Consider the following 135,597-nt stretch of genomic DNA (forward strand, 5'->3'; position numbering starts at 1 on the left):
CAGATTCTTTGACAGGAAGGATAATGTATAACAATGTTTATGAAACCTTTTCAGCGTCAAGGTTTTTGACCCTAAACAAATTATTTATTTGGAGTGAAATTCACACTTTGATTATCCTGGCTTGGAATCTGGTGTGAAGCCATAGGTCTTCACCCTAGGCCAGCATGCTGTGGGTGTGGCTAGGAGACCTTAGATGTGGCTTAAAAGGCTTTCAAGATGAGGGCAGTGATTTCTTAGAAGTGCTCAGTTTCTCAGTAGAAAGACTAGTAAGAGCTCGGTGGGTAGGACTGGGGGTGAATCTGGGTGGGAAAACATCACCTGCCTAGACTTTGTCTCAGTGCAGGGTTTTTCATTGTGTATTCTTTTCATACTATGGAATATTTTTAGGTATCAGGATATTTTAATTTTTGAAATAGCCTGTCAGCTGCTCACACTGGGTAAGAAAACCATACTAATGTCACCTCCAAAGGAAGAATGAGTTGAAGGGAAATTAAGCCTAGTCATTTTGATTGATCTGTCAGCTCTGAGTTAACAGTACATGGTGTGTGACGACCCAGATCACTCCTCTGGGTACTGTAACCACCTCCCCTGATGTCTCCATGGCTGTTAACAGTAGAGCTAAATTTAGATTCTAGAGTCAGATGTGTCTTGAGATCTTTCCCATTTTATGGTAGAGGTTGGCCTTCCAATCACCTACCCTGAGCATGTACAAAGAGACACATAGTTTCCTTCAAGTTCTCTAAGAACAGGACTGGTTTTCTTAAATTCCATTTCCACAAGATACTATAGGGCAAGCTACTTGACGCCATTTTATGACCGCCCTAGTCAGAATTCTCCAAAGGTAAAGTCAGATTGGGTGTTGACAGCTACTCTTTCCAGGCTTGAAGAACAAGAGTGTTCTTAAGGCGTGTATTCTCTGTGCATGTGACCAGGGCCAGTGTCACAGGGGACATCAACGCTGTGTTGCTTATTCAGAAAAATTAGTAGTAAGGGGTTAAACCGAGCCGTACCCCAGCTACACAGTTATTCTGATTATCACTGGCATCCATTTGTAAGGCTGATGGCCAGGCTTAATGTTTAGGGTTAACATTATTTTGTAGCCAGGGGTAGTTTTATTCCTGTGAAAAGAATTGGCTGTTTGAGGTCAGGTTTGGCTTTGACCTTACTGGTACTACATTCATACCCACGACCAGCCAGGATAATTGTTTAATGGTGCTTCCTTTACACTTTGTGGTTGACTTCCATGCCATCACAAAGGAAATTTAACTTTTGTGTAGACTATAATAAGTATGTATAATTTCTGTTTTATAGCTTAATATAACATTTAAGGGTAGACATGTCTCCACTAACACTCTAAAACTTATTAGTCATTGCTTAGGTAAAAAGCTAGGTATGAAAGTGTGGCATGTACTTAACACTTTGTTCTATGTAAATGATTAATTTCCTCTGACTTTCAAAAACCAGGTATTTTTTCCCCCAAAATTGGGTTAACGTGCTTTCGGCCCCAACCCTTAGGGTTCGAGTGAGCTGGAGATCTGTGGAAGTAAATCTGCCAGTGTTGCCAGGTGGTGGTGACGGAGGGAAAAACTGGGCCCACAGGTTCCCTCTGGTGGAGAGGACATTTCTTCTGTACCCCACGCCCTTCCAGCCTGGAGCGCAGCATCACTGTAATTTGGTGGCTCCTTTCAGCCACAGCAGCTCTGTTCCCAGGGCCAGGACATCCCGTGGCCGCAGGACCTCGCAGTTCTCGCAGGAACAAGAGCTGGGTTGCAGTCATTCCCTTCAGAGTCAGTTACTGGCCAGCCGGGCAACAGGTATTTCTAATTAAAAAGGTGAAACTCAGGTTTGGTGGTTTTTTCCTAAGTGCCTAAATAAGTAAGCCAGGCTGATTATACAGAAACATTTTCATAAGAAAAAGTTTTTACCCAGACTGTCTTATTCAGAGGTATCTATCTCAGCAGGCCAAGATAAACCTGAATTTGAGGTTTAGGATCTGAGTTTGTGTCTGCATCATATCATGTATTGTTGATTAGGAAACATTTCCCATTAAGGAATTGGGAGCAGGAAAGGAGACAGTGTTAAAATGTGTCTGATATTACTTAATGGTTTCTCCAAAGTGGAGAAAAGGTATTAAAAGAATGACAGTAAAAAAAAGGTAAAGAAGCTAGAAAGTAGCTGGATTTATTGCATGATATGCAGTAGCCAGTATTATTTTGAACTAAATTCCGTGTGATACCTAATGTATACAGGTCTATGAAAATACTGTGGCATAAGCCCAGAAAGGATGGATAGTGTTCCAGCAGGTCCTTCTGTAAAGTAAAAACAATCAGAGCACAGGCTTTAAATTGTCAAAGTGTGATGGGAAGCCTTTATCGAGTAATAGTCAATAGAAAGTTAAGAATCAGTTAGTGACTTATTCAGTGCCACTTCTTGCCATCATTTTGAAATTGTTAAACTGGGCATAGTTCAGAAAGCAAACCTGATACCTTTATGGGAGATGGAGCCACATCCGTGCTCTGGGTAGGATCACCTCCTGCAGGAGAACATTACATTTTCTCTTAAAGGCAAAATGCTTGTAGGTTTTGCCTCTTTACTTTGTATTTACTTTTGAAGTTGCACTTGTTCACCTACCAGTGTTTACGAAATCCTATATTTGGGATGCTTTTTCTATAATAAAATGTTATCATTTGTGTCCATGTTGTTGTTGTTTTTTAGCAGAAAATAATATTGGAACTCAAGATGTTAAAGGGGACGGAGAGTAGCAGCACGCGGACTGCCCAGGAGAGGCTCTTTCCTACAGCAGCCAGTGGGGATGCAGCTGGCCTGGAGCCTGTATGTGCTTTTCCCACCCTGCTATTTCTTATAATTCACAGGTTCCAGAGCCATAATGGTCTGCTCTCTTGAGTTTCTGGTTAACTTGCATTCAAGACCCCTTGAACACTCAAATCCAACCAAGTAGTACCCCACAAAACCAAATGTAAATTTGAAAGGTAAGATGACTCACAGACTTCTATGTTCTACTTTTGGTTTCAAGCAAGTGAGGAAGCATGGCAGGCATGAAAGGCAGTTAAGAAGGTAGGGCAGGGTCCAGGCAGGTCCCTGGGAAACACTGCTGTGGGGCACCTTGCTCATCCTCTGCTCTCTGATTCGGCCCTCTTCTAGTCAGGTGCCTCCCGAGCTCCCCTCAGCACAGTTGGCCTGAGAGCTTACTGGTGACACTGACAACTTGAAGGGGTGCTGAAGCAAGCCAGGGCCTCCCTGGCAGGCCTGCCTTTGTCAGCACAGAGGTTAAGAACATGCTCTGAAGGCATGGCCCACTGAGTATGTTCAGTGCCAAGCGCTGCTTGGTCACAGGGACATGCTGACTAGGACACAGTTCCTCCCTTCAGAGGGCTCTTATAATTGCACAAAGACAGATCCATAAATAGTCCAGGTCACTCAGGAAGCACATAAGGATGGAGTAGCCAGTTTTTACTATGAAAATTAGAGTTCACAAGAGGATTCTATACATGACACATGAACCAAACTGTGAAAGACAAATACTAGTTGTTTTGGATTCATGAATCCAAAAGGAAGTATTCCAGGCCAACTCAACTATATAAGCAAAGATGCAAAGGTGAAATAGTTGCTTATTGTCATCAGGGAAGAGGATGATGGGGGCAGGGGAGGATAGTAATGCAGAGATAGATAGGCCAGAGTAAGGAAGGGCCCTTGTACCTCAGACAAAGGTGTTTGGTCTCATTACATAAGCTCTCAGGAGTCTGAAGGATTTTATGCAGGAGAATAACATGATCAGACTTGAAATTTAAGAGAGTTTCTTCGGCAGCAGAGAGGACAACAGACTTGAAAGGGGAAGGACCAGGGACAAAGGTCAGCTAAGAGACCACAATGGACTCAGCAAGGAATGATGAAGACACTGGTAGGATGGACAATCATGCCCCAGAATTATATGTTTACTGATGGGAATCATGTAAGAATTTCTGGCTTGGACAGCAGGTAGAATGAGCTAGAAAAAAGGCTGTGGAGGCAAGAGGAGCTCCATAAGGACAGTTGGCACCTGTAAGAGGCCTTCCAGGTGGCAACTTCTAATAGGCACTCAGCTACATGGGATCTAGAGTTCCGGGGAGGGATCCAGGCAGGATGGTCATTTTGAAGATCTCACCACAAAAACGGCAGCTGAAGCCACAGTACGGGGGAGATCACACGAGTGAAAAAAAGGCAAAGGCATTGCTCTGAGGAGGACCAGCATTTGGGCAGTGGCAGAGGAACTACCAAGAAGGAAGTCGGAGAGGTGGGAGCAGAGTTTTTTAACTCAACAGTGTGAGTGCAGCCGGGTGGTCAGGTAGATGAGGGCTGAAGAGAAGCCAGTGGATGTGGCAGTTAGGACGCCAGTGAACAGAGGAATGATTATAAAAATTAGTACTAGCACGTTTTGCACATGGGATAATTAATACTAACGTGTTTCACACAAGGGGAAGAAACCAGACTGAAGTGAGAGGGAAATGAAGTAATGAAAGTGAGTTTTTCAGGAAGCAATACTTACTCATAGCTCCACGCCTCTGTCACAGCACAGGACCGTACCTACCAGCCTCCCAAATCCTGCACTGCTCACCTTCCCCTCTGCCAAACACCTCTGGGAAGCTTCCTCAACCTTCCCAACAACTCAGTGTTGGCTTAATAGTACTGTTACAGCAACACTAACATACTAATAACTTTATAGTTGATGCTGCAATTCTGTTAAGCCAACTTTGTGGCTGGGAATTCTCTCCTCAAACTGATCTGTGGTTCAGAACCACAGTGGGCTTCCCTATTGCATCCCCAGTGTACCTGGGATTGAGCTCTGTATTTTATGAATGCTTAAGTATTATGTGGGCAAGATGTTTTTCTCTGAAAATATGCCTAAAGAGCAGTGTGGAGGCTTGTTTTTAAGTCAGTGTTGGTTTTGACAGATCATTCCAGGGAGATGGTTGCTAACTAGGAAAGGAAAATACCATTCACTGAATCCTTTTGCATTCAATTCAAAACGCCGTTTGGGTTACACACAGAGGCCCAGGAGAGAGTAACAGGAGACAGTGATCCAGGAAATTTGCTTTCCAAGGAAATAAATGATTCAGAGAAATAGTAGCAGCAATCAATGGCAGAGGATTCCTACACTATACAGATGAGTGTTAAAATTAGCAATCTGCTATTCACAGCCTGACCATTAATCCCAAAGGATTCCCCTCTTACTTTTGAAATTCTTAAATAGGTACTGAAGAAAATTCTGATGTACTTCTGAATCAAGGAGTCTGAATGACATCAGCATTCAGTTTCATTTTAGTATGCAGTACAGTTCAAGTTCTATTATTTTCTAACTTCTCCTAAGAGACAGGACAGAGAATTATCTGTGAATAGGACCAACAGTGAGCCAATGGTTCCCGACATGTTTCTTGAAACTCATGAGCCTTGGAAAGACAATACATTGTTAGGCTGCATTTAACTAACCTCTGCCTGCAGTTCCCGCCCTGGTTGGTCTTTGCCCCTTCCTCTTTGCCTGAGGGTCCTTTTCCTGACCCAGAGAAGGAGCTAAGAAGTGGGACCCATAAGACTCCTTAAATCTACATCCAGAGAGCCCTGCTCTGGTGGACACAGGGAGCTGAGAAGTCCATCCTGGGAGCTTGTGAGATTCCTGGTCAACCCCAGGCTGAAAAAAAATGGGGCTGAGCTACAAACAAACAGTTGTATAAAGGGTCCACCAGTTGACAGAACCTTCGTCGGCAGGTCTCCCCTTGGCCTAACTGCACTTACTGCAATAGTGCCCACTGCCCAGTAACACTGAGCCAGGTGAAAGCACAGACGTGAGGCCAACAGAAGATAGTCTCTTTACATGAACTCCAGTTCAGAAGACTTGTTCTCAGGGAACAAAAAAGCAGGTCCCATCTTCCCTGAGATGGTAAAGCACTTTGCCTAAAGGTGGTCTTCAGTGTTTAACGGTATGCAGACAAAAGGGTGAAGCCATCAGCACTCTGGCTCTTTGAATTACGAGCCACAGACTTATACTATTGTTTTCACACAGTTTATTCAGACATTTAAAAGTTAAAATGTGGGCATTCCCCCCGCAAAACAAATTATCCCCTGCCACTCCCCAACACACAGACTACCTACCACCCTCCCATTACCTCTCATTGGCCATGCTTACCACACACTCTTGCAAACCACATAGGGGTCAAGACCCCAACTATTTGGTAATCCAAAGAAGCTACAAAGTTACACAAAAGAATCTCACTTCCTTTTCACTAGCAAACCATGAATGAAAGAATAAGGGGAAACACATTACCTTCATCCAGAGTTAATATTTCCCTAATATTCTTTTTTCTTCCTCTAAGACATTAAAACCCAAAGCAGTTCCATTTACTACTGTAACTTTGATAGTCCATTTTTCTTTTCTGAATGGCTAAGCTAGGACATACTTTCCTTTCATAGCTGATGTTAACAACCTCAAGACTGGCAGAGAAAGCAGTCTCCCAGCTGTGGCTTGGCTACGACACTCTGCAACAGGCAAAGTTACCACATAGGTGCAAATGATGCTTTAAGAGTTATCAAAAATTTTAAAAGTAATAATGCATTAATATGGAGCCTCCACATTTTTCTGATGCAGCGAAAGTCCTCTAAAGGCAGTGGCAGCTGTGAAAGAAAAGGCACTTTGTGCTAAAATTCAGAGGGTCTCTCTTGAGAACACCACAGCAGAGAGGCCTGGTCAGCCCAGGCCTGCATGTGACCCTTTAGGGTGAAGAGGACCATCCCCCAGGAAGGCATCTGCAAAGGAAAAATTTGTAATCATGATTCCAAGGCAAAATGGTTACTTAATGTTGGGAGAGGAGAAATACTAAGAGGATACAAATACAGTTGCACCAAAGATTGAGGCGTGAACTTCGCACAGATTTGCAGGCTGGCTCTGCACTTTGTATTGGGCTCGTTCCTTCACCACTTGCAGGGAGGTCTGGACACGGAGCAGAAGCAGCACCTTAGCCAAGAGGGTTCTAGGCCTCCTGCTTCTGCCTGGGCTCTCCTTGCTGTGTTCCCAGGAATTAACCGAGGTCCTTTTGGCAGCACTTGTGGGTATTGCTAGTCCACGGCAACATCCAAAGGGATTTTCTAATACAGCCGTGAAGAGAAAGTGAGGATTTTCCACGTGATCCGGGACTCCTTGGCAATGCCCAGTGGCTTTTTGGGCCTTCTAAGAGCAACAAAGGATCAAGCTGGTATCTTCCCATCAACACTCAGAAAAGCAGCGTATTCCAGATGGGCAGAAGGAAATAAATCAAAATGGACTGAGGGTCTTTATCCTAGTACCATAAATAAAGTGCACCATGAATGGAGGCTATAAAAAGCTACTTGCCCGAGGCTGAGGTCTGGGGAGAAACTACCACCATCACCCACTCAGAATGGTGAATCATTTCCTTCAGCCAGAATGCTGGCTACTGAAGCTTTCTTTATTGCTTTATTTCCTTAGTACTATGGAACTTTTAGCTGTAAAGAAAAAAAAATACTTGGTGGGCTTGGTAGCAAGCATGTCACAAAATCACAGGAATTGGCTGATACTCAGTAAGTATATGTTACAATCTCCATGTTGGATGATGGCTGTTTTTCCCCCTTCATTCTGACGAACTTAGGAAAACTCAAGTTTTTTTTAAACATCAAATTGGCTCATGATACTTCTAAAGAAGCAGGATAGCCGTTACTGGCTGATGCAGTAGAAATGGTTGTCTTTGTTCTACAGGTCATCAGATGCGTTATGGAAGAGAATCCACTTACTATCACGTTTCAGGAGTTTACCATGACACGTTGGTAGGTTCCATAAACTTCTTGGAAGCTCTTTCAAAACAGTTATGTGAGAAGAAAGCCATGATGTTGTACAAAGAACTGCTCGATTTAGGATCCCATTTCAAGGAAACTATTTTGCTGCTTTCATGTAGGAAGGTATTGCCCCCCGCGCAGTCAGACCCTCAAAGCGCTTGTATGTGTAATTGATGAAGACCCAGTCTTTGTTCTTGTAGTCAGTGTCAGGGTGATTACTTGTTGCCACTGGGAAAGAAATAGATGTGAGAGTTGATTCACTGCCTTACCCTGATGGACTACTCAGTACTGACACTCAGTACATGACATTCTGAAGAACATACCACAGCTTCTATCTGGGAAAAGTTATTTTTCACTCTGCGAATTTTCTACATTTGCCTGCCTATGTTCTCTGAACCTCATGTTTTTCACAATATTTTAAAAGTTTTATTTTCTCATTTCTGTCATTTCAGATTACCTAACCTTTAATTTAATAAATAACAAGAGAATATATCTTTGTGGTTCACCCACCCAGCTGAGCAGGCTAAATATGGGCGTTTGTATTCACTACTTTCCATTCAACAAGGTCTCACTGCTGCTCTGCATTAACACTGGAAAAATACTTACAAAGAGCCTGAAGACCTGAAGTTCCTCTCCGTGTTCTCTACCCTGATTTGTAAACAACACCCCCAAATTTGGGGGAAATAATGCACTTATAAGGCAGCCTGAGGCAGTGGTAGTATTACCTGTTGGCTTAAGAATATCAGATTCTGGAAACTCATCAAAGTTTGAGGTATCATCAATGCTTTTGATTTCAATAGATATTGCAGCAGGCCTCTCTCTGCCAAGAACAGACATGCCAAAAATTACTACGGTTAGTAAACATATGGATCACAAGTAATCAAGTCTTTCTCCAAAAAAGACCCCTGGTCTGACAAGGGAAGACTGTCCACTGGCAGGCAGCATTAATCTCCTTTGAAAAGCTTATGACCACTGACCAACCACACCAGCTGACTACAACCAAACAAAACTATGATGAAAAAAATGTAGCAATTATTTATAGCTAGGAAGAAAGACAAGAAAAATAAGGAGAAATTAAAATCCAAAGTTAGTAAACTCTCCCTGACAGCCCTGTGTGCTGAAAAGGGAAACTGAACCTCTAAACGCCCCCTTGTGTAGGGCTCTGCCCCTCTTCTACCAGAAGTGCCAACGAGTAGAGTGGCCAAAAGGCAAAGGTAGAAATCACAAGCATGCGAATTAGAACACTATTATGAAATGGATGACAACTTCATCTTCTGCTCAACCAGTGAATGCTGAGGATGGAGGTCTGTGCAGCACTGGCAGCTCTCTGCGAGCCCTGTCCGCAACAGTTTCACGCTTCCCCTCCACTCCCCCTCTGTGCCCTTCCCCACTCCATCCTTCCACTCCTCTCTTCCTTCTCTGTCTCCCAGTGATAGCCTCCACCCTAGGGGCAGGGACAGTCCTGCTGGTGGCTCCTAACACTAGAGAAGTTGGTGTGTTCTTGGTAAAAGCAAGTGCAACATAATGCTTAGGTGGTACTTTCACCATGGAATCCAAAGTTCACTTCACTTTGGAAACGACTGCTGGCTTCAATGTGTCCCGTGGCACACGGATGACAGGAAGCCCCAACTCCCAATCCTCGCCATGAATGAAAATCAGGAAAAGACCCTGAATTTCTAAGAAGCTCTCTTCCCATACTTGGCTTGCCAGTAGTGGTACTTCTAAATTAGTATTAAGCAAACTACAGACTTTCTGAAATTATCCTGAAACTTTGTATATGGATATACCTGATATGTTCCCAGTCAACACCTTCAAAAAAAGAATTACTTTTGATTTCCTCAACTCCAGGGGCTCCAATTCTATGTTCCCATTCACAGCAGAATCTGGAAAAGACAGAGGCCTTTCAGCATACCTCAAGTAGTCTCTTCAGAAAAAGAAAAGGAGAAATGGGAGGAAGGGGGAACCGACCCAGGAAATGATGAAAAATTTTAAAAATAGATTCACTCATGTCAAAAAGCCTGGCTGGGGGACAGGGGAAATGTTCTCTGATACCTCAAAATTAGATCCTTGGCTTTCTCAGAAATAGGAACTTCTGGAGGAAAAGTCAAAGTTTCTTTCCAGTTCATCACCTTCTTATATGTCTCTTGAGGGGTCTCAGAACAGAAAGGTGGGTAGCCTGTAATAAAAAGGGAACTTCGGAGCTTTTACATCCCAGAATTTTGAATCTGAGATTATTTCTCTTCATCTGATTCTAATATATCTTTAATGATCCTGTATGTCCTTCCCTATATGACATGGACAGGATTTCCACTCACCCCAGAAAACATCTAAACCAATTGTTCATTTTCCCCCAAACTCCTAAACCCAAAGTGAAGTTGTGCTTCTGGTACCACTAGGGAGCCAGCTACTAGCTGGAGCTGGAAAAAGGAAGGAGGACAGAAGCAGAGTTGCAGAGGCGGGGCTCACTGTGCCCAAAGAGGAAAACGAAAGGATGAAACAACATCATTAAGAAACGACTCCATTCTAGGAATATCCTTATTTGGGAAAAGTGACCACCATGCCTCTCTTTGAGAACTACAGGTGAGAAGGATAGTCACCATAATACTCCACCTGCCCTCTACACAGACCATATCTGCCTCCACAGGCATGCGTCCAGTGTTCCCAAAGACAACACAGCCAGACGATGCCACACCAGTCATCCACACAGACTCACTCAGGGCCACCACGGACAGATGGGCTCTCCTAGTGCTCAGGCATATGGCCAGCCCCACAGATGTCCCCTAAATACACAGATATTACCAAGCAACAGGGAGAGAGGTCCGAGGGGTCCATGCTCTGAAGGCTTTGAGAGAGAAGGGGGGGACAGCAACTAAGAAGTAAAGAGTGCTCGAGACACGGCCCAGTGAAGGCTCTCTGTACACAATGGGTGTTTGATAAATGCCAGTGAATGAAAGAGTTGCTAGATGGAGGATAGTAAAGTCGAAGAAAACCATGATAAATGATCAACAAAGCCACCAGAGGGTGCCAGGGAGCCAGAATATAGTGGGATACATTTGATGGCCCAGCGTTTTCTACCTAGGAAACTTCACTTTGAAAGACGAGGGGGGAAAAGTGCTCACTTAGATGACCCCCACCTGAAAGTCTATTATCAACATAGGACTCTTTCCTGACTGCACAGAAAAAGTCCCGTGAAAGCACGCAACTTACCGATGAGCATTTCATACATGATCACCCCCAGCGACCACCAATCACAGAGCTTGTTGTACCCGGTCTGCATGAACACCTCAGGAGCAATGTAGTCAGGAGTGCCTACTGTGGAGAAGGCCTGAAACACGTACACACATCAGGAAGCCCAGCAGGAAGGTGGGTGCCCAGAGTTCTGTTCTAGAGACCAAAGGCTACAAGTATCACCTAGAGCTACCCACAAACTAAATAAGCAGGATGGCCAAGCAGCTTAATGGCAAGCCTGGCTTGCCAGAGAACTTCCAAAATGAAAATAAAGCTTTGTCAGTGAGGTGAGAGACCACTCACTAGGTCAAAGGTATCTGTCGTAGCAACTAGTACCATAACTGAGCACCCAGTAAGTGCCAGGCCCTGTACTCCTTTTATGCTTATGAGCCTATGACAAAACTCAGCAAAGAGGACCTTATTCGCCCAACTTTGCAGATAAAACTCTGACGCCCAAAATGGCTTTGCCCAAGCCCTCAGAACTAGTTAACTGGCAGAGCCCGGTTTGGAAATTAAATATCTTGCTCAAAACCATCCCTCTTTCCACCTCTTTAATTTGGAAAATCATAAAGGGAAACTTTATTATCAAAAGCTAAAGTTATAACCTATTGGTCAAAGGTTTATATAAATGTCTGCTTATCAAACTGAAACATTTACGTAACTAGTTCTTAGAAGAGTATTTTCTAAATTCAAGTAATCTACTCTCATATACCAGGACTGCAATACTAGGGGAAGTCCAGTCAAAAAGCCTTCCTGTGCTCAGCATTTGAGGGCTTACCACATGGAAGGCTCCAATCTAAGTGCTTTCCATATTATATAACTTCTAAAGTTAAAAGCTACAGCTGTGTGGACTTTTAAAAATACTTATTATGAAATACTGCAAACATACAGAAAAAAAGCACAGACAATACAACATCATGTATACATTACCCATATTAAAGAGAGGTTAATAATCTGTGATATTTGTCTCAGATCATTCCTTTTTAAAAGAAACAAAACTACAGAAATGATTAAAGCCAGAATCCTTCTCTCCCCACTGAAGTCATAACTACCCTGAAATCATAACTACCCCTGTGCTATGCTTGTATGGATATTTGTATAAATGACATATAACTTCTTGGATATTTCAACTTTTAATAAAGGGTTTCATACTGTACTCCATTATTTTACAGTGCTAAAACTTGTTGTTACTCCATATTATGATTTTGAGATTTATTCATGTAGCTCTAGTTCACCAATTTCACTGCTGTACACTATTCCATTATACAAATGTCACAATGTTTTTTATACATTCTTCTCTAAATAAACACTTACATTGCTTCCAATGTTTCACTATAACAAGTAACACCTGAATAAACATTCTTGTAACACGTCCTGGGCACTGGGTAGTATTGCTGGGTCTTGCATCATGAGCATCTTCAACTTAATCAGACATCATCCAGTTGTCCTCCAAGGTGGTTACATCTATTTAAACATGCCCAGTGGAATGAGCTCCTAGTGCTCCACTTTCACCAACACTTGTCTTTGTCAGACTCTTAAATTTTTACCAATCTGATGAACATGAAATAGGATCTTGCTGTTTTAATTTGCATTTCCCTTATTTCTAGTAAGGTTGAGTGCATATTCATATGTTAATTAGCCATTCAGTTCTTTTTTCTGTGAATTACTACTGTTCAGATCCTTTGACCATTAGGTTTTTTTTCAGTTGAATCATCTTTTTTCTTATTGATTCCTTGGAATTCTTTCTTTTTTAGCTTTTCTTTTTGGCCTCACGGCTTGTGGGATCTTAGCTCCCCGACCAGGGATTGAACCCTGGCCCTGGCAGTGAAAACGTGGAGTCCTAACCACTGGACCACCAGGGAATTCCCTCGTAGTAATTCTTTATTAATCCAAGGCACTAATCCTGATTCAGAACATTAATCCTTTATAGTTTTATATATTGCAAATATCTTCTCCCAGACTGAGGCTTATCATTTTTATTATGATTTTTTTTATTTGTTACATACCAAAAAATGTAAAATTACCAAATTATGAAACATAATAAAATGAATACCCATGAGTCCAAATGAAGAACCAAAATATGTATCACTGATATTATTCAAGCTAACAGTGTACCCACCAGCCCATCCTCCTGCCTCTCCTCCTAACCCCCATGCTCAATTTTATGTTTATCATTCCTCTGCTTTTCTTTTCTTTTTTTTATTTTTTGGCCACACCACGTGGCATGCAGGATCTTAGTTCCCCAACCAGGGAACTGAACCCATGCCCCCTACAGTGGAAGTGTGGAATCCTAACCACTGGAACAACAGGGAATTCCATTCCTCTGCTTTTAAAAAGTAATTCTGCCACATGTGTCTCTCAAAACTGAGATCTTAGTTTTGTTTTTGAGCCTTGTAAAAATATTATACATGCAGTCTTCTGCTACCTGATTTTTCCTCTCAGTATTTTGTTTCTAAAATTGATCCATGATGTCACATGTAGCTGTAGTTCAATTATTTTCACTGCTAAACAATATTCTATTCCAGAATGTAACCATTTTCCTGTCCATGGACACTGGGTTATTTCCAGTTTTTTGCTATTATGAAAATACAATAAACATTCTTATACATGCTTCCTGGTTCAGAGGTACAAGAGTTTCTCCATGGCATCTGACTAGGGATAGAACTGCTGGGTTGTAGGGTATGCACATGAACTATAAGATAATTCCAAAGTAGTTGGACCATGTGGCTTGTCTTTTCATTTGCTTATTATCTTTCAATATATTGAAGGTTTTTTTCCTTTAAAGTAGTAAAATACACCAAGTACTCCTTTACAATTTGTACTTCTTGTACGTTATTTAAGAAGCCCTTCCTTTCTCTGAGGTCATAAATATATTGCCCAGTATTTTTTTCTAAAATTTTTAAAGTTTTATTTTCCATCTACAATTTATTTTTGTGTACACGGTAAGGCAGGAACTCATTTTTTCCATATGGAAAATTGTACACTGTTTTCTTTTAAAAACACATATTAAATAACATAAATGCCAACTGTGTTTTTCTTCAAAGCTTTGGAGTCTGAAACATGGATTGGGCCTTCCCCAAGAAGCAGAAATATTTTAATTCTCATTATAAAAGTTGAGAAACTACAGAAACCCTTCAATTTAGACTAAATATATTCCAGCAAAGCTGAATGTTAAGTAAATCTTATTTGTCCAAAGATTTCTACTATAAAACCAGAGACCTACTGCCACAAAAAAAGAATTTCTTCAAGATACTAAGGTGTAAAAAAAAAAAAAAATCTTGGAGTTATAGAATGTAGGCAACAGCAGGTTCAAAACTGTGATATAAGGTAATGTTCTCACCTGGAAGCTAGAGTCCCACCTTGGGAGCCCATTCGCACTTTAGCACATGGTAGGTATAAATGATCCAGGTACTGCCCCCTTCCCAAACCTTTGTCTATTTTCCATACTGGGGTGTCCTCCAACTTGAAGTTCTTAATACCTCAAATCTACACCCTTCTTTTTCCTTTTGTTGTCTGGGTGTTCACAGTGTCAGCTAGAGCTGTGCTCTAAAAGAGTTTTGTTCATTGTTAATACTCACTTCAAACATATGGTATGTTCCAACTTACGATTTCATTTCAGATTTTAGGGGATATAAAGCAATTTAATTTCCTACTTAATGACTTCTGAAAATTCTACACTCAAAAAAATGAATTGACAAAGATTGGATGCCTGGATGTACCTCATCTTTTATTACCTCTGTGGTTTAATACCTTAAAGTTAACTCATACCTATTGCCTTAATCAGTTACTAGGGCCTAAGAGTTACCCAGGACCATGCTGGTACTACAAATACTAGAATAGGAGTTAATCAGCCAAAGATGAAGCTAAAGCCTCTGCTTTTTTTCAGTGATTCTCAATGGACTGAAAAGTAGCAGGCAGGGTGAACAATTATATATGTTAGGCTTAACCTAGAGCAATAAATTTATATTAAGCATTAACTAATATTAACCTTCCATTTGGTACTAGCTGAATGGGATCACTTACAACAGGTCAAAAGCACAGGGCTAACTAACCTTTTGAAGACTGAAAGTTAGCTTTATTATCTTCAGGTTATCAGAGGAGGTCATATGAGGATGACCACTTCTACTATAGATAGAGTAAAAAGGCAAGAACCTTAACCACAACATGAGAACCTAAGTTTATTCAGATTAAAAAACAGTAACTATTAAAGAACACTTAACTCCAAATATGGAACTTGGGACATTTCCTTCCTTATAGACCTATAAGGGGTTCCTAGTAAGTCTGACATGACCCTTTGGTATATGTCAAAGGGCATAAAGCTCCTCAGAGTACAAGAATAATTTAAGGTATTTAAGCTTAATTACCCCCAAAATTAAAGTGGCCAAAGGTTAAATCTTAGTTTGCTTTTAAAAAAAAATTTTTTTAATCACAGAAGATTTCTTACCTTTTGTTATCCTCCAAAACATAGATAATTATCAGTCTCCCCATAATGCAGGAGCTACTGTTTAAGAAATAGTCTCTTAGATAGAGGGTCTCAACTTTCACTGCACAGTAGAATCACCCAGAGCCCTTTTAAAAATCAGATACCGAGACTATATACCCCAAACCAACTGCATCAGAATCTCTTGGGGTGGGACCCAGCATCAGGAAGTTCTGAAGTTCCCTAGCTGATTCTGGTATGCAGCCAAGGCTAAGATCTACTGCTCTATGAGAGACATAATAGAAGCGCCTGACCAAATCTGCTCCTGACATCCCCTAATCCTTAACAAGCTATGAAAAGAAGGCTATGATGTTACTAGCTATACCAAACTTAAGTATCCCCAAGTTAATGTTAGAAAAGATATCACAGATTAATTTCATTTTCTACATTTCCAAAAGCCCAGGTTTAACATAAAAATCATAATATTCAAAGCATGCTCTTGAGACCCACTGATGGGCCTTAAATGAATCCAAGAAATGCAAGCCTTTCTTTTGATTCTTTCTTAATCCTAAGGCTTCCACTTTCACATATGACTAACAGGTACTTAGTAGCAACCTACTAAATGAGTTATTAAAGATACTATAGAGAACTCTAATTCACTATTTTACTAAGAAGTCTGGCCAAAACACTGTATTTGGCAAACCTGCCAAGTTACAACTGTATACACCAACAAGCAGAAGTGCCACTATTTCTAGCTAATACACATGCATGATCATCATTCCAAGTTAGTCATAGTTTTCCATCCCTGCTGTTCTTGCTTTCTAATGACCAACTGCTATAGTTTAGCTTTACTATTTTCAATTTGCTATTGGGTTTCTAGAAAAGCCTAAGTATGTAGTGATACACATTTCTATTATATCTGGTCAATAATTCTCCAATAACTAGACACTGGGATATGTGCATTGCATTTTATGAACCAATGAGTCAGAATAAAAGTTTGCCTAGACAGCAATATTTCACTGGTGAATTTGTACTATTTAAATAAATTCCAACATGCTATTGATATCAAGGTAAATGCAATAATGTTACTTATTTTTAAGCTTGTAGGGCGTAATTTTATGTGTATATACTCAAATACTAGTAAAGTAAGCATTTCCCTTAAATTTCTCTCCAGTTTTTACCACCAAGTTCCTTTTTCCACCATAAAGTAGGAAAGGGTGGGGCAGGTGAACTGATTTGACTCGGTGAATCAAACTTTTTTAAGTTTGAGAACCACAGCCTTAAAGCTCTGGGTAGGTATTTGTACTTAGTTTCATTTTGCGAGAACTCCATCTTAAATATAACCCCTTTACCACCATAAACATAGGGAAAAGGTAAAACAGGAAGGAAAGGGGTTGTCACCAATGTAAAAGGTCAGAATGAGGTCATCCACTGAAAATGTGACAACCAAAACAACCTCATATTATCTGCCCTCCTTTAAAAGATTACTTTTGGCGCTACCAACATAATGACAGTGCTCTATTAAGGTAATTTAAAACAAGGAATAGGTAAGCTGCAAACATTTATCAAATGCAAATTTATGTGCATACTTTTAAACTGATTCATACTTGGTTTGCAGCATTTAAGAAGCCACAAATATTACTTACTAGCTGGCGTCTGTTTCTTTTCCAGGTTTCTGCTTTCCTTTTGGAATTCATGTTCTGAAAAGCTAAAAGCAGAGAAAACAAGTTCTAATCAAAGTTCAGGAATAAAGTTTACTACTTTTTTAGGTTCTTGTTCAAGCCACATGAGACCCTCAAGTCTTGCTTTTCTGCCCATACATCAATAACTCTGGATGACACATTTCCCAGCAAATTCATAAGCCCAAATCAGAGGCTCTAAAGCGTTAACTCAAAGAATCACACAGTAAGAGTTGTAAGCCACCCTTCTATGTGGATCAGGTGGCCAGAGAGGACACGGACAGGCCTTAAACAAAATTACAGGGAATTTAATCAGAATCACAGGGAATTCAGTCTCATCAGAAGCAAAGGTCCCAAAGTGGACCTAAAACATTCACAACTTCTCAAAATTACTATCAAACTTCCAACAGTAGTAACTGTTACATAATCAGAGACTTCTGAATATGTAATACACTATGGACATAAGCTTCTCAAGGATGAACTGTAATTTTACTACAGAGTTTCAATGGTTTGATAGAGTGAACGTAACTCATAAACTTCTTTCTGCCATGACAGAAAGAAGCACCAAGGATAAATCTAATCTGGAGTTGTTCCCAGGTCTCTTTCCTCTATTACTTTTGCTTGCCTGCTCCTTATTCATCCCTTGTAACCTTCTCAGTAGAGCTCCAAAGAATGCTCTTTTGGACATCTGCCTTTAACACATTTGGTAGCCTTCATCTTGCCTCACCATATAGTACAAATCACAGGCAAACCTGGGAAGGTATTTTTACTCTCTAAAGACTCAAACTGTGAGAATCTCCTAATCCATCCCACATATTTTGGTTACCAGGGGAACAGCTCTTCCAGGCCCAGTTAAGGGATAAAAAGGCTAACATCACTGTTAACACTTACTGAAATCACTGGGGAGGCTGTGGTTCAGATTCCTATAAAATTCTGTCCTATGTGCTTTTTTCAGTCCTGTGCAAAGGCCAAAGTCAGAAAGTTTCACGTGGCCCTATGGGGGAGGAAACAAGGTAATGAATGGATGAACATTCATGGATGTGGAACAGAACATTATCTTCTCCAGCTCGGTGCAGTATCCATTGCAGCTCCACAGCCAAAGGATGCTGCTTTTTCTTTTACTACAGGGAGAAATATATAATAGCAAACAAATTCTTTAAAGATCACCCCAAATCCTATTATACAAATAAAAGTATTTTCATTTTTGCACATTACCTTTGTCTTTGTCCAAATATAAACTTTAAAACTAGTTGAACCCTCCATGGCATCTAACTTTTTTTTCACTTTTTTAAAATATTGAAATATAGTTGGCATACAATATTGTATTAGTTTCAGGTGTATCCACAGCATCTAATTTTACTTCTTAAACTAACTCAATCAAATATTCTTCTGTTTCTTCAAAATCATTTTTAATGTCTACATAATATTCAAATGACTTAGTACATCGCTGTCTACCTATCCCCCTATACTGGATGCTTAATCCACTCTCAAAGCACCCCTGTGCCAGAGAGGGCCTGTGTTCCCAACCCTAATCACGCATGGTACAGAAGATGGTCTTAATAAATGGCTGTTAAATGATGAGTAAATAAACAAATCTTTGTTCATATAGCTCTTTCTCCACTTGAATTATTTCATCAGAATAAATGCCAAGGAGTAAACTATTCCAAAGACAAAGGGAATAAACTTTATTGCACAGTTATTGACAAATATTGCCACACTGTATTCCAATCATAAGTCTCTGACTTTATCATTCTCTTCAAAGAAAACTCACACCTCCTGTGAGCCAGGCACCATGCCTTTAAGTGTGCTGTCTCATTCTTAAGCCACACTTCACAGACTCAAGAGTCATTAAATGACTTTGGGGTGAAATGGCAGAACCAAAGCCAGAAATCAATGCTCTCTCTCTCCAGACCAGGATTACTTAACCTCTCCAACCCCCTGATCTCATCTGGAAAATGGGAATAATGATATCTTCCTGGAAAGAATGATGAGAATTAATGCATGTAAGGCTCCTAACCTGGTATCTGGCTCATGACTAGCCCTAAGGAAGAGGAAGGTGTTCTTGGGGTGGTGAGATTTTCCTTGCAGGACATTTGGTCCACGCCAAAATATCCTTGATACTTGGCTCTGTCCAAAACCATTTGGCATGGATACTTTGGACTGGACCAAATTGCAAGGAATTTTTTGCATGGACCAAACGTCTTATGAACATTTTAGACAGGACCAAATCTCCACTAACCAAAATTTTAAGTAGATAAGGAGGTAAAATCAAAAACAGGGGAGGGACTCCTGATGCTCAGGGATCTATACTGCTCAAGGTCACACAATTAAAAGTGATGTGGCCAAGGTCTGAGCTCCAATGACTCATCTGTGGTCTTTCCATGATACCACCTTCCTTCAGTCCGTAACATACAAACTTCCCAGCGTACAAGGCTACAGAAGCTTTGCTTAGGGTCAGGTTTTTGGAGGTTTTTTTATCCCATTAGGGGTGTGTGTGTGTGTCTGTCTGTCTGTCTGTCTTTGGTAAACTACCAAAGACAAAAGACAGCTTTGGGCCTGCTAACCTAGTATCTTCCTTTAAGACTTGCAAATAACCTGTTCTGCAAGCCAAGGAAGTGTTTTATAGTTCTCATAATTACTTGATTTACCTGGACACCTCCAAGAAAAAGTGTCTTAAAAAGCAGTGCCGGGGCTTCCCTGGTGGCGCAGGGGTTAAGAATCCGCCTGCCAATGCCAGGGACATGGGTTCGAGCACTGGTCCGGGAAGATCCCACATGCTGCGGGGCAACTAAGCCCGTGAGCCACAGCTACTGAGCCTGAGCTCTAGAGCCTGTGAGCCACAACTACTGAGCCCATGCACCACATCTACTGAAGCCCATGTGCCCTAGAGCCCATGCTCCACAATAAGAGAAGCCACCACAATGAGAAGCCCATGCACCGCAACAAAGAGTAGCCCCCGCTCACCACAACTAGAGGAAGCCTGCACACAGCAACGAAGACCCAACACAGTCAAAAATAAATAAATACATTTATTTAAAAAAAAAAAAAAAAAAAGCAGTGCCTGGAGCAAATGTTATTCAAACCTAAATTTTCAGGGAACTCTGTAGCTCTTCTGAGTATACAGCAGGAACTCAAAATGTCTACATTTTTACTTCTATAATCTATATGGCTAAACACATATATGAGCTCTCCTCTACAAGTCTGGGCTAGCATATTGTAGAGAGCATGTCTGCACCAAACAGGGTTCCCAAATCCACCTCAGCTAGACTGGGTCCCCAAGCTCTTGGCCTTCAGTATGTTTGCTGACCTTGAACACAGACTACGGCCTACAACTAAGCGAGAACTAAGGCACCTGGGGTACAGGACCAAGGCATCTGAACCCAAGACCACACAAAGTAGGGCTACTGCTTTATTAAAAATATATCTGGGACTTCCCTGATGGCGCAGTGGTTAAGAATCCGCCCGCCAATGCAGGGGAAAAGGGTTTGATCCGTTCGGTCCGGGAAGATCCCACATGCGGTGGAGCAACTAAGCCCGAGAGCCACAACTACTGAGCCCACACGCTGCAACTACTGAAGCCCGTGCGCCTAGAGCCCGTGCTCCGCAACAACAGAAGCCACCGCAATGAGAAGCCCACGTACCACAACGAAGAGTAGCCCCCACTCACTGCAACTAGAGAAAGCTCGTGTGCAGCAATGAAGACCCAAGGGAGCCAAAAATAAATTAATTAATTTAAAAAAAAAAGAAAACCCTTCTATCAGGCACAGTTTAAAAAATATATATATATATATATATCTGAACTTAAGGACAGAAAAATAATTTCATATACATTAAATACCAAGCTATTTACTTTTACGATGCTAACTGTACATAAACTGACACAAACAGAAAAGGTACTAAAGCCATTTTACTAAAATAGTGGTGATCTTTGAACGATAACATTATAAGTATTTTTCTTCTTTATAGCTCTCTGTATTGTTCAAATTTTCCACTACGTATATACATTATTCTTAAAATAAAGAAAAAAACTATTAACTAGAAGAAACTATCTGACAAACCTCCTACCCTCTTTAAACAGAAAGATTAAGGTTTTCAAAGAACGTAGACCAAAACTTCAGATTTTTCAAAGACTGTTATCAAAAGACAGTAAGAGACAGCTTCCCTGGTGGTACAGTGGTTGAGAGTCCACCTGCCGATGCAGGGGACATGGGTTTGTGCCCCGGTCCGGGAAGATCCCACATGCCGCAGAGTGGCTGCGCCCGTAAGCCATGGCCACTAAGCCTGCGCATCCGGAGCCTGTGCTCCGCAACGGGAGAAGCCACAACAGTGAGAGGCCTAGGAATTAAATTTACTTTCCTACTTAAAAGAAAAATTCAGTCTAGACAACAATTCTATGTACCAGAACACAACAACCTAGAATCTTAGAGCTGGAAGAGACTTTGGAGCTTCTCTGGATCAATATATTCACTTTATAGATAAGTGAGGTCCAGACAGTGGAGGAACTTGCCAAGGAGCATCCAACAATTTAGCAGCACACGGATTCTCTTCTGATTTGTTGTGAGTTTTAAGAATCAGGCAACTAACCTCATCTGCATGTCTAAAGATGACTACAAAAAGGCCATCACGGAGACTGAGCAGGACTCTGCCCTAAGCAGGGGGCCCCCCCCCCCCGCAGGATTTGGAACCTGAACTTTGTGGCAGATTATTGTTGCTGTCGCCTTACTTCCTGGTTCTTGGCTGGGATCCTCAACAGATGAGGTTGCCCAACAAAAGGGCTCTCGATAGGTGATGCATTAGTACAGTTAATTATATGCTAAGAGAAGATGACTATCTTTGGTTTTATTACAAAATAACTTAAATCAATTTTATTCTTCATCATTTTCCAAAATGTTCTTTATCTTTACGAGGAACGTTCAGTCAAATTATGGAATTCATAAGCCTTTCAGAGAAAGTAAGTAACAGCAAACTTACCTGTAAGAAAAAGAAAAAAATATACCGGGTAGCTCACAGCTCCCCTACTGTGATTACCGCAAGCCACACAGGTGTTAAAGCAGAGGCTGCTCAGACAGGTAAAGACACGCTGGTCAGGCTGCTACTCCCCACAGTACCTTGCTGTCCAGGAGAAGGTTGTCTGGTTTGATGTCTCTGTGGATGAATCCGAGTTGGTGGATGGAGTCTATGGCTAATACTGTCTCTGCTGCATAAAACTGAGTCTCCTCTTCTGTCAGTGTGTCTTTCTTCATCAGCAGGGTCATCATGTCCCCTGGAAACAAGAAGATAGAAAGAACACACACACACACAAAACAACACACGAATAAATGCCAGTTTTCAATATGTCTCCCCTATCTGCCAATGCAAGGTGGTGCTAAACAGGCCTCTGCTCTGTCCCAGAGATTACCCACTGACAGGCGGAAATGCCCAATATGAGCAGAAATGGTAAGCAGTTTCTAACACTTAAAAGGTAAAATTCACAGCCAGGGATTGCACAACCCTTTCACCTAAGCTAACTGATGCTGACCCCTGAGCTGTGATTTCCCTTTTACTTTGGAGAGAGAAAGGAAATTTCTCTCACACTAAAATAAATAAATAAGTAGACAAATAAATTTGCTTAAGATAATTTTTTGGACTAGGGGAAAAGCTACTTTACTTTTCACTTTGCACAAATATCTGCAAACTTCTCTCTACCTAGAACCAAATGGCATTTCCATATACGCTGTACTGCCATTATCAGAGAGGCTGAAATGCCAAACAACAAAAACGTAAAAATTCTGGGAGGCTGAGAACAAGCTCTCCGATGTTTATTCACAAAACACTACAACATAAATAAAAAGGTGGGATTTAGGTAGCAAAGTGTTACTCAACAAAAGCTAAATATGAACTGAAAATGATGCTACAGACTAGGATGTGTAATAGCTGCCTCCCAAAAGTACACGGTGAACACCTCCCTAGATCAGTTGGGTTTTTTCTCCAGTGTTTTATTATAGGTACTTAAATATACACCAAAATGCTTTATGCAACTTTTACAACACATCAGTATTTTAGCAGTTAAAAGGTAACCTTAGTTTTCTGCAAAGTCAAAATTTAATTATTTCTGCTTAATACCATCAACATAAAATGGTGGAAAAAAGATTCTGATCCTAACTCAACAGTCAGACAAAAGCAAAGCAAAGGAAATATGAATAAGCAGTTTAAAGCTAAAAGAAACAGGAAAGATTCAGTTTAGATCACATAGGAAGACATTTATATTAGAAAACAGGGAAAAGAGATAGAAACCTCTGATTTTAATAGAGCACCAGGTTGCTTTTTAAATTTAATTTAGAACTTTGAGGGAATTTTTGTATTCTTGGAGAAAAGTGGATATTTTACCCTTGGGCAAAAATTAAGCCATTTATTAAAATGCTTTTTGCCCCAAAACTTGAAAAACATGATTGCCTTATCACTCCTGGCAGCCACTCATTCAATCTGGAGGCACATCAGAGACTCAGGCTGGCTCTAAGTTATCTGCAAGGCCTTAGTGCTGTGGCCCCACCTGTGTGGGCTTGCCCAGATGATCAGAGTGCTCAGGCCAGGCGGCCTATGGCTCTGCAGGCCAGCTCCACCAGGTGCAAAGGGCAGGGTCCAGGAGACAAGAGAGTCTATGGAAGATGGTGCAGGTAAGGTTTGAGGAGACACATGTCAAGGGGCTGGCTGGTTACTGAACTGGTTCTTACTCCCATTTAACGACTGGCATCTAAATGTTAAAAAGTTTCTCCTCATTCTATCAGATAGGTTCTTTTCTAGCCTTCATCAGTTGTTAATAAAAAATTATTGATGACCCTAAATCTAAACTAAAGGTTGTCACAAGATCAAATATTACACCACAATTATATTAGTTTTGCTATAGAAGCAAAAAAGAAAAAGTTTTCTTTCTTTCCTACCAGTGTGCTCACAGTTTGTCTGCTCACTGGGAAACAGACTGTGTTCCCCAGAACAGATGCATGCTCTGTTCTGGGTGTACTTTGGAGCTGTCTCAGAAGATGCACATGCCGAGTTACATAAAACTTGAAATCTCAGAAATGAGAAACTGATTGTGACTACTAATATAGGTAATGAGAAATTCACTTTTTAAAAGTTATAGAAAAAAAGTTGAAGCACAGAATGTAATAGCTTCAATTCTGTCACTGGGGTAACTAATTATACATGATTCCACTGAAAGGAGGGCAGGCAAAGCCCCTAGTTTATTCCTATATATTTAGAAAGAAAAAGAAAAGAAAGAAATATCCATCTGAAATTATGAGAATGAAGGAGGTTACTTTTATGGCCCTAAAGCTGTAGGAAGGCACCCCAGCACAGACAGGTTACTGACCTCCTTACAGACCTAAAAAGATACAGAAAGCAACTTTGTGAGCACGATTAAAAGTAGAAAGGAGGGTTAATTGATGTGATAGAGAAACCACAAAACAAAAAGGAAAAATGACCTTTCATCGTCAAGTAATTACCTCCGGGCAGGAACTCCATGATTAGGTAGAGGTTTAGCTTATCCTGAAAACTATAGAACATTTTCACAACCCACAAACTGTCTGCCTCCACTAGAATGTCACGCTCCGCACGAATGTGGCCAACCTGGAGGTACACGCATTTGATTAATGACAAGCCTTGCTCTGCTTTATTAGACTGTATATTTGTTTAAACAATTTAAATACTGTTTTGAGTATTAAACTATGATGACACAAAAGATCTAATTTATGCTTAGGCAAACCTACTAACTCAAAATTGACAACATTTGACTTGAAGGTATTCAGTGATGAAAACTTGAGTGATGAAAAGCTTAAAAAATGGCAAAATCAATGGCTTGAATGCAAAGGGAAACTTTAACAGTGCTATAAATGGAACCTCTGATTAGTTAAAATTACCATCCTTTTGCATATCTTTTTTGTCCTAATAATCCTTTTTGATAGAAACAAGTCCCCAAGATGAGACTCTCTAAACACATCCTCCCTCAGGTCTTCAGTGACATCTGCAAAGACAATGCCTTGGTTGACAATTCCAGAATACTCTGATGCCACAACATTCAGTTCACTGCTGTGCACACAGGATGTGCTCGATCAGTTCTTACTGAACTTAAATATAAGAACACCTAAGAAAAGTTGTAGATTCAAATTTATGACCTTGCCGTTTTCTATTTTTACTGAAATATCTAGCTAGGAAGACCAAGTTGCCAAAGGTTTGGGAGAATTACTTCATTAATTTATTATTATCAAGTTTACCTTATCTACTTTAAGTATATAATAGTAATCAAAACACTGCTGCATATTATCAAGTCCCACCCCCTCTCCTCTTATATAAGCATCACAAGATGCAAAACTGGGTTGAATCAGGTCTAAATTTATTAAGACCCAGTCTAATCCTTGAATAGAGGTTTTGACCTTAACATATGTTCCAGGGCTGGACCTCCTAGAATATGTTCAGAGGTAAAGATATACCAAGTTCACAAACCAGCACTTCTATTGGCAAACTCAGCCCATGGTTTTTGTTTTGAGACAATGTGCTGTATGCTTGTTTGTTTTACTGGGATGTCTTTACCAAAGACACAGATCCCAGCCCTCTCTCCTGTCCTACACCTAACCTGCCTCATTCTTCCATGCTAACTCCCACAGGTCTAAGAGCATTTGAGTTTTCAGTTTCTACTAAAATTGTTCTTTAGGAAATTTTAAAATAAATTCATTGTCTTAAAACGGGTCTCTAGTACCAGTCTGCAGCCTGTTAGGAACCGGGCCGCACAGCAGCAGGCGAGCAAGCGAAGCTTCATCTGCTGCTCCCCATCACTCCCCATCGCTTGCATTACCACCTGAAACATCCCACCTCCCTCCGCCAGTCCGTGGAAAAATTGTCTGCCACGAAACCGGTCCCTGGTGCCAAAAAGGTTGGGGACTGCTGTCTTAGAAAATTTACATTTTTACATCTCTACTTATGGTATGAGGGTGGGAAAAATGGAAGAAGATAAGGGTGATAAGGAACAGTGCTATAAAATCATGAAGAAGCCAAATAATGCTTTGAGGAAATGCTCATGCCAAAAATGCATTGCTAAAATGCAGACCTGGCTATGACCCAGTCAATTACTACACGAAGACCATACACGGCAACATTCACCCACCTCTGCTTCCCCTGTCTCCTGTTAAGGCCTCTACCTACTGCAGGGATGTATGGAAAAGAACAGACACTACCACTGCCACTTGTCACTCGCCTCAGAGGGCAGGATGCTGACTGCAACATTCTCAGTTTGTCACAGGGAAAGCTACAGGTACTGTGACCATACCTTGCCCTTCTCTCCTGGGGCTGAGACAGCAGCTAAGAACCTCAAGATCTAGGGGTGGAGTCAGGTGATTTTAGGGTAGGGGAGGGAAGAGCCAGAGGTGCAACTCAAACTAGACTTCCCTTTCCCCTGTTTCATAAATATAGAACGGGGTGGGGGAATCACATGCTAGCTGCTACCCTGGGCACTAGGAAAGCAGAGATGAAAGTCAGTCTTTGGTTCCATCCTAACACTATACTGGCATCACAACTGGAGGTTTTCCTTTTGCACTGGAAGAGAAACATGAAGAGACTAGCTACATGCTGGTCTCTTATCCTTTAAAATTTATTTTCCAGGCAGCAGAAATTTCCATCTTGTGGGACAGAATAACCACCTGAACTCTCAGTGGGTAGCTGTAATTCCTGCTCAGTTTTGTAACAGCAAGCAAAAAGTTTTCCTCTGGATAAGCCACCTATACCTACAAAAAGTTAGGCTCTGAATCTATACTTTGTCAGCCCCACCCAGAAGTGATGGATTTGCCCCACAAAGCTGCTCATGCTTCCTCAAGACAGCTGACCCAGGTAGAGTCTGTGGCCAGAAACTTTCATTGGACCACACTGAGATCAAACTTAAAGAGCTGAGTCCATCAGCAAGGTGAGCTACTAATTTAAGTTAATGCATCATTTAAAATCTTAATTTTAAACATTAAAATTTTTAACAGAACAGACATGTCCTTTATTTTCATGTAGAAAATTTTTAGAAACTGATTTTGCAGAAGGTACAGTACTTGAGCAATGTTTTTACACAATATGTTTGGATCATCCTGTTACCATTTCTGTTACCTCTGGCGCATGCTATGAAGGATTAATAAGTCAAACTCATGATGTGTACTTCTCTTTACGATTTTATTCTGAATGCTAATCATTTGATAAAGGAAGATTTTGAGTCTTGCTTAAAACTATAGGAAATATATCTTGTAAAAATAGAATTTACTTGTGAAATACAAAATATACTGACTAATCAATACAGCCTTAAATTTTTCTTTTCAAGATTAACTGAAACTCTTTCAGTGCCTACACCCATATCTCACACTAATTTTTTTTTTACACTAATTTTTTAGATATAAATAGGGCTAGTGTGCATTTTGAATAAGGTTGGTGTTAGCATAAACTATATTGTCTGAAGATATACTGCCAGGGTATTTGATACTCTCGACCAAAATTCCTGGGAGTCTAAAGCTTCTGGGTAATATCAGAAAATTAAAGAGAAAATTAAAATTCCAAATTTTGAGCTGGCGCTTAAATGAAGGGCAGAGAAGCCTTGGTGATTACATCTCCTCTCGAGCAGCAGGAAGGACTGGGTGTGGGGCTGGCCTCCATCCTGGCTCTTAGGCTCTGTATCCAGAGCTCTTCTTTCCATGGGGTCTCTCTGCCCTCCTGTAGCAACTGGTATTCTACAGGATATTTGCAGGTGTCACGGATTACAATCTGTTCTTAAGCAACCTGCTAAATTAAACTACATTTATAGGAAGTCTGCATTCTCATTTTTAATGTATTGTCCAATATTTAAAATCTTAGTTATTCTACATGAAGTACTTAATGCATCTTATAAATCTATTTGCAAAGTAGGTTTGAGGTTTTAGAAAGTATTCTTATCATTAAAGGAGAATCTGCATTGCTCTGCCGTTTGCATTATATTTTTTCAAATGCATTCCAAAAGAAGACTGGTCTTAGGTAGTGATGAGACACTGAGAAGACCCAACTTTTGTTTGCATGTACAGAATGAAGCATGGTAAGACACATTTTAGATCGCAAATTCTAATTCCTAAGCCTCAGTTCCAAGGTGTATATACAACTTCTATCTCTCAGCATTCAGTAAGGAACATGCTACCACAGTAAGAAAGACCTCAAAAAAAGGCTCCTGATGACAAGGACAGCTTGTGATCAACTGGGAGACACAAATATCAGATACTTCTCTAGTAGGTTTTCAAATTTAAAAAGTCTGCACATAATGTATAGGTATTATTTGTACTTTTAAAATACATGTAACTCCTTCTTTTGGGGAGAAAGAAAAGTAATATTCATACATGACAGGGCTAAAGAAAACTAAAATAGGAATATACACTTCAATTAAGCAAAAAGAACAGTTCTAGGAGACAAAAATTTATAAGCTGACTAAAATCGCTGCTTCAATTGTGCTTTTACCTGTTCTTTTTCAAGCATATCTGCTTTACGGAGTATTTTCATTGCATACACATGCCCTGTATCTTTCTTCTGAACAAGCCGCACCTAAAAGTTATAAAGAAATGCCAAAAGTTCACAATGCCAAGCTAATGCTTTCATGTGTTATAGGAAGTAATATTTAAACTGGAAAAGTACTGCAATTTTTATATAAGCAACTAGCAATAACAAAGCAGAAGAAAATGCTTTTCAATGTCCCAAAATGGATATATTACACACAGTGAAGTCAGTGCTGGAAACATCCTCAAATATCTCCACATCTGAACAGCTCTGGCTCCCTAGTTGAACAAATCAATCTAATTTTAAACCCTCACTGTGGGAATTCCCTGGCGATCCAGCGGTTAAGACTCGGCACTTTCACTGCCAAGGGCCCGGGTTCAAACCCTGGTCGGGGAACTAAGATCCCGAAAGCCACGTGGCGTGGCCAAAAAGAAAAAAACAAACCCTCACTCTGGAACTTAAGGACTCATTAAACCCATGGCACATGTCAAGCAGTCAGCTCAGAAAACCTAAGGAAATGATTACAACAATGTTTAAAACAATAGCAAAAGCTCAGGTATAGAAAAAAAATGCCTGGCAGCATTAATACGATAACAGCATAATTAGGGAAATAGCATTAATAGCATAATCAGGGAAGTAGGGTTTTCTGCAGTTCTCCTTCCTCTTTTCTATTTTCCATTTTTTTTAGAGAGAGAGAACAGATAATTTATGATGAAAAGAAAATAAACGGTCTGCAAACCCAAACAAAACTTCTTGGAAATTTCCTGCACATCCTCCCCCTCTTCCCCCAAGATATGTATGTTTTCTTCTCCCTGCACCATTCTTTATGTTCTCCTCGAGTCCCACATCCCCTCCTCACTGAACAGAGAGCTCTTTTAGAGGTGGTCCTGCACCTTTCCCTCTCTCAAGGGGCCAACAGGGATTCTGAACAATGAGGGATCAATTTAATCTTTCACCTGTGCCTTTGAATATGTACTCACATTTCCCCTAGGTACTGGTTTTTAATACTATGCTGCTCCTTTTATACAATGATAATGAAACTAATACATCAGTAGGTCATCCACTTTGGGCATTTTCCATGAATGGAGATGATCTTGCATGGGCTCATTCAAACCCTCCCCAACCAACAGACTGCTCTTGTGACCAAGCAGGATGCATATGCAAGACCAGCTGGGACAAAGTTGCAAATGCTTTCACTCTATACCACCACTTACATAACTTATTTCTATAAATTCTGTCACCTAGGGCCATCTTTTTAGAGCTGTACCAATCTGGCGGGAAGAAATAAAGGGTGGAGATATGCTGTGAGTTTGCTCCTGGAGAGGCAGTGTAGTGCAAAAAGCAAGACCTTCAAGATCAGGAAGACCTAGGCCCCGCTTCTGGTACCACTGCTCAATGGTTATGTGATGCTGGAACATTACATATCCCCTAGGAGTCTTAATCTCATCGTGTATAAAATGAGTTACTGTCATGGTTATAGGAGAGAAGCACTCAGTAAGTAATAAATATTGATTTCTTTCTACCTTTCAACTCTCCCTCTAGATCAATACTTAAAGCATCAACATCATCTCTGGAAAAGCAGAGAACAACCAGATCCCTAGGACAGTGAGGAGGGGAAGAAAAAGAAGACAGAACACTTAAGATGTGGGGCTGGCCTGCATGACCCACGCACTCCATACTTCAGTTATATCAAGAATCATGAGCTCATGGTGTTAGAAGCTTGGAAGTTCTGTGGTATTTCTGTATTTGACAAGTCGCTGTGGTTTTTTTACCTCACCAAATGCTCCTCTGCCTATTACTTTTAAGGACTCAAAATCTTCCAATCCAAGTCTTGTTCTCTTCAAACGAAGAAACTCTGTTTCCTTCCGAGCATGTGCTGATCTCCTGAGTCGTTTCTAATGTTTAAATAAAGAGAGAGAGGTGGGAAGGGGAGGAGCTGGAACTCTGAAACTCTGCAACAAAGCTGTATTTGTGGTTTAACCCACCTGCAAAGCAGGGCCACACCAGACTAAGCATCATCTGTTCACACATGAGAGCACCACAGAATGACCCTTACAAGATCACTCCTCCCTTCCCAGGCCTTCAGATACAATAACCAAGCCATACTAAACAGACGGTGCCTCCTGTGAGGGCTCTGACTAACCTACGTCAACAATCAACTTTTCTAAAGCTTCTAATGAAGGAAGGATAAACAACGAACATTTTCCTTTAACCCTTATATAAAAGTGTGGTTTTTAAATTTCCCTCTGGATTTTCTTTACACATTGTGGTTCATTTTATGCATTAACTTTCTACTGTTCCTACAAGTCCTGGGTATTTTTCACCATTTTCCTGGGTTCTATGATTCATTCCTCTTTTTGAAAGCATTTCCACTGCCATTTCAGTTCCTTACATGGTTTCGAGTTAACTATATTTTCTGCCACATCTGTGGGCATTGGAGGGAAGGGCTGATTTGAGAGAGATTTTGCCTTGACAAAGATTTTAGAAATTTGCCCCACTTCTATGGAGCCTTTTCAGTGAATTAAAAATGCTATAATTTGCTTTTTTAAATTTTAATTTTATTTCATCTCTTCCTTTTCTTGGCGTTCTAAAGCTAATTAATTACAACAGAGCCTAGAGAAGTCATCCTCTCCTGGTACTTAATAATTAACTTCTCCTTCTGCATGAGTACGTAAATCCAGAAGCACACCAGCCCTCATAATTTCCTGTTATTGAGTCAAAACCATTCCCCTGTGCACCAAGGCTAACAACTTGCTGGATAAGATATGATCTGCCATGCTGGGTTTCAAGGAAAATTTTTTCAATATTAATTACCTCTTCATCTTTTAGGCCTTCTTCTTCCATCACTTTTTCTAACTTCTTTTGTCTAAAAATAAATAAAGACATATGAAATAACATTTGAATGATAACTTTCCGTTATCTATATGCAAACAATATTTTTACTGATAAAAACAGGTAAATCTCAAAATGCTTCATTAAAACAACAAATTACAGTTATTAAGACAAATGAAAAGATTCTCACCCTTTGTCAATTCTACATTTTGACAAAAATTGTATGTTAATGCAACAAAGAATCTTATTTCAAAATGAAAAGTTCTCTTTTTTTTTTTGGTAACATTTCCTCCTTAACAAACCACAAACAGCTGGTGTTTGATAACTTCTTCTATCAGGGCGTTTCTCTCCTTGTCCCTGACTGAAATCTACTTCCTTTACTTTCACATCTTCCTCCTCCTCCCTGCCACAAGCAAAGAGTAATAACAACAAAGGTAAACACAGAATTTGGAGATTCAAGGCGGGGGAAATGTTCAAAAAAGGTGACTGGCACTGCTGTTAAATCTTAAGACTCAAAGCCGCATGGCATGGCCAAAACAAAAAAACAAAAATCTTAAGACTCTAAATCCTTGGAGTACTAAACTTTAGAAACTGCATCCAAGAATGTTTTTGATCTATATTCTCATACTGATTTGATAAAACTAAAAGAAACAAGTAAAACTTCCTTACAACCAATTCCACACAACTTTTATTTATTCGGCATAACAAATGAAAACACATGGGCTGGAATCTCCTCTATCACTTATCAGCATTCCAGACAACAGGCAAGTTGAGCAGAGCAGGGAAGAAGTACAAGGTACACAAAGCAACAGCCTGTGGTCTAGCGCAGCTGAGGCACACACAACTTGGAATGCCACACTAAGAAGGCTGGCTCTTAGTCTGTAGACCTCAGAGCTATCAGAGGCTTGTGCACTAAGGAGTGGTGTGATGAGGTTTCTATTTCAGAATGGCAGCCCGAAGTAATGAGCTGATGGACTGGCAGGGAAAGCAACTGACAAAGACGGAGGCAAACTGGAAGCTATCGTGAGTCAGATGGACAGTAAATACCTGGAACTAGGGCTGGAAACCTAGAATGAAGTGGACAGAGCTACTGCAAAGATAACCAACTGGCAGAAGGAGTCAAGGGAACAGTCTTAGAATTTCTTGTGTGGGAGGATAATGATGCCACTAACCAAGACAGGAAACACAGAGAGAGGAACATGGGAAGATAATGAGTTTTATTTTAGTCAATGAGTATTTATTGCTATAATTGTATTTAGTTAAAATGAACATTTTTATTTAATTATATTTAATTACTGTTAGAAATCATATTACAGTACAAATCCACAGGCTGAGATGATAAACAAGAATTTGTGTCCAAACTCCCAGGAAGTGAAAAGATCTACTCTGACCGTGACGGGAAGAAGAAAGCATTTGCATGGCTCCCAGTCTGCCCACTTTTCTTCTCCTAGTTCCCAGAATATTTTGGGATATGCATCTATGTGTGCATATGTATTGGAGGGAGAAGTCTGTACTATTGGCAATTTCAGGAGTGAAAATTAATTCCATCTCCATGGTTAAATAGTTGAAGTAGGGAAAATAAGAAGAGTCAATGCATGGCAAGAACTATAAGAACTCAACCATGGTCAGCTCCTTTTGTGCCTTGAGTATCAAACACCGTCATACTTTCTGACTATATATTCTTTGAATGACCACACCAGACTGTGACAGCAGTCCAATGTGCTATCACACAATGTGTGTCACAGAGACAGCCCAAATTTTAAAACTAAACTGGACAGTATTCTACAGCTCTGTTGCAAGTGTAATTAAACTGGTCTCAGTAGATAACCTGCCTGAGAGTAAAGTTAACAGAATCAACACCTTGAACACAATCAGATTCTTTTCTTCTTTTTTTTTTTGGCCGTGCCACACGACTTACGAGATGTGACATCTTAGTCCCCTGACCAGAGATTGAACCCAGGGCCTCAGGCAGTGAGAGCTCGGAGTCCTAACCACTGGACTGCCAGGGAATTCCCCTCAGATTCTTTCATTAGAGAAAGCACCCAGAAAAAGCCTCTATCATGCAAAATTATCCATGGTAATGATTTATTGGGACCAAGCAACAAAGATCTTGAAGAGGACGCAAAAATGGCAAACACAGTGACGTCTTACAAAAGGCTTACAAGTGACATCCTCTGTAAGACAATACCAAGGAATTACTAACTTTGTTAGACTCACTTTGGCATTGTGATAACAAGAAAATGGCCATATTTTTGGAGATGCATACTGAAGTACGTAGGATTGAAATGACAGATGTTTGAAACTTGCTTTAAAACACAATAGCAAGGGCTTCCCTGGTGGCGCAGTGGTTGGGAGTCCGCCTGCCGATGCAGGGGGACACACGTTCGTGCCCCGGTCCGGGAAGATCCCACATGCCGCGGAGTGGCTGGGCCCGTGAGCCATGGCTGCTGAGCCTGTGCGTCCGGAGCCTGTGCTCCACAACGGGAGAGGCCACAACAGTGAGAGGCCCACATACAGCAAAAAAAAAAAAAAAAAAAAAAAAAAAAAAAAAAAAAACACAATAGCAAGAAAGAATAAAATGGAATAAATGAAACAAATTTAGCAAAGTCTTGATAATTACTGAATCTGAGGGATGACTATATGGGGGCTCATTGTATTAGTCTTTCTATGCGTATGTTTAAAAATGCCCACAATGATTGAGAAAGGCAGGCCCCTCCACCACATGTCCCTCTGGTCGCAGGGCCCGGCTAGCTAACCCTCCAGCCTTTGATGAGGCCTCTTCAGCTCAACTCCAGTGTTCCAAACCAGAACCCTGGGAGGAAGAGGCACTTTCACACACAGAGGCCACACCCAACCCCACCCAGCAAGGCTTCCGTGACCTCCATTTATTATCGTGTAAGACCATTTCCCACATGAGATGGTATGTTCTTTTGAAGGCAGGGACCACATCTGAATCCTCCTTCTCCACTAAGAATAATGCTTTGTACACAGCAACTTTTTAAGATGTATGTTGCTAAATTAAAAAAAAAAAAGAAAGAAAAAAGGTCGGAACATGTCACAATGTACACACACATTCATGACTACTTCTTTTAATTAGCCCCCTTTACTACACCTAATTTAGACTCGCCTCCAAGCACAGCTTGATTCAGAGGCAGCAGGGATGGCAGGAAAAGGCTAGTCCACTCTACAAGCAAGCTGAGTAGACAATATTTCTAATTTCTGCTGATGACACACTTAAAATAACCAGGAAAAATGGTATAGAAATAAACAGTGGGCATCTCCATGATCAAAATTGAATTCTCAAGAAATACCCTAAAAATGAATATTACACAAAATTTTAAAAATCTCAACAAATTACTTTGGTTTGACTGATATCTAGTCAGTGAATATCATTAGATAAGTCTAGACTTAACCATTTCTGGGGCCCAAATAAAACTGACAACTTGCTCACTAGTAATAATCACACATTGCAACTCAGTATCAGATCAGACTAAAAGCAAACAGTTAGGAAAACCTGGGTAAGAATATGGAAGAGAAGTAGCAGAAAATGCTGGTTCTCAGAGGGTAAAATGCATGATAGTTCTTATTTGATTTAGGGAGAGAGCATACAATTATTGCCTATTAAATTAGGCTTTTATGGCTTTAATTAATCCACCAAAATAGTATTCATAAAGAACAGAAACAGGGGCTTCCCTGGTGGCGCAGTGGTTGAGAGTCCGCCTGCCGATGCAGGGGACACAGGTTCGTGCCCCGGTCCGGGAAGATCCCACATGCCGCGGAGCGGCTGGGCCCGTGAGCCATGGCCGCTGAGCCTGCGCGTCCGGAGCCTGTGCTCCGCAACGGGAGAGGCCACAACAGTGAGAGGCCCACGTACTGCCAAAAAAAAAAAAAAAAAGAACAGAAACAATATAGAATATTTTGTAAAAAGAAATGCCAGCTGCCTCAGTTTTGATTTCAAACTGCTCAAATTATCCAAACCATTCATTTTCTATGAACAACTAGGCAATTATCAACACCTATCTCTCTTATGTGTACCTAGGATCACATAAGAGAACAGGAGAATTGCTGTTCCTGGAGAAGCTTACCACAGAGGCCACTATCGAAGGCAAAACACAGATTAAAAAAAGAATATGAACTTGCACTACTGAAGGGATTCAGTTTATCATCTATAAGTAGCTTTAATAAGCATGCTGCAACACTGTACAACGGGCACTAGACTCAAGGAATTTAACTGTGTTGAAACCAATATGTAGAACTTACTGTAGTGTTTCTATGAAATAGCCCAACGTTCTCATATTCTACCTTTATACAGAAAATAATTTGCAAATGATTTTTTTCTTCTGCCTTTAGGCTTTGGTCTCATTTCCCCTGCAGTAAATCCTTTGTTCAAATATAACCCAGTGCTCTACTATAAATGGAACAGCACAAAAGTTGTATATAAGTGGGGGAAACACTAGAGATTTTAAAGGCAACAAGACAAGGCATATACGAACAAAATAAAATTTTGTATTACAACATGATCTCTTTTATTAGCCCTCAAATTTACTAGCCCAATATCTATTATTTTAAACTGCTCATCATATATTAGCCATATACCCATAATAAAATGTTTCTTTACCATCAATTGTCTCATACCATTAAAACTTTGCTTATTTATCAAGGTTCTGTGACTTTTCCCCCATAACATCAAAACACTTGAAACTCCATTTCTGACAGTTCTAATTTTGGTTTACTTACTACTGTGGTAGCACCTGCCAATCACTGTTTTTCTTTTTTTAATTTTTAATTTTTGATACAATTTTGAAAGCTTACAATCCATTTACAGTTATTACAAAATATTGGCTATATTCCCCATGTTGTACAATATATCCTTGTAGCCTATCTTACACCCAATAGTTCATACCTCCCACTCCCCTCCCCATACTGGCCCCCCTTACTGGTAACCACTAGTTTGTTCTCTATATCTGTGAGTCTGCTTTGTTGTTGTTGTTGTAATTTTATTTATTTTTGGCTGCATTGGGTCTTCGTTGCTGCACGTGGGCTTTCTCTAGTTGTAGCGAGTGGGGGCTACTCTTCGTTGTGGTGCATGGGCTTCTCATTGCGGTGGCTTCTCCTTGTTGCGGAGCACAGGCTCTAGGCACATGGGCTTCAGTAGTTGTGGCACGTGGGCTCAGTAGTTGTGGTGCACAGGCTTAGTTGCTCTGTGGCATGTGGGATCTTCTCGGACCAGGGATCGAACCCGGGTCCCCTGCATTGGCAGGTGAATTCTTAACCACTGTGCCAGGGAAGTCCTCTTTTTTTGTTATATTCACTGGTTTGTGGTATTTTTTAGATTCCACATATAAATGATATCATACAGTATTTTTCTTTCTCTGACTTATTTCATTTAGCATAATGCCTTACAAGTCCATCCATGTTGCTGCAAATGGCAAAATTTCATACTTGTTTATGCCTGAGTAGTATTCCATTCTGTGTGTATGTATATATGTAAATAAACCACATCTTCTTCATCCATTCATCTGTCGATGGACACTTAGGTTGCTTCCATATCTTGACAATTGTAAATAATGTTGCCATGAACACTGGGGTGCATTTATCTTCTCAAATTAGTGACTTTGGGTTTTTTTTCAGATAGATACCCAGGAGTAGAATTGCTGGGTCATATGGTAGTTCTATTTTTAGCTTTTTGAGAAACCTCCATACTGTTTTCCACAGTGGCTGCATCAATTTACATTCCCACAGACAGCGTATGAGGGTTCCCTTTGCTCAACATCTTCACCAACATTTGTTATTTGTATTCTTTTTGATGATAGCCATTCTGACAGGTGTGAGGTGATATCTCATTGTGGTTTTGGGTTTTTTTTTTTAACATCTTTATTGGAGTATAATTGCTTTACAACGGTGTGTTAGTTTCTGCTTTATAACAAAGTGAATCAGTTATACATATACGTATGTCCCCATATCTCTTCCCTCTTGCGTCTCCCTCCCTCCCACCCTCCCTATCCCACCCCTCTAGGTGGTCACAAAGCACCGAGCTGATCTCCCTGTGCTATGCAGCTGCTTCCCACTAGCTATCTATTTTACATTCGATAGTGTATGTATGTCCATGTCACTCTCTCACTTTGTCACAGCTTACCCTTAGCCCTCCCCATATCCTCAAGTCCATTCTCTAGTAGGTCTGTGACTTTATTCCCGTCTTACCCCTAGGTTCTTCATGACCTTTTTTTTTTCTTTTCTTTTTTCTTAGATTCCATATATATGTGTTAGCATACGGTATTTCAGAAAGAGAAAAACAAATACCGTATGCTAACACATATATATGGAATCTCATTGTGGTTTTGATTTGCATTTCTCTGATGATTAGCTATGTTGAGCATCTTTTCATGTGCCTGTTGGCCATCTGCATTTCCTCTTTCAGGTGTCTGTTCAGTTCTTCTGCCCTTTTTTTTTTTTTGCGGTACGCAGGCCTCTCACTGCTGTGGCCTCTCCCGCTGCGGAGCACAGGCTCCGGACGCGCAGGCTCAGCGGCCATGGCTCACGGGCCTAGCTGCTCCACGGCATGTGGGATCCTCCAGGACCGGGGCACGAACCCGTGTCCCCTGCATCGGCAGGCGGACCCCCAACCACTGTGCCACACGGGAAGCCCACTGCCCATTTTTTAATTGTGTTGTTTGATTTTTTTTTTTTTTTTTGCGGTACGCGGGCTTCTCACTGTTGTGGCCTCTCCCGTTGCAGAGCACAGGCTCCGGACACGCAGGCCCAGCAGCCATGGCTCACGGGCCCAGCTACTCCGCAGCATGTGGGATCTTCCCGGACCGGGGCACGAACCCATGTCCCCTGCATCGGCAGGTGCACTCTCAACCACTGCGCCACCAGGGAAGCCCCTGTTGTTTGATTTTTTGATGTTGAATTATATGAGTTGTTTATATACTGTTTTTCTTTTTTAATTTTTTAATTTTCTAGGGGTGATAAAACCTGAAATAAAATAGTCTTATCAAATTGTATCAACAAACTCAAGACCAAGTATCAACTCATGTCCAAAAAAGAGGGCACTAGAGAAATGCAAAAAATACAATGAGATACCACCCCACAACGGTCAGAATGGCCATCATCAAAAAATCTACAAACAATAAATGCTGGAGAGGTTGTGGAGAAAAGAGAACCCTTCTACACCACTGGTGGGAATGTAAATTGGTACAACCATTATGGAGAATGGTATGGAGGTTCCTTAAAAAACTAAATATAGAGCTACCATATGATCCAGCAATCCCATTCCTAGGCATATATCCAGAGAAAACCATAATTCGAAAAGATACATGCACCCCAATGTCCACTGCAGCACTATTTACAATACCCAAGACATGGAAGCAACCTAAATGTCCATCGATAGAGGAATGGATAAAGAAGATGTGGTATATAAATATACAATGGAATATTACTCAGCCATAAAAAAATAATAATGCCATTTGCAGCAATAAGGATGGACCTGGAGATTATCATGCTAAGTGAAGTCAGTCAGAGAAAGACAAACATCATATGGTATCACTTACATGTGGCATCTAATTTTAAAAATGATACAAATGAACTTATTTACAAAAACAGAAATGGACTCACAGATCTTGAAATCAAACTTATGGTTACCAAAGGGGATACGTGGGGGGAAGTGAAAAATCAGGAGATTGGGATTAACATATACAAACTACTATATATAAAATAGATAACCTACTGTATAGCACAGGGAACTCTACTCAATATTCTGTAATAACTTATATGGGAAAAGAATCAGAAAAAGAATGGATATACATATGTATAACTAATTCACTCTGCTGTACACCTGAAACTAACATAACATTGTAAATCAACTATACTCCAATAAAAATTTTTAAAAATAAAAAACAAAACAGCAACAAAAAAAGAGGGCGCTAAAAAGATTAACAAGGAAATACTAATTCTGAAAAGTTCAAAGTATCTACTGTTTTTTTTAATGAAAAATAATGGTGATTTGGTAACAAAAATTACAAAAACATTCTAATCCTGTTAAATATCTAACATTCTCTTTTTACTGTCTTTTGATTAACTTGGTCTTCAAGAAAAGAAAAACCATGAAAACTTTTGGAAGGTCTTTGCATCTTGAGAATCCAAAACAAAAAAAGCACTGATTTCAACTGATTTTGGGGGTGCAATCTTAGTGTAAATCAAAATATAACACTTACTAACAAAGTAGATAAAACCATGTATCATCTTGTTCCTGGAGAATGTGATACATATCCATGATGCACCACAGGGCAGAGCCAGTAGGATTAAAAACCAACTGACTGGGCTTCCCTGGTGGCACAGTGGTTAGAATCCGCCTGCCAATGAAGGGGACGCAGGTTCAAGCCCTGGTACAGGAAGATCCCACATGCCACAGAGCAACGAAGCCCATGCGCCACAACTACTGAGCCTACGCTCTAGAGCCCGTGAGCCACAACTACTGAGCCTGCGAGCGACAACTACTGAAGCCCACGCGCCTAGAGCCCGTGCTCTGCAACAAGAGAAGCCACCTCAATACGAAGCCCGCGCACCATAACGAAGAGTAGCCCCCGCTCACAACTAGAGAAAGCCCGCGTGCAGCAACAAAGACCCAACGCAGCCAAAAATTAATTAAATAATTAATTAGGGAAAAAACCAAACCAACTGACTATTATCAAATAAGACAAGTAACTTAATCAGAATTCATAAGCAATTGCTTTGTAACTACAATTCCAGAAGCTCTGATTTCAAGAGAGTGGCTGTATTTGAAAATAACCATCTCCAACAGGTTTCACATGCCTAGAGACAGAGTGCAAATTTATTTTTGAATTCCCCATGATTCTAACAAAGAGCACTGTACAGGCTCTTGTTTGTCCCAGTGAACAACTGCTAGCCACCACCAGGTATAAAGTATCTTGCTATTCCACATATAGAGCTGCATATTTAAGGTCAAGTCATATATCCCATTTAAATTATGATCTACACCCTCCTGCAGAAAGCTGTTGCAAAAAATCCTTATCCAAACGTTAGCACACTGAAACCAGCAACACAGCAAGAGAATAATGCATTATGACCAAGAGGGTTTACCCCGGGAATGGAAGGTTAGTTTAACATTCAAAAATCAGTTCATGTAATTCACCACAGTGAGAGAATAAAGGAGAAAAAACAGTATGATCATTTCAAAGATGCAGAAAAAGCATTTGACAAAATTCAATATCCACTCATGATAAAAACTCTCAGTCTCATAGGAACATAAGGAAACTTCCCTAACCTATGAAGAGCATCTTTGAAAAAGCTACATTATCACAACTAACAGTGAAATAGTGCTTTCCCCCTTAAATCAGGAACAAAAGATGTCTACTCCCACCACTTACATTCAACATTGTACCTGAAATCCTAGCCAATGTAAAAAGGCAAGAAAAAGAAAGAAAAGTTGTACAGATTGGAAAGGAAGGCATAAAACTCTCTATTTGGCTATGACATGATTGTTCACACAGAAAATCCTAAGGAATCTACAAAAAAGCTACTAGAATAAGTAAATTAGCAAGTCACAGGGTATAAGGTCAATATACAAAATTCAGTTATAGTTCTATATGCTAGCAGCAAACAAGTGGAACATGAAATTTTAAATATCCACTTACAATAGCATCAAAAAACTCCAAAAATACTAGGAATAAACAAACAAAAGACATGAAAGACCTCCATCCTAAAACTACAAAATACTGCTGAGAAAAATTAAAGACCTAACAAAATGGAGAGATAAGCCTCAGAAGATTCAATATTAAGATGTCAACTCTCCCTCAAACTGATCTACAGATTCAATACAATTACAACCATCAGGCTTTTCTGTAGAAACTGACAAGCTGATTCTAAAATTTATATGGAAATTCAAAGAACCTAGAATATCCAAAGCAATCTCGGAAAAAAACAAGAACAACAAAGTTGAGGACTTACAGTTTCTGACTTCAAAACTTACCACAAAGCTACCGTGATAAGACAATCTGATACTGGCATAGGGACAGACAAATAAATCAATGAAACAGAATAAAGAGCCCAGACACAGGTACACAATTACACAGTTCTTGATTTTCAAAAGTGCCAAAGCAATCTAATGGGGAAAAGAAAATCTTTGCAACAAATAGTGCTTAAATAACTGGATATCCATAAGGAAAATCAATAAATAAATCTCAAACCCCACCTCATACCATACACACTTATTAACTCAAGATGGATCATATAAATGTAAAAACTAAATCTATAAAACTTCCAGAAGAAAACATAAAAGAATATCTTCATGACTTAGGGGTAGGCAAAGGTTTCTTAGAGGTCACAGAATGCAAAAACTACAAAAGAAAAAAATGCCAAATTAGATGAACAGGAAAGCCACGGACTGGGAAAACTTTGCAAAACACACCTACGACAAAGGACCAGTATCTAAGATATATAAGAAACTCCTAAAACTCAATGGTCAAAAACTTTGAATAACACTTCACAAAGGAAAATACACAAATGGCCAAAAAAGCACATAAAGAAAAATGTTCATCATCTTTAATTGTCAGAGAAATGCAAATTAAAACAACGAGGGACTCCCCTGGTGGCGCAGTGGTTAAGAATCCGCCTGCCAATGCAGGGGACCCAGGTCCCACATGCTGCGGAGCAACTAAGCCCATGCACCACAGCTGCTGAGCCTGCGCTCTGGAGCCCGCGCGCCTCAACAAGAGAAGCCACCTCACTGAGAGGCCCATGCACTGCAACGAAGAGTGGCCCCCACTCGCCGCAACTGGAGAAAGCTAGTGCCCAGCAATGAAGACCCAACACAACCAAAAATAAATAAATTTATTTAAAAAAAAAAAAGAGCAAGAGTTTAAAAATAAAATAAAACAACAATGAAATGCCACTAAGCATCCACAAGAAAAGCTAAAGTTAAAAGACTGACAACATAAATGTTAAAAAATATATATAAAGCAACTAGAACTCTCATACACTGTTGGCAATATTTTAGAAAAAGGTCTAGCAGTTTCTTATAAAACTAAACATATACTTATGTATGTTTACAAGCCAGCCATTCCACTCCTAAATATTTACCTAAGAACTGAAAACAAACGTTCACAAAAAGATCTGTACACAAATGTTCAGAGAAACTGATTCAAAACAGCCCAAAACTTTAAAATGCCCTGATTTTTATCAACAAAAGAATATATAAACAAACTATGGTAGTCATAAAAGAGAATGGTACTCAGCAATATAAAGGAACAAACTATGCACACAAAAGCAACATGGATGAACCTTGAAAACATTAGGCTGAGTGCAAGATGCCTTATTCAAAAGAATCCATTATACATGTCCCATTTGTATGGAATAGACAATATTAATCTATGGTAGAAACAAAATCACAACCGTGGCCTGGGGTTGAAGGAGAATCTCCAGGGACGGACTTTCTGGGATGATGGTAATATTCTACATCTTGATAGGGGTTTAAGTTATACAGGTGTATGTATTTGTCAAAACTTCAAAACGTACCCTTAAGGTGGTGCATTTCATTGTACGCAGATTTTCCACTCTCTTAAAATATATATAGAAAACTCCATTTGTTATACAAGCAGAAATATTCAGAAGTAAAACATATAGACATCTGCAGCATACTTTGAAGTACAAGCAAAAAGTTAAGATGAATTAATGAATGGATAAAGGAATGGATAGATCGATATGTGATAAAACAACAGATGATAATAGTAGAATCTATATGATGTCTGTATGGGTATTCACTATAATTCTTTCAACTTTTCTGTACTTCTGAATATTTTCATAATAAAATATTGGGAAAAAAATTTAATTATGAGTTACTACATGGATAGTGCACACTAGATCAGTAACAATAGTTGCTACTGTAATAGGGAAGAACTTTTTGTATTCTATTACAAGTTAATCACTAAAGGGATGTTGCCTATAAGCTTAAATTATACATAAATGCCCATCTCTGGGAAACCAGGTAATGAGCATTAAGCTAAAATACCTTTGTTTAGTTCACAGGAAACATCCTGACCAGGCCCACCTGTGAATGAATGACTGCAGAGAGGGAGAAATTAACACAACGCCTCTGGAGGTTGATTGGAACCAGGAAATGTTTGACTTTACTCCCTTCCCTTTTAGTACAAAAGGAGCCTCAGGCAAGATGGTTCTTTAGGGGCAAACCACCTTCTCGGTTTGCTGGCTTTCTGGATAAAGTCGCTATTTCTTGCCTCAACAACTCGTCTCTCGATTTATTGGCCTGTCATGCAGCGAGCAGTATGAGATTGGAGTCGGTAACGCTACTACCCCATTAACTATGTGATTACTGTGTGAAGCACTTTGGTGGGTACTCATATATGTTATATCTAATCCCCACAGCAATCCTGCAAGGCAAGTAGTAGTATCCCCATTTTCCAGATGGGACAGCTGATACGCAGGAAGACTAAGAACTTGTTCCAACCTCATACAGCTACTAACTGGTAAAGGCAGGATTCTAAACCCAGATCCGGCTCCATAAGGTTTGCTCTTTCCATTACATCACACTGCCTTCACAATGAACTCTAAGGTTTTGGCCCAATTAATTTTTTTATACTACCATGAAATTTTATGTCATTGACTAGCAGTAGAAATAAGTGGGTTAATAGCAAGGGCTTTGGAAATCAGTGACACTGTCACTCCACTGTACTCGAATAGGCTGCAACACGGCTGCTGCTATTCTTGTCTCCTTTCAACCATATTATGAATGTGATTTACGATACTAGACATGGATGCCAAAACCATGACACAATTTTCTCAAAATTCTTTACCTCATTTCTCGTTCTTCATGTTGAGCGATAAGGTTGCTATAAAAATTCTCCAGTGTCACTTTGGTCATTGTCACCCTTTCCTTTGTGTGATTACTCATGGCCGAGCAAGGTGTTGAGCCTGTCATTGCCATGGCTGCTAGAAACAACAACAAAAAAGGTATCAGTTTTGGAGTTAGAATCCACCAATTATGCACTCTCTTACCCTATTGGTAGGAATGTAAATTGACCCAAGTTTTCTGGAGGACAAACAATATATAACAAAAAACAAACAGAATACTTGGTGTAAATAAGTATACATTAATGTTTTTTGACCCGGAAATATCATCCCTAGGTATAAGGCCTAGAGAAACTGTCACACAGGCTCTTAAGGGAACATGCACAAGGATGTGCATTACAGAGGATGTTCACTATGCCATCATCTGTGTTATGAGAAGTTGGAGGCAATTCAGTAAGCAAATCATAAATAAAATGTTGTGGATGCATACAAAGAAATACCGTACAACAGTCAGAAGCCAATCTACGTGTATCTAAAAGCAACATGAATATATCTTTAAAGCATAGTGTTGCATTTTTTAAAAAGAAGAGAACAAGATTACAATACCAGATACATATGTTAAGAATATATAATAACATTGACAGTACAATTCTTTGCCATCCAGGAATCTATCTTGAAGAAATCAAAGACCCATAAGGATTCATACACAAGGGGATTCAATGCAGCATTGTAATGACAAAGAAAAACTAGAAGTAACTTGAATAACCAACAACAGAACTGATTAAATTATGGAAAAGTCCTACAATGAAATTAATATGCAGACAATTAAAACATGCTCAAATGTTTAATGTCAGGGAAAATATTTCCAGTTTAAGTGAAAAAGAATAGGTTAAAAAACAGAATGTATACCATTTTATGTGTTTACTGTATATGCACAGAATTATTAGAAATATATATCAAAATGTTATTAGTGGCCTAACTCTAGGCAGTGAGAATACAATAGATCATTTTATTCTTGTTTGTGTTTTCCACATTTTCTATATTTTCTTCAATGAGTGTGTACTATTACCATTAAGTTACCAAGAACTTTTAAATTTACAATTTCTATAGTTTAAAAAAAATCTATGACTAAAATCTTCATCTATAGGTATATATGTACTGTGACATGGCTTATGGTTATTTGATAGACGTTTACCATCTAGTTGAATTGACAAGTTAAAACAAAGACCTATGATGGAAACAATATTACAAAAGAAAAAACCTGAATCATAATTTTAGTGATGGAAGATACCTTAAAAACAAGAGATCCTAACCTCCTAGTTTTACATATTTGAAAACCGATACCAGCAAGGTTTAAATAGCTTACAGAATATTTTTCCCGCCTAAATTTAAACCTCATTTGCCCTAAATATTTTTTGCCAACCTACATTGTCACACCTCGCCAAATTGTTCACCAACCTTGACTTGCTCCAGCATTGGCAATAATGCTCAATATTTTATCCTTATCATGCCTTCCTCCTACAGGACCTGCCTCTAAGTCTATATTTTCATCCCAATATGAAGCTGAGTAAAAATCAGGAGGGGCCAAGGGCCATTTTCAAGGACTTTTAAATTGTTTTGTAGATTAAACTTAGGCTTTTAAGGAATGTGCAAACACTATTACTAAGAAAATAGGCTTAGCATTAAGCAATTTTATAAAAAGATACTCAGGGAAAATCACAAAGAATACTGTCATCAGAGAAAAAAGATTCAAAATCAAGGCTCTACTTCAAAGTCAAACATTTTGATTCATGATGCGCCAAAATGATCAGTAATCACAAATTCAAGATATTGAACTCATCTCTACCTTACTATAAAACGTTACTTTTTATGGGAAAGTTTCTGCTAACACCAAAGCAAACTCAAATGTTTTTAGGCTATCAGTAGAATTTTTTTTAAAAACCTCTGTTTGGTTTATGAAGCTCGGGTGTGGTTCCTTATTTGTCAGCCTGTACCCCCTCCACCCACAATGAAAACCACATGTACTTTAAGTTTGGTGAAGAAATTTTAAAAGCAGATTTAAAAACAAGTCTGAAGCGAGAGAGCCCTTAGTACTCCTTTGTCTGAAAATTTCTGGAGAATGTCTCTGTTTCTCTCTCTCTCTCTCTAGTTATATATATATATATATATATATATATTTTTTTTTTACATTTTAACAAACGAAATTATTTCCACATAAAAATACGACTAGAGAGTGTTTAAGACAAACAGCGCCTTCCATATAATAGGCAATTAGTAAACATAAGTTGAGCAAGTTAATGATTTTCAGGTGTCAACAAAGGTAAAGAACAAAATTACATGTACATTGACGGGTATATAAAAACTGGGGCACAAACGTTTTGACCCATTTAAGTCACTACCATGACTTCCTAACCTTTGTAAAAGATCAACAGGAGATTAAGTGCGCTCAAAGAAACACATACAGCAGGCCAACAATGTTCTAGCTGAATGGTTTCCAACCTTCATACAGTCTCTGATGTAATGGCAAAGGTTGCACTGTCCTTCCCTTTGATGATTCTTCAAACCTCCTCCCCCTCCTCTTCCTCTGCTCATAAAAGCGTTAGCCTAATTTTAATAGCCTTTCATCAAAAGTTACAATTACTAGTGCCCTACAGCAATTTATAGGTTTACTGGGCCAACCAAGTACTTTACAGGGCTTTACCTAAAGCTTTTGACAATTCAAGCCTTCTTGCCCTGACCTATAGGCCACAGGAGGCCTTTGCCCTATTTGTTTCATTCTCCAACTCAGAATTAAGAAATAATAGGTACGTAAGAAATTCTTAAAAGTTAAAAAAAAATGAACAAAAGAATGTGATCCTCATAAGTCAGGGCAAACGTTAAAAGGAGATCAAATGAAAACTACTGTTATATTCAATCTAGATAGTTACGCATGGTTAGCTGATTGACTTTAAAATGGTACCCTGTTAACTCCATAAATACCCCCTTTTCTCACCAAAATTCTTTATTTCTTTGTGACTGACAACTCAATATTTGGACAATTCAACACTGGGGCTGAGACTATTCCTTAAGAATTACATATCTAATTTCTCCTACTGAACTAACTGTAAGCCACTGGAGAGCAAGCACCTTATCTTTTACTACTTTTAATATCCTTCCCCATATCATGCACAGTGCTATGCATAGTTAAGTACCTTATAAAAGATCTGCTAGGAAAATACTGGTCTCTTATGTCCATTACCCGGAGCTGAAAATATATGTATGTATGATTGGGGTAGGGTTAGGACATGGAATGGTTTTCTATACAGAGTTGGATAGAGCTGTTCTCCTCGTCTTATGAAGAAGCTGCCATCTAACGCTTGGGTGGACAGTGGAGCCTGTTATTGTGGCGGTGGCTGTTTTGTGCTTAGGGAAACCACATCCACTGCCTGGCTAATTCTAAGTCAGAGCCAAAGGGAGCTGAAAGGGAGAGGAAGCACGGGGCTTCTTCACTCCAGCCTTCCTCTGTACACTTCAAAAAGAACAAGTTCCTCTTTGTGTCGTTTAGTCAACTGGGAGATCTGGTCTCTCTACTTGCCGTTCTGCATGCTTTCTCTGTCTTTCTGCACAGACTTTGCTCCAAGTTCTTACTGACATTCCTTCTCCACTCATCTTAAAAGAAGTGTCTTCACTAAATTTCCCTGTGGTTTAGAGTCAGCTTCTCTGAAGGCCAGTACCCTAAGACTGACCATCAGGAAGGGGGCAGACGCAAAGGTACCAACATCTCTGCCTCACACAACACCTCTCAGGTTCTTAGAAAAAAGACAAGGAGGTGAACATTCGTAACGACCGACATCCCGGAGGGTACTGAGCGGTGGCAGGGAGCAGACAAAGCAGGCAACACGGAAAGAAAGCCTGGCTCCCCGCCCCAACTGCACACGAAGACAGAGAGGACGGGGTGGGGAGCCTGGGACTGGGAAAACATGCAGAGGACCGACAAGGAGCCTCTGGAAGCCAGGAGGAGGGGGCCTGTCAGGAGGGGCCGAAAGGGCAGGGCTGGAAACAGGACGCCGGCGGGAAGGGGAAAACCCCAAAAAGAGTCGGGGGAAGAGGAGAGAAGGGAAAAGCCAGGGATGGACCGAAGACAACAGCAGCTAGACACTCACCAGAGCCCCAGGGAAGGCAGGGCTGGGGGCGGCCGACAGCCGCAAACGCCGGCCGGGCCAGCGGTCTCGACGTGCGGAGAAGCGAAACCCCAGCACCAGCAGCCAGCCGACCAGAGGAGGGGACGCGACGCGTGAGGGGCTCTGTGGTAGGCGCCGAGGGGCGGTTGCGGGTGCGAACAACAGGAAGCGCCCCAACTGCCGGAAAAGACGGCAAGCTGAGGGGCCAAGGCGGACCGGTCCCTCACAGCGCAGACTGCTGCCGCGGCGGCCAGGGCCCCAGACTGCGCAAGCGTTACTTCCCCGTGAAGCGGTGGGGATTTCAGGTCTGCGCGTGCGCGGCCCCGCCCCTCCTCGCCTTATTGCAGCAGGAGAGGCTGTGTTGAGCGCGGAAGTGTGAGGTGTGGAGCCTTCTGGGGGTGGGCGGAGCTGGGCTCGGGGGAGGGTCTTTTTATTTTTATTTTGAAATAATTATAAGCTCACAAAAAGTTGCAAAATTAGTACAAAGAGGCCCCTTTTACCCATCACCCACCCAGTTTCCCTCAACATCTTACACAACTAAACTACATTATCAAAACCAGGAAATTAACATTGGAGGGATACAATTGACTAGACCAATGCAATTAACTAGATTACAAGTCTGACTCAGATTTAACCAGTTTGGCATGAACTCATTTGTGCGTGTGCGTGTGGGTGCGTGCTCGCGTTCACGTGTAGCTCCATGAAGTTTTATCACCTGTGTAATCTTGGTCCCCCACCTTCTCTTGATTTTCATCATAAATAGGTCCGCTGGAGTCCTTGGCCCCGCCTACTCTTCCTTAAAGTGAGGATTACCACGCCTTGCCTTGGATGGGGTTTGGAATCGGATACCGGGAGGGCATCCCAGTGTGTACAGAAGAACCTGCTTTTCAAGGCTACCCAGCCGCTTAGTCCATCCCACCCCTTGAGTTAAAGAGGTCCCAAGCCTTTGGGCACTCAATGGTTCCTTGAGAGTGGAGTGCAGTGCTCTTAACGGAAGTGTCAGGCTCCTGGAAACAAAGATGAGTAAGACATGGTCCCTGCCTGCCTTCAATAGAGGCCATGTAGGCAGAGAAAGAAGCGTGTGTGCAAGTCATTCATTAGTGTGTTTTGTGATATTAGGGTACCCCCACGCTCTTGTGTAACTGTGTAAGACCATAGGGCTTAGTTTTATCCTTCAAGCTTGGAGTCCCAGGCTTTGTTTCCTTAATGGTCTTAAAAACATAGGCTTTCCTTGAGTACTTTCATCTTTCTAGACTTCAAAGCCTAGTTTCCTTTTGTCTTAGCACACAAAAACCACTTCGCTGGGGCTTCCCTGGTGGCTCAGTGATTAAGAATCCTCCTGCCAATGCAGGGGACTCGGGTTCAAGCCCTGGTCTCGGAAGATCCCACATGCCGCGGAGCAACTAAGCCCAAGCGCCACAACTACTGAGCCTGTGCTCTAGAGCCCGTGAGCCACAACTACTGAGCCCACGTGCTGCAACTACTGACGCCCGCGTGCCTAGAGCCTGTGCTCCACAACAAGAGAAGCCACCACAATGAGAAGCCCGCAAACCACAAGGAAGAGTAGCCCCCGCTCGACAAAACTAAAGAAAGCCCGCGTGCAACGAAGACCTAATGCAGCCACAAATAAATTAATTAATTAATTAATTTAAAAAAAAAACCACTTCACCTTTCATTCTCCTTGCCCAGAGGCCCTTCTCCCTCAGTGCCTTTTGTCAGTCCTCCCCATCCTTAACGACTTAGTCACAGTGCCAGATGTTTGCATAGCGCTTTTCAGTCTATAAACCACGTGCAAACACTTAATCTCAGGTGATCCTCACAACTCTTCTCCATTTTTATTGAGGCATAATTGACATACAGCACTGTATAAATTTGTGTACAACATGATGCTTTGACTTACATACCTCATGAAATGATTATCACAATAAGTTTAGTAAACACCATCATCTCATATAAATACAAAATTAAAAAAACAAACTTTCATATATAACGTACAGCAGTGTAAATTATATTTATCATGGTGTGCATTACATCCCTAGTACTTGTGTTATCCTATAACTGGAAGTTTGTACCTTTTGACCACCTTCATCCAACTCCCCCTCCCCACCTCTGGTAACCACAAATCTGATCCTTTTTTCTATGAGTTTGTTCATTTATTTGTTTTTGAAGTATAATTGATCTATATTATATTAGTTCCTGTTATACAACATACTGTTTCAATATTTCTGTACATTTCAAAATGATATAAGTCTAATTACAAGTGTCACCATACAAAGATATTACATAGTTATTGACTATATTCTCCACACTGTACATTTCAGACCCATGGCTTATTTATTTTGCAACTAGAAGTTTGTACCTCTTAATCTCCCTCACCTTTTCCCCCACTTGCCTCCCCTCTAGCAACCACCTATTTGTTCTATCTATAACTCTGTTTCTGTTTTATGTTTGTTCATTTATATTTACTTTAGATTCCACACATAAGTGAAATCATACAGTATTTACCTTTGTCTTTAGATTCCACATATAAGTTAAATCATACAGTATTTGTTTTTGTCGGACTTATTTCACTTAGCATAATACCCTCTAGGTCCACCCATGTTGTTGCAAATGGCAAAATTTTATTCTTTTTCATGGCTAAGTAATATTCATATGTATATGAATATTATACACACACACATACCATCTTCTTTATCCATTCATCTATTGATGGGCACTTAGGTTGCTTCCATATCTTGGCTATTGTAAATAATGCTGCAATGAACATAGGAATGCATATATCTTTTCTAATTAGTGTTCTTGTTTTCTTTGGATAAATACCCAGGAGTGGAAGCTGCATCAAATTCTAGTTCTATATTTTTAATTTTTTGAGAAATCTCCATACCGTTTTCCATAGTGGCTGCACCAATTTACATTCCCACCAATGCATGAGGATCCCCTTCTCTCCACATCCTGTTGTCTTTTTTTTTTTTTTTTTTTTTTTGGCTGCATTGAGTCTTCGTTGCAGTGCATGCGCTTCTCATTGCAGTGGCTTCTCTTGTTGCAGAGCACGGGCTATAGGCGCAGGGGCTTCAGTAGTTGCAGTACGCCGGTTCAGCAGTTGTGGCATGCAGGCCCTAGAGCATGTGGGCTTCAGTAGTTGTGGTTCCCGGGCTCTAGAGCACAGGCTCAGTAGTTGTGGCGCACGGGCTTAGTTGCTCCGCAGCATATGGGGTCTTCCCGGACCAGGGCTCAAACCTGTGTTCCCTGCATTGGCAGGTGGATTCTTAACCATTGCACCACCAGGGAAGTCCCCTGTTGTCTTTTTGATAGCAGCCATTCGATCTTCACAACTCTTCGGCAGGTCTCAAAGGATAAGATTTTTTTTTTTTTTTAATTTTCAAGATCAAGGTCTTGCCCTTTACTTTTTTTTTTAAGATTTATTTATTTATTTTTGGCTGTGTTGGGTCTTCATTGCTGCACTCAGGTTTTTCTCTAGTTGCAGAGAGCAGGGGCTACTCTTCGTCGTGGTGCACAGACTTCTCGTTGAGGTGGCTTCTCTTGCTGTGGAGCACGGGCTCTAGGCGCACGGGCTCAGTAGTTATGGTGCACAGGCTTAGTTGCTCTGCGGCATGTGGGATTTTCCCAGACCAGGGCTCGAACCCGTGTCCCCTGCACTGGTAGGCAGATTCTTAACCACTGTGCCACCAGGGAAGTCCTTGCCCTTTACTTTTATTTTTGCTTTTTTTTCCTAACTTATTTATTTTTTTAACTTTTATTTTATATTGGACTATATCTGGTTTACAATGTTGTGTTAGTTTCAGGTGTACAGCAAAGTGATTCAGTTATACATATATATATATATATATTCTTTTTCAAATTCTTTTCTCACTTCGTTTATTATAGAATATTGAGCAGAGTTCCCTGTGTTATACAGTAGGTCCTTGTTGGTTACAAGGGATACTTTTTTAGTGTTAAAGAGAAAACCACAGGCCCAAAATGGCATCACTTGTGCTAAAGCCCATGATAATAAACTTAGATTTAATACCTGATCTAATTGCAGTTTCCACCTTCCCTTGGTAATGTAATCTCAATCGTCCAGTCTGGAATTTTCTGGTCAGCACCAGTGAGGTAATCTGTCACGTGGACCCTCTCCATCTCCCCCACAACTCCCACAAAGGAAGAAGATGGAATCTGCATGATTGAACCTCACCCTTTCCCCAAAATATGGTGATCCGGCCTAAAGCAATTCTTTCTTTTCTTTTGCTAATAGCTTCCTTGCCCCACCCTTCTCCCGACCACAAAAACCTTCCATTTTGTACAACCCATTAGAGCACCTTTCTGTTTACTAGCTGGAATGCTGCCTGATTCATGAAGATTGAACAAAGCCAATAGATCTTCAAATTTACTTGGTGGAATTTTTGTTTTTTTAACAACAGATAAAGTAACTAACACTTGGGGAAGCAAAGTGACTTGCCTGAATTCTCACAGCTGGGAAGCCAAGTAGTGAAGCAGGGAACCCCATTTTCTAACTGAAAATTCACTGTTCTTTCTGCTTTCCCCTTTCCTTCCTCTAAAGCCCAGCTCAAACCTTATCTTTTCCTTGGAGCCTTCCCAGATTCAGGAGAGTAATTTTGTTCTCCACTCTCTATAGTCCTATATTAACGTATCTGTATCCCAACTCTAATAAATACTAAAGGTTTCCTCAAAATAATCTAGCCAAAATATGCTGAGCTAGCCCTTCATGGACCCAAATGGTGACATTTTACCATGACTCCATTAAGTGTAGTGGACATTTGTCATTCTTTTTGACGACCTAGCTCCTGAATCCCTTTCAAGTATTTCCCACTTCTCACTATCAAAACTGAAAATTACAGGTAGTCTCTTTCCTAGACTCCCTTGCAGCTAGAGAGTGGGCATAAAAACCTAAGTGCCACCAATCACTTTTTCCACCCTGACCCCCTACCTGTGGGTTGGAAATTAGGGTGATCTGATCCTACTCTTGCAGGACTCAGCCTTATTTGCCTCACTCTAAAACTCTGGTGTTGTCAGACCCAGCCCTTGTTTTATTTTATTTATTTTTATTTTTTTATTTTTGGGCCTTGTGGCATGTGGGATCTTAGTTCCCTGACCAGGGATGGAACCCGTGCCCCCTGTAGTGGAAGCAAGGAGTCTTAACCACTGGACCAACAGGAACGACCCTGGCCTTTATTATAAATGTTGACATTTCATTCATCATGGATTTTTTTGCATTAATTTTTATTTTTTTAATATTGCATTAAAATATTACCTTAATTACTGATTTTTTGCCACCTTCATAAATCTTATACCAAGGTGAGTGTCTGGCTCACCTCACCCTACTCCAGGCCCTGGAAAGATCACTCTGAATCCATTCTGGTGAGAGTGGTGGTGGCTCCATATAATGTCTAGAGACCTCCACAGGGGTCTCATTGGCCAGAACTGTATCACATGGCCACCCTTCCTGGGAGAGCATACTCAGCTTTTTATGACCTGTTAGGGAGGCAGGCAAGGAAAAAAGAGGTCAAGAATGTATATTGGCTGATACAGTCAATAATGTTTGCCATTGCAGTATATATTACTTTGCTGTTCTTTTTTAATCTAATTTACTAATCTAAATGGACAGCAGACATATAGCAGGACCCTTATTAATTGACTTCTGGTTATTAATTAATTGACACTGAAACAGAGTCATTCCCTTTGTATTTTCTATTCTATGTTAACTCTGCCTTCTTATAATTTTTTAAAATAAATTTATTTATTTTTGGCTGCAGTGGGTCTTAGTTGCTGCACGTGGGCTTTCTCTAGTTGCGGCGAGCAGGGGCTACTCTTTGTTGCGGCGCACAGGCTTTTCCTTGCAGTGGCCTCTCTTGTTGCAGAGCATGGGCTCTAGGCGCACGGGCTCAGTAGTTGTGGTGCATGGGCTTAGTTGCTCAGCAGCATGTGGGATCTTCCCAGACCAGGGCTCAAACCTGTGTCCCCTGCATTGGCAGGCAGATTCTTAACCACTGAGCCATGAGGGAAGTCTCTGCCTTCTTATAAATACAATATAATTCACCTAATCCAAGCTTCTCAGTTTTATAACAGATTTCTCTAAAAACTCTTGGAATGAACAACCTTATAGGATACTAAGTTATTCTTCATCACCATGGGACTTGAATTACTTGGTTTGAATATTAGCACTTCTTTTGTCTTGCTCCTTTCCCCAGTTTCAGACCCATTAGCCTTTCCCTTCTCTTTAAACTTTGCTCTAAATTGTTCTTTGTCCCAAAGGAATCACCTGCTTCTCCTCCATCAAGCTAACCTGTGATTGCTTCACCAGCTGAAGCTCAGGCTCTTGGCAAAGACCACAGTCCTCTAAAGAACAGGCGTCTTACCCCCTGGTAGTGTGTGTCCAACCCACTGGAGGCCATGACAGCAATTGCATCTGAATATTCCCTCCAATTGAGGGAAGGAACTGTGCTTGGTGCCTGCTAGCCCTGGGCTTCTCAAACTTCAACGTGCAAACAAATCCCCTGGGATTCAGCTAAAATGCAGATTCTGATTCAGAAGGTCTGGGGCTGAGCTGAGATTCTGCATTTCAAAGAAGCTCCCAGGTTATTCTAATGCTGCTGGTCCACATACCTTGGAGTTACAAGCAATTTAAATGTATATCTAAGTGAAAAATATGAAGGGGAAAGTGTCCACAATCCAGCAGCTCTATGTCCCCACCAGGGCAGAGACTGAGGCAAGTGAGGCACCTAGGGCACAGTATTCAAGGAGGCACTCAAGTTCAGGTACGGCCCCTGTGCTTGCATGATCCGGAGAGTGTGTTTTCTTACACTGTGAGTCCTAACTCCTCACTTGCCCACCCTAGTCCCAGCCCCAGCCCTGGTCACTACCAAGTAACATTTTGGTGGGTATCCCTTCAGAGTACTTTCTTATTTTTGTTTAAAACATTATTTTATGTTTTTTTTTAATTTTAGTGAACTCCATTTAGCAACTACATGGCCTCATCTGACTGAAAGTATCATTGTGGATAATAATGTTTATTTGGGAGTATGTTGAGTAGTACATTGAGATTCACAAATTTCGGTAGAATAAATTAACTGCCAAGAGGTTAGTAGTTTTCCTTTTTCTTTGTATCAGTTTCAGGTGTACAGATTACTTTCTAATACACACATAAACACATATGGGATCATACTGTATATGATTATACTGTATGTAATTATACTTACAATATTTCACATGCAGTATTATACTCTTATTATCTGTCCATTTATATCTGTTATGATATTTAAAAATCCTCAAGCTCTGACAGCTTAATACCAATAAATTCATTTAATAATCCTTTTCCTCAGAAATGTGCATAGTTGGGACTTCCCTGGTGGTCCAGTGGTTAAGAATCCACCTTCCAATGCAGGGGACGGGGGTTCAATCCCTGGTCAGAGAACTAAGATCCCACATGCCGTGGGGCAACTAAGCCCATGTGCCGCAACTACTGAGCCTTTGTGCCACAACTAGAGAGCACACCCGCCACAACTACAGAGCCCACGTGCTCTGGAGCCTGTGCGCTGCAATGAAGAGCCCAAGTGCCACAACTAAGACCCGACACAGCCAAAAATAAAGAAAGAAAGAAAGAAATGTGTGTAGTTGCACAAATTGTAAATTAACTATATTTCAATTTTTTTAAATGTGCATAGTTACCTTCTCTGAGTGGAAGAATTATGAGTGGTTATTATTTCTTTCTTATACTTTTCTGTACTTTCCAAATTTTCCGTATTGGACCCACATAACTTTTTTTTTTTTGCGGTATGTGGGCCTCTCACTGTTGTGGCCTCTCCCGTTGCGGAGCACAGGCTCCAGACACGCAGGCTCAGCGGCCATAGGTTCACAGGACCAGCCGCACCGCAGCATGTGGGATCTTCCCGGACCGGGGCACGAACCCGTGTCCCCTGCATCGGCAGGCGGACTCTCAACCACTGCGCCACCAGGGAAGCCCCCCACGTAACTTTTAATTTAGTTTTTATTTTTATCAAAGTAATACACATATGGACTTAAAAAAGACCAAATGATCTACAAGATTTATAATGATAAACAGCAGCTATTTGCCCACCCACTCCCACTGGAGTCAATCAGCAAGCAGCTGTTTTAAATGCTTTTAGTTGTTTCTTCTGCTATTTATCTCCTTGTTTCTAAATAATATTGCTTTTTTTCAAATTTTCAATTTTAGATATTTTTTAACTTCCTCAGTGAAGATGAGGATTTGACTTACTTACACCACAACTTCCATATAACTTCTTCCACCACTGTCATTTTCCTTAAACCGATATTCAGCATTTATTCTCCAAAGAAGATATACAGAGGGCCAACAGGCACATGAAAAGATGCTCAACATTGCTAATTATTAGAGAAATGCAAATCAAAACTACAATGAGGTATCACCTCACATCAGGCAGAATGGCCATCATCAAAAAGTCTACAAAATAATAAATGCTGGAGAGGATGTGGAGAAAAGGGAACCCTCTTACACTGTTGGTGGGAATGTAAATTGGTGCAGCCATTATGGAGAACAGTATGGAGTTTCCTTAAAAAACTAAAAACAGAGTTACCACATGATCCTGCAATGCCACTCCTGGGCATGTATCTGGAAAAGACAAAAACTATAATTCGAAAAGATGCCTACACCCCAGTTGATAGCAGCACTGCTTACAATAGCCAAGACATGAAAGCAACCTAAGTGTCCATTGACAGATGAATAAATAAAGAAGATGTGGTAAATATATACAATGGAATATTACTCAGCCATAAAAAGGAAATAGTGCCATTTGAAGCAACATGGTTGGACCTAGAGATTATCATACCAAGTGAAGTAAGTCAGGCAAAGACAAATATCATATGATATCACTTACTTATATGTGGAATCTTAAAAAATGATACAAATGAACTTATTTACAAAACAGAAACAGACTCACAGATATAGAAAACAAATTTATGGTTACCAAAGAGGAAAGAGGAGGAACAAATTAGGAGCTTGGGATTAACAGATACACACTACTATATATAAAATAGATAAACAGCAAGGATCTACTGTGTAGCACAGGGAACTATATCCAATATCTTGTAATAACCTATAATGGAAAAGGATCTGAAAAAGAATATATATGTATTTCTTATATATGTATATATGTAAAACTTTGCTATACACCTGAAACTAACACATTGTTAATCAGCTATACTTCGATAAAAAAAATTTTTTTAATTCAGTGTTTATAACTGAACCAAATGAGGCAGAATAATTACTCTGTCTTCTATGCCACTTTTTGTTGTCTCTGGAGTTAACAATTGCTTCAATTTTTTCCCTTGCATAGTTCTATTTTAAAGTATCTATCACTGACTTATCTGCAAGCTCTCTGCCAAACTGGAAAGCTTGTATCAGATTATAGTCAAACAGCTCCATTTTTTTCTCTAGGGTCATCCTTCCTAGAGCCCTCTGTATTAATCAGGCTTCTCCAGAGAAACAGAAGCAATAGGGTAAAGAGAGAAAGAGACAGGTTTGTTTTAAGGATTGTGGGGGCTGGCAAATTCTAAATCTGTAGGGCAGGCTGGAAACTCAGGCAAGAGGTTATGTTGTAGTCTTAAGTCTGAAATCCACAGGGTAGCCCAGTAGGCTGGAAACTCAGGCAAGAGGTGATGTTGTAGTCTTAAGTCTGAAATCCACAGGGTAGCCCAGTAGGCTGGAAACTCAGGTAAGAGGTGATGTTGTAGTCTTAAGTCTGAAATCCACAGGGTAGCCCAGTAGGCTGGAAACTCAGGCAAGAGGTGATGTTGTAGTCTTAAGTCTGAAATCCACAGGGTAGCCCAGTAGGCTGGAAACTCAGGCAGGATTTCTATGTCGTCATCTTGATGCAAAATTCCTTCTTCCTTTGGAAACCTTAGCCTTTGCCCATAAGGCTTTCAACTGACTGAATGAGACCCACCTACATTATGGAGGGTAATCTGCTTAACTTAACAGTTATTATAAATGTTAATAATATTTAAAATATACGTTCACGGCAACATCTAGACTAGTGTTTGACCAAACTGGGCATCATAACCTAGCCAAATTGACACATAAAATTAACCATCACACCCTCCATTATCCTAAGTAATTTCTCTCCCATCATGTTTATTTTTTTCTCTTTGGTGTTTCCTTCCCACTTAATTTCATGCCCTTCTCTTTAAATTTCAACCATAGCAATAGTTAATATTTCCCAGGCAAATTAAGACAACCCATCAAAGAACTGGTGCTAAGGTAGACGGAGTGGGCGGGAGAGTCAGTGGGTACCTCCTCCACCCCCATCCAGCTGCCTTCTCATCTCCGTGTCTTTCTCACTGACCCAGGAGAGCACGAGGGGACAGCATATACTATGGGGTAACTGCCAATAACGAAGCTGGTCAGGAGAAAAAGAATTTATTTGCAGCTGCAATTCTTCAGGGAAGCATTAGTATAATCAGCTGGCCCTGCAATAACCACCTGACTGGTCATTTTTATCTTAATGCTTAGGCCGCAAACCTGAAAACTCAAAGAAAGAGCTAAATGTAAAAGCAGCTTTTCATATTGTTTCTTGATTTCAGACTTACAGACATGCCAACACATAGTACAATGATAGTTTTGATCATATGATTTTGCCTGCTTATAGTCTTTCTTTAAACTAAATGCTTAATGATGAGGCCAAAATAATTGAGAAGTCTTAAGAAATACAGATCTTAAATTAATTTTTTCCAAGTGACTCTGTGTGTGTGTGTGTGTGTGTCATGATGAGTCAATGTTTCTTTGGGAATTGAGGGTGGAAAATCTCAAAAACAAATGCAGGATGTGAAGTGGGGCAGGTCTAGCACCCAAATAATGCATAAACTTTTCCTACCTGCCTGTTTGGGAGTGAAAACATTAGGAGGGAGGGAATTAAACAAACCTTTTGCAGCAAGGAGAGAAAGAGAACTATAATTTCTGAACAAAAAGAGTGACAGAAACAAATTTCCCAAAGCAAAAATAAATCTGACCTGTGTGCTTAGACGGGAAATTTCCTGTAAAACAAGGGAGTTTCTGAGGCTCCCACTGTTGAAAGGTTTTTTTTTTCAATTGGTGGGGTGGAGAGTTGCATGAATCACAAGACTCTCAGGCTCCCTTAGGAATGTGTTCAATCTTCCCATGTTTGCAGAAGCCCCTGAACTGTCCTAACTGCCAAATGACAGCTGATCTCATGTATTCCCTAAAAATAGAGGTATGTGAATCCCACTTGTTCTAAGCAAAGGTAATAGGACACACTAAAGTGTTCCATATGCATAAGTTTGGCAAATGCTAGGTTAAGTAAAATTAAGTGTTTCTTTTTTTCACTTTTTTTTGGCTGCGCCACACGGCTTGGGCTTGCAGGATCTCAGTTCCCCAACCAGGGAGTGAACCCGGCCACGGCAGTGAAAATGCCAAGTCCTAACACGTGGACCGCCAGGGAATTCCTTATTTGAGTTTCTTTATTGCAGGATTTCTTTTTTTTATTATTATTAGTTTCTGCTTTATAACAAAGTGAATCATTCATACATATACATCTGTTCCCATATCCCTTCCCTCTTGCGTCTCCCTCCCTCCCACCCTCCCTATCCCACCCCTCCAGGCGGTCACAAAGCACTGAGCTGATCTCCCTGTGCTATGCGGCTGCTTCCCACTAGCTATCTACCTTATGTTTGGTACTGTATATATGTCCATGCCTCTCTCTCGCTTCGTCACAGCTTACCCTTCCCCCTCCCCATATCCTCAAGTCCATTCTCAAGTAGGTCTGTGTCTTTATTCCTGTTTTACCCCTAGGTTCTTCATGGCATTTTTTTTTCTTAAATTCCATGTATATGTGTTAGCATACGGTATTTGTCTTTCTCTTTCTGACTTACTTCACTCTGTATGACAGACTCTAGGTCTATCCACCTCATTACAAATAGCTCAGTTTCGTTTCTTTTTATGGCTGAGTAATATTCCATTGTATATATGTGCCACATCTTCTTTATCCATTCATCCGATGATGGACACTTAGGTTGTTTCCATCTCCGGGCTATTGTGAATAGAGCTGCAATGAACATTTTGGTACATGTCTCTTTTTGAATTATGGTTTTCTCAGGGTATATGCCTAGTAGTGGGATTGCTGGGTCATATGGTAGTTCTATTTGTAGTTTTTTAAGGAACCTCCATACTGTTCTCCATAGTGGCTGTACCAATTCACATTCCCACCAGCAGTGCAAGAGTGTTCCCTTTTCTCCACACCCTCTCCAGCATTTATTGTTTCTAGATTTTTTGATGATGGCCATTCTGACTGGTGTGAGATGATATCTCATTGTAGTTTTGATTTGCATTTCTCTAATGATTAATGATGTTGAGCATTCTTTCATGTGTTTGTTGGCAGTCTGAATATCTTCTTTGGAGAAATGTCTATTTAAGTCTTCTGCCCATTTTTGGATTGGGTTGTTTGTTTTTTTGCTATTGAGCTGCATGAGCTGCTTATAAATTCTGGAGATTAATCCTTTGTCAGTTGCTTCATTTGCAAATATTTTCTCCCATTCTGAGGGTTGTCTTTGGTCTTGTTTATGGTTTCCTTTGCTGTGCAAAAGCTTTGAAGTTTCATTAAGTCCCATTTGTTTATTTTTGTTTTTATTTCCATTTCTCTAGGAGGTGGGTCAAAAAGGATCCTGCTGTGATTTATGTCAGAGTGTTCTGCCTATGTTTTCCTCTAAGAGTTTGATAGTTTCTGGCCTTACATTTAGGTCTTCAATCCATTTTGAGCTTATTTTTGTGTATGGTGTTAGGGAATGATCTAATCTCATACTTTTACATGTCCCTGTCCAGTTTTCCCAGCACCACTTATTGAAGAGGCTGTCCTTTCTCCACTGTACATTCCTGCCTCCTTTATCAAAGATAAGTTGACCATATGTGCGTGGGTTTATCTCTGGGCTTTCTATCCTGTTCCATTGATCTATCTTTCTGTTTTTGTGCCAGTACCACACTGTCTTGATTACTGTAGCTTTGTAGTATAGTCTGAAGTCAGGGAGCCTGATTCCTCCAGCTCCGTTTTTCGTTCTCAAGATTGCTTTGGCTATTCAGGGTCTTTTGTTTTTCCAAACAAATTTTGAAATTTTTTGTTCTAGTTCTGTGAAAAGTGCCAGTGGTAGTTTGATAGGGATTGCATTGAATCTGTAGATTGCTATGGGTAGTAGAGTCATTTTCACAATATTGATTCTTCCAATCCAGGAACATGGTATATCTCTCCATCTATTTGTATCATCTTTAATTTCTTTCATCAGTGTCTTATAATTTTCTATTGCAGGATTTCTTAGGTCCTTTAACACCATTGTGATTCTCCATTGGGAACGTTTATTGTACAGGATACCCCAAATTCATTTGAGATGTTTCATGGAGCACTAATTAACATTTCCCTAAACTAGTGGTCTGAAGAACACAGATCTAAATAGTCATCATCAGGGTGTGTGTGTGTGTGTGTGTGTGTGTGTGTGTGTGTGTGTGTGTGGTCGTAGGAGACAGGGGCCAAGAAGATCACTTGCTAGTTCTTGTTGTAACTTCAGGTCAAAGGAGCAAAAGGTGACCCAACAGTCCATAGCCATTTCCTGGCCTTGAAAAATGATCTCATAAATTCCCCTTTAGTTCTAAATTGCTAACAACTGTTTCAGACTCCAGTCATATCAGAGAACCTAGAGATCACTTCGTCTAATCCTTCCATATTACAGATGTGAAAACTGGCCTAAGGAGAGGAATTAAGTTGCCCGGAGTCACAGGTGAATTAAATTGCAAAGTTCGGTTAGAACCAGCTTACCTGTCTTCCTGTCCATTGATCTTTGTCCTGCTCTGTGGTGCCTCTTCATATGACTGAATCCACAAACTAGCAAGGGGCTGTTACTGCATGATTTTGACAAATCTGTCTATAATCAAAAACAAGATCTGAGGCCAGCTAATGGCCCATGTTATCTCAAACAAATCTCAATATGACAAAATAACTCCGACTGTCATGGGCATTTGAAGCAGCAGGATTTGACCTGTGGTTTCAACACCAGATTCTTAATTTATTTCTGAACCCATAGCATCATAATGTCTTCCTTGAAAACTGAATTGTAAGTCACGTAGATGTCAATGGCCCATCCCTCTTTTAAATAGGTTTGTATTGTTCAAAAAAATAGTTCAAGGATTATAAAGGGTTCAAAGTGAAAAATCTCATTCCTACCCGTCTCCCACCCTCCCATTTCTCACCTCCCCTCTCCATATAGTTAGCCATTGGTATTAGTGTTTTGTGTATGCTTTCTTCATATCTTCATGCAGATATGGATAGAGAGACTATTTTTTCTCCCTTATTTACACAAAATGGCGTTATCTCTTTGTTAGGCACAACTCTTCCCCTTTAGCCTTAGTCTCCTCATTTAGAAAAAAGAGGATTGGGGCTTCCCTGGTGGCGCAGTGGTTAAGAATCCGCCTGCCAATGCAGGGGACATGGGTCGGAACCCTGGTCCGGGAAGATCCTACATGCCTCGGAGCAACTAAGCCCGTGCACCACAACTACAGAGCCTGCGCTCTAGAGCCTGTGAGCCACAACTACTGAGCCCATGTGCCACAATTACTGAAGCCCACACACCTAGAGCCCATGATCTACAACAAGAAAAGCCACCACAATGAGAAGCCCACACATCACAACTAGAGAAAGCCCGCGCACAGCAACAAAGACCCAATGCAGCCAAAAATAAATAAATTTATTAAAAAAAAAAATCCCACTTGGTCATGGTATATAATCCTTAAAAAAAAAAAAAAGAAAGAAGAGGATTGTATCAACTCTCTCCAGGGTCCCTTCTCTCTGACATTCTCAGACGCTGGGAATGCTTCTGAGCATTGACACTTGACAATGTTTGGCCTTTTGGAAAGTCACACTTGCATGGCTGGTTTTGTTGGTGACCTCAAATTTATGGCACTTAGGTGTGGCTTTCAGACTCTGGTATTTCATGCTTTAAGAAAATCCAATACACAAATATCAACATTTCCAAAGCAAATTAGGGAATGACTTTGTATTACAAACGAACCTCGCACAATGATTCACCAAAGGCATCTTTTATGTATTTACATATATTTATTAAATAAATAATACTTGGTACAACATTCGAAAGGGTGTGCAATGCAAACTCTCTGCCTTGATACCAGGTCACTGAGCTCGCCTCCCCATGGGCCACCTTTGTCACCAGTTTCTTGTTTTCTTCCGTATTCTTTGTATATGCAGACATATCCGTAAAGGTCCTCTTCTGAGAAGAGCACTCTAAACGCACGGCTTTGCACTTTGTACTTTTCACCGAAAATTCTTGCACATCAGGACAAGTAGAACTGCCTCATTCTTTTTTTAAGGGTTGTATAATTTTCAGTGATGGATATACCAAAATAAATTAATCTAAAAGGGGTCGTTAGGGAATTCCCTGGCGGTCCAGTGGTTAGGACTTGGCACTTTCATTGCCGGGGCCTGGGTTCAATCCCTGGTGGAGGAACTAAGATCCTATAATAATAATATTATAATAATAATAATGATGATGATGAAAGGGGTCATTCTTTTTTAACAGTGAACTCCATTCGTCCATGCATAACCTGATTTAATCCCTAAAGTCCTGTTTTCAGTTGCACTCTATTATAGGAACGAGATTCTCTCAGGGTGTTTCCATTTCTGTGCAAACAGAGCAGGCATCAGTGCCTACGGACAAACTTGTGCCAAACAGAAGCTCACAGTTTTCACCTCCTAAATCTTTTTTTTTTTTCCAACAGACGTTCTCACGTATTTATTTCTGAGCCAACCTACTAGTGCAGAAACATAGAAACAAAGAGAAAAATCATTTTCCCAATAAAACACATCCAGCTATCCAGATAGTGATGTTTTCAGAGTGATATGGTAAGAAGCAAGTGACTTGATACAGAATAAATATGTGTGCCATCTCATGTGCGATTCCTTATAGAGCCAGCTTGATTCTTCTCCAACGTCTCCTCTTGGAGTTATATCTGATTTTATTACCAGTTTTCATCCGAATCCACTGGGGAATGGGACGATTCTGCTTTTGTTTCTTAGCCAGGAATTGCTTGATCCTGAATGTCTTGTGAGAAGCCATGGTGAAGAACAGAGTCCTCACCTCCTAAATCTTAAAGTTGAATTTCAGACTGCTTCAAGATCCTCAAAGCTTGGGGCTTCCCTGGTGGCACAGTGGTTGAGAGTCTGCCTGCCGATGCAGGCGGACACGGGTTCGTGCCGCGGTCTGGGAAGATCCCACATGCCATGGAGTGGCTAGGCCCGTGAGCCATGGCCGCTGAGCCTGCGCATCCAGACCCTGTGCTCCACAACGGGAGAGGCCACAACAGTGAGAGGCCCGCGTACGGCAGAAAAAAAAAGATCCTCAAAGCTTAATCTCTCTCTTTTTTTTTTTTGGCTGTGCCACGTGGCGTGCAGGATCTTAGTTTCCTGACCAGGAATTGAACCCAGGCCCCACTGCAGTGGAAGTGTGGAGTCCTAACCACTGGACTGCCAGGGAACTCCCCTCAAAGCTTAATCTTCCTAATTTTTAGAATAAGTTTTTCCCTCTCCTAATTTTTACAATAAGCTCCTTTCTCTCTCTTTCTCCACCTGCTCCTCATTACTGAAGCTGAACAAACTAATGTAGCATTTTTATTTAAGGACCGAGATTTTGACACCTGCCTCATTCTCTGAGGCTCTGGTGACCACTAGCAGCTCTTAGCCCTGGCAGTCCCCAGCTCTGCCCTCATAACAAGAAAACTTCTCTACAGTCATACTCACTCAGTTAATATATGATTGATTGGTTGGTTGAATGACATAATCAGGCACTATATTCTCAATAAATAGTAGTATTATGATTATATCCTCTGTTTTTTTTTTGTGCCCCAACTCAAAGAAAGAAGACATGACATCCATGAATATTTTATAGTCCTAATCCTAGCTGACCTCTTATTTCACTTCAAATACTCACTTCTCTTAGTTCTGTGACATGACATTCTCCTGCTTTTCTTCCTACCTTCTGAGTTTCCTTTGCTGATTCTTCTTCCTCTACTGGGCCTTTCCCCCAGGTTGGGCTCTTTGTCCTCTTCTTTCTCGCTGAGGCATGTCAATGACTCCTGGGACTCCAGAGACAAACACTATGTTCTGATGAACCCCAGATGGATGTTTTCAGCCCATATCCCTCTCTGAGCTCCAGACCCATGAATCCAACTGCCTCCCTGTCATCTCTTCCTGAACTGACTGAGATGAAGCCTCTGCCACCTAGAGGAATGAGAGCTCAAAACAGAAATAAAGGTACCGGGATGTAAGGTTTTGCTGGCACGTCGGGAATTTGTACCAACTCTACTAGCTATTTCAGATCTCGTCTATCTTTTTCAATTCTTTGATTTTACTAACCCTTCCCATCCACTGACCCACCCCAATTAGCAGATCCTACCTCCTCCCGCATCACAGAGGCCATTAGAGAGCTCCCTCACCTCTGCCACCAAATCTACGATTTCTCCAGCCTTTTCTCCTCCTATTTAGGCCAATTTCCTACCTGAGCTTTGGCTCGTGTCACTTCCTAGTTCCCCAGGGGTCTTTTGCTAATGAGAGTCCCCCCTCTCCATCCTCTCTTCTTTACCTGCTCTCTACTTGCTGCTTCCTATCAATGTTTACACAGGTTCAAAGGTTCCCCAACCTAAAAGCCTCTTCCTTTGACTCCCTATTCAGCTCCTACTAATGCCCTTTACCATTCCCTTCACAGCCAAATTTCATGAAGATTTGTCTGTTTATTTCTACCATCTTTATTTCTACACCTCCCACATCTCAGCCTCCTGCAATTTTTTTTTCTTCCCACAATCTGCTGAAACTATTCTTGACAGAGTCAACACAATGTCTTCCGTATTCTTTAATCCAACGGTCCTCATGTTGCTTTGACTTTTCTGCAGCATCTGCTGCTATTGAGCAGTCCCTTCTCCTTTCCTTGCTCTTTGCCTCATGACACTGTTTCATAAGTGGTTCTGGGTGGCTCACTGGGTAATTGCCAGCCCAGGGACTGTATTTTCTTTCTACCTTCACAAACACCTAGTTACCTCTATCTCACCCTTCGGGTCTCGGCTCAGGGTGCCCTTCCCTCTCTGCACAGACCAGTCCACACAGCTTCCTGTGCTTTGCCTGACTAGCAATTATCACAGATTACAATTAGATGTGTAGGGTCACTCTACACCCCCAGATTTTCCTCTGAGTCTTATCTAATTTCCAGGGACTCTGGTGGTGACAGGACACGGGGGAGAGTGGCTTTCTGCTCCTGAATAACACCTGTTATGCTGGCCAAGCTGAAGTGTACCGAGAGGTCACAGTCCTCATGAATGCTAGTTTAAAGGGATCTGAATGCTTCCCTTCATCCTCCTCACAAATTAAAAATTTTTTCCCTATGTTTTTCCAGACTTTGTCCAAAGTGATCATTAGGAATGATTAAAGCAGCAGTCTCTGAGGGTGGCCTGATAGTGGCCACATAGCCTCTTTGTATGAAATTTTGCCTAGCAACCACCGAAGGCACAAAAACAGTTATCAGGGCGCTCCCCTCATCCTGGTTCCTAACTCCACCCCAGAAGGCCTGGTCCAGTTACGGGGGCACAGCACTGGGCCTTGTGTGGAATGCACAAGCTCCCCAGCCACACTCTCCTCAAGTCTGGGAACATTGATCTCATCTAGAGGTCCAGTAGACTCTTGCAGACCTTCAGTGTTGTCTCTGTACATGAGTCCTTTCTGCTTCCCAAAGCCAGAAAAAGACTCCTCTTTCATATTGGTCCACCCTTCCTTGAGTTGAGACAACAAAAATTTAGTTCACCAAATGGGGGTAAAGGCCATGGAGAAAAGAAAATCCTGTGGACAAAAGCCACCAGTTAATATTCCAAAGTAGCCTCCTGACATAGTACTGCGGATCAGAATAGAGGGAAATAGGGGTTTGGAGGCAACAGATGAATCCAGAAGTGCCTGATGCTCTTAGTAGATAAATAGATATGGCAGAAGGAAAGAAATCGTTCTGCCAGTGAGTAGAAAAAGAAGGGCTGTTTCATCTTCAGCTTTACACAGAGGAATTTCTGGGGAAAAATGGGAAGAGTTTGTGATTGCTGAATTACAAAGGGTATGAGTCATTTGTAAATATTAAGAAAAATAAAACATGTGCTTATGCCTAAATATAGCTAGCAAGAAACTTAATAATCACCCACATAACTCCCCTTAATTATCGAATTAATCTAATTACTTCCTACCATCTTTTGACCCTTCTCTTCCCACACATCCCCACTTATTATTTTTTACCTAAATGACACAACAGTCACCCGAAACAAAAAACCCACAGATAACCAAGGGAAGCCACACATTTGAGAAAGACTCCCATTATATTTTCATGTCACTCTGTATTAACATACCTCCTTTTTTTAGAATCTCAAACTCTGAGAGGAGAATATAAGAGGTAAGTGGAAGGCAAAGTGACCTCATGCGTTTCTGCAAATACTGTTGGTTCTCCAAGGGGCAGGAAGCTGACTCCAGAGGCCTTTTGCTTTTTGATAATCCCTCAGGACACAGCAGAACAACAAGCATAAAATGTCTAAATACAGGTGACTAAAACTTGACTCTACCAGGATGCAGTTTGTCCAGGTGCCTCCTCTCTCAACGCCAAAATGCACCTTGAATGCCCTTTTTTGGTTTATTGAGAAAGATCTTAAACAGTTAAATATTTTTTCTTCTTAGTGACATCCACACAGTGGAAATCTGGCCTTTGGGGGCCCCTGCAGCTGACTTTCTCCCATGACACTCTCTCTATATCTGCCTTTGTTTTTGAATGCTCTGCTTTCTTATTCTCACTTATACTTCTCTTTGGATAGAGAGCTTGGAGAAACCAAAATAATTGGACTCCAGGGAGAGCTGAGTTACAGAGCTGAGGTGTAAATGAACTGACAAAATACTTTTTTCTCCATATCGTGTTTTTATTTCAAAACCTTGTTTAAAAACTGGTTTCTAATTGAAGTATTCTATTTTTTAATTATTATTATTGCTATTAACAATTACTTATTGAGTACCTACTTAGTGAACATTGTACTAGGCTCTTCAGCTAGGTTCTTTCAGCTGATCATCTGGCATCCATGAGAAATAGGAATTGCTACACCTATTTCAGAGATTAGAAAACCGAGTGTCAGAAAGAAAGGGCTAGGGACTTTCCTGGTGGCACAGTGATTAAGAATCCGCCTGCCAGTGCAGGGGACATGGGTTCGAGCCCTGGTCCGGGAAGATCCCACATGCCGCAGAGCAACTAAGCCCATGCGCCACAACTACTGAAGCCCGCGTGCCTAGAGCCCATGCTCTGCAACACGAGAAGCCACCACACCACAATGAAGAGTAGCCCCTGCTTACCGCAACTAGAGAAAGCCCACGCACAGCAATGAATACCCAATGCAGCCAAAAAATAAATAAATGTTTAAAAATTTTGTAAACAAGAAAAGAAATAAAGGGCTAATAAAGGGCAGACAGAGGCAAATAAGCAGAAAGCTAAGGAAGCTTAAGCCACAGGGCCCCTCTCTTACATGGGCCCCTTTCAAGGCGCGGCACTTAATTCTGAATACATGAGCTCTATTCTTCTCCTTAGGAAGAGCTTTCAAAATTGCATAAAGCGTCAGTTCCCACAAAGTCTGGATCTGTCCCTGGTGTGGAGCCAGTATGTGAACTCAGAATTATCTGACTTGGAAGTCTATGCTCTTCACACAGAACTATTGTTCATTATGAAATATTAGTCAGAAAATATAACTTCTGCTCCCTAAATCTGCTGTAACCTTGAACACTCCACTAATCTTAATAGAGCACTCTGTTCAAATACCACTTGAATCACTCCTTTGGAGAATCAGAGACATCTATCAGCAGATACTCACTTACCACCATGTGGCAGGTGGGATGAGAGAGGCCCTGTAAGAGAGTAGTTCAAAGGACTGTCTTTGAAGCTGGCTCCCTGGGTTAGAATCCTGGTTCTCCCACTTTATCCCTACCTGTGTGTGCTTAGGCAAGTTATTTAACCTCTCTGTGCCAGAATTTCCTCTTCTGAAAAATGGGTACAATAACAGTTTCTACCTCATAGGAGTTTGTGTGTGTGTGTACATATATTAAACAAATTAAAAGGGTTTTTCAAACTGCAGGTCAAGACTCATCAGTTGGTCATGAAATCAAATTAATGGGTTAACTGCATTTTTTAAAAAAATGAAATAGAATCAGAATACAATCTAACAGAAGATATCAGAATGCACTGCACAGAGTCAGGGTAGGTAATTATTTTCTGAAATCTTTGGCTTCCATTGTGTATGTATGAGTGTGCTGCATTGCTTTGTAAAATGTATTTCTTATGGTGAGTCACCACCCAAAAGGTTTGAAAACCTGAGTGAATACAGGCAAAGCAATTAGAAGTATACGAGGCAGGCTTCCCTGGTTGCGCAGTGGTTGAGAATCCGCCTGCCAATGCAGGGGACACGGGTTCAAGCCCTGGTCCGGGAAGATCCCACATGCCGCGGAGCAGCTAAGCCCGTGCGCCACAACTGCTGAGCCTGTTCTCTAGAGCCCACGAGCCACAACCACTGAGCCCGTGTGCTGCAACTACTGAAGCCCGCATACCTAGAGCCTGTGCTCCACAACAAGAGAAGCCACCACAATGAGAAGCCTGCACACCACAACGAAGAGTAGCCCCTGCTCGCTGCCATTAGAGAAAGCCCTTGCGCAGCAACGAAGAACCAACACAGCCAAAAACATAAATTAATTAATTTAAAAAAAAAAGAAGTATACACGGCTTCAAGCCCTGGGAATAATTCTCTATGCCTCTCAGTTCTGTCATTTGGATTTGAAGCTCCATCCTCCGAGCCATCCTTCCTTATTCATGAAAGGTGCCCATGTTTACAGCTAAGTAGTTTTATCAGCCTGCTTCCTGTCTGTAGAATTTTGGGGGTACAACTTCTTTCATTCTGCTGGTATAAAATTCTCAAGAGTCTTGTGGGCCTCCTGTGCATGTCATGGGAATTCACTCCAGTAGACAAGAGGCTCTTCCTCTTACCTTTCCTGGATAATTTCATCTCTATTTTTTTCTTTTGTTGAGATGGCTGATGGGATCTGTGAGTAGCATCCTTAATCTCTTCAAAGAGCCTTTTTGGTCTACTACGAAGAAAGCTGCTGTGAACATTCATGTATAAGTCTTTGTATGGACATATGCTTTCACTTCTCTTAGGTAACTATCCTGGACTGAAATGGCTGAGTCATGTGGTGGGTATATGTTTAATTTTTTTTTCTTTAAATTAATTAATTTATTTTTTGGCTGCGTTGGGTCTTCCTTGCCGTGTGCGGCTTTCTCTAGGTGAGGCAAGCAGGGGCCACTCTTTGTTGTGGTGTGTGGGCCTCTCATTGTGGTGACTTCTCTTGTTGCAGAGCATGGGCTATAGAGAGCATGGGCTTCAGTAGTTGCGGCGTGTGGGCTCAGTAGTTGTGGTGCACGGGCTTAGTTGCTCTGCGGCATGTGGGATCTTCCCGGACCAGGGCTTGAACCCCTGTCCCTTGCATTGGCAGGCCAATTCTTAACCACTGCGCCACCAGGGAAGTCCCTGTTTAACTTTTAAAGAAATCTCTAAACTGTTTTCCAAAGTGGTTGTACATTTTACATTCCCACCAGCATTGTATGAGAGTTACAACTACTTCATATCCTCACCAACATTTAGTATGGACAGGCTTTTATTTATTTTTTTTTTTGCGGTACGCGGGCCTCTCACTGCTGTGGCCTCTCCCGTTGCGGAGCACAGGCTCCGGACGCGCAGGCTCAGCGGCCATGGCTCACGGGCCCAGCCGCTCCACGGCATGTGGGATCTTCCCGGACCGGGGCATGAACCCGCGTCCCCTGCATCGGCAGGCGGACTCTCAACCACTGTGCCACCAGGGAAGCCCTACCTAATGATTTTAACAGCAGTTCACAATATTTGCTTGAATCAAATTCATTAGAGCTTGCAAAATGCTGATTTATTATTTCTGCATTGATTAGCTGGCATTCTTTAGTAAAATAGACCTTTCTCTCATAAACTGAGATTATGTAGTTACCCTAAATATAGTGCCCATTAGAAAGGAGGTTAAATGTTTAATTCCTTCCCTTTAATTGCCAGTTTTCAAAACAAAGAGTTATTTTAATCCTTACATATCTTTTTGATTCAAGTAGGTCATTCTTGTTTTCCTATTTTGCAATATGAAAGATATGACTATGAGACTCAAAAGAGCTTAAGAAAATTGCTTAAGGTCTCAATCTCAGCCAACAATCAAAAATCCTGATAAGAGTTTGCTTCTAAAATAAAAGTCTTGGTTGCCAAGGTACTTTGAAGACTCATCACAGTATGCCTGTACTGGGGGCCTGCTTCCTAGTAACGTGCTCAGATTTACTGAGAAACAACTCATCTCCCCGTCATTAACTCCTTCCCTGACAGCAGGGTCATTACCCTGAGTGTCTCACAGGCTGTTGTGCTGCCTTTCCCAGCACCTGCTGGCGTGAGGTGGAAGCTGAACACTGTGGCACAACAGGCCTGGAATACTTTCCTTTGCCAGGAAAGACCCTTCACTGACTTCTGTCTGAGCAGGCTGCTTTTCTTTCAGAAATTAGAATTCATTAGGGCTGACCTCCTGGGCTCTTCTCCGAGCAAGGATGGGGCAGAAAGTAGCAAGTGGCAGAAAAGCCAGGAATCTGAAAGTGGGTTTAGAAGGTGGAGTCACTAAGGGACACAGAAGTTAAGGGGTAGATGGAGTGATTGATGTTCAGCTGGAAGGCTCTGGAACAGAGGTAGCAGTTGCTAAACTGTTCAAATACATCTGTGTTCTTCCATAAATAGCTGGTGCTCTGTGAACTCCCCACCCATACCCCAGTGCCTGTCTTCTTCCCACCTTGGCACCCAGTCTCTTCGCTCATCACCCTCCCATAACTGTTTTGATTAGCTAGGGTCCAGGCTGAACTATGGTTAAATATTTTGAATAACTGCCCTGGGTGTGGACACAAAATGGATTGGAATTCTCACTGGTGTGACCTGGCACCTATACTCTTAACTTGAACACGAACATGGTGTTGTCAACCATTGTTGAGACAGCCTAGATGCTGCCTACCCTTGGGGTCATGCACTCGTGGGTACTGGGTTGTGAGTTCACATGTATTTCTTACTCTTGGGATCAAAAGCTTGAAAAACCCAAACTAGGGCATACCAGGCAAAGGAGGCTGAATGCAGAGGTACACAGCTTGTTTCCGTAAAGGAAAGACAAGATGACTAGGCGGTAGGCCAGGCCGGAATGAAGGCTGTGCGACTCATGGTGAATCAAGAGTGGCCGGGAAGCAGTGAGAGTCAGATGTGGGGCACAGGATGGAAAGATAGTGAATTGGAGCTCTGAAGTACATTGGGGATAAAAGAAGGAAGCATGTGTACTGGATGTATGGTTCAGGCATGAAGGAATAATCACCCCACCAAAGATAAAGCAAAGAACTTAAGTCCTGAAAGTAGAGGAGGTTCCTCATGGACAGACACATACAGGGAGCCAGGAAGAGACCAGGAAGGAATTCTAAGGGCTCCCTGCATTAGTAGGCAGTGGAGAAAGAAGCAGTCTGAAGGGCACTGAGAAGGAGGAACCAGAGAGCTGGGAACTTGCAAAACTGGGAGGAGACAGAAATGCAAGAGTAAGGGCTTAACAGGCTGAAATATAATAGGTCAAGTAACATAAAGGCCTCCAGATCCCTGGGGGTGCCTCAGAAGTAGAATGGGCCTATGGTTAGTATCCTGACTGCAGGGGCAAGCCTGGCTTGGTAATTCTGAACTCTAGGACCTTGGGCAAGTGACTTAAATTCTTGTGACTCAGTTTTTTCATCTATAAAATGGAGATAATAAGGGGAATTCCCTGGCAGTCAAGTGGTTAGGACTCGATGCTTTCACTGCCTTGGCCCGGATTCAATCCCTGGTCAGGGAACTGAGATCCCTCAAGCCATGTGGTGTGGCCAAGAAAAAAAAAAGAAAACATAAAATAGATATAATAAGAACATCTACCTCAGAGAGTTTCAAAAATTAGATGAGAGAGAGAGAGATACTCTCTGAACCGGGTTTAAAATGTTATTCATGCAACATATAAGCATATGCTAAATTATGATAACTATGGTACCAGCTACCTAAAATTTTTTATACTTTCTGGGCTTGAGTTTATACACCTTGCATTGGTGTATAAACTCTAGAAACTCAGGAAAGAGGAAAGAGAGAAAGACAGCCATGAAGGAGCTGAATAAAGACAAATCTCTTTCTAATCACAGAATTAAGCACACATTAAATAGGGAATTTCCTGGTGGTTCAGTGGTTAGGACTCGGCGCTTCCACTGCTGTGGCCCAAGTTCAATCCCTGGTCAGGGAACTAAGATCCCACAAGCTGTGCAGTGTGGCCAAAAAAAAAAAAAAAGCACACATTAGAAATTGTGACATTGGCACCTCCACTCTGCCCTCTTCAGTTGCTTTTTTTGGTTGTTTTTGAGACTAAACTTGCTTCCCTGTATTTGTGACTTTCAGAGCACAAGCCAGGGTCACTAAAATAAAGATTTCTCACCCCCTAGCTGCACAAGCAATATTTTTATTCTGACCTGGATACTTTTCCAGACTTCTTTGTGGGCCGGAGAACCAAATAAGGTAATACACTGAGGCAGGCATGGAAGTTCAGGCGCCACCGAGGGGGGAAGAGGGTGGAGCTGAAATCAGAAAAGGAGGCTCAGGAACTGAGCTGACTCAGGAGGCCGGGTGCAGCGAGGAAGGACCACTGTTCACGTGACACTTTGCTCCTTAGGGTTCCCGGAGGAACGTGGGGAGCTGAAAAAAACACACACACCCAGAGACGTCAAAGGCAGTCTTTCCAAATGGCTAAAATTTCTGAGCATTACTGCTTTCCACTCAAGATATCACCAGGCTTCAGAGCCAGACTTGGGGTTTGAATCCCATCTCCATCCCTTACAAGCTGTGTGACCTCGGGCAACTTACTTAACCTCTCTGTATCCCAGTTTCCACTTACTTTAAATGCTATAATAGGGCTTCCCTGGTGGCGCAGTGGTTAATCATCCACCTGCCAATGCAGGGGACACAGGTTCGATCCCTGGTCTGGGAAGATCCCACATGCCTTGGAGCAACTAAGCCTGTGCGCCACAACTACTGAGCCTGTGCTCTAGAGCCCATGAGCCATAATTACCGAGCCAGTGTGCGGCAACTACCGAAGCCTGCATGCCTAGAGCCCGTGCTCAGCAACAGAAGCCACCGCAATGGTAAAGCCCACCTGCCACAACGAAGAGTAGCCCCCGCTCGCTGCAACTAGAGAAAGCCCGCGCACAGCAATGAAGACCCAACGTAGGCAAAAATAAATAAATAAATAAAATAAATTTCTAATAAATAAATAAATAAGTGGTACAATAGGGAAATTCCCTGGCGGTCCAGTGGTTAAGATTCATGCTTCCACTGCAGGGGGTGAGGGTTTGATCCCTGGTCAGGGCACAACCCTCATGCCACACGGTGCGGCCAAAAAAAAAAAAAAAAATCTAAATGCTACAATTACATTTTATAAATCGGTAAATTCCAGAGAAAACTACAGGGTGAAAATTATTGTGTGTGCTGTCGGGGGAGCTGCTGCTGCATGTGGAGAAAGGTATTTGGTGGGGGAGCGGGCGGTGCCAGGGAAATAGAATTACTCACATGCTCTCAGCTAACTCACAAACTTCAGTTGTCATGTGACATATCCCCAGACTAGGAGAAATTAGATAATCAACTGATGAGTATTGGAAAGTAATTATGGACCAATTTAAAATGAAAGTTTTAAACCCAAGTTATTTTGGCTCTTCAGTAAAAAGAACTTTCATTAATTTTCATTAAATGTAATTATAAAAAATTAGACCATACAGAGAAATAAATAGCCAAAGAAAGAGAAATCTTCATCTTACCACCTAGAGGTAAATGCTATTATTCTGGTATATAAGCTTTCCTACTATTTCTCTGAGTCTATATGTGTGTGTGTGTGTGTGTGTGTGTGTGCGTGCACACGTGTATGTGTATATAGGGCATATGCACACACGTGTAATACTTATATATTTGAAAAATAAATCATACCTGCATTGTTCTGTAACCTGCGTGGCTTTCTGTGGGGGTTATTTGGTGGTGGTTGTGCAGGGAGAGTGTTAAGAATAGTCGTGAATCCTCTTTAAGTCCACTAAGTGGCCACCAGCCTTCCCAGTTTCCTTACACACATAATTCCTCTTTGCTGATTCAGTGTTTCCCAACCTTTTTGATTCTGTAACACACTTTAAGAGGACTAAACTTTCCCAGGACACAGCATGGTGAATGAGAGGAAGTATAACCTGAATAGAGCCATAAACTATAACCTGAAATGAACAGGTTATAGTTCATAAATGAACAGATTATAACTTCATTTGCTGGCCCTGCCCCTTAAAGTTTAAAACAAAAACAAACAATGAAAGCTCATGAAGCAAGCTACAGAATTTTATCTGGAGAATAAAGCTTTCTCTGGATGTATTTGTAATTTAAATTCTGAAATATGTGGCAAGCAATCAGCAGCAATCTAGACATCCTAGGGAATGTACATCAACTATACTTCAATAAAAATAAAAATAATAAAAATAAAATAAAATAAGGGACTTCCCTGGTGGTGCAGTGGTTAAGACTCCGCACTCCCAATGCAGGGGGCCCGGGTTCGATCCCTGGTCAGGGAACTAGATCCACATGCATGCCGTAACTAAGAGTTCGCATGCCACAATTAAGGAGCTGGTGAGCCGCAACTAAGGAGCCTGCAAGCTGCAACTAAGGAGCCCCCAGGCTGCAACTAAGACCCAATGCAACCAAATAATAAATAAATAAATAAATATTTTTTAAAAATGAAAAACAAAATAAAATAAAGTAAAAGACATGCTAGGGAAGGCTGAAAAGAGACCAGGAGCAGGAGGTGCAATTCTGGGGTTCCCTACCTTCCAATCTCCCTTTGCTCTAAGATCAAGGCTGGAAAGATTGCAGCAGAGCCTCTGGGCAAGTGTGGGGAGGGCTGGGAATGAGAGCTTCACACTCATTTTTGATGAACATTTATCATCTTTTATGTGTCAGGCTGGCTTCAGGCTTGTGACAGGAAGGGATCCTGTGGCTGAGAAGAGGTTTAGGAAGAAGCTGGGAGCCAGCCTGTCTCTTCCAAGTTACATGAATGTAAATGTTCCGTAAATGTTCTATAAAATGCTACACTATTTTGATATCATCAACAGCATAATTATTCTTTTCTCGTCTTGCTCTCCTCTGTGGATTCTCTCCTTTTCTTTTCCTTTTTTTTTTTTTTGACCTTTTTAAAAGTTTTTTTGATGTGGACCACTTTTTTAAAAATAAATTTATTTATTTATTATTTATTTTTGGCTGCATTGGGTCTTTGTTGCTGCGTGCAGGCTTTCTCTAGTCGAGGCGAGCGGGGACTACTCTTCATTGCGGTGTACGGGCTTCTCATTGCGGTGGCTTCTTTTGTTGCGGAGCATGGGCTCTAGGCGTGTGGGCTTCAGTATTTGCAGCCACGGATTCAGTAGTTGGGGCTCGCGTGCTCTAGAGTGCAGGCTCAGTAGTTGTGGCGCACAGGGCCTAGTTGTTCCGTGGCATGTGGAATCCTCCTGGACCAGGGCTCGAACCCATGTCTCCTGCATTGGCAGACAGACTCTCAACCACTGCGCCACCAGGGAAACACCACCTGCGCTTCTGAACACAGAGCTACAAATGTAGGAGTTCCCACAATCCCCGTAGGTTTGATATTCACCAGAATGACTCACAGAACTCAAGAAACCACTATACCTGCTGTTCCATTTTTATCATAAAGGATACAGATCAGGAACAGCCAAATAGACAAATGCACTGGGCAAGGTCTGGGAGGGTCCCCAACACAGTACTTCTGTGCCTTCTCCTCGTAGAATCAGGGTGCATCACCCCTCCAGCATATCAATGTTTTCACCAACCAGGAAGCTCCACTGAGCTTCAGTCCAGGGTGTTTAAAGGGAGTGTCATTGCATAGGCTAGATTGATTAAATCAATGGCTCCATGATTGAATTCAATCTCCAGCTCCTCTCCTCTCTCCAGAGATTGGGCTGGCTCAAAGCCCCAACCCTCTAATCATGTGGTTGCTCAGGAAATTCCAAGGGTTTTAGAAGCTCAGTGCCAGGAACCTGGGACAAAGACCAGACAAATTCTTTTTCACACAACAGTTGCCTTTTCACTTTCTTTTTTTTCCGCTGTACACGGGCCTCTCACTGCTGTGGCCTCTCCCATTGCGGAGCACAGGCTCCGGATGCGCAGGCTCAGCGACAATGGTTCACGGGCCCAGCCGCGGCATGTAGGATCTTCCCGGACTGGGGCACGAACCCGTGTCCCCTGCATCGGCAGGCGGACTCTCAACCACTGCGCCACCAAGGAAGCCCGTCTTTTCACTTTCTTAAAGAGCACTTTCTTAATGCTCTTTATTGCACAAACATTTTTAATTTTGATAAAGTTCAACTTTATTTTTTCTTTTGTTGCTTGTGCTTTTGGTGTCATATCTAGGAATCCATTGTCAAATCCAAGGTCATGAAGATTTGCCCCTATGTTTCACTGTAAGAGTTTTATGGTTTCAGATCTAGTACTTCGGTGGTTGATGCATTTGCAGTTAATTTTTGTATATGGTATGAGGTAGGGGTTCAACTTCACTTTTTTTTTCATGTGGATATCAGTTGTCACAACACTGTTTGTTTTGAAGAGACTATTCTTTCCCTATTGAAAAGTCTTGGCCTGTGGCCCTTGTCAAAAATCAATTGACTATAGATGTATGAGTTTATTTCTGGACTCTCAATTCTATTCCAATCGTCTATATGTCTTTCCTTATGCTAGTACCACAATGTATTGATTACTACAACTTTGTAGTAAGTTTTGAAATTGGGAAGTGTGAGTCCTCCAAATTTTTTCTTATTTCTCAATATTAATTTTGGCTTTTCCACTTCTGCAAAACATCTCTTGGAATTTTGGTAGGGATTGCACTGAATCTGTAGATTGCTTTGTGTACTACTGCATATCTTAATGATATTAAGTCTTCTAATCCATGAATAGGGGATATCTTTCTTGTTACAGTTTTAAGTCTGCTATGATACACCTTTGAAATATTTCAGAGAATTAAATGTACTAAATGTACAAATGTTGCTTGATACATTTAAAGGAATGAAATCAGTTAAGTGTGTAAATAAAGTTAATTGTTTAGGGAAATTCTGCTTAACTTCTGATTCTATTAAAGATTTATCTAAGGACAGTGGGAATTATTGATTCTATTTAAAAAATTAGGTTCTTAGAAAATAAAATAACAATGATTGGAAATTTACCTTAACCTTACAGAAAGAACTGGATTTCAGAATTTGAAACTTTGATAAATTTAATATTAATCAAAACACTAGAATCAATTATTATTCCTTTCCAGGCACAAGAACACTACTCAGAAAATAAAAAGTCCAGGGAGGGAATTCCCTGGTGGTCCAGTGATTAGGACTCCGTGCTTCCAGTGCAGGGTGCACTGGTTCGATCCCTGGTTGGGGAACTAAGATCCCGCAAACTGCTCAGCACAGCTAAAAAAAAAAAAAAAAAGAAAAGAAAAGAAATCACGCATAAGTACACCTCTTACTCATAAGTATACCTCCTAAAGATTCCTAACCACCATTAGATATTCCCCCAATATCCCACCTTTCAGAAATGATGAACATTAACTTTTGAAGGAGGGGGGGAAATCTCCTGAGTGCACATACTTCTAACATACCATTATAGCAGCTCTCTGAGCCTTCCAGAGAGAAATATAATAAGTACTCAATTAATGTTTATTGACTGAATGAAAGTGATTGATTCAGCTTTGCTTCACTGAAAGCACTTAGTAGGCACTTCGTAAACACTTGTTGACATACGAATAAATACACGTATAACGTGGACATTTTACATATTAATGAAATTTCAAAATTATTCCTCACTTTGTGCTTCAACCACACTGGTGTATTTTTTTTTTAATTCCTCTAACTTACTACAGGAACTTTACATATTCTGTACCCTCTTCCAGGAACATTCTCTCACTGCTCTCACAAACTTTGCCAGATATCTCCAGCTTCTGCTAAATCATCACTTCCTCCAGGAAGCCTTCTTTGGTTTACCTAATCAGGCCAATCTTTCCTGTGATATGTTCTTAAGACACCATTTCCCTTTTCAGACCATTTTCTACATAAATAATTTCACAACCACTTGTGAGATTCTTTTTTCTAATTCCCCTCTATGTTGGAACTTAGCCCCATGATGGTAGCCTGAGACTCTGTTTTGGCTTACTACTTTTTCCTCCAAATCCATCTCAGTGTTTGGGCAATAGAAGGTACCTAACAAATACTTCTTGACTGACTGAATGATTTGTTAAATATGTGATATGATCTAAAAAACTGTTTCAGGGAATAATATAAAAATACCTAAAAGGTGGTACCTCAAAGGATCAAGGCAATTAGGTTAAAAAAAAAAACCAAAAACTTTAAGGGCTTCCCTGGTGGCACAGTGGTTAAGAATCCACTTGCCGGGCTTCCCTGGTGGCGCAGTGGTTGAGAGTCCGCCTGCCGATGCAGGGGACACGGGTTCGTGCCCTGGTCCGGGAAGATCCCACATGCCGCGGAGTGGCTGGGCCTGTGAGCCATGGCCGCTGAGCCTGCGCGTCCGGAGCCTGTGCTCCGCAACGGGAGAGGCCACAACAGTGAGAGGCCCGCGTACCGCAAAAAAAAAGGAAAGAAAAAAAAAAAAAAGAATCCACTTGCCAATGCAGGGGACACAGGTTCCAGCCCTGGTCTGGGAAGATCCCACATGCTGCAGAGCAACTAAGCCCGTAAGCCACAACTATTGAGCCTGTGCTCTAGAGCCCGCAAGCCACAACTGCTGAAGCCTATGCGCCTAGAGCCTGTGCTCCACAACAAGAGAAGCCACTGCAATGAGAAGCCCGCACACTGCAACGAAGAGTAGCCCCTGCTCGCCGCAACTAGAGAAAGCCCGTGTGCAGCAATGAAGACCCAACACAGCCAAAAATAAAATAAATTTTAAAAAATAAATTAATTAAAAACAAAAACAAAAACTTTAAACTATGTGATTTGAAGAAACACTATTTTCACATAGTTGTCCCGGACATAGAACTAAAACGAGTTTTTAAGTGATTATTTGTTGGAATTGTGTGAGGTTATTTTCCATTTGTCCCTGTAGATCAACACTGTCCAACAGATATGTGAGCCACACATGTAATTTTAAGTGCTCTAGTAGCCACAGTCAAAAAGTATAAAGAGGGCTTCCCTGGTGGCGCAGTGGTTGAGAGTCCGCCTGCCGATGCAGGGGACACGGGTTTGTGCCCCGGTTCGGGAAGATCCCACATGCCGCGGAGCGGCTGGGCCCGTGAGCCATGGCCGCTGAAGCCTGCACGTCTGGAGCCTGTGCTCCGCAATGGGAGAGGCCACTACAGTGAGAGGCCCACATACCCCCCCCAAAAAAAAAAAAGTATAAAGAAACAGGGAATTCCCTGGCAGTCCAGGGGTTAGGACTCTGCACTGTCACTGCCAAGGGCCTGGGTTCAGTCCCTGGTTGGGGGAATAAAATCCCACAAGCCAAGCGGTGCAGCCAAAAAAAAAGGTATAAAGAAACAGATGAATTTAACTGTAATAATATAGTTTATTTAACCCAGTACATAAAAAATAATCATTTCAACATGTAATCAATATAAAAATTAATAAGATATTTACATTATTTTAATATCAAGTGTTTGAAATCCAGCATGTATTTTATATTTACAATACATCTCAATTTGGACTCAAATAACCACATGAGCCTAGTGGTGGTTGTACTGGACAATACAACCCTAGATCAATTCCTAGTCTTTGCCTTCCTCTGTGCCCTGGGAGGCTGACTTGGGCTTGCATCACCCAGCTCTCTTGCCCTCAGTTTTCCAGATAGCTTTGGGCAATAGAAGGCACCAACAAAAGATGGGACTATAGGGGGGCTTCCTTGGTGGCGCAGTGGTTGAGAGTCCGCCTGACGATGCAGGGGACACGGGTTCGTGCCCCGGTCTGGGAAGATCCCACATGCCGCGGAGCGGCTGGGCCCGTGAGCCATGGCCGCTGAGCCTGTGCGTCCGGAGCCTGTGCTCTGCAACGGGAGAGGCCACAACAGTGAGAGGCCCGCATACCACAAAAAAAAAAAAAAAAAAGATGGGACTATAGGAAGAGAAAGTAGTCCAGTTATTTCATCTCTGGTCAACCCCAACCCCTGCCCGAACTGGGCTGCCACAGTTCCTCTACCTAAGGCCATTATGGCCTCTCTTCATAGCTACAGCATTTGTCTTGTTCTGGTAACCCTGCTCCTTTCCATGACCCACTCAGCCTAAGAGCTGCCTCTGGGAGTTCCTCCCTCCTCTGTGGGTTTCCTTAACCCTACCCATAATTCTATAAATAATTACCTCTTCAGTTAACCGTTTGTTGAGTACGTCATCTGCTTCCTACGAGGACACTGACTGAACCAAGTAGTTAAGAAACTATAGGTCTACACTTTTATTAGATTTTCCTTCATGGATACTGGAAGTCAATCACAATACTGAATGTTTTAATTCTTATACATAGATGTCAATGCTTGGCCATCAGTAATTCTTTTTTCTTAAAAAAAAAAGCACTCAGGACTTCCCTGGCGGTCCAGTGGTTAAGACACCACGCTTCCAACGCAGGGGGCCCGGGTTTGATCCCCGGTCGGGGAACTAAGATCCCACATGCTACATGCTGTGCAGTGTGTCCAAAAAAAAAAAGAAAAAAGAAAAAAATACAAATCTCGGGGCTTCCCTAGTGGTGCAGTGGTTAAGAGTCCGCCTGCCAATGCAGGGGACACGGGTTCATGCCCTGGTCCAGGAGGATCCCACATGCCGTGGCGCAGCTGGGCCCGTGAGCCATGGCCACTGAGCCTGCGCGTCCGGAGCCTGTGCTCCACAATGGGAGAGGCCACAACAGTGAGAGGCCCGTGTACCTCAAAAAAAACCCCCAAAAAACAAAAAAAACAAATCTGGCAATTCCTTGGCAGTCCAGTGGTTAGGACTTTGCACTTTCATTGCTGAGGTCAGGGGTTCCATCCCTGATCAGGTGAACTAGGATCTCGCAAGCTGCACAGCAAGGTCAAAAATTAAAAAATTTAAAAAAATTTTAAAATTAAAAAAATGTAAAAAGCACTTAACCTACTGTATAGCACAGGGAACTATACTCAATATTATGGGGTTTTTTTAAAGTTTTTTTTTAATTAATTTATTTATTTATTTATTTTTGGCTGCATTGGGTCTTCCTTGCTGCGCGGGCTGTCTCTAGTTGTGGCGAGCAGGGGCTACTCTTCACTGCGGTGCGTGGGCTTCTCATTGTGGTGGCTTCTCTTGTTGCAGAGCACAAGCTCTAGGCGTGTGGGCTTCAGTACTTGAGGCATGTGGGCTCAGTAGTTGTGTCACATGGGCTTAGTTGCTCCATGGCATGTGGGATCTTCCCGGACCAGGGCTGGAACCTGTGTCTCCTGCATGGGCAGGCGGATTCTTAACCACTGTGCCACCAGGAAAGTCCTAGATTTTTTTTTTTTTTTTTTTTGGCCACACCTCACACCATGTGGGATCTTAGTTTCCCAACCAGGGATGAAACCCATACCCCCTGCAGTAGAAGGGAGGACTTTTGTTTTGTTTTGTTTTGTTTTAATTAATTAATTTTTTTGGCTGCATTGGGTCTTCGTTGCTGTGCATAAGCTTTCTCTGGTTGCAGTGAGGGGGGGCTATTCTTCATTGCGGTGCACAGGCTTCTCATTGCGGTGGCTTCTCTTGTTGCAGGGCATAAGCTCTAGGCGCGTGGGCTTCAATAGTTGCGGCACGCAGGCTCAGTAGTTGTGGCTCACGGGCTTAGTTGCTCCACGGTATGTGGCATCTTCCTGGACCAGGGATCGAACCCATGTCCCCTGCATTGGCAGGTGGATTCTCAACCACTGCGCCACCAGGGAAGCCCCGGAAGGCAGGAGTCTTTTTTTTTTTTTTTTTTTTTTTTTTGCGTTATGTGGGCCTCTCACTGTTGTGGCCTCTCCCGTTGCGGAGCACAGGCTCCGGACGCACAGGCCCAGCGGCCATGGCTCACGGGCCCAGCCGCTCCGCGGCACGTGGGATCTTCCCAGACCGGGGCACGAACCCATGTCCCCTGCATCGGCAGGCGGACTCTCAACCACTGTGCCACCAGGGAAGCCCAGGCAGGAGTCTTAATCACTGGATTGCCAGGGAAGTCCTAGAATTTTTAAATTTTTTATTTTATTTTTTGGCTGCGCCACACAGCTTGCAGGAGATCCCTGACCAGAGATTGAACCCAGGCCATGGCTGTGAGAGTGCCAAGTCCTAACCACTGGACCACCAGGGAATTCCTTATATTCAATATTTTTAAAAAACTATAAAGAAAAAGAATCTGGGGGGACTTACCTAGTGGTCCAGTAGTTAAACATCCGCCTTCCAATGAACGGGACTTGGGTTTGAGCCCTGGTCAGGGAAATAAGATCCCATATGCTGCAGGGCAACTAAGCCTGTGTGACACAGCTACTGAGCTCGCGTGCCTCAACTAGAGAGCCCACGTGCAGCAAACTACAGAGCCCACGCTCTCTGGAGCCCCTGCACCACAACTATAGAGCCCACTCGCCCTGGAGCCCGCATGCCACAACTAGAAAGAGAAAACCCACAAGCCACAACGAGAGAGAAGCCCGCGTGCCACAGACCAACGCAGACAAGGAAAAAAAAAAAGAATCTGGAAAAGAATATATGTATACCTACATACATATATATATATATATAACCGAATCACTGTACTGTACACCTGAAAGTAACACCACATTGTAAATCAACTATACTTCAATTTTTTTTTAATTAAGAAGAAGCACTTAGGGGCTTCCCCGGTGGCGCAGTGGTTAAGAATCTGCCTGCCTTTGCAGGGGACACGGGTTCGATCCCTGGTCCGGGAAGATCCCACATGCCACGAAGCAATTAAGCCCGTGCACCACAACTACTGAGCCTGCGCTCTAGAGCCCACGAGCCACAACTACTGAGCCCATGCACCACAACTACTGAAGCCCATGCTCCTAGAGCCCGTGCTCCGTAACAAGAGAAGCCACTGCAGTGAGAAGCCCACGTACCACAATGAAGAGTAGCCCCCCCTCACCACAACTAGGAAAGCCCGTGCACAGCAACAAAGACCCAACACAGCCAAAAATAACTAAATAAAATAAATAAATTTTTAAAAGAAAAAGCACTTAACAAATTGGTAACAGGTGAATTTTAGAAATGGACAATAACTTAGAGCCATGGTTCTTGACTTGAGGTAGTGAGATGTCAGAGTAATTTCTGTATTTGGAATCCTTCTGTTCGTAAGTGACAGGAAAAAAAAACCAACTCAAAGTGGCTTAGGCAAATCAGGGGAAGAGGTAGGGAACATGTATGTTCAAACAACTGGGAATCCCAAAAGTGGAATTGGGTTCAGGGCTTCTTAAACAAGAGTTTTAGAGCTCGTTACTCCCCATCTCTCAGCTCTCCCTCTCTCTTTAGGTTGGGTCCACTGCAGGCTGCTTCCTCCCTACTAGAAGGAGGATGGCTGGCAGGTTCAGGACCCACTAGTTGGAGGAAAGGAACACATCTCTCTCTGGCTGGCCTAGCAGCAACACTGGCAAGATAGCTAATAGTTCATGGAATTAATACTGTACATCAATAATTACTGCTGCTCTTATAAATTTATATGGGCATTTTTGGCAGTGTACAACTTGCAGAGTCTTAAATTGTAAGGGTTTCTGTAAAAAAGATAATAGATTATGGCTATAATGCAGCTAATACAGAATCTGATGATAAAAAGTTAGCCCCAGGAAGTTATCCTTAGAGTTCAAATTTGCAATCACTTTAACCAGAAGCCCTAGCACAATTTTATGGCTTGTAAAAAGTATGGAAAATGAAAATTGTTAAAATCTTACATTCTACACTTAGATTGTGGCTATTAAAAATTCTAAAATTACTGTAATTTCTAACGTTACAAGTCCCATTAGCTGACAGGTCTGATTGGATTAGTCATCCATTCCTGAACTAATGGGGGTGGGGCGGGCCACTAAGAACCAGGATGACTTAATTAACTAGGGGTGCTCATGTCTCTACCCCTAAAAAAGTAGGGTGTAGGACCCAACCACACCTAAATCAATAACGTGGTCTACTGTGAGAATGGTAGTTCCTCAGAGAAAATCAAGGGATGTTTGTTTACTACCACATATGATCCCCATTCTTTGTCCAAGAAATTCTGCTATGTCCCGTTGAAGCTTCCTATGGTTCTAGGGTCTAGACAAGAGTGGTTGGTGGTTGAATAAATTTAAAGGAACATTAAAATATTCCATAATTTAAATGGATAATTCACTTGGCTGCAGTTACTAGAAGATAGAAAGTGTGTGTGGATGGCCTGAGGAGGTTCAAAACGTATTTGAGAATACAGTTGGAGGGATTAAGAGTGCTCCACTGAGGACTGCCCTGGTGGCGCAGTGGTTAAGAAACCGCCTGCCGGGCTTCCCTGGTGGCGCAGTGGTTGAGAGTCCGCCTGCCAATGCAGGGCACACGGGTTCGAGTCCTGGTCTGGGAAGATCCCACATGCCACGGAGCAGCTGGCCCCGTGAGCCACAATTACTGAGCCTGCGCGTCTGGAGCCTGTGCTCCGCAACAAGAGAGGCCGCGATAGTGAGAGGCCCGTGCACCGCGATGAGGAGTGGCCCCCACTTGCCACAGCTAGAGAAAGCCCTCGCACAGAAACGAAGACCCAACACAGCCATAAATAAATAAAAATAAATAAATAAATAATAATTAAAAAAAAAAAACAAATACAATAAAATAAAAGAGTTTGGCTGGAATTTCTTAAAAAAAAAAAAAAAAAAAGAAACCGCCTGCCAATGCAGGGTTCGATCCCTGGTCTGGGAAGATCCCACATGCCGTGGAGCAACTAAGCCCGTGCACCACAACTACTGAGCCTGCACCCTAGAGCCCAAGAGCCACAACTACTGAGCCCGCATGCCACAACTACTGAGCCCACACGCTGCAACTACTGAAGCCCACGCGCCTAGAGCCAGTGCTCTGCAACAAGAGAAGCCACCACAATGCAAAGCCTGCGCACCGCAACAAAGAGTAGCCCCTGCTCGCTGCAACTAGAGAAAGCCCGTGTGCAGCAACAAAGATGCAACACAGCCAAAAATAAAATATAATAAGTTAAAAAAAAAAGAGTGCTCCATTGAAAGATGCATGCTAGACTAGCATCATATGCACAAACAACAACAACAAAAACAGGAAAAATGGTGGCAAAGAATGGGATACTCTGGATGTGAAAAGAACACTTAGCATTTTTTTGAGCAAATATTGTGCCAGCTGATTTACATACATAATTTCTTTTAATTAATTAATTAATTAAACAAATAAGTTTTGATCACCTGCTGTGTGTCAGGCTTGTTTCCAGGCCCTGGGGATGCAGGTGTGACCGCAACAGACCAAAGTTGAAGTTCCTGTGAGGGTAGACAGCACATAACAACCCTGCATTGATGTAATTATCCCATTTTACAGAGAAGAAAGTAATCTTGAGAGAGGGTAAGGGACTCTTCTCCAGACACTTTAGCAGTAAGGAGCAGCAGTACTGTGGTCCAAATCTAGGACTGTCTGACTTCAAAAAGGCTTCGCTTTGATAGAAGGAAATAAAAAGAGGAGAAAAACTTACAGAGCAGGAGGGGAGCAAATCAAAGCAAATATAAGTGAGCCAGAAGAGAAAAACCATTACAGAAGGAAAGAAAACTAAGAAGAGAAACAGAAAGGTTTTGCTAGAATCCCTCACCTGGGAAACACCCCAGGGTAAGGCCAGCTCAGGGCCTGGCTCAACAACTGCAGTTCCCATTCCCCCTCTTTCCTTGGGAGTATGAAATCCCCATTTTACAGGTGTGAAAACTAAGGCGCAGAGGCATTAAATCTTTGCATTTTTCCCCCACTATGGATAAATCTTTTACAGGCACAATAAGAGAATATCTGGGAGAAACAAAACAAGTAAATAATTGGTATATCTTTCAGCTAATGGTGGAAAAATACAAGTTATCGTTTCTCTTGAGAGCAGATTTAAATAAGTTTTAGCAATAAGTCAGACTTCACTGAAAGAGGGTAGGGAACACCAGCAAACTTCCTACCTGAACTCACTGCTCCGGCGAAGGAGATTTTGGTAATTTTTCTGACACCATCGCGGTATTTCTCTCCCAATAGTCAATCTTGTGGCTCCGTTTTTTTTTAGGTGAAGTGGGAAACAGAGGAAGGAGTGAGTGACCCATGGACCCCACCCCTGCCCCCGGTGCGGGGGTGGGGGGCTGAATTTAAATTCAATCTTCTTCAGGAACTTCCTTGTACTTCTATTTGCTAAAGGTGAGTTTCCGCATGGCCTGACCGGTGTCATTTGCGTTTGCGTTTCTATTAAACATTTCAAGAGTCCAGGATGATGCGCCATCGTCTCCGCCAAATCCTGCAGTTTGGGTGAGGGGTGGGAAACCAGCCAGAGTTCGGTGGACTTTCCAGGTTTGGGCTTTTCCCTAAGTGTGGGGCCCCGGTGGGCACAATCTGGTGACAGCTCACTCACAAACAGCTCCTTGACCTTGGGAGCAATTCCGAAGCACGTTTGTAAACGTGACGGTCTTAGTTCCAGCCTCACCGCTCACGAGGATGAAGTAATCAGTGAATTCATCTAATACTTTAAACTTATTAGGAGCAAAACGCTCTATCAGTGTTTGAGAGTGACGGCGGAGGTGTTACTAAACCCCAGCCTATTTGGATGTGAGGGACAGGGGACTGAGAATAACTCAGAGGTCAGCAACTGGGGAATTACACCCGAGAGAGCTCGGGGCCGGAGACAAGCTGAGCCCGACGCAGCCAGCCTCCACAGACAAGGCGGTACAACCAGAGCGCGCTCCCAGCAACCGCTGTTCTCGCCGAGTTTGTAGCCATTACGTCACGGCCTCCTCCGCCCCTCATTGGGCGAGCCCGTCCGGTCATATGACTCCAGCATGGCCTATAAATATGGGCGAGGAGACGGCGGTGGTCCGCCATTTCGTGGACGACGGGTGTGGGAGAGCGTCTGTGGGTTCCAGGCGCGAGGGAACCGGGAAGACCCAGCCGAGGGTGTGTGGATTTGAGCCTACGCGTTTCTAACCCGAGATCTCGGTAAGTGACCGGCAACTAAAGGAATGAGGTGGGAAATGGGCCTTAACGGGACCGAAGTGGGGCTAGGCCCAATGGCGGCGCCAGATTGAGACAAAGAGACGCTGCCGCCATTTTGTGACGTTCAGCACGGGGCGGTGGCGGGGGCTCCCTGCCCCTCGGAGGATATCCAGGTCTCATAGTGGAGGTGTTTTTAACTCTTCACTGGGGGCGTGAACCGGAAAGTGAGATTGCCCGAGAGTTGAGGGGATGGAGGACTCGGTAGTCCGTCGTACTGCGGGCCGCGGCTTTTCAATTTATGGCGCCTTTTTTTTTTGTTTAGGCCCCGCGTTTTCTTAGGTAGCTTCTCATGATTTTTTTCCCTCGTCAGTAATCAAGATTGGGCCTTTCGATCCATCCCTAGTAAATGATTTCTGTACTCATCTTCATTTTTATGTTCTTTTAACTTTTTATAGCCTGAACCCAATCACTTTTTTTTTTTAAACCGCTCTTCCTTGAGCTGTTTTGTTCTTGTAGCTCTTTCCATTAATACGTAGGCCTGTAACTGGTTACGGTAAAGTTTTTGGAAAAAGGAAAAGAACCCATTCCCCGGCACTGGTTTGGTCTCATAACTCTCCTGGGTGCAGGGTGGGGTCACACAAGTAGGATGTGTCTGGACTGGTTTTTTTAATTGGATAAGCCCAGAGAGAGAAGAAAGTGGTAAAAGCTCTTGAGCTGAGTTCTTGGACAGGCTGCTCTTTTATGCAATTGATACTGGCCTATAAGTTGATTAGATTCATTGCTGAGACGACTTAAGACTTATCAAAGTAAGCCCCCTAAGTGCCGTAAATTCTTGTATAACAAATAACTTTTTTCCCCTGAGGTGAAATTAGCGTAAGATTCATTTTAAAGTGCACAATTCAGAGGTATTTAGTACATTCACTATGTTATGCAGCTATCACCTCTCTAGTTCTAACGCGTTTTATACCCCCTAAGGTGACCCGTACACATAAGCAGCCACGTCCCTTTTGCCCTGTCCCCTTTTCCTCCCCCAGCCCCTGGTACCTACTGATGTTTCTGGATTTACTCATTTTGGATATTACACATGCATGGAATCGTAATATGTGCACTTGTGTGTCTGGTATCTGTAACTTAGCATGCTTTCAAGTTTCATCCACGTTTGTAGCATTTATGGGTGCTTCATTCCTGAATAATACTTCATTGTATGGATAATATATTTTGCTTATCCACTTACCTGTTGCTGGACATTTGGGGTAACTAGAATGAGGTACAGCTTCTAATAACAAGTTTGTCTTGCTGCTTGAGGAATGAAGCTGGTTAACTTTTGGCCTGTGAAGGCACATTAGTATCACTTTTCTAGTGGTTGTCTTCAGCGAGTTGTATGTGCCTTTGAGTAGGCTGTCCTACTTTTCTAGGAGTTTTTTTTGTTTTGTTTTTTAAGATTAATTTGAAATAGGTAAAGTCCTTAACTCAGTTTCCACTTTGTGGTAAATGCTCCTCCAGTGTGTTGTTTCCCCTCACTTTTCAAGGAGGCTTCTTTTTTTTTTTTTTTCCCTTAGGCAATTTGCTGGCTTCCATGCAGTTATCGGTAACTGTTTAAAGGGTAGTGCTTTTAGTTTTGGGGGTTTTAGTATTTTTGAATTCTTTCTTAAGGATCTGTTTTTCACTGTGTGGATTATGATATTTTGGGGTTTTTTTTTTGTTTTTTTACAGAAATGCATCGTGATTCCTGTCCATTGGACTGTAAAGTTTATGTAGGTAATCTTGGAAACAATGGTAACAAGACTGAATTGGAACGAGCTTTTGGCTATTATGGACCACTCCGAAGTGTGTGGGTTGCTAGAAACCCTCCCGGCTTCGCTTTTGTTGAATTTGAAGATCCTCGAGATGCAGCCGATGCTGTCCGAGAGCTAGATGGGAGGTAATTTATTGATTAATTTATACTAACGATAAATAATGTTGATTGTGTTTTAATATTTAAAATCTCTAGGATACGTGGCTTTTAGATGGCTTCTTGGCTATCTGAAATTGATGTTACTGGAGATTTACATAAACCTTTTTTGGCAATCAAAGGAGTGAACAGTTTTAGTGTAGATACCTAGGAAAAGTTTCTTTTTATTCAGTTGGCCATTGAAGAAAATAATTTTAACGGTCAGTTCTTGGTGGGTGGATAGCTGCATATGGTTGAAACATTTTAATCTAAATGCACCACAAAGCATCAACTGTGTTGTCACCTTTGAATTGTTTCTAAAATAATTGTGGAATCAGACATTTCTCTTACGGCCACAAACTGATTGTAGGTGGATGATGGTTACGTGGGTTTATTGTACTATTATCTTTTACATGTTGGAAATAATTTTGTTTAGGAACTGTGGCTCATACAGCTATGCCTTTTGCATTTACAGTGGTCTGTCAGCTGGCTGACAAGCAACACCTGAGTCTTAACAGTGAACAGGTGTTGCCTTTCTCCTTCCTGGCATTTGAAAACCATTGGATTTCATGAAAACAAGGAAGATAATCCTTAAGATCCCCAAATTAAAGTGTCTGAGAGTTGGCTGTAAAGCTGTATAAAAGGTCATTTATCTAAGCAGGTTACAGAAACATTTTTCCAGGGCCCCACCTCTTGCCAGTCACTGTCCACATATGGTGAATTATCTAAACATAATGGTTGTGGACCAGTGAAGAGGTGGGAAATAACTGTCTTTTTTTCTCTTCTGTTCTCAGTAGCAGTTTCTTACGTGTCAAGTATTGTGTGTGATGATTGAGGGGAGAGGGAGATGTAAAATGGCCAGAATGCTTCTGTCTTAACTTACTGCTATATACCTGGTGGGGGGTTGGGGAGGAGGGGAGACCAATGGATACACAGAGTAAGATTGGTAAACAGTTGCTGCAGCCTCAAAGGAAGAAGTCAAAACAGGATGTACAGATGAACTAGTTCTGGGAGGATGAGTCCAGGGGTTTTCACACTTAAATTGTACCTGTTAACATTGAGTCCAATGATCAGACTAACGGCAATAAAATGTAAGGAAGTTGGTTTCCTTTACTAGAAAAAATAAGGGAACTAAAACTTGCTTTGGTATTAAGGATTCTGCAGACATTAAGATGTATTTTTTGCAAAGAAGCTAGTTATAGGAGTGGGGTTTTTTTTCCCTTGCTTTAATCTCTTAGAAAGTCAGTTGGGCTGCTTTAAATTTAACGTTTCTTCCCCTCGTAGAACACTGTGTGGCTGCCGAGTAAGAGTGGAACTGTCAAATGGTGAAAAGAGAAGTCGAAATCGTGGCCCACCTCCTTCTTGGGGTCGTCGCCCTCGAGATGATTATCGGAGGAGGAGTCCTCCACCTCGCCGCAGGTACTTAGAGAGAGCGTGTTTAGAGGTATTGGTGTAATGGAGTAGCTAATAGGAGCAGGTATTTCTCTTAAAGTTTGTTGGTGGGTTTTAAATTTTGAAGAATCAGGTTTTTATGAAACATTTGCTGGGTGTAGTTTGGGATATGTGAGTTGTGCTGAGTGTTGGCTTGTCTTTAGGTCATTGTTCATGTTGGTAGTCAGTAACTTCTATCTTGGATCTATCTTCTAGTTCATCTTCTAGTTGCATCTTTCCAAGTCTTCCCTTATACTTCAATTTAGGCCTTTTTCCATTTCTTGACTCCATAATGACAAACATTACATTCAACTCTAGCTCTTCACAAAAATGTGTTTTCTATTAGCACGATTGTAATATTTATCGAGCAGGCAGCTGTTTTAATGTTACAACTGGTAAAGTAGAAATCATTCTGAAACTAACTTAAGTCACTGACCAATAAAGGGGGCTAAAGTAATCCCAGTCATCTGTTCTTCAAACCCAAATAGGAGAGAATGCAGTTTTTTTTATAATTGAAAATGGCATCATTCTTGGACCAGGCAGTATTGTCTGGATGCTAACTCCACGTCTCCTCAAACCTCCAAAATAGTTTCTGTAGGACTGAAATTACCTCTTACAGGTGAGTGAAGTCCTAGGAGATAGGAGTTCAAAATCTTGCCCCTTTTGCTGTTTTGAAAAACAAAACAACACACTGTTGCCCATCATAATAGAGTATTTGTTAGCTAATAGATGGTTGTACTGATGGCTTGTTTTTCATTTTTTTTTTGTGCTTTTTGGTCCATCTATTAATAAAAATGAACCCCGTTACAGAGTCACCATCATGTCTCTTCTCACCACCCTCTGAGTCTGCATTAGCCAGTCAACTAGCCCTTTCAGCGTCATGTGACCAGCGCGCCCCATTCAGCTTGGCTGGTGTCGTTTCACATGACCCAGGCATGGCCAGTCGTCAGGTTGCACCGCCCTTTGGTTCCCGAGCATGCTGTTTTCTCTCAGCCTTCTCTCCAACCTTAACCAAATCGGCAGCAGCCACCTCGACCGCCCACACATTCCTGGCCAATCAGCTCAGCTGTTTATTTACCAAATGTCTTCACAACAACTACAGCAGCAGCCTTCGGCTAACAAAAAAGCAGGAAAAATCCACAACACCCCCTTCGCCAACCAACTAAATCCAACGCAACATCTGGCAAAACCTTTTCAGCAAATTCTTCCTGGCCGTCAGTCCGGCAGCCTCACCTCACCATTTCTAGCTTGTTGAAACCCAAAAACTAGTAAGTTTTTCCTGCTTATACAGTTTACTGCTGGTTAAAATAAGGAGTAAGCGGCTTAAAGTAATTCTTTTTTTCTGGATCAAAGGCTGGCTGTGCATAATTGAATGGTAACGTACATATATATATTGCTTGAATAAAACTTTTAAGGGTGATAGGGAACTCATAATGTAACTAGACCTTCAAGTGAAACTTATTTGCATGTGTGAGATGCCAAACTAAAAATTTTAATAACTCTAACAGATTTAGCTTTCCTTTCTAGCAAAAATTTGTTGAATCCTATCACCTTTAAATGGTTTTACTAACAGTTTTCAAAATTTTTAAATTATGGGGGTGAAGTGGGCCAAGCTAAGGTAATTTTGATAAGCCTAAACACACTCTTAAATGTGATGATCACAAATGCAGTTCTAATGTAGCACTTAATGGCATCAATATTTACACCTAGCGCGTTTTCACAAAATTACACTATCCACCTGGTACCTAAGTCTTGTCATGGACTTGCAGGTTTGCATGGGTTCCAAATACTGGTTTATGGTACTGTTTTTGGAACTACTTGTGGGACTACATTTTGGTGTGGTGTTTGGGTAGTGGAGTTAGTTTGACATGAAGTTTTGCATTGGACAGATCTGCTGTGAAGCATTCTTTGTTAAAGTGAATCCATGGTTGGAATACCTGCTTTTCACTTGAGCTTTTGGTTCCTTAATCCTTCTGTGCCTTTTTTTTCTTTTCTTTTTAAAAAAAAAAAATTTTTTTTTTTATTTTTTGGACGATGGGTGCCAGTTCTTCGGCACATTCACTGGGCCCAACAGTGAGATTGAAAAGTTGGGAAATGCCTCACGCCATAAATGCTAATTGACAATTGGCCTAATTTTCCTGTTTTCTGCTTTTAGATCTCCAAGACGGAGAAGCTTCTCCCGCAGCCGGAGCAGGTGAATAACCTTTCTTGGGGGCCACATTCTCAGAAGTGGGAGTGTTTGTGCTATTCCTGAGCTGTTTCTCAAATGACTTGGTTAATGGTGATAGACCTTGACTTCAGTAATGAATCAACTGGCATAGCTTTTAGCTTTCAAAAACTTCTCTTAGAAGTATTTGTTGTGTATAATCCTGAATGGCACTGTTTTTCTTTTCCTTCTGACTTCAGGTCCCTTTCTAGAGATAGGAGAAGAGAGAGATCACTGTCCCGGGAGAGAAATCACAAGCCGTCCCGATCTTTCTCTAGGTCTCGTAGGTAAGATCTTTAATGACCTGAGCCATTTAAGACCTTGCATACATAATGTATTAAAAGCAGAAATAGGTCTTCTTTTAAGCCACTTGGATAAAAATTTTACAACTTTTTCCTATAAAAATCTTTTGATGAAGTTTTGTCAGAGTGTAACCGAGTTACAGGTGTAACTTCTGTTTTTCTGTTTATCAGCCGATCTAGGTCAAATGAAAGGAAATAGAAGACCAGTTTGCAAGAGGAGTGGTGTACAGGAAATAACTTCATTTGACAGGAGTATGTACAGAAAATTCAAGTTTTGTTTGAGACTTCATAAGCTTGGTGCATTTTTAAAATGTTTTAGCTGTTCACATTTGTTTGTCTCTTGGAACAGTGACACATAAAGGTGTAATTCTCTATGGTTTGAAATGGATCATATGAGGCATGTAATATCAAGAATTGTTACTTTACAATGTTCCCTTAAGCAAAATTGAATTTGCTTTGAATTTTTAGTCTTGCATAGACTGATAATAAACCTCTAACTCCTGCCCAGCTAAAGTGTGATGTTTAATATTACGGAAACAAAACTGGCAAAAATTGAAAAGACTCTGTAGCTGGGATATGGTATGCAGCTGTAGTTAAGTGGTCTTTAAAAGCTGCTGTGAACACAAGCCAGCAGGTAAAAATTAAAGCTGCACCCGTAAACTAGATTAAAAGTTTAAAAATTCCACTAGTATTCACACCGGACAAGAGGTTGTCCAGTGGGTTTAGAATCTAAGAAGTTTCAAGAAAGTTAGTTTATCTTCTGTGATTGCTGTATATGGATACATAGCTCTTTGTAATATTATTTGGAAATTTGAGACTATTCAAGATACCCATGTCCTGCCAGTTTAAGGGTACATTGTAGAGCTGAACTTTGAGTTACTGTGCAAGATTTTTTTTTTCATGCTGTCATTTGTAATATGTTTTGTGAGAATCCTTGGGATTAAAGTTTTGGTTACAAATTGTTGTTTAACCTGAAAGCCTGTTTTTCCTTGCAAAACTAAAATCTGAGCTTGGTACCAATCAAGTCCAGGTATAACATTCCTATTGGAAGCCATACTTACATTTTCTTGTAAAGTGCTTTTGAAAATAAAACATTAACATAATTGTGTAATAGTTGAGCCCACCATTACCATAGTTCTTGTCCCATAGAAGGCAGTTGGTTACACAAATCTTATTCTGTAAGAAACACAATTTGAGGCTTTTGAAGTGAAGGGAATTTTTGGTTGTCCACCTAAGTGATGATACATTTTTAGGAGTAGAAGCCAGTTCAAAGTCCTTGATATTCAGTGACCAACATTTTAAAATATAGCCACCTGATACATTATAATCCAAAGTTGCTGGTTTAAAAAAAAAATTTAGCATGAATACGTTCCACAAAGCTTTTAAAAATTGCTTCCATTTTATATAATTTGAGGTGTTGCATGGGGATTCTAAATTGATCCATCATGATGTGAAATTCACTATATGGTTCAAATGTAACAGTGCAGAATTGAATATGGAGGCATGCATAACCTTCCTCTTAGAAATCTAGAGGAGTTGTAATTTCAGATTTTTGTGCAATTAGATTAAATCATAATGCAACAGTCTTTTGGCTTAGTTTCCTTAAATGTGCTGTTTAAAGATAGTTTTGGATTATGCTGTACTGACTTTAATATGAAAGATAAGTCATTATATTAATCTATAAGGATGTTTTATAAGATGCAGATCCTAAACAAATTATTTCCAGTGGTCCTTCTTCACCCTTCATACACATATCAAGGGAGGGAGAGTCCTGGGTGTCGGGGGGAGAATTGGTGTCAGTGGAGTTAAGTATGAGCCTTGTTACAGAAGATACTTTTAAGACTGCCTATTGATTTACTGGGAGCTCGGGCTTTGGGCCTTTTGTCTTCTGGCATTTCATAGCTTAAAACCTTTGTTGGGGTCAAGCAAGGCAAGATAGCTAAGAATTCATGGAAGTAATATGGTACATCAATATTACACTGCTCTTATAAATCTACATGGGCATTTTTGGCAGTATACAACTTGCAGAGTCTTAAATTGGAAGGGTTTCTGTAAAAAGGATAGTGGATTATAGCTATAAAGTGGCTAATACAGACCTGATATAAAATTAATCTCTGGGATTTATCCTTAGGGTCCAAATTTGCAATCACTTTAACCAGAAACCCTAGCACAGTTTTATGGCTTGTTTAAAAATATGGAAGATAGAAATCGTTAAATCCTTACATTCTGGCTATTAAGAAGTTCTTTACTGTAATTTCTGAAATTAACAAGTCCCGTTGGCCAGTTTTGTCTTGCATTCTTAGTTGAATATGATACCGAAAGCAGTCACAAAGTTTGACTTGTGGTGTAATGATTACAGGTGTTCACTAGAGGTCACTATTTAATACTTGGTGATAATTTAAGGAACATATCTAAGGATTATAGTTGGTTTTTATGCTTTCAAGAATAGTTAATATTCTGTAGTTCTCAGTTCATTGTGGGTTACTTCTGACCTCCATGTCTTAAGCAGAAAGGTAAAGACAAAGATAAATTAGAAATTTTAATTTTATGAGATGTAGATACCTTTTATCTACTGTTTCTATGGCTTTTTCCTTAAAAGATCATGTGATCAGTAGATGGCATCACCACCTTTTAAGACTCACCCATGTCTGGATGGAAAGTCCTGGTTGCTTTTTATTGTAGAGTTATGGTTTACATTCTTAAAGTGCTTCTTTATCAGGAATGGACTTTTCCAGGCCTACTGACTAATTTTTCCATCCCTGGTTATATAAGAACCACTGGTTTAGTACTTTGTATTAGTGTGCTTTTATTTTCAGAATCCCCAACATGATTTAGTTGTCAGACCTGGTTGGTGGTAATGTCTTCCAGTTGTATATTTTTGTACTAGACTGTTGCCTTCTGGTTTTCCTTTTTTTTTTTTTTTGAGAACATGGAAGATTTTTATAATTAAAGTAGCTGAAGAAAAACTGGGTTGGAGTATATTTTTATCAAAACATTCTGATAGTGTTGAATTCAATTTTATATGTCCACACAAGTTCTCTTCATCCTACTTTATTAAATTCGTTGGATACTTCAAACAAATTCAGCTGTATACAGCACACTTTAGAGGAGATAGAAAATTTGAAAGAGATACTGAAAATTTGTCTTGATAAACCTGGTATAACTGCTTAATTTTGTTGTACAACTTTTTGCTTACTGGAATTGCAGAAATTCATAATATGGTATTCTCATCATTTTGTATCCCAGTTCTTCCTCTAACTACCTGGATGGAAGATGTGACAACAGCCAAAATGTTTCCCAGACTAATACATGAAATACATGTGTAGAACATTACTTTTCTCATCCTTAGTTTTTCCTTGGTTCTTCTCTGACATACATAAAACATTGTATTATGATTATTTTACTAAAGTCTTAGAATCTGGCCACTTAGTGCCTTAGCTGTTAGTACGTGTATGTACTTGGTCTTGAAGTGAAAATCTCTGGAAACATTGATACTTAGCTTACTTGATAGTCTCATTTGGAGAGGTCCTGAGATGGAGAATATTTCCTTTATTTCCAGAGCAAAATTACACCTTCCAGAAAAGTAGTCTGTAGGTGACTTTCCCCCTCTCTTTTTGAAGTCCTATTCACTTGTGAATTGGCATTTTTGCTTCAGTACATAATTCATTCAGATTTCATTTGGGGACAACTTAGCATTCTTTAGAGGTCATTGTTTTTTGTTTTTTAGCGGTACGCGGGCCTCTCAATGTTGAGGCCTCTCCCGTTGCAGAGCACAGGCTCCGGACGCGCAGGCTCAGTGGCCATGGCTCACGGGCCCAGCCGCTCCGTGGCACATGGGGTCTTCCCGTACCAGGACACGAACCCGTGTCCCCTGCATCGGCAGGCGGACTCTCAACCACTGCGCCACCAGGGAGGCCCTAGAGGTCATTTTTTTGTTAAGTCCCAAAACCTCAAATCGGAGTCAAGGGGGAAAGTTGCTGAAAAACTGCTTAATGAATGCTGCCTTGGAGGGGGGTGGAGGTGGCTGTTTGTATTGAACATTTGGAAAGAGGAATGGAAATGATCAGTATAAAAAACATTGTAAGTTTTGAGAGCTATTTTTGAGAGAATAACTCCCTCAGGAAACAATTTCTAAATCCTTTTAAACTTAGGCAGCTAGTACTTTTAACCCAATTCAGCTGGTTCTCTGCCACCAGAATTTTTTATAATGAGAATTTAGTTTAGATAAAATCCATGTTAAGTTTCAATAAGAGTGCTTTGCAAATAAATACAGATTGGAATGTTGATTTGTCATTTAATCCTTTTTGTGTCACACCTTCCCCACATGGTAGTCTATGACACAGGCATTTAATGGGGAACGGGGTACAGTGATAGGGCATAACACCAGCTCAGTATCTCAAAACCGGTAATATTTGACCTGTGTTCAATATTAGGATGTTGAGACCTTGAACAAAATGTAAGTTCACCCGTTTTAGATTAGGATAAGTTAAGAGGTGTTGGTTGTAGGGCTTTTAAATACCCTAAGAGAAAGGCTCTTGGATCTTGAGTGAGGTGGCAAATAATCTTGAGAGTGCTTTGGAAAGCCCCTTACCTAGAAGTGGAAAACAAGTGAATTGAGTCAGGTGGTAAGGTGCGGGGGCTGTGTACTAAAGGCCGAGCTCGCAGATAAAGGCTATGTGAAGAATGAGGTGAAGAAGTGAGAGTACCTTAATCATAAAGTAGAAGAGGGGGGCAGGAGTGCATAACTGCTCTAGGGTTTGGAGGTAAAAGTGAAAGGATTCTAAAACCATGAATTTACACCAATTCCAGTTTAATGATTTTTTGACTTTCCTTCAGCCCTATTGCCATATAAGCAAGTGTGGGATAATTTGTCCAGCTTTAGTACTGGCAGGAAGGCCAAGAAGTTGGGAGTGTTACTGCCCTAATGAAAAGGCTGGCTCATGTGTCCCAGCTGTCTGGGGTTTAATGGGGACAGGAAATTCACTGAACTGGCAATCCTGGTTGGTCTTCAGTTGGCAATGTATAGCAGTCCGTTTGAAATGAAATTGGCTTCTAGAAGTGAGGTTGGAAGTAGAAGTTGCCCACTTTGTAAATAGTAAGAGTAGGTGAACACTGATAGTTTGGAGAGGGCTAAGAAAGAACTGCCTTTTAGGGTGCTGGAAGCTCGAGTGAAAACGGAGTAGTCAGGAAGTTTAAAAACAATTTTTTTTTGTCCCATCTCTGCCCCACCATGCCTACTCAATGTGGCCAGCTATGTCCTCCAGTAAAGGAAGTTTTGTTTTTGAGTACTGCCCTGCCAAACACTGTCGTTTTTCATATGTAATGCTTAATCACTTGGGAGGTGAGTATCCCTGTTAAACAGAGGGCAGAAAGAAGCTCCTCATACATTATTCCTCATCCTACCAAACAAGTACGAACACTCTTGTTGGACTTCTTGATCTCCTTGGTTAGTGATGTTCAGCAGTATACCCTTTTTTTTTTTTGCGGTACGCGGGCCTCTCACTGTTGTGGCCTCTACCGTTGCGGAGCACAGGCTCCGGACGCGCAGGCTCAGCGGCCATGGCTCACGGGCCCAGCCGCTCCGCGGCATGTGGGATCCTCCCGGGACACGAACCCGCGTCCCCTGCATCGGCAGGCGGACTCTCAGCCACTGTGCACCACCAGGGAAGCCCCGGCAGTATACGCTTGGTGCAGGGGCAGCAAGCCAAGCAGTGGGTCCCAGTCAGCTATGTGATCACGAGAGTAAATGACCAGTACACTTAAAAAGCATCCTGGACTCATACACCCATTTTGTTTTTCGCTTTGTGTATTCAGTGAGTTACATGAGAGATTCAGTACTTTATGTTAGATGATTTTGCCCAATGTAGGCTAATGTAAGTGTTCTGAACACGTTTAAGGTAGGCTAGATTAAGCTGTGATGTTGGTAGGTTAGGTGTATTAAATGTGGTTTTGACTTGTATTTTCAATTTATGACTGGTTTATCAAGATGTAACTCCATCATAAGTTGAGGAAGATCTGTAATGTATTCAGCACTGAGGCCATACTTGGCTCCACAGCCCTTGTTTTCTGCTCACTGCATTTTTATTTTACAACCCAATCATAAGATGCCACTTTATTGCCACTTAGTGACTGTCATGTTTATGGTAAAAGTAAATTGTACAGACACTGGAAAAGACCTCCTTTCTAGAGGTAACGTTAAATTTGTTTTCTAGAAAGTTAGGCATACTGTAACGAGCAAGTATTTATACAGCTAAAATGCTAATCTCAGCTTTATCCTTATTACACATCTGAAGCATGCACATCTGAGGTGTATGTACATGTCATCATCTGGGCAAGTACCACAACTGTTAAGCAGTCAAGATATTTCTTGGCAAAGGCCTCCCTGGCATAATTTAATGACTAATGCTTAAATTAATGACTAAAATGTCACTGTCAAGGAGGACAAAGCTGTGCTAATGTGGATGGGTTGACATTGGTTCCGTCTGTCCATGTTCACTATTAACCTTGTGTCATGGGCATGCTTCAAAGCTATGACTAGTTGCTATGGCAACTCCGGTCTCCTGGTCTTGACATCACCCTTATAGGAATGTGGGAACATTGGTGAGTATTGCATTTTATATGAGGACCGGTAAACATCAAACTTACATTTGGGGCCTTTTAATTTTTTCAACTTTATAGAGAAAAGTGCACACTTTTTTTTTCCTTTTTTTTTTTTAATGGAGTCTTAGGGAGAACACCTCAGAATTCCATGGCCAGGCAAGGCTGTTGCAGAGATGAACGCACCTTCTCTGGTTTCAAAACTGGGTGGTTGAAGTTAATGCAGCATTTCTTAGTTGCTGGAGGAAGAAAATACTGGTTAAGCAGGTACATTCAAGTGATCAATTAGATTTTGACAGTGGACCTGGTGATTAAAGCTATTGAATTGCCTCCAGCAGCTGCAGCCTATTGACCTGGAAGAACACTCCATTCCTTTCCTCAAATGATTTGGATTCTCATAGAGGTGAATGGAAAGAAGGGTTTTTTTAAGTGCATCATCCAAGATTGGTTCCTGAACCAGGGCCAACTTTTTGGACTTGACAGCAGGTGACAGGAAGAAAATAATTTAAAAGGGTATCAGTAATAAGGCGAATGTACTCATCCTAGTATAGAGAAGGCTGGACAAGTCGTCCAAGGTCACAGCCCAGGAGTGATTGAGCTGTAATGGTGTAATGCAAGTTGCAAGACCACTTAACGAAGTGGCCTTAGAGTCCATAGTCCCAGTCCTATGTTTAGAGATGAGAAGGTAGATTTGCCCAAAGTCACGCAGGGACACCATGGCAGAGGTGGAACAAGGATTGCCCCAACAGCTAATGAAGTGCTAGTTCAGGGAGCAGTATAATGTTAAGGCCTTCAGTATAATGATTGCCCCAACAGCTAATGAAGTGCTAGTTCAGGGAGCAGTATAATGTTAAGGCCTTCAGTATAATGATTGCCCCAACAGCTAATGAAGTGCTAGTTCAGGGAGCAGTATAATGTTAAGGCCTTCAGGCTTTGAAGCCAGTAGCCAGGGTTTGAATCCTGGCTTCCTCACTTATAGCTCAATGACCAGCTGCATAATTTTTGACACTTCCATTTTTCTCATCCATAAAATGGGTAACAATAGAAAATAATTACCTCCTGAAAATATCTTGAGAACACAGTGATGTGATGCATACATGGCACTCAACACAGAGTGACACTGCTCAGTAAGCGTTAGCTGTTATGTGGCAGGCTAACACTGGTATGCAGTAAGCACCCAAGGAATGGCTTTTAAGCAAAACTGACCCAGTTTGGTGCTGGGCAAGCAAGAGCGCGCCCAGTGCATTCTTGCATTCCCCAGTGCACACGAAGAGTGTTTCCACTGACCCTGGTCCTTACCTACTTTTTGAGTCCACTGTCCAGTTTGAGTTGAAGGGGCATGGATTTGAGGGGTCCATGGTCAAGAGGGACATTTGTGGTAAAAGGGGTCTGGGCAGATTTCAAGAAAGGGGTTTCTGAAGTCACAGGGATAGGCAGGTGGGAAGGGTAAGATGAAGGATTAAAACTGCTAGATGGCTCTTTAAAAGTGGGTTTTCATGGGCTTCCCTGGTGGCGCAGTGGTTGAGAGTCCGCCTGCCGATGCAGGGGACACGGGTTCGTGCCCCAGTCCGGGAAGATCCCACATGCCGTGGAGCGGCTGGGCCCGTGAGCCATGGCCGCTGAGCCTGAGCGTCCGGAGCCTGTGCTCCGCAACGGGAGAGGCCACAACAGTGAGAGGCCTGCGTACCACAAAAAACAAAACAAAAAAACACAGGAAGTAATGATAGATCAGACTTATTTGAATATGATAGGAGAGAGGGAGAAATAAGCTTAATTGAAGTAGGGATAACATGCCAAGACAAATAGACTGCTGGATTGGAGAAATGAGAAAGTGCAGTATTCTCACAAATGAGCTGGGCCTTAAAACTATAACGTCAAAAAATAAACTCACAACGGGACTTCCCTGGTGGTCCAGTGGTTAAGACTCCACACTTCTTTTCCGGTCAGCGGCCTGAGGTGACCTCTAAAAATGGTTCGCTATTCACTTGACCCAGAAAATCCCACAAAATCATGCAAGTCGAGAGGTTCAAATCTTCGTGTTCACTTTAAGAACACTCGTGAAACAGCCCAGGCCATTGAGGGTATGCATATCCGAAAAGCCACCAAGTATCTGAAGGATGTCACCTTAAAGAAGCAATGTGTGCCATTCCGTTGTTACAATGGTGGAGCTGGTAGGTGTGCCCAGGCCAAACAGTGGGGCTGGACGCAGGGTCGGTGTCCCAAAAAGAGTGCTTAATTTTTACTGCACATGCTCAAAAATGCAGAGAGTAATGCTGAACTGTAGGGCTCAGATGTAGATTCTCTGGTCATTGAGCATATCCAGGTGAACAAAGCCCCCAAGGTGCGGCGCAGGACTTATAGAGCTTATGGTCCAATCAACCCATACATGAGCTCTCCCTGCCACATTGAGATGATCCTTACTGAAAAAGAACAGATGTTCCTAAACCAGAAGAGGAGGTTGCCCAGAAGAAAAAGATATCCCAGAAGAAATTGAAGAAACAAAAACTTATGGCCCGGGAATAAATGCTGCAAAAAATAAATGCAAATAAAAGTAAAAAAAAAAAAAAAAAAAGACTCCACACTTCCACTGCAGGGTGCACGGTTGGATCCCTGGTCGGGGGAACTAAGATCCCGCACACTGCAAGGCCAAAAAAACAAAACAAACAACAAACAAAAAAACCAAACCTCACAACATGGGGCAGGGGGAGGGGAGTAAATTAAAAAGTACCTATCCCATGGGGTTGTTATGAAGGTTTAAGTGAATTAATACATGAAATGTGCTTAAAACAGTTCCTGGCACTTAAACACGGTTTAAGAATTAAATAGTATACATCCTTTGATAGAAGGGGAATAACAATTAGAAAAAAATTTAGTGCAAATGCACAGGGTACTCAATTACTTCTAGACAGTGTCTTTATTCCATTTAATCATTCTTTCTTTAATGGCTTTATGCAGGCGCTTTTAATATTTTCTACCTGTAGTTGGTTCAGACCCGTGGGCATGGGCAATTCTTTTGTGTACCAGACATCGAGTACCTCTGTCCCCTTCCCCTAAAGTCAGTTAGCTCCCTGGCCAGTGTGACCACCATAAAAAAAAAAAAAAATCAGTTCCCCAGGCACCCACTAGGAGGCAGTACTGCCCTGTTGAGAATACTAAGCCAAATTCTTTGCCTGAGGTCACATACCTGTTTAGTAGAATTGCATCTCCACTGACTCCAAAGTCTTTTTTTCCACTATGATAGTAACAATAAAGATAGTAATAAAGACAATAGTGATAATAATTAGCATTCCTTGAACTCATGCCAGCATTTTACTAAATGTTTTATATATATATACCACCAGCTCACTTAAACCTCACCATTTGAGGGCAGTTTCTCATTTTGCAGATGAAGAAACCAAGGCTTAGGTCCAAGACCCATGTTAAGTGTTTTGCGTAGAAGAGGTTGCCCTTGAGCTAAGTGTTGAAGAATGGGATTAGGATAGAAAGCTGGTTATATAAAGAAAAAAGCCACATGCATAAAAGCAAAGGCATGAAACTTCAAGATTTTGTATGGACTGACAACTTTAAGACCCCATGAATTTATTCAGGGTTTAGAATTGGAGATTGGTAGAAAGTCAGAGCTAGAGGGGAACTTAGAGGTCATCAGGGATTGGTGATTTTCAAACTTGAAAACTAGCCAAATCTTTTTTTGGAATGAAATCTTATATATAATAACTATAAAATATATTATAACAATTTAAATGATATTGTTATAAAAAGTATAAGTTCTAGTAGATAATATTCACTTATAAAGACAGGAAAAATAATGTTGTTTTGATGAATGCAGTATTAGATTGACCTCAGAACCCAGTTTTTCCTGTTTTGGTTGTACAGAGAAGTGAATATAATAGGTAACATTTTAAAACACCTCATTTTGCAATCCCATAAGTGACAGGACAGGAAGGTCTACCCCAAAACCACCTAGAAACACAGATTCACTTCAGTATATTAATAGCCATATGGTTGAACAGGTTTTATGTTTAAAAAAATACTTTGAAAACTCATTAGATACATATGTATATATTGTATATATTTTAAACAAATGTCTGTGAGACTCCTGTAGCACCGTGTGAGAATTCCTTATGCTGCCCACGTCTTTACTCTGCAGACAAAGAGCCTGAGGTGAAGGGACGGGAGTGAGTTGCTCAGACTCATGGAGCCCAGCTAGGGCCATCTCTGGGCACTCAGCCTCCTGAGTCCCAGCCCAGTGCTCCTTCTGAGAGACCAGTTGACATCTGGTGTGGCAGCATGCCACAGCCTGGCTGTACAACCCCTCACCTGAGAGGGCCCTTGACTGCTTGCCCATCTCCCTAGCAGATAAAGCCTCAGACGGAGGGCAAACAGTACCTGACTCCAGGATGTCAGTGCAGGTCTGATTCATGCAGTGGTTTGTGCCTGTGCCAGCTGCGAAGGCTGTCTCCTGGTCCTCTGCTCATTTTCATCACTTCCCTCACTGTGGCCAGACTGGGACTCTTGAGCAACAGGCAGACACCTGTGAGCTAGAGAATGGTGTTGGCTCTTTTAAGGAGGGTTTTCCAGGCCACAAAGGGACTTGTCTGTCCCACCCCCCTGGGCAGCTCAGAGCATTGCCCCATCAACCTCAGTTTCAGTATCAGGGTGGGGCGGCATCAGGGGGTGGGGTGCCGTGTTACCAGGGCGCAGACACATTGGCAACAGATGGTGGCTCTGGAGCATGGGAGAACAGGTGGGCTACCTACCACCAGGATTTCAAAAATACCATTTATCAGCATTTGCCTTTTGAAAGAAGCAATTTGCTTACAAATGGCAGGCCATTTAAAAATTTAACTTGCTCTTTTTTCCCCTTTTTTTCAGAAAAGCATATTAAGTCACTATTAGGAAATTTTTTTTTTTTTTTTGCAGTACACGGACCTCTCACTGTTGTGGCCTCTCCCGTTGCGGAGCACAGGCTCTGGACGCGCAGGCTCAGCAGCCATGGCTCACGGGCCCAGCCGCTCCGTGGCATGTGGGATCTTCCCGGACCGGGGCACGAACCCGTGTCCCCTGCATCGGCAGGCGGACTCTCAACCACTGCGCCACCATGGAAGCCCTAGGAGATATTTTTTTTAATTTTTTAATTTTTTTTTTTTTTTTTTTTTTGCGGGCCCAGCTGCTCCAAGGCATGTGGGATCTTCCCGGACGGGGGCACGAACCCGCGTCCCCTGCATCGGCAGGCGGACTCTCAACCACTGCGCCACCAGGGAAACCCCCTAGGAGATATTTTTAATCACAGTATATTAGCATTTGTTTACAGAATGCATTCTGTTGCTACTGAAGAGAATACCATGAGCAAGCAATGTTTTTATACAGAAACAAATGTTTTAAAAGTAGGTTCAGACACTGAAACCTTTGGCTAGACACAGGCTGTTATTTAATAATAAATTAACCTGACCTTGACTCAGAACAGGTCCCCCAGAAGCAGGTTCGTAGAGTATCGCTCTGCTGGGAAAGGCTCTTCTTCGAGGCTCTATGGTCATGTTGCAGGCGAGGGAGAAGGTTCTGCTTTCTTCCAGAGTTGAAGGGATGACCTTGATCATATCGTTGTGCATTTGTATACCCGCTCCTGGCACGTCACCGTGGCCTCTCGCGATAGTGAAGCCTTTGACTTCTCTGGGAACTCAGTACCCACATCTAAGAAGTGGGCGCTACACTGCTTCCCTTCCAGGCTTGTTGGGACAAAACCTGAGGTAACGCTTGTAAAGCTTCAACAACTCTGCCGGGCACAGAGGAAGCCCCGAAAGTTGCCAAGCTCAGCGTTGTTCACATGAGCTCTACTCCATCCCCTTTAATTACTCATTTTTAATTCAAAGGTAATCCATGATGTGATAGAAAAAAGAGAATACATAAACAAAAAAGGAAGAAAGGGACCCAATAGCTTCTGGTTTTCGTAAGTTCTTTTCTATCCTGTTTTCTTTATTCTGTGTGCTTGGAATGGGAAGTGTCTTCATTTGTGTTTAGGGAGTGTTAGAGAGGTGATATCATGGCCCCACTTTGCAAATAAGGAAACAATCCAGAAAGAGGAAGTGCCTTTTCCAAGGTCACACAGACAGTAGGAAGGTTAAGTCGGGCTTGAAACCCACAGCCTGTGAGTCCGAGCCCAGCACTCGTTTCAGGACCAGGAGGGGCCTCAGAGGTGCCCTGCATTGAGGTGTCCACAGGTGAGTCTCAGACACCTGCCCCTGAACCCCCATGTGTGCAGGGAGCCTGTGCCCATGATATCATATTTCCCTTATGATAACTTGAGGTACTTCAAACCATTCCCCACTGAAGATAAATTCCATTTTGCAGCCTGCCCAGCCCTGGGAGTGGGCAGGCTGTGAGTAAACAACTCACCTAAGTAGGGTTTTTTTTTTTTTAAATTAATTAATTTATTTATTTTGGCTGCGTTGGGTCTTTGCTGCTGCGCTTGGGCTTTCTCTGGTTGAGGCGAGCGGGGGCTACTCTTCGTTGTGGTGCTCCGGCTTCTCGTTGCAGTGGCTTCTCTTGTTGTGGAGTACGGGCTCTAGGCACACGGGCTTCAGTAGTTGCAGCACATGGGCTCAGTAGTTGTGGCTCATGGGCTCTAGAGTGCAGGCTCAGTAGTTGTGGCGCACGGGCTTAGTTGCTCCGCGGCATGTGGGATCTTCCCGGACCAGGGCTTGAACCCGTGTCCCCTGTGTTGGCAGGCGGATTCTTAACCACTGCGCCACCAGGCAAGCCCTAAGTAGGGTTTTTAGGTGCCTCAGTTTTGCTTTCCCACGGATACTGGGTTGGCACTGTCCTTAGTCCTGCAAGCACATAAGTACTGTCCTTCTGGGCTTTTCCCTCACTTTATTTTTAAGATTTATTTTTGGGACTTCCCTGGTGGCGTAGTGGCTAAGAATCCGCCTGCCAATGCAGGGGACACGGGTTTGAGCCCTGGTCCGGAAAGATCCCACATGCCGCGGAACTAAGCCTGTGTGCCACAATTACTGAGCCTGCACTCTAGAGCCCAAGAGACACAACTACTGAAGCCTGTGTGCCTAGAGCCTGTGCTCTGCAACAAGAGAAGCCACCGCAATGAGAAGCCTGTGCACCACAACGAAGAGTAGCCCCTGCTCAACGCAACCTAAGAGAGCCCACGTGCAGCAACGAAGACCCGATGCAGCCAAAAATAAATTTTTTTTTAAGATTTATTTTTTATTTATTTTATTTATTTTTGGCTGCATCGGGTCTTAGTTGCGGCATGAGGGATCTTCATTGCGGCCCGCAAGCTTCTCTCCAGTTGTGGCCCACGGGCTTCTCTCTAGTTGTGGTGTGTGGGTTTTCTCTTAGTTGTGGTGCGCAGGTTCCAGGGCACGTGGGCTCTGTAGTTGTGGCACTCGGGTTCCAGAGCACATGGGCTTTGTAATTTGCAGCACGTAGGCTCCCTAGTTGAGGTGTGCAAGCTCAGTAGTTGTGGCGTGCAGGCTTAGTTGCCTGTGGCACATGGGATCTTAGTTCCCTGAAAATGGCTCACAGTGTCCTTCCAGCTGAATTCTGACTCAGCCTCATCCACTGCTTCAGGCAGAGGCACCCCTTGATCAGATACAAGTTTGCTACACTGGGACCAAATGGCCTGCAAGGTCTTTTTCAGCACTCACTAGGACTTGCCAAGACCAGAAAAAGAATAAGGTTTTCTTTAAGGATGGCAGGTCCAGACAGTCGATTTCCTGGAGGGGAAAGGAAAAATGTTAAATGCATACAGCGGTTGACAATTCATCCAAGGCGGCATCAGGCTTTTTAACAGGCTTTTTGTTCTACAGCGGTCAGGCAAGTGTTAATATTTGATTAAGATTTGAATAGTCTCTGAAAACTTAGTCCTCATACAACTCTGTTAATAGTTACTATTCCCATTGCACAGATGTGGAAACTGAAGCTTAGAGAAGGAAAATAACTTACCTCAGAGTGAGGAAATGCCACAGCCAGGACTAGAACCCAAGGTCTGACTCCTTAGGCCCAAGCTCTTCCAGCACATCTCAGCTGTGTGTATATGCTATTAGCAGGCCTGGCATTGGGATTCACATTGATTCAGAGGCTGCATGGATACCCACGAAACCCCTGGAGGAAGCAAGTTCTTTCTCAGAGAAGGCCAGTGGGTGTAAAGGAGAAGGATGCTAATGAGAAATGAACACTGCCAGGGCCAGAAGTTGTCTGTGCAATGGCCACTGGGTCACCTTTCCTCATTCAGAGCAGCATCAAGAAGGTTTTGCATGACATTTCCAGGTTGCACAATGGGGCTCGAAGTCCTATGGCTGTCTCTGGTGGGAAGAGCCCAGCATTCAGAGTCTGGAGACCTGGATTTGGCTTCTGTTGGCTTCCAGCAATACTGTATTACAAGCCTGTGCACATTACTTGGCTCCTTGGGCCTTGGTCTTGTCATCTGTAAAATAGGATCATGGTGCTATTATAGGATTTAAATGGAAAAAAACCCCAATAATCTTTAATGAACGCTTTGTAGGTGCCCAGCACTGTTCACCGGCATTAACTGATTTAGTCTTCACAGCAACCCTCAGAGACTAGGTGTTATTACTATCTTCAGGTTAAAAAAGAGGCACAGTTAAGTAACTTGCCCAATATTGCACAGCAGCAAGTGGGGAAGCTAGAATTGGAACCTAGACAGTCCATTAGATGAATAAATGAATTCTAGGGCTGGTGAATCCTAGACAACACCTTTCTGAGTGTCAAAGACTATTCAAGGTAGATGGGCCCTTAGAAGGGCCTTAGTTTAAGGACTGTTTAGCAGATAAGGAATCCATGGGTCAGAGGGTGAAAAACCTGCAGGAGGTCTTGGTAAGTCTGAGGCAGAGCTGAGGTAAGGATCCAGGCCTCTGGGCAGCCTTGCCCAGTCGAGGCACCCATGGTCCACAATCCTGAGGTTATGTTCTAGGAAACACAACTCAGTGAAAAAGTGCAGTCACTTCCATAATCACTAATGCAGAGGGTCTCAGTGAACACTTAAGGCACTTCCACTCTCGGACACATTGTATCCATTAACCCTTTCCCAAACACTTTAAATAACACTGTTAGGAAAATGGTAATGAAAGAATAAGGCACTAGGCAATGCTGTGTGGTAACACATACCTACAAAACCCTGCACTTAGAATACATACAAATAAAAGGATATACTAGGATGGCTGCCTATGCAGCAGGGGATTGGGAGTGACCTACACGGTAAAGGGGAATACATAAAACAAGAGGGGACTAGCCAGGACTAGTGATGACTGTGAGCCATCATCTGGGGAGTAGGATTGACTCATCCCACTGCACTGGAGGGCCAAAAATAAAACTGAGTAAAATAAGACACGAGATGACATCACTTTGCCTGAAACACATTGGCTCTGGGCTCAAGGAGGAAAAGCGGGCACACATCCTGGGCTGCCTCACCAAAGGCAGAGGCCTGGAAGTGTCCCTGAGTGGAGTGAGTGAGGTCAAGGGAGAGCCAGTTACATGTACGTCTGTGAGCTCAAGCCTACCACACACTGGTCCAAGTGGCACACCCACCCATCTCCCATGCCAACGGACTGTGCCTAGGAATATCAGGTGAAGGAAGAGGGCATCTTCATTTACTCAGCTTGCCCACTGTAGACGGGACAGTTGGATGTAGACCTCCCCTAACAGCCCACCTGGTGACTGGAACCTCCCAGGGAAGTGGGTATCCCCTGGGCACAGAGCCCACAGTTCTGGGCTCAGGTCACAAGGTGGCAGCATGGTGAAGAAAGCTGGTTCTCAACTCCATACAGAGGATATCCAGGTTTGCCTGTGGGCACAGGAAGAGCGGGGACCATGGTCCTTAGAGAGCGAGAGTGGCTCATTTATTAAACATGAAATGAGGCAGAAGCCTGTTACTCCAGTGGCTGGGAAAGGGCATTAAGGAGAGGCAGGCATGATTTTCTAGAAAGTAGTCCTCGCCCATGAACCACCAGAGGTGAGTGACTCTGTCTGTGTGTCTATAGGTGAATGTGTATGATTGTGTATGTCTGGTGTGTGTGTGACTAGTGTAATGCTCAGTGTGTGAGGGTGACTGTACATTGAGTGTGAGTGTGTGACTATGAGTGTGGGGGTGGGGGAAGAGGGAAGCAGCAGGCTCAGGTGTTGCCAGAGAGGCTAGGAGGAAACTATAGAACTGGCGATGCCCTCTTTATCAGGAAGCACTTCTGGGTCAATAAGGGCAGAGCACAAAGTTCACACAGATAGTAGTGACTGGAAGGCATGAAGCATGGCAATGGTATTGGAGAGGCGGTGGTGGTGCTCTCTTGGGATGGGAAGGGCACATACTAAACTTCACTTAGCTCTAGACTCAGACAATGGACTCTGGGCCCAGGTTCCAACCAGCCTGGCCATTTTCAAGTGGTGCAGGTGGAACAGTTAACCTTCCTGGGCTTCAGTTTCACCACCTGTAAAATGGCAGAAATAACTGGGCCTGCCTTCCTGGCTGTGTGTGAGGATTAAAAGAGAGCTATGTATGTAATGTATGAGAGGAAGGCCTAATGTGTGATGAGTGTGTGTCTGCTGGTTGTGGAGAAAACATGAAATTATGCTATTCAAGGAGGCCCATGGACAACCTGGTCCGTAAATGCCACTAGTAAGGTCAATCTCCTGTTCTCCGCCCACCCTTGGCCTTCTGAAGAGGATCTTCCTGATGGTGCTGTGGTCCTTCAGGAAGTGGCAGTGCCCTGTCTCTGGGGAAGGGGGAGTTTGCAGGGGACAAGCTTGCCTGGAAGGGGATGTTAGGCCTACAACCTTCTAGATCCAATTCCAGCTCTGACACTGCACACTCCAGGTGGTTTAGAATATTGACTCACGCAAACTTGCGCTCAAGTTTTGCCCTTGTTTTTTCTTTTTATTAAGGACTGGGTGGAGAGCATTTGGTGTCACCAGGGATTACTTTGAAACTACCACCTCACATTGGGAGCTGGCTTGAGTCAACTGGTCACCATGGAATTTCTTTTTTTAGTGCACAAACAGCCAAGTTACAGGCAGCTGTTGCCCCGTGCAGGGCGGAAAGCGGCCTATTGACGTAGAGCTGCCTGGCTCGTATTTCTTGGGCAAACAGATGCCGTGTCTCTCAACTCACCAATTAGGAAGCCCAGAAACTGGTTTAGAGACCACGTGTCTAGTTATGTCTAGTTATTCAGGTGGCTTTACTTGGGAAGCACTCTGAATGTCAAAGCCACAAGATAAAGGACATATATAGTAGCTGGGGGGTTCCACTTCTTAGGGGCCACCCCAGGAGGTGGTGAACATTAAGTGCCAAGTCAGCAAGGAAACTCTGTTTTGGAGCCAAAGCGTTAAAAAAACACCAGCCACAAACCACTGAGGCTTTACTGAGTGCTTGTTTTGTGCAGGTTCTGAGTCCGGGGAAGGCCTCTGAGGGGAGGGGAAGCTGGAGCTGGAAATTCAAAGTAGTAGGAGGAATTACACTGGATGGGGTAAGGCCCTTCAAGAAGTGGGAATGGCATGAGCAAAGGCATTGAGGTACGAATGTATAAAGTGTGTTACAGGGAAGAGTTAGAACAGAGAATTTACAACAATAAATTAACACACATTCATTAAGCATCTACTATGTGCTAGACACTGTTCGAGTCACCCGGATGAAGTTGGTGACAAAACAAAAATCCTTCCTCTATGGACAGTGTAGTGAATAGCAACAATATAAATAATAATAGCTCACATTTATTGAGAGCTTACTACATACCTAGCACTGTCTTAAGTACTTTATTTACTCATTTAATCCTCAAAACATCCACATAACGTACGTATGGTTATTATCTCTAGTCCACAGATGAGGAAGTGTTGGCACTGAGTGGTGGAGGCAGAATTCAAACTCAGAGCCCATGCTCTCACTGTGACATTCCACTACTCCACTACCCTCAGTGAGAAAGGGTGAGAGGCCAGGTTGCCAGGTAACATGGTCTGGTCTGGATGGTGTGAATGGTGGGCAGGGAGAGTGGGGATCTGGGGGCATGTGTGGAGTCAACTGGAGAGGGATGTGGCTGGAAGGACTTGGGGGTTCGGGGGCAGTGATCCCCTCTGGCCTCACTGAGTAGGGGAAAAGGAGTGAAGACAGAGAAGAATCAGTAGATAAGGTTTGGGACATTGCTTAGGTCATAGTTTGTCTGGAATTAATGAACTTGGTAGAAATTATTCTGTCCTCATCAAAGAGGACTGATTATCAGTTTACTGTGGATTATTCTTTGTATCATTAACTGCAAATCACGAGGGGTGAGGGGGCCTTTCTGGTGGGTCAAGTCCTGAGCCCAAAACAAAGGGGCTCTAAGGGTCTCCCAGACTTGGCCAGAAGATGTGATGATGTACGCAATGTCCAGTCTTGGTCCTTCTCTCCAAACTCCATCAGCTAATCCTCAAACCCAGTGTTCAGGTTAAGTTGCAGACCCACTCCCATTCTCCCCCATCCCCTGTCCCCTCATCTCCACCCCTGCCCTGCAGGTCCCTTCACATTTCTTCAATGGAAATCCCAATGCCAGCCCCTCTTGGCGGCCAGCCTGCAGGTCCCTGTGCATGGCTGGAGCCCTGCTTTTGTGTGGGTGATACCACTGCTTTTGCCTCCCTGCCTGCCAACCACTGCCATGCCTGCTCCAGACTTGCAGAAGCACAAGCCAGATCCCTGTTTCAACCTTTTCCAGTTTTCAGCCATGTTTCCTGAATGGATATAAAATTTCACTCTGGTTTAGGTAAGAGCAGCCAACTTTATTTTGGCTGCCACCACTCGGCGGCTGCCAGTGCAGCCTCCTAGAGTCCCCCTCCCTGCACCTGCATGCACCCCCTCTTGGCTACACGGTTTTGCCAAGCCTTCTCCTTGCTGGGTTCTGCCTCAGAAAAGTCCTGTCCCCTGGACTCCCAGAAGAGCCTGGATCCTCAGGCACAATGCCCCCACTGTGTGTCCCTAAGCCCTCCCCTCCCCCTCCCTCCCTAGCTCTGCTCTGACCCTCCATACACAACTCCAACTTCATGCATATATCCCCTCTGGGGCAGGGTGGGGTCCAGGGGTCAGGTACTCCTGTGAGTTGGCAACAATGTTAACAACAAATTTCAAGATTGCCCTTAAGAATATCCTCAGCCAGGCATAGACCTTGACAGCTGGGGATTCCCGCCTGGGAATTTTTCCAGTATTCTGCCAGCTGTTTCTTCTCTTTCTGTGGTTTTATTATTTTTCTTTCTGTTCCAACTCCTCCTTTCGCTTTCAGTATGGTAGCTCAGGCCAAATGGCAGTGGAGGGTGGGGACCTGGCAATGGCTGAGGTAGGAGCTGCAGCCATGGTCAGCTGTGCCAAAGGAGGGGAGGGGATGGGATGAAGGAGGAAACGGGAGTGGAACACAGGAAGTGAGACCAGCAGCAGGGTGGCCTCTTGTTTTTCTGGTGATCTTCATGTCATTCAGCTCTGGGCATAGGGCCTTGTCTCCTCCTGGCCCCTGTCAAAAATGCACATTTGCTACTTGGGACAGTGACACATTAACCCAGTAACACCAATTCACTTGTCAGATGTGCTAGCTGTTGCCTAACAGAGCAGAGACCAAGGAGAAGGGCACATGGAACAGGTAAATTGTGAAGAAGAGTGTAGGAAGGGTTGGGTGCATGGAGCACACATTTGGGGAGGTACCATGGCACCTCTGAGCAGGAAGGAGGTGCCAGACACCCCAGGGATTTGGGTAAAAGGGATGAACTCCTACCTAGGAGAACTTTTTTCACTACATAATTAGGCTCCAAGAGGGTGGGTAGGGTGAGTAGAGACCCTTGGTGAGATCATTTCCCTAATGTGATGTTAGTATCACAGCATTTGCTTGTGTTATGGGGCCTCTACAGTGGGTCCCCTGGAAAACTTCCTGATGGGACAGCCACTGGCCTCCAGCTTCAGATAAGGATTAAACTCAGCTGTGTGTAACAGAAAAGCAAAATAAGTGGCTTAAACCAGAGAATGCTTTATTTTTCCCTCATGTACAAGAATTGTGGAGACAGTCCTGAGCATTTTAAAAGCAAGACTTAAAGGACTAGAGACATCCAGATATCCCTCACCTTCCTGACTCTACTTCAGAGATATTCCCAAGCAGACAGCTCATTCTGTTTAGAGCTTGATAAATGTGTCCTGCATGCACTTCCTTCCCTCCCTGTCTCATGGCCCCATGTGCTTCCTGGGCTCACCTCCCAAATTCTTATCTGGGGGTCTACATCTGAGGGACCCCCAACCAAGGTACTAATATTAGTGAGCACTTACTGCATTTGAGGTATTGTCTCATTTCTTCCCCAACCCTGTCTGGTGGGTTGCCTCTATTAAGTCCCATTCTAGGGATGTAACTTGCTCAAGGTCACCCACCATTAGAGCCAAGACTCAAAAAAAGCTGTTAATTTTGTGATATCTCCTTGGGATGGATTCCTAGACCTGAATCCCCAAGTCAGATAATGCACATTTTCAGGCTTTTGATCTGTTCTGCCAAACAGCCCCTGAGTAAAGTCAAGCCTACTGCCCCTCCCTACCAGCAGTGTGGGGGATGACTTGCTTCTCATGTCTTCACTGTCAAGGGCTCCTAGCTCTTTTCAACTCAGTCCCTTGAGGCCATTCCTCCAAAATATGTATTTTTTTAAATTTAGAAAGCATTAATATTAACTAACCTGTTAGCCTTGTACTAGCAGACATACAGTATGTATCTGCGAGTTGAACTGAAGAGATGGAACCAAGTGGACAAGCTCCTACCCTGAGCAGAACAGTTTTCTTGGGAGGGCAGCTTTTGCCCATCTCCCCTCCATGGAGCCAGGTGGGTGGAGGTGCCTAGGTGGGCAGATGGGAAAGGGAGAGAAAGGATCAAGAAGGAAGGGCACCTGATGGCCACTGTGTGGTAAGGCCTGGGGAGGGAATCTTTGCACAACTTTGCTCTCTTCCACCACATTCCTTTTCTTTGCAGAAATACTGCTGAGCTGGGGGGTGGCAGCAAACAGCCCCCTAACTCTTCCCCTTAGATGTCTGAATAAACTGAGGGTAGCAGGAAAGCATGTAGAGACTCACTGGAATTCCTCTCTCACCAGCATGTGAAGCTGCTGTTTCAGATGTCCTTGGTGAGCAGGGAACTCTACCAATGGCTCCAGGATGGGGCTGTGCCTGCCTGACCCCTTTCTAATAAAACTCTCCTACTAGGCTTTATAGTATCCAAAACACTTTCACATCAGCGAACTCCTTTGATCCTTCTTCAACTTGTAAAGTGGGCTGAGCCAGAGTATCATTATCCCCATTTTACAGATGGGGAAAGTTGAGGCTCTGATTAAAATGATGGTTCAATGTCACATGCTATATTATAAATCAAGATTTCTGTAGCCTTGCTGGGAGTTCTCTGGAGGTTCAGTGGTTAGGACTTAGCACTTTCACTGCCGTGGGCCCAGGTTCAATCCCTGCTTGGGGAAGCAAGAACCTGCAAGCCACATGATGCAGCCCCCCCGCCCCCCCCAAAAAAAAGATTTCTGTAGCCTTGCCTACTAATTATCATAAGCACATACTGTGTGGGGCTCTTTGTCCAAGTTATGTCTTTTAGTCCTCACAAAACCCTCTTAGGTGGATAGTCAACTGCATCTGGCAGAGCTGATATTTGAACCTGGGCCTTCTGACTTCATAAGTAAGGGGTTCTCAAAATGTGGTCCCAAGACCAGGAGCATCAGCCAGGAACTTAGAAGAAATGCACATTCTTGGGTCCTGCCCCAGAACTACTGAATTGGAAAACTGAGATGAGGCTTGGCAGTCTATGGTTTAACATGCCCTCCAAGTAATTCTGATGCATGCTCAAATTTGAGAATTGCTGTCCTAATACATTCTTTTAACTCAGTGGATTTTAATCCTGACTGCACCGTGGAATCACTTGAGTGCTTTAATAAATACCAATGCTGGGCCAGACCAGAATGTCTGACCAGCCCTGAGGTGGGGCTCAGGCATCAGTATTTTTAGAAACTCGTCATGTGTATTTCACTGCCTTTGACATGCACCAGGGAGGTAAGCCCTGGAATGCTCCACAGTTTACCAGAAGGTTCTAAAGTAGAAGAACAGGGCAGCCTATACCAGGGAATCCTGGAAGGACTGAAGGAAGACTTGGTGTCCAGGAATGAGAGACTCTGGGGGCTTAGCCCCTCCTTCTTGAGATGCATCCACGTGGGCCCAGGAAGCCTGCAGCCCTGGTAGGGCCCAAAGCACCCTGTTTGTCTTGGCATTTTCCCAAGCAGGCAGTTCTGTGTGGAGCTGCAGCTCTTTTGTTTGTGTGGTTTAGCTGTTGGCCCAGTTTTTCCAGGGCTGATTAGATATCCCTGCAAGCAGCACATCCCTCTCTAGTCCACAGGATTGCTGAAAAGGTGCTGAAGCAGCTGTTTCCCATTAGAGTTCAGGCAAAGAAGGGGTGTGGGGTGCTGGCTCTTGCTTCTACCTGTATCACTTTGGGCCTCAGGTTCGAGGATCTGATAAGTATCAGTCAGGGTCCAGCCAGGAGCCAGAAACCACACCAGTCACTTCAACAGAGAGAATCTAATATAAAGAATTATTAAGTGCTTGAAGAATTGAAAAGACAAGGAGAGAATATCAAAGTATCAGTGGGTCACAACCACAGGAAGCAGTAGGGCTTCTCTAGGGCTGGAGAAACAAAGGGAAAAGGCTGCAGTTGTTAAAACTTAGAAGCTTGGAGGATGGCTGGCCTTGCAGCTGAAATCCAGAGGTTTGGAGAAGGGGTGCCAGCTGGTGGTGCTGGTATCCCTGAGGGGAAACCATTAGGTTGGTTCTGTGAATATTGGGAAAAAATGCAAACTGGAATCAGCTGAAATGAACTGCTACCATCTGGGGGGAAAAAGCATTGCTAGGTAGGGGAATGTTGGGGCAGCTGGATTTCCGATTGTCTAACTTCTCTCCACCCTTGGAGACCCTCCATACTCACCTCAGGCTCACTCCCTCCCATCTCTCAGTTTTCTTCTCTTTAGGACCAATCCCAAACGTTGCTGGTTCAATCAATAAGCCTTTACTGAACACCTATTATGCCCCAGGCCCTAGGGTCTGGGTGACAGATACAGTAACAGCACCCACATTCATTGGAGTACACTTACCTGCCTGACCCTGCTCTAAGCATCTCACACGCATTAACTCACGTACTATTACCCTCATTTTACAGATGGGGAAACCAAGGCACAGAGACATTTAGTAACTTGCCTAAGGTTATTTAGCTAGTAAGCGGCAGAGCCTGAATATGAACCCAATCAGTGTGGCTCCACAACACACATTCTTCACCAAGTCGCCTCATTACCTCAAGTCCTAGAGAGACAGACATATAAACAGTTGATTGCAGCACAAGGTAGAGAATGTCATGTGGTGAGGGCCTCACAGAGGTGGTAAACTCATTTCATCCATCCATTCAATAAATCTTTAGACAGGGGTGCAATGATGAGCAGGAACAGACATTCTACCCACTCTTGGGAAGCCTAAAATGGAGACACGGAGGTTAATCAAATTTTAACAGCCAAAAAAGTTAGGTCCAATAAGCAGGATCCCTTTGCTATGAAAACTGTAATCACAGAGATTTGTCATAAACGTGGAAAATGAGAGAAAGCTGATTCCCGGAGGAAGTAATGGTTGGGCTGGGGCAGGTGAGTGGGAGTTAATCAAATGAAGAAAACAAAAGAGAGTTCCAGGCAGAGGGAATAGTATGTGCAAAGGCTCTGGAGTTGGTAGGCAGTGGTAAGCATAAGAACTGGAAGTCCTGCCCCTGATCTTTGGCCAGCTGACCTTGGTCAGCCCTCTCAGGCATGTAGCCCACCTGTTTGGAGCCCTATGGCTAACTCTTCCTGGATCATACTGCAGGCTGGCCATCCTCTACTAGTGTAGATCCCAGCCTCCCTCAGCTCCAAGTGATAGGGCTGGCCTCAGGGGCCTCCTAAGGGAGGACTAAAAAAGCCCCAAAGCTGGAAGCTGGTATAGTGACTGATAGGAACAGTCTTGTCAGATAGGGAGTGGGATAAGTCCCCAGTGAGTCTTTGGAGAATTAGTGGAGGAGTGCACCATATAAATGACCTTTGTAAAAAGAAGGCTCAGAGCAGCTGGAGGCACAAAAGGGCGATGATCACCAGAACCTCGACTGGGAGTCTTGAAGCACTCAACTCATACCAATTAACTCCTACTCCTTGACCCAGTGAGAAGGCAATGATTAAGCCTATTTTACAGGGCAGGGAAAGGCAAAGCTGGAAAGGAAAGTTGCTGTTTGGGGTGGCTTCTAGGCTTGACCCTTTTGGGAGGCAGCTGGGCCTTTGGAGAATGAGATTCTAAGAAGCTATGTGGAGGTTTTGTGAGGATTCAGAGAGCCTCTGGGATGAGTGGGTAAGACCCTAGCTTCCTAATGGGTCAGGAAAGGGCGAGAGACAGACTAGAGGGAAGAAAGGGAACTTCCTCTTCCCAGGTTTCCCAGTGTCTCCTCTCTGCCTTGTTTACAGAAAACAAAGTGCCTTTGGCTGTCTCTGGACGGGTTCCCTTGAAGCAGTTAGAGCAACCATAGTCAGTGCTTGAAGGAGGGCACCCTCCTCCCCCATTCTGCCACTGACACAGCAAGAGTGAAGGCCCAACTGGGGGCCCCATGCTGGAATCTGTTGGGATCTGCATGCCTGAGGTCCCCAACCCTCCACCCCCACCCTAGGCAGCTCTGAAAGCTACCCAAAGCCTTCCAAGTTTCCAGGCGCCCAACCTAATCAAGCACTGAGGGCTGTGTCATCCTCATCACTAGGAACATCTGATGAGGAGGAACACTGAATGGGCCCCTCTGATTCCCAATGGGAAAACAAACCCCTCCCTCCTGACCCCCCGCCCCCCTCCCCAAGCCTGCCTGAGGTGTGCCTTTTATCAGAACCACCCAACCAGAGGCACTAAACAAAGTTTGAATTCTCTGAAGCTCCCTTCAGGGGCAAGGGTGAGGGTGTGTGCACAAATCCCTGTTGTATCCTGTTGGGTTGGGGGGCCCTGCAGGATGCCACCACCCATCTGCCATGCTGCCTAGGCCCTAGGACTACTGGAAGACAGGGGAACCATCTGATGGGATGACATGGGCCAAGACCCAAGGTCGTGGGTAGAGATTCAGTGGCTGATATCGAGGGGCAGCCCCCACTGATTTATGGGGGTCCAGAGACTCTTTGTCTTAATACCCCTTGCATGCCATCTTTCCTACCAGCCTGCTGCACTGCTTGGGTGGCAGAGGGGGGTTCTTTTTCCCTCCTCTACTTTGTTCCCACCTGCCTCACACCAGGTCTGGGGGGGGGGTGTACTGGAACCAGCTCATACAGGTTTGCAAGAGCCAATTGCTAAATATTCAGGAATTTTGTGAGCTGGCTGTTAAACAGGGCCATCATTAAAAATTAAACTATATGAATCAGTGTCTCTCAGCCTTTTGTTCATTATTGCCTCCTAAGGAAACTTTTGAGAGATTTTCCCCCTAATCTCCTACCACCCTCCCTGTGAAATTTTAATATCACAGCTATATTGTATGTCTGTTCATGCACTGGATGTATATTTGTGCTTTATATTTACATAAGAAGAGTACTTTTTCATCCCCTGCCAAGAACTAATTTTCACCCCTGTTGTAAATGCATGATATAAACACATAATTAAATAAATTATATTAAAAACAAAAGTAATATATATTCAAAATTCATCCCTTCCTAGTTGGGTGTTACGGAAAAACCCGAATGAACTTTCTGGCCAACCCAATACTACAATTGACTTTTGAAATTACTGATGTATCTATCTCTTTTTCCCCTGGAGAGCTGGTTGTTCAACATTTACCAGTCCAACACTGGGCAAATATTTTAGAAAAATAACAGACACTTTGAGACGTGGTCAAAGGAAGAGAGGCTTGTCTATAGCAAAAACCTCACTTGAAGATGTATGAGAGAACATGGAGAATTCTAGTGGATGCAGGGAGAAGAGGAAAGAGGAGCCTGGAGAGAGAAAAGACCCTCTGGTGCTGACTCCAAATTGGCTGAAGGGTGTCTCTCATGAAAAATTTAAAAAGGGGGGGCTTCCCTGGTGGCGCAGTGGTTGAGAGTCCGCCTGCTGATGCAGGGGACACGGGTTCGTCCCCCGGTCCGGGAAGATCCCACATGCCACGGAGCGGCGGGGTCCATGAGCCATGGCCGCTGAGCCTGCGTGTCTGGAGCCTGTGCTCCGCAACGGGAGAGGCCGCAACAGTGAGAGGCCCGCGTACCTCAAAAAAAAAAAAAGGGGGGGGGGAAGTGTGTATGTTGTGGGGAGCAGGTGTATGTATGTGTGTGTGTATATATAATCCACATTCTCATGCTCTAAGAGTGTTTGTGATTAGCAATTGCTTGCTTTTTCCTGAGGTGTAGTGTACACCTTTACACACCACCATTGGGGTCAGAGGCATAAAACTGAGACGCCCCCATACCCACTGTCCCTTTCCTTCCCACGGTCTCATGTCTAGAGTAAACACCTGAATCTCTATTCTGAACAGCATACTGGGCCCTACACAGAGCACAGAGAAGCTGACAATATTGTTTGGCCTTGAGTAGAGGGAGGAGACAAGACTTTCACACACAGATACACAATGTGGAAGCATTGAATCACTCTCTCCTTTCCCTGCCCCAGTTTCTTCACCAATGAAATGGGAAGGGTGGACTGAATTCTCAGGAGGACCTTCCAGTTCTCACTGTCCTTGTCTGTAAAGCTATCTTCTCTTCCATCCACCTGGACAAAGCTATGAGGTCCTGCCCAAGCACTGCCTCCTCCCTCTCCTCTGCCCTCACTCATCTCCCAACTGCCTGCAGGATGGCCTTTTAAAACTCAGCCCAGGGCTTCCCAGGTGGCGCAGTGGTTGAGAGTCCGCCTGCCGATGCAGGGGACACGGGTTCGTGCCCCGGTCCGGGAAGATCCCACATGCCGCAGAGCGGTGGGCCCGTGAGCCATGGCCGCTGAGCCTGCGCGTCTGGAGCCTGTGCTCCGCAACGGGAGAGGCCACAACAGTGAGAGGCCCGCGTACCGCAAAAAAAAAAAAAAAAAAAAAAAAAAAACTCAGCCCAGCTCCATCGTCTCCCATGAAATCCGAAAGTCTACAATATGTGAGAGGGTGGAAAATGAACTCAAATGTTGTGCCATTACTTGTCAACTGGGGGACTACAAGCCATTACCAAACTCTCCCAACACCAACTTCCTTGTGCTCAAAAGAGGAATAAGGCCCACAGGGCCCAGCCTGGGGTAAAGGTGCACGAGCTAGTGCTCTGCACATAGGTTCTTGTTATGGACTGAGCTGTTCCCTCCCAAATTCATATGTTGAAGCCCTATCCCCCAGGACCTTAGAATCCAATCTATCTGATGTCCTCATAGGAAGAGATTAGGATACATAGACACCAGGGGTGTGTGTGTACAGAGGGAGGACCATGTGAAGAAGCAGCAAGAAGACAGCCATCCGCAAACCAAGGACAGAGGTCTCAGAAGAAATCAAGGTTTCTGTCACCTTAATCTTAGAATTCCAGCCCCCAGAAGTGTGATTAAGTAAATTTGTTCAAGCCACCCTGTCTGTGGTATTTTGTTACAGCAGCCCTAATATAGTCCTTAAGAGGCACAGATTCTTTCTGCCTTTAATTTGTGTGAGCTTTGTCTTATGCGTGGGAAGTCTTGTTCCTCTGCTTATAAATGACTGAAGGGTGAGATCCAGGTGCGTGTACCTTTTCCTGTGTCCCCAAAGGGCACAGTTCAATGCCAGGCACAAAGTGTACAAAGTTGGACCTCTTTCCTCACTGTCTGCTTACCACCTGCGGACAAGGGTGGGGGGACCCAGCTGCCATCCATAAAGGTGCTTTTCAAACTGCAGGTCATGGAGTCAATTTAGTGAGTCACATGAGCACTTTCCAAAAATAATGACACAGAATAGCAGAGAATAGAAAATGCCAGAGTGCATCTCAGGCAGAAAGGGGAAGCGTTATTTTATGAAACTTCCATTCGTTTTTACATATTTGTAAATAAACAAAAAATAATTACCAACTATTCTAAGTGCTGTGAATTATGTCTGGTTACTGCATTGTGGTATTAAATGTATTTCTTACTATGAGTTACAATCCCCCAAATCTGAAAAAACACCACCCCCTACCAGTATTGTTCAGTTTCTCTTTGAGTGAGTTTATCATTGAAAAGCCAATGAGCTGTTCAGGGGAGGCCTGGGGTGGTGTAGGGGCAAGGACCTGAATGGGAGGAGTCACTTTGTCTAGGCCAGTAGCCATGGAGCCCTGCCCTTGGGTACTTTCCTCTCTGTGTCCTAGAAAAAGTAACATAACTTCACTGGGCCTCAGTTTCCCCATGTGTAAAAGGGGACTTATAAAACCTCTCACAGGGATGCTGTGAGGATTACCAGGAGCCAAGGAACCTGAAGATACTCACTCACTGATGTAAGAGATAGGGTGGTTTTTTTTTTTTATTTCATCGTTTTGTTATTTCATCATTTCATTCAGCTCTGTCTACTCTAATAGGTAAATTGTTTCTTTCCTCTTCCACAGCAGGAGAAGGGAATGCACTTGCCCCTCACCCCTCAGGAATCCCTGGTTGGGGGTTGGCCAGGGTTGAAAGGGTATCCAGAAAGGTATTTCAGAGGCTAAATCCCAAAGTGAGACTCCCCTAAGGATTTTATGCAGAGAAAATCAAGTTCTGGTATATTCTCAAATCAGCTTCCCAAGAGCAGTCAATGACCCAAGAGTCCAGGAGAAGGAGTAGCCTCTCACCCTTTATCCAGGAATCAGAGAGGATCTGGGCCTGTTACCACCCCTCTGATCTGGCTGGGTTCCCAGGAATATTGCCTGCAAGCCCTGAGTCACTGCTAGAAGCCATCTTGGGCCCCTGTGAGTGCAGGGTTGGGACAGCTTTTCCCAAGATGGCCCCCTGAACCTGGTGGTCCAGCACCCCCTCCCTTATCCAGATTGCTTCTCTCCATGACACATCTATCTTATCTGGGCCGAGGCCTTTCTGAAACCCATGTTGGCAGACCTGCTTCCAAGGAGGGAACTTAGACATGAGTGGAATATCTGGAATTCCTAGAGGGTTTATAACCCAGCAACTGGAACAGGTGTAGGTAGCTGACCCCTACCCCTACCCCTACCCTGGCTCTTACCCTGCCTCCAGCTCCTGCATTTGTCTCCCCTCTCTGGCCCCAGAGCCACATCTAGGTCACCATCCTGACCTCCATCCCCCGGTTCAGAGCAGAGAGCACTGGATACAGAGTTGAAGCTCTGTTTCTAGACCTAGCGCTGCTTCTGAGTGGCCTCAGGTAGTCCACCTCACCTCTATGGGTCTCAGCTCCCTCACCTGTAAAACAAATGGGCTAGTGGGGGATGGGCTGGTATTTAACTTTCTGTAAGAGTCACATCTTTAACTGTTCTGTCTTTCTAAAATTCTAGGAAATGAACTAGATGAGCTAAAACCATGCTTGTTTGCTCCCCAAAGAGAGAATCGGGCACTTGTGTTCCTGGGGATGTAGTCGGAGTTTCCAAGCTATCAGATAAGTTTCTGGGGTTTGGAATCTGGTTGATGGGGCAGGGGTGGGCATCCTTTCTGCAGCCTGCACCAGCAGGGTGCAGAACCTGTACTGTCCAGGGTGTACCAGAGTCTGGGACAGGGCTGGGGGAGTGGCCATTCCCCCACAACAGCTGCACTCTGCACCTAACTTCTCCTTGGCAGTCTTCACTAGCCATTCTCCCTTTCCTTCCTTTGTCTCAACTCAGAGACCCTCTGCCTTATTATTTTTATTTTAATGTGGTATTATCTTTTTTTTTTTTTTTTTGTGGTACGCGGGCCTCTCCCTTTGTGGAGCACAGGCTCTGGATGCACAGGCTCAGCGGTCATGGCTCACAGGCCTAGCCGCTCCGCAGCATGTGGGATCTTCCCAGATCGGGGCACGAACCCGTGTCCCCTGCATCGGCAGGCGGACTCTCAGCCACTGTGCCACCAGGGAAGCCCTAATGTGGTATTATCTTTAATTAAGTACAAAGACTTTTCCAATCATGTCACCTAGAGATCATTTTATCCACTGCTCTGTTGGCCGCCAGTCTCTTGTCTCTCTCCTCAGCAGTGGTAAGGAGGATACCTTTTCCATGGGAAAGAGAGATCCATGATTTGTTGCCTTTGCCAGTAATGAAAATGTTGGAGAGCCGGGTGGCAAAGCTGTTGCCATTAGCATCTTTCACATGAACTACATCAAAAGAACGAGGAATGTCCCTCCTGGTTGGTGACCAATTCTTCCCACTTTAGCACCTCTGGTCACCATGCACAGGTTACCAGTGTCAAAGTTGATGAAATCATTAATCTTGCCAGTCTCCAAATCAATTTGAATTGTGTCATTCACCTTGATGAGGGAATCAGGGTAGCAGATGGTGCGAACATCATGGGTCACCAGATAAGTGATTCCTTTTGTCCCCACAAAGATCTTTCTCATTTTGCACAACTTATACTTGGCCTCCTCAGGTGTAATATGATGAACAGCAAAGCGACCCTTGGTGTCATAGATGAGACGAAAATTCTCTTCAGTCTTGTCAATGCTGATGACTTCTATAAAACCAGCAGGGTAGGTTATAATCAGTGTGCACCTGGCCATCAATCTTAATGAAATGCTGCATGCAGATCTTCTTTACTTCATCTCCTATTAGGGCATACTTAAGTCTGTTCCTTAGGAAAATGATTAGGGGGAGATATTCCCTCAGCTTGTGGGGACCAGTAGATGGACAAGGAGCAAACACACCAACCAGTCAGTTTATCCAGCATCCAATGCTTTGGAGCTGCTACGCGCTTCAGGTGCTTCTTGGGACCATGAGCCATGACTGCACTAGGCAAGAAAAGAGCCCCTTTGCCTTATTTTGAAGATACCCATTGTCCAGGGTTTATCAGAGGGACCCCCAAACTTCACCCACTCAAATCGGCCCCCTGATCATCCCTAAGTGTCACCCCCCACCTTGCCCAACTGTTCTTTATGAGTCAGAAAGCCAACAAACAGCCTCTCTGGACTAGAGTTTCACTTTGGTGAAATTAATCCTCAAAAAAGAGGCCCTCAAATGCTGTTCTCCTCTGTGAAGCCTGCCCTGACCAATAGCCTCACTCCAGAACCTTTTCCCCTTTCCTCCACACCAGACGTTCAATTATTTAATCATTTATCTACTCAGTGTATACTGAATGCCGGCTACCTACCCTGTACTCTGCTGGGTGCTGGGATAAGGAAAGCAAAAACAGACCCAGCTCCTCCTCCTCGGGAGTTTAGGGCCTGGTGGGCAGAGCCCTGGTGGGCTCTTCTTACATATCCCTTCCTCCTTGCTCCCCTCCCAGCCCCCACTAGCTCCCGAGACCAGCTTCCAAGGACAGCACCTTGTCTTACACATATTTGTTTCTCAACACACAGCACATGTCTGTTATCCAGTAGGCCTTCAATATATTACAGATTACATATGAGTGGCCAAAAACAGAAATTGGTTTATGCCTGAGGCTGGTTCATAACTCTGTTATAGGGTTAACAAAAGACGGAGAAAGTAACTAAGGCTAGACACTGGGTTAAATCATATGCTGCTGCTGCTAGCCTACAGAATGCAATTTGGCCGTATCTATCAATTATAAATGCATTCACTTTTTGACCCAGCAATTCCACTTCTAGAAGTTTATTCCACAGATGTATGCTCACACATGTGAAATGATATACGTACAATGTTAGTCACTGTAGTATTGTTTGCAACAGATTGGAAATAACTTGAATATTCATCGATGGGGTCTAATATATATATATGTTTGTTTGTTTGTTTATTTATGGCTGCATTGGGTCTTCGTTGCTGCTTGTGGACTTTCTCTAGTTGCGGTGCACAGGCTTCTCATTGCAGTGGCTTCTCTTGTTGCGGAGCACGGGCTCTAGAGCACAGGCTCAGTAGCTGTGGCGCACGGGCTTAGCTGTTCTGAGGCATGTGGGATTTTCCCAGACCAGGGCTCAAACCCATGTCCCCTGCACAGGAGGATTCTTAACCACTGCGCCACCAGGGAAGTCCCCTAATTTTTTTTTTTAATTGAGGTATAGTTGATGTATAATATTACATAAGTTTCCGGTGATAAGTTTCCAGTGTACAACACAGTGGCTCACAATTTTTAAAGGTTATATTCCACCTATAGTTATTATAAAATATTGGCTATATTCCCTGTGTTTTACTATATATCCTTGTACAATAGCTTATTTATATTATAGATAGTAGTTTGTACCCATACCCATACCCCTACTTTGCCTCTCCCCCATGGGGCCTAGTTTAATACATTATGCTACACTACATAAAGCAGAATCCTGTGTGGTGTTAACAAAAAAAAAAAAAAAAAAAAGGGAGGGAGACGCAAGAGGGAAGAGAAATGGGGATATATGTATATGTGTGACTGATTCACTTTGTTATGGGGCAGAAGCTAATACACCATTGTAGAGCAATTATACTCCAATGAAAATGTTAAAAAAAAAAAGAATGGCTCTGTTTGAATATAAATAGGAAGACCTCTGAGATATATTGTTGAGTTTAAAAAGGTGAGAACAGTTCATTATTCTTTGTGTAAAAAATGAAAAGATAGAGAAAGAATGTAATTAAGTATAATGTATTTGTTTAGATATGCATAGAAGGGTGCTTCAGGAGGAGGGTCCACAAGGAACAGGTAACAGTGGGTACTGTGGGAGGAAAAATTGGCAAATGAGAAACAGGTGGGAAAAAACCTTTCCATAGTATCCTTCGAATTTTTTGAATATTGTACTATGTAAATGTGTTACCTATTAAAAATTAAAATAAAAATAAGGGACTTCCCTGGCGGTCCAGCAGTTAAGACTCCGCGCTTCTAATGCAGGGGGTGGGGGTTTGATCCCTGGAGCTAAGATCCCATATGCCACGGGGTGCAGCCAAAAATAAAATAAATAAAAAGTAAACATTAACAAATAAATAAATAAAATAAAAATAAAGTTAATGATAAAGACTATGAGGCAACATAGGGAAATGCTAATAAGGTAGGTGGGAAAAAAGAAAAAAAAACTGTATTCAGTAGGATTACAGCTATGTAAAAAAAATGCATGTTAAAATTTCCATCTGTGGAAGGAACATTCTAAGTAATTTTTATTTCCTTCTGTTTTTGTAATTTTTTTCCATAAATTTCTGTAATAAACATATATTGCTTTTATTAGAGAAAACTAGTAACAGAAAATACATATATACTAACAGAATGGAACATTCTGTATAACCGCAATTATGAAAAACGGTATTGAAAAACACTGGAAGAAAATATGCAAAATGTTCACAGGGTTGTCTCTGGGTGCGAGATATTAGGTAATGTTTAAAATGTTACAATATTTTGTATTACTTCTGTGGTGGATTGAAGGAAGGAAGGTAGAAAGGAAGGAAATCTAGTGGAAGGTAATCCTTCAAAATAACAGTAAGATTATGGGTCATTTTTGCTACTTTGTTCAGTTTTTCAAACCTTCCTTTATTTGGTTTTGTTGTTATTTTTACAGGAATAACACCCTCACTGCTGCAGAGTGGGATTCCACTCCCCAAAATCCTGCTCATTTGTACTAAAGAGCTAGAGCTCCTAGTTGCTTGTTATTCATTCCAAGTAATAAGGCCCAAGGGGTTGCTCTGGATAGTGGGAGATTGCTACTGGTGACACAGTAGTTACTGGGGAGAAAGAGCAAAGCATCAGAGAACACTTAGGCCCTTAAAATGTCTCAGCTGGCAAACATTTATGACGCCTTGACTGCTAGGTTTGGTGCTGGGAGAGTATAGCTTTCTAGGTGAGTATGTTTCATGCACAGATGGAAGGAGAGTCCTTAAGGAGGTCTGAGCAGAAGCCTGGCAAGATCAGGCCTTGAAGGCAGTGACTGACTTTGCCACTGGACAAAATTAGGCCTGTCCAAGGGTTGAACCCTCACTGGTCCTCACCTGCCTTGCCATAGTGAGCACGTGTCCACTCATAATCTTCCTGGAGGAAGGACACTGTTAGTGATTACAAGGCAAATTGCCCAAGAAAGGTTTTGGTCATTCAAACTCAGAGACCTGGTTTCTGATTCTGGTTCTGCTATTAACCAGCTATGGGACCTTGGACAAGTAATCCTACCTTTATGAGCCTCATCTCTTCATCTGTAAAATGGGGAGAATCATAATAATTATGAATAATACCTGCCCTGACTACCTCCCACAGTTTCTGTGAGGATCAGGTGACAGACACAGTGTATATAAAAAGCACTTTAAAAGTATAAAGGATTTCAGTTGATGAATGGATAAACAAAACATAGTACATCGATACAATGGAATACTATTTAATCTTAAAAGGAAAGAAGTACTGATATATGACAACATGGATAAACCTTGAAAACATTTTGCTAACTGAAAGAAGCCAGAGGCGACATATTGTATGATTCCACTTACATGAAATATCCAGAATAGGCAAATCCATAAAGATAGAAAGAAGATTAGTGGTTGCCAGTGGCTGGGGGGGAGGAGGGATAAACGGAGGGTGACTAACGGGTACAGGGTTTCCTTTTGAGGTGAGGAAATGTTCAGGAACTAGATAGTGGCGATGGTTGCACAACATTGTGAGTGTACTAAATGCCAATGAGGTGCATACTTTAAATGGTTAAAATGATAAATTTTACATGTATTTTACCACAATTTTTTAAACCTTAAAAACTATAAATGAAGATTCAAATCTGAGTTTATTATGATTATTATTTCCACAATTAATAATCAAAAGCATTAGATGTTCAGAATTTCAGTGTTCTTCATCTATACTAGGGCAGTGTGAGAAGTGACTAGAAAAAGGAAAAAAGAAAAAAAAAGGAAATCCCTTACAGAAAGTGGGCAGAGCCCCAGGGATATGAACCCTTGACCCAGGAAAAGTGTGACCATTGGAGACCAGAATGCCAAGGCCAGGGAAGCACGCTCTCAAAACCATCTGTGTGGGCTTATCCTTTAATTTGGCGGCTATGTGGTTCTTTGGGGAAGATTTAATCTCCAGCCTCTTGCCCCTAAACCATTTCCCAGCCAGCTTAGAAGAGTGTTTTCTGGTTCTTGCCCTGAAGGCAAAGGGCAGCTTCCTGGACCCAAAGGGGCCCTAACCAGGCTTAGCTCCTGAATGACCCTAGACCCATAAGGTTTCAGAGCTGGAGAGACTCCCGGATGAAGAATTCTTGATAACGATGGTGTGACTTTTTTTTTTTTTTTTTAAACAGCCAGAAGGAAATCTTGGCAAGATCAGTAGACTTTCCCATGCTGTTGACACCACAGAAAGTGACCACATAAGGGCACTGATGATGCTGGGCATCCATGATATCCTGGAGCATGTCTACACGGCACTGTGGCTGTAGAATCTGCACCAGGGACTCTTGGAGAGCTTGCTTTACAGTGGAAGTCACCGTGCTGAACGTCCCCATCACCTTGCCTTCCAGCTTGTTGGCCACAGATTCAGAGTTGCACTGCAATGTCTGCTGCCACGTTCTTAGCGATGAGATGGTCATGCATCTTGTCCAGCACAGATTCCATGTCTTCACGACTCAAGCTCTTCTAACCCTCAAGGCCCTTCAACATCCCAAACATGCCACCCAGAGTCCCCTTGGTAGCACTAGGTTTGGTGGAGTTTTGAGCAGCCCCTTCGTCATCTGAGCTGCTGCAGTCCAGATCCTGAAGCTGCCTCCCAGACCCAGTCCCTGGAATCAAGCTAATGTCCTCGGGCGGGGCCACCTCGGGGGCTCCATTGGTGGTGGGAGTGCAATAGTCCAGGACTTCCCTGTTAGCAGTGCCACCCAGTGCCCACACCCGGGGCACTTTTTTGCCCTTCTCCTTGGGAGCATCTGACTTACTGGGCTTTCCGGACTTCTCTATACCCCTCCCATGCTTCTGAATGAACTCTTCTCACTTCCTGCAGATCAGTTCCTCTTTGGAAAGTTCTATCCCGTTCTCAGGCCCCACTGGGAGACCTGACCGTTCCGCAGGGACTGCTTTGCTGGTAGCCAAAGGGCCATTAGAACCTTCCTTCTTGGCCCCCTTTCTTTCTTTTTTTTTTTTTTGCTGTTCTTTGTTTATTCCCAAAGCTTTTTAGCCTGTGTCTCTTTTTTCTTTTTTTGAATTTTATTTTACTTACTTTTTTATACAGCAGGTTCTTATTAGTTATTCATTTTATACATGTTAGTGTATATACGTCAATCCCAATCTCCCAATTCATCACAACAATGGTGTGACATTTTGATGACAGGACACTCAGATGTACAAAGAAGACATTATTATTATTTTTTTCCCATTTCCTGAGACTGATTTAATCTGTCTCATGAATCCACACCTCACGGAGTGGGGACTGAGAAGGGAGGGGACAACTTGCTAATTAGGCATCTTGATCTGCTTCTATTTCAACTGCATCTAACAAATATTCAGTCACCTCATTAAAAGGACCATTTCTCCCTTCCCTCCCCCTATGTACCTTAGGGAAGGGTCAGTTCTCAGTCTCGCAAACTACTGCTCCCCCATCCCTCTCCTTCTCCTTCTCACAATGCACCAGGGCTTGAGGGGTGGGCATACCCTCTCTGCCAGGATTTCCTAAGCTTCCCGGACAAGAGTAACTGGGCACTGGCTTAAAATGTCCCTTCAGAGGCTCCCATCCTGGAGAGTCTCATCAAGTAATTTGGGGTGTGACCCAGGAATCTGAGTTTAGTTCTCTCCCGGGAAGTTAGAGAAATACTCCTCTGTGCCACAAACTGAGTTCTCTCTAGCCTGGCTTACAGTAACCTCCTTAATGGTCAAGTCCTCTAAGCTCACTTAAGGGAGTGGGAGCTTAAAACATTTATAAAATCATTTCTTTCTCTCCATAGCCTGTCTTTCAAAATTACTGCCTTACAAGGAGGCTCCCACCACCACCAATAAAGGGAAACTTGTTAATTGAAGGAGAGTAATGCCTTTGTTGTACAAATTTGTATCTGCTCCTCTTCTGATGTTCCAGAAACCTGTTGATTCTGGCCTGGGGAGCCCCAGGGGTCAATATGATTAATGGAGCTATGCTTTCAAAAATATATTTTAAAATCCCCATTCACTAACAACAATATCTAACGTTCATCAAAAACTTACTATGTACAAGGCGTTGTGTTGCATGCACTCACGTATTATCTTCTTTAGTCTTCAGAGCAACCTTACACTGTAACTGTACCCAGTTTACAGATAAAGAAACTGAGGTGTATAGGGGTTAAACAACTTGCCCAGGGTCACACCACTAATTTTGGAAGAGACAGGATTTGAACTGATGTTTGGGTAATTTTAAGGTTTCTTTTAATCACTAAGATACTCCTTCCCTACTTGAGTTTGAGGCCTCTTGGAAACTGTCTGGTCCAGCCTTCCTATTTTATAGGTGTGGAGATCCAGGATGCGAGAGGGAAAGTGACTTGCCCAAGGACACAGAGCTAGTCAGCAGCAAGGCTGGGAATGGACCCCAGGCCTGGAACTCCTGATCCAGTGCTCCACCCCTCAGCCTCTGTGCCTCGGTGCTGGCATTCGACATGCAACACACGACATTTAGTAACTGCTGCTGTACAGAGTGCTGAAATGCCTGAGGACAGTGAGAGTCTTCACAGGACTGAGATCTGCCTGATGGTTTCATAATTTCACTAGGTTCTTAAAATGAGAGGCGCCCATCCAAGAGCTTCAATGCTGTTACACTGTAAATTTCTATTCACTGATTTCTAACATGCACATTTCTTGGTATGTCTCTAAACCATCTAGTCTCTCTGTTCTGCAGATTTTTAGGAATCTGGTGATTTTTAGAAAAAGGTATAGTTGGTGGCCCCATCAGGGTAGATCTGGACCCATAAAGGCTTGTTTCACCTTTGCAAGGTGCAAAGCCCTGAGGCAGGGAACTCCTTTGAGGCTGTGAGTAACTGGGGTGAGAAACCTTTTGACCTCTAGCCACAGGATCTTTGTCCCAGCACATTTCACAACCTGGAAAGGGAGCTCTGAATCCCAAGTGGAGGAAGCAAGGGAGTTCATGTTTAGTGAGTGGCTGCAATGAGGCCTGTGTTAAGTATTTAATTCCCACCATCACCCTGCAATATTATCCTCATTTTACAGAAGAAGAAATCAAAGCTCAGAGAGGGTAATTTGCCTGAGGTCTCACAGCTTTTAGATCAGTTGACCTAGAATTTGAACTCAGAGTCTGCTGGACTCTGGAGACTGTAGGACACCATGGAGCCATCAAGGGTGAAATGCCACCTGCAAGTGTTACCAAGGCCTGTAGGTCTCACCATCTGCTGCCAGACATGGTTCTTGTTCATTCTCCCTCATTCTTGATGCTTCCCTGGGCTGCCAGTTCCTGATTATGTGCTACTCTTATCTGGTCATGCTTGTGCCCATCTCAGCTTTCATTTTCTGTCCAGGAGTTAACAGCCTTAATGAGGAGGTGTTCTAGAGAGGTCAATCACTACATGCACACCCACACTCTTTCTGGGGGACTCTTTACCTCAAAATTGCACCTGTTTGCCCTGGGATGGACACCTGACCAAGGTCAGTTCAGGTGTAATTAGCCCAGATGCTTGTGCTTTGTGGGGTCTTATTTAACAAAGAGGAGCTGTTTTAATCAGATGTTTTTTCAAGAAATGGAAACTGAGTACTGAATCAGTAGCAGCACTTGAATTATAAAGATTGAGATTAGAAAGGGGACTAGGAAGTGGGAAAAGATGTGACGACTCACTTCTGAACTGATGAATAACTAAGACTATGTAGTGAGAAAAGAATATAGTATATCTGCAGAGAGTGGTAGAAAAGCTGCAAATACATATATATATATATGTATATATATTATATATCTGTATTTGTATATATAGTATATATTTGTATATATAATATATATTATGTATACATATATTTTACACATCCAAAAATAGCTGCAGTTCCCATGAGGCCATGCTGTGTAGCGGTTCCTGTTCTTGGATTCCTATAATCCTGTGTCCTTTCATTAAACCCCCCTTCCCTGAGGTAAATTGAATGGGTTTCTTCCCTTCCTTGAAACCAAAGAAGTTTTGTCTAGAGCAGGAGGAAACTTGAAATAATTTATAAGGTTTGAACTTCCTTACAATTGACAAAGGACACCCTTGGGTTAAGAGGTCTCAGAGGGCTCCAACCAACAAGTCACACGGAACAACTTTTAAGCAGTGAGTAAAAAGTAGTCATGTAGTTTTCCAGTTATCTATTGCTATGAATGATACCACCCAAACTTAGAGGCTTAAAACAACCATCACTCTTTTGCTCATTAAATCCATAACTTGGGCAGGCTCAACAGGGACAGCTTGGACAGCTTGTTTCTGCTCCACCTGGCCTCAGCCGGGGTGGCTCAAAGGCTTGAGCTGGACTCACCTGAAGGCTCACTCACTTATGCACTCACTCATCCACAAGGTAGATTAGCGCTGGCTGCTGAATGGGGCCTCAGCTGGGGCTCTGTCAGACACCTACCCAGGGCCTCTCCATGTGGTTTCTCCCCTTCCTTGTGGCATAGTGATTAGGTTCCAAGAATAAGCATTCCCAGAGGTGGAAGCTGTATCATCTTTTATAACCTTGGAAGTCACATAACATTATGGACACACTCAGATTCAAGAGAAGAAAGCATACATGTCAACATTTCATTGTAAGGAAAACATGTTGGATGGGATATATTGTGGTGCCCATTTTCAGAAAATATAATCTGTCACATATAGCTAATGAGCTATAGACATTAGGAGGATGGAGAAAGCCCCTGACCTATGTTCAGACAAATGCACATTAAATCACTAACAGATTAAGAGCTTCAGTAAAATTGCTGCTGCAGTGAGACAGAATTATAAAAAGCAGAGAGAAGTATAAAGTACAGCATGTGGGAACACTTAATGCAGGTGCAAACAGCCTAGTAGACCTCAGTAACCCCTGGGAGTCTCACTATCTAAGAGCACACTAATGTTGAACCTGAACTATCTGTTAAGAAGGGAGGGATGGGGTGATATACTTTGGAACAACTTACATCAGAAATCATTAAAATAATGTTTTGGTTTTTAAATGGATAACTTCAAAACAGATTAACTTTCTTTTGTGATGACAGATAAATATCACTATAGTATCCTATAATTATTTTATGTTTTACTTTTCAGTAAGAAAGAGCAACCTACCTTATAGTTCTCTTGGAGATATTCCATTATCTCCTAGCCTCTAA

At 42.5% G+C, this 135,597-nt stretch overlaps 3 protein-coding genes and 2 pseudogenes across 5 annotated transcripts; 2 read left to right on the plus strand and 3 right to left on the minus strand.

Moving 5' to 3' along the window:
- Positions 1–7,933: 7,933 nt before the first annotated feature.
- STK38 (serine/threonine kinase 38) lies at positions 7,934–44,464 on the minus strand (the record flags this gene model as incomplete). The annotated part of the gene is made up of 13 exons (XM_079712516.1): positions 7,934–8,064; positions 8,562–8,656; positions 9,624–9,719; positions 9,889–10,012; positions 11,044–11,161; positions 17,131–17,192; positions 18,055–18,157; positions 22,272–22,426; positions 24,642–24,765; positions 28,639–28,722; positions 30,447–30,569; positions 31,489–31,540; positions 44,334–44,464. The coding sequence occupies 13 exons, from the start codon at positions 44,462–44,464 to the stop codon at positions 7,934–7,936; spliced, it is 1,398 nt and encodes a 465-aa protein (XP_079568642.1).
- Positions 44,465–64,469: 20,005 nt separating this feature from the next.
- On the minus strand, positions 64,470–64,625 carry LOC307058603 (large ribosomal subunit protein eL39-like; the record flags this gene model as incomplete). Its single annotated transcript, XM_079712131.1, has 1 exon — positions 64,470–64,625. The coding sequence occupies one exon, from the start codon at positions 64,623–64,625 to the stop codon at positions 64,470–64,472; it is 156 nt and encodes a 51-aa protein (XP_079568257.1).
- Positions 64,626–90,576: 25,951 nt separating this feature from the next.
- Positions 90,577–95,700, plus strand: SRSF3 (serine and arginine rich splicing factor 3; the record flags this gene model as incomplete). The annotated part of the gene is made up of 5 exons (XM_079713328.1): positions 90,577–90,782; positions 92,076–92,210; positions 94,378–94,416; positions 94,629–94,715; positions 94,902–95,700. The coding sequence occupies 5 exons, from the start codon at positions 90,577–90,579 to the stop codon at positions 94,927–94,929; spliced, it is 495 nt and encodes a 164-aa protein (XP_079569454.1). The 3' UTR covers positions 94,930–95,700.
- Positions 95,701–103,276: 7,576 nt separating this feature from the next.
- Positions 103,277–103,899, plus strand: LOC307059182 (large ribosomal subunit protein uL22-like; annotated as a pseudogene). The gene has a single exon. The product of its transcript is annotated as a large ribosomal subunit protein uL22-like (transcript).
- A 20,957-nt stretch (positions 103,900–124,856) lies between these two features.
- LOC307058671 (small ribosomal subunit protein eS4-like) lies at positions 124,857–126,210 on the minus strand (annotated as a pseudogene). The gene has a single exon. The product of its transcript is annotated as a small ribosomal subunit protein eS4-like (transcript).
- Between the last annotated feature and the right edge of the window lie 9,387 nt (positions 126,211–135,597).

This window comes from Hyperoodon ampullatus (genome assembly GCF_949752795.1).
Source record: "Hyperoodon ampullatus genome assembly, chromosome: 10".
NCBI classification, from domain to species: Eukaryota; Metazoa; Chordata; class Mammalia; order Artiodactyla; family Ziphiidae; genus Hyperoodon; species Hyperoodon ampullatus.